The sequence below is a fragment of the Atractosteus spatula genome, chromosome 20 (assembly GCF_055471065.1).
Source record: "Atractosteus spatula isolate fAtrSpa1 chromosome 20, fAtrSpa1.hap1, whole genome shotgun sequence".
NCBI lineage: Eukaryota > Metazoa > Chordata > Actinopteri > Semionotiformes > Lepisosteidae > Atractosteus > Atractosteus spatula.
The window spans coordinates 18,392,934-18,507,037 of NC_142725.1; the positions used below are offsets into that span (position 1 = coordinate 18,392,934).

The window sequence follows — 114,104 nt, forward strand, 5'->3', positions numbered from 1 at the left end:
CGGGAATAAATTAAACTCAAGCGATTTAGCTGAAAGATTTAAGATAACGGGGGGGGGGAAAGTATCTGTTATTTCTGATTGCGCTGTGTGGATTACAGTCGATTCCGTCCCTCTGCATTAAAAAAACAACATTGCGCAATAATCATCGGCAGATTTCACAGTATTAAACAGACCCCAGCCCTGCACCCCTCCCCCACCCGCTCCCAGAGACAGCTTCCGCGCCTGCGCACAGCAGCCAGTGATTTCATTCGAGAGACAACAACACAAGACGCCCCTCCCCCCGCTCTGCTCCCACGCCTGCGCACTGCCGACGGCCTGACAGAGCGGGGGAGCAGAGGAAGCAGGAGGAGGGCGCTCGGCGGCGGGAGCGCGCCTATGCGCGGGCACAAGGGCGCGCCCCCCCTCCCCCGCCGCCCGGGAACGTGCATCTGGTCCGAGAATCACACACGCACACAGCACGAGAACTAATGGTGGGAGCGGGTCGGAGCGAGGCGCTGTGCTCGAGACGGAATCTCCGGGCGCTCAGTTTGCAACGCGGACAACCAACCGGCGAGGATTAAACCCTTAAAACACATCTGTATGATCGGGGGACACGAACACGCAGTATGGTCCGGGAAACCAGGCACCTCTGGGTGGGGAACTTGCCCGAAAATGTGCGAGAGGAGAAAATTATCGAACATTTCAAACGGTGAGTTTCGTGCAGGGCGAACAGCATACGGCATCATGGACTCCGTCCGCCTGTATCTGCGCTCGCCGAGGATGGGAACGGCGGAGCCGCCGTGAGAAATTACAGCGGAAAAGTAGCGAGAAACAGAAATGCCTCCCGTGGATTATAAACTGTTCTTTGTGGGAATATTGTATTGCGCTGGGTTCTTTCTTAAAAAAACGGAGATCCTGAAATGTTGTGGAAGGAATATTGCATACGCGCGGTCGTTGAGGATGTATATACTTTTTCGTTTCCTATTTTTGCGAAGATGGATAGGAGGCGGAGGAGCGGAGCAGTGAGGACGGTAATGATGTCTGAGCGGAGAGGCTGCGGTCGCGAGGAGAGCAGCACTGGGATCCCGAGCGCTTTGTAGTCGCGAGGCGGCGGTCCCGCGCGGTGTAGCCGCCCGAGCGCCCGGCAGCTCGAGGCTGTGTTGTAAATGTATCTTTCCTGCGCGAGCCGTGAGCCGGGGAACACGCGGGACGCGAGCTGCTACAGTTGCCGCTCTCGCGCGAGCCTGCGGTTGGGCAGCCGCCGCGGAGCCTCGCGCTCGGACCCCGCCAGCCCGCGCGAGCCGAGAGGGTTGCTCTGCCGTGGGTTCGGCTGCGGACGCGACCGCGCGCCGTGTGAACCCCCGTTCAGCTCGGGGGGACCGGCTGGTCTGACCCTCGCTGGGGTGCTCGAATCCAGGGCCCCGCTGGGTCTGGGGGAGCGCTGCCTGTTGATGCGTTTGAAGAGCCCCGGCCGCGGGTTCGGGGTTCCGAGGGGTTCACGTGCAGCGTGCGGGCGCTGGAGGGGGGACCCCGAGCCCCTGGGTACTGCTCCAGTGCCGGGTCACCCCGGGAGACGCGCTTGCTCAGAGCGCTGATGATAACGGGGGCAGGTGGGGAGACGGGGCGTGTTGCCCAGCAGCCAGCTTTGGGGTTCCGGGGGCTCGCCGTGTCCGTGTCCCGGGTGTTGGAGCCCCGCGCGTGGACGGGCTGTCAGAGCGGCGGGTCGCGGCCGTGGGGCCGTGGGGGAGGGGCGGTGAGTAAGCAGCGTGAATGGGTTTGTAAGATGGCGTCCGGGACGCGCGAGTGTGGGAACCTGCCGGGCCGGGCCGGGCCGGGCCGGGCTGGCCGAACCTGCCGCCTGCCGGGCAGTCCGCACGGGGGCTCGCGTGTGCCAGGCGCACGTCCTGCGTGTCTGAGGAGGCGTGAGTGGGTTTTCCCACGCCGGGCGCGCTTTTCCCCGCACTGTTGATACTGGTGACCCTGATCGCGTCTGGGCCCGAGCAGGGGGGCCCAGGAGAAGAGCGGTACCGGGCGAGCGGTCGGGAAGGGAACAGAACCGGCTGGCGGGGTGACCCGGGAGAAAGGGGTGCAGAGACGGGGGTGACATTACCGCACGCTTGTCTTGCGGGGGGGTCCAGGTCAGCGCTGCTCGGTGATGGTGGCAGTGTTTATTCAGACACGGTCACACGCGTGTGCAGATACACGCACTCGGACCCAGGGCTGCCGGTTCGCCCCACCGCCTCTCCGGCTTCTGTTTGCTGAATCGCTGTGGTGTTGGGTTTCGTGCGCAGTTGCCTGGTTACTGTTGCTTAGCGAGGGGTTAGGGATGGCGCAGGGCTGACCTCGGAGTCTTCCTCAGCTGGGCTCCTCGCGTGTCCAGTGTGGGGTTTGCCCCTGCCCCTGTTGCCCTCCTGCGTTTCACACGCTGTCCTGAAACCCATGGTCAGTACTGCAGTGTGGTGGTCAGTAGTGTGTCCTGTAGCTGGTGGTCAGTAGTGTGTCCTGTAGCTGGTGGTCAGTACTGCAGTGTGGTGGTCAGTAGTGTGTCCTGAAGCTGGTGGTCAGTACTGCAGTGTGGTGGTCAGTACTGTGTCCTGAAGCTGGTGGTCAGTACTGCAGTGTGGTGGTCAGTAGTGTGTCCTGAAGCTGGTGGTCAGTACTGCAGTGTGGTGGTCAGTACTGTGTCCTGAAGCTGGTGGTCAGTACTGCAGTGTGGTGGTCAGTAGTGTGTCCTGAAGCTGGTGGTCAGTACTGCAGTGTGGTGGTCAGTACTGTGTCCTGAAGCTGGTGGTCAGTACTGCATTGTAGTGGTCAGTACTGTGTCCTGAAGCTGGTGGTCAGTACTGCAGTGTGGTGGTCAGTACTGTGTCCTGAAGCTGGTGGGCAGTGATGTAGTGTGTCCTGAAGCTGGTGGGCAGTACTGCAGTGTGGTGGTCAGTACTGTGTCCTGAAGCTGGTGGGCAGTGATGCAGTGTGGTGGTCAGTAGTGTGTCCTGAAGCTGGTGGTCAGTGATGCAGTGTGGTGGTCAGTACTGTGTCCTGAAGCTGGTGGGCAGTGATGCAGTGTGGTGGTCAGTAGTGTGTCCTGAAGCTGGTGGTCAGTACTGCAGTGTGGTGGTCAGTAGTGTGTCCTGAAGCTGGTGGGCAGTACTGCAGTGTGGTGGTCAGTACTGTGTCCTGAAGCTGGTGGGCAGTGATGCAGTGTGGTGGTCAGTAGTGTGTCCTGAAGCTGGTGGTCAGTACTGCAGTGTGGTGGGCAGTAGTGTGTCCTGAAGCTGGTGGTCAGTACTGCAGTGTGGTGGGCAGTAGTGTGTCCTGAAGCTGGTGGCCTCTCTCCCCGGCCCTGAAGCGCAGGGCGACTGTCTGTTCGGTCAGCGGAGGAGGAGGAGGAGGAGGCCCTGGCTGTGCTCATTGCAGCGACCCAGATCAGCCCCGGCAGGCCCGTGTAGCCAGTGGGGGGTCAGTAGAAACCGGACGGGTATCGATGCTGCAGGCCTGTGTCTGCGGACGTGGATCCCTCTCTCCCTGGCGGACACAGGGGAGGGAGCGGCGTGCTCCCGGAGACGGGAGGGGCTCTGGTCTGCGTCTTCGCCATCCTCCAGCTCGACCCCGGGCGCGGTGCGCGTTTGCCCCTCAGCCCCTCCGGCAGGTGTGCCAGTTTACCTGCGGCGGTGCCTCCCCTCCCAGCGCGCTCGAGGGTGCGGTGAGATTTGACGTCTGATTGTGGTTTGGAGTGGGAGAGGAGTGCCTGGTGCTCGTGTGCCGGGCTGCAGTGCCGGCCTCTGCTGTGTGAGCTTTCCATTCTGCCTTTGCCAAAATACTGACCCTTCCTGCAGTCGGGCACTTGGCCGGCCAGCCCCGGTCCCGCAGGGCCCCTCCGAGTCGGCAGTGAGACCTCCTCAGGGGTGGTCCGTGCTGGGGCTCTGGGGCAGGGTCCGTGCGGCAGTCGTCCTCAGCAGCTGGAGCACATCTGGCGCCGCCAGCGGCTTCAGGCCCGGCGTACAGAGGTAGTTGGTGTTTTTTTTTATGCTGACAGGTTTTGTGTCTTTGAAAGATGAAGGTTTTTGTCACGTGTGTGATCTTCTCTCCCACACAAGAAAGATGCGCAGAACTGTTGTTTTCGCTGAGGCGGCCGTGTCTGGTGGGAATGCAGTTCTTCCCGGGCCTCGTGCGGGGAGGGGGGCGCCTCGCTCCGGCCTTCACCAGAGCTCTGTTTGCCGGCGTTCCGCGGCTGCTGAGACGCGGGGCGGACCGGACCGCACCGCTGTGCCCAGGCTTGACCTGGGAGGCGCAGGCCAGGAAACGGTGCTCCTTTTGGCACCTTTCCAGCTCCTGAACCTCCTCGCTGGAGCCCCAAGAGCAGTGGAGTTTTCGGGGTGCTGTGCTGCCTGCCTCTCTCCTCTTCTGAAAGCTGTGGGGGGGTGCAGCGGGGAGGCGGGTGGGGGTGTGTAGGCGCTCTGTGCCCCTGACCCTGTGCTGTCCTCTCTCCCCTCCTGCAGGTATGGCCGCGTGGAGAGTGTCAAGATCCTGCCCAAGCGCGGCTCCGAGGGTGGTGTGGCGGCCTTTGTGGATTTTGTGGACATTAAAAGCGCCCAGAAGGCGCACAACTCCGTCAACAAAATGGGCGACCGTGACCTGCGGACCGATTACAATGAGCCGGGGACCATTCCCAGCGCCGCACGGGGGCTGGACGATACTCTGTCCATAGGCTCCCGCGGCCGCGACGTCTCGGGGTTCAGAGGGGGGGCGGGGGGTCCGGTGTACGGGCCCCCCACGTCTCTCCACAGCAGAGAGGGACGCTATGAGCGCAGACTGGAAGGGTAAGTGGATCGGTTTCTGTAAGCCAGGGTGACGCGTTTTCAGTGCTGTTTGGTTTGTTGATTGATTTTTGTGTGTGGTTTAAAGCAAGCAGACCGACCTCTCTAGGGATCCCCCCAGATGGATATCGTCGCGGTGAAAGTCTTTTTCCGAAATATCCATTTTTATAAAGACGCGTAAAGCAGTTCGGACGCTCACACGAATGTCGTTGGGAATTGCTGTATGAGCTTGGTCCTGCTCGGGATCCGGATAACAGGTTTCCGGGGAATACCGAGGTTTGGATAATCTCCATGGATATGGATACGGGGAAGATTCTGTACTGCTGCGGAGTTAATTTTCCTGGATGTGGGAGTACAGATCTGCTCATGGTGGAATTACCTTTTTTTTAAATGTTTAAAAATTACACTGAACCAAAAAATGGGTTACTATACGCTCCTGCGTCACAGTTACACATCTTGCTGTTGCCAACAGTCTGATTGATCGGAGCCTGGAGTATTGTGGATATTCCCAGGAATATTCCCCTTGGATATACGGAAAAGCGGGTGGATTGCAGGAATGTGGCGGCGGGTTTGGGTCGTTTTCTGTGGGATTATCTGGTTTAGGGTATTGCAGCTCGCGCTGAGTGAAGACGGAGGAGCACAGTGAGCCGCTCGACCCTAAAGCCGAAGACCTGCCGCGCTCCTCTTCCCTGGATTGTACAAGCGGCCCGCGGGGGCGGTACGGCTCAGGCCGGCCTCTCCTCCTTCTGGGATGTACTGGGATTCTCTGGGATTGTGCTGGATTACACGCCCTGGGAGAACCTGGCCTCCGGTCTGTGGGGCGGATGTATGAGCTCCGGAGCGGTGTGGGAGTAAGGGACCGGACCTGTCTCTGGATTGTAAGGAGTATGGCGCGTGTGTCCGACCGGCGCGAAGACGTTCTTGGATTATGGGTGCTTTTCTGTTGCTCCGGCGGTGCTCGGGTGCGAGGGCACGCTGGCACGCCGGGCGGAGGCGCGGTGAAGACGGGAAGACGGGCCGGGGGACGGCCGCAGGAAGACGGGTGGACGGTGGATGTATCTTTGCTCTTTTCGGTTTTTGGCTCCCCAGTGACGTTGTGCCGGAGGTCCTCGCCGATGTGTGGCTTTTCCATCTTTTTTTTTCCCTCAGGACCGGCGAATTTTTTTCAGTTTTTCCTGCCTTGTGGGCTGCGAAAGATCAGGAGGTTGCGATCCGGATTATTCCCTACCCTGTCCGAAAGCGGATTACTGTCACTGCTGTCTCCATTTTTGTCCCATTTTTCATTTTTTGCCATCTTTTTTTTTACAGAATATTTTTTTCTTTTTGCTCACAAAATTGTCTCCCTAGAGTTTTAAGTGGGATTGTAGGTCGGGTTACTGCAGTCTGAACAGGTTGGTATGTCCTGCCCTGTGTATTTTAGCCCTTCTCTCTCTAACCCCAGTCGAACCCCTGTCTCCTTTCCACTAACTCCAGTAGCTCGTAGCGCCGGCCGCAGTGTCGGCCTGTAGACTCCTGTTCAGTCTCCGCGTCTCTGGCTTCTGTTTGCTGTTTGCTGTCGCGCGTCCTTCCTCCCTCCCTGTCTCTCTCCTCCTCTCTCTCTCTCTCACTTGTGCCCCCTCGGGTTTGTGGGCGTCCGGGCCGCTCCTCAGCCTCTCCTCGCTTCACACGCTCCCTCTCTGACGCCAGGTCCAAACGGGCCGGCCGGTGCGTTAGCCCAGCACCGTGGCTAGCCCTGCGAGGCTGTAGTCCAGGCGCAGAGCAAGAGACCTCCTGAAGAAACTGCAGGACAGAACAGTGCAGTAATAAAGCCGTGCACATTGGAGCACGGTGCAGTAATAATGCCGTGCGCTAGTGCACATTGGAGCACGGTGCAGTAATAATGCCGTGCGCTAGTGCACATTGGAGCACGGTGCAGTAATAATGCTGTGCTCTAGTGCACATTGGAACACAGTGCGGTGCAGTAATAATGCTGTGCACTTGTGTACATTGCAAAACAGTGCAGTGCAGTACTAAATCCGTCCACTTGTGTACATTGCAGCACAATGCAGTGCAGTTATAAAGCTGTGCACTAGTGCACATTGGAACACAGTACGGTGCAGTAATGATGCGTACTAAGGTACATTGCAACACAGTGCAGTAATAATGCCGTCCATTACTGGATCACGGTGCTGCACGGTGCAATAAAGAACCATAACAGTTGGTGCAGATCAGTAAAGTGCTGAGAAATTCAGGTTCCTGTGTTCCTGCTCTTCAGTGAGGTTGCGTTCAGCTCGGTGCAGCTCAGTAAAGTACAGTGCACAGAGCATGCTGCAGTGAAATCAAGTAGTAAATAAAGCATAAAATCAACATGCATTTGTTTATACTAGCAGCCTCGTGTTTGTCTTACGGCATTCGAGAACGCTGGAACATGCCCAGTTTGTCACAGGAGGATGGCTGTGGGACAGTGTGAGGCGGCTGGAGGTTCGAGAGGGGCTCGGGGGCCTGAGGTCTGCTCAGAGCTCAGTCAGAAAGACTCAGCAGAGGCGCAAGAGGAGCCCAGGCTTTAGCAGAGTCATCCTCTGCTTTTCTTCTGCCGTGTTGCATTAAGAGTATGGTCTGCCGCAGTCTAGAAAAGACTCGAATGAGCTTTTCTCTACTCATAGCTCAGGGTCACTGCCCTGTATCGCATACCTTCACACTCACTTGCTAAGCAGTGTGTGTGGGATGACTTGAAATTGCCCCATACATTGACGTGTCTGTCAGTGTTTTTTGAACACCTACTTGGTGTTCACAGCTTTTGCCACTGGGGGGTGCCACAGCGTCTCCAGTGAAGTAAGATCTTGGAGAGAGACTGCCGACACGTCAGGCAAGCTGACGATTCTGACAGCTCTGCGGTGCAGGGTCAGAGCTGACACTGTGTGCAAGTGCTGCTCTCTGGTGGCATCACCAGTGAACTTGTGCGCAGCCCTCCAGTGTCTGAGCCGACAGGTGTGCAAGAGTGTATTTCCACTTTGCAGTGATGCCGTAACGACATCGTGAAAGAGGGAGAAGAGCCGTGTCCCAGTTCAGGACAGTTCCTGAGGCTGAGCTCCCTGTTCTTGCACATCCTGGCTCTGCAAAGACTGCGGCTCCCCTAGCGCCTCCTGCTGGGCTCAGATCTGCAGCGGACAGCCTGGCGCCGGCAGGACAGCTGGGAGAGGGGGAAGCCTGGCTCTCGCACCCTGTCGCGCCTCTGCCGCCCTGTGCCCTGGGTTTGAGAAAAGACTGACAGTGAAACTCGTGCCCCTGATGGACCTGTATTCCTGCAAGAGCACTAAACCCATTTCCCTCCGGCCTCGCTCTGCCCGTCCCCTGGTTAACCGCAGCAGGGGGGTGAAGGGAGCGTCACCTTGGTGCTGGTTTTCGTTTGATTGAAATCTTGGATTTAATGCCACTGAGGGTTCAGATTGAGAAGGTGTGTTTGGGTGATGAACTCGGGGTCACAGAGACCAGGGTCAAGGGTGAAGCTGCAGTGCAGGCCTGTTCCACCCCCAGTGCGGAGTCTATGGCAGAGAAGAGCCCAGTTTGAACTGGAGCTCTTCACCGGAGTCTGGCTAGAGAAAATGATATTCTGAGATAAGTCCCTTGGTGACTGTGGCGTTGCTCGTCTCGCCTGTCGCCCACAGCTGAGGGAGCGAGCGCTCATGCCCTCTGCCAGGTGGGGCCAGTCTGCCCAGATGTGGCCTGCTCAGCCCGTCGCAGCTCGTCCTGTCCACCTGGCTGGACGGGCCGGGACCACTCACGCCAGCAGGACCTGCCCTCTGGGACTGCTGCTCAAAATTGTCCTCTCCACCACACACACAGGAGTGTACACGTCACTCCTGCGTCAGCCCCCCTGCACTGGCTCCCCGCTAGCTTTAGGCCAGCTTCTGGCCTTAACAGGGGGCTTGCAAACCGATTACAAGTGAAATGCGGACAAACAAAACGATTGGCATCAGAGAATTTGGAACATTTTTGGAGGAGAGAAGGGTGCCAAGCACAGGAGGGAGAGTCTGTGTTCCTAAATAAGAAGGATTTGTGAGGAAGGAAATGGGTTTAGTGGATCGAAAGAAGCTGCATGTCAGTCTCACATTCTTCCTGAAGAGGGAGGAGAGAGCCTGGGGTTCACAGGGGCGAGAGCTGGTCTTCCGTCAGTCATCACCTGGCTCCAGTGTTTCTTAGGCTCTTGAGTTCTCTGTTTCTGTGCTCTCTAGTGTGTGTGTGTGGTTTGTTGTGACTCAGGGTTGTACTGGGGTGTGTGTGTGGGGGGTTGTCGTGACTCGGGGCTGTACTGGGGTGTGTGTGTGTGTGTGTGGGGGGGGTTGTTGTGACTCTGGGCTGTACTGGGGTGTGTGTGTGTGTGTGTGTGTGGGGGGGGTTGTCGTGACTCAGGGCTGTACTGGGAGGTGTGTGTGTGGGGGGTTATCGTGACTCCGGGCTGTACTGGGGGGGGTGTGGGGGGGTTGTCTTGACTCGGGGCTGTACTGGGGGGGGTGTGGGGGGGTTGTCTTGACTCGGGGCTGTACTGGGGGGTGTGTGTGTGTGGGGGTTGTCTTGACTCGGGGCTGTACTGGGGGGTGTGTGTGTAGTGTGTGGGGGTTGTCTTGACTCGGGGCTGTACTGGGGGGTGTGTGTGTAGTGTGTGGGGGATGTCTTGACGCGGGGCTGTACTGGGGGGTGTGTGTGTGTGGGGGTTGTCTTGACTCGGGGCTGTACTCGGGGGTGTGTGTGTGTGGGGGTTGTCTTGACTCGGGGCTGTACTGGGGTGTGTGTGTAGTGTGTGGGGGTTGTCTTGACTCGGGGCTGTACTGGGGGGTGTGTTTGTAGTGTGTGGGGGTTGTCTTGACTCGGGGCTGTACTGGGGTGTGTGTGTGGGGGGGGGTTGTCGTGACTCGGGGCTGTACTGGTGTGTGTGTGTGGGGGTTGTCTTGACTCGGGGCTGTACTGGGGGGGGGGTTGTCTTGACTCGGGGCTGTACTGGGGTGTGTGTGTGGGGGTTGTCATGACTCGGGGCTGTACTGGGGTGTGTGTGTGTGGGGGTTGTCTTGACTCGGGGCTGTACTGGGGTGTGTGTGTGTGTGGGGGGGTTGTCTTGACTCGGGGCTGTACTGGGGTGTGTGTGTGTGTGGGGGTTGTTGTGACTCGGGGCTGTACTGGGGTGGGTGTGTGTGTGTGTGTGGGGGGGGGTTGTCTTGACTCGGGGCTGTACTGGGGTGTGTGTGTGTGGGGGGGGGTTGTCTTGACTCGGGGCTGTACTGGGGGGGGGGTTGTTGTGACTCGGGGCTGTACTGGGGTGTGTGTGTGGGGGGGTTGTCTTGACTCGGGGCTGTACTGGGGTGTGTGTGTGGGGGGGTTGTCTTGACTCGGGGCTGTACTGGGGTGTGTGTGTGTGTGGGGGGGTTGTCTTGACTCGGGGCTGTACTGGGGGGGGGGTTGTCTTGACTCGGGGCTGTACTGGGGTGTGTGTGTGGAGGGGTTGTCTTGACTCGGGCTGTACTGGGGTGTGTGTGTGTGTGGGGGGGTTGTCTTGACTCGGGGCTGTACTGGGGTGTGTGTGTGTGGGGGGGGGTTGTCTTGACTCGGGGCTGTACTGGGGGGTGTGTTTGTAGTGTGTGGGGGTTGTCTTGACTCGGGGCCGTACTGGGGTGTGTGTGTGTGGAGGGGTTGTCTTGACTCGGGGCCGTACTGGGGTGTGTGTGTGTGTGGGGGGGTTGTCTTGACTCGGGGCCGTACTGGGGTATCCTGCAGTGTCTCTCCGCGGGGAGCGAACTCTCACCGCTCTTGCTCTCTCTCCTCTTCCTCAGGGCCTCCGACACGAGGGAGCGCGCCTACGACCACAGTGCCTACGGACACCACGAGCGCGGCGCCGCGGGCTTCGAGCGGGCGCGGCACTACGACGCCGACTACTACCGCGACCCCCGGGACCGGGCGCTGCCGCACGGCGGAGGGGGCGGCGGCTCCAGCTCGGGCAGCGGGGGGGGCGGGGGCTCTGGGGGGGCCGGCGGTGGTGGAGGGGGCAGCGGTGCCGGCGGGGGCTCGGGCGGGGTGGGGTACTACGGCTCCCGGAGCCGGAGCCCCAGCCGCTTCGAGGCGGCGGAGCCGCGGTACGAGCCCCGCGGGCGCGAGCCCTTCGCCCTGTCCAGCGTGGTGCACCGCGACCTGTACCGCGACGAGCTGGGCCGCGAGGGCCGGGGCCGGCGCGGCGACCGGGGCTACCACCACAGCCGCAGCCGGTCGCCCCACTCCTCGCAGTCGCGCAACCCCTCGCCCCAGCGGCTGGCCAGCCAGGCCGCCCGCCCCCCGCGCTCCCCCAGCGGCTCCGGCTCCCACAGCCGCTCCTCCAGCTCGGACTCGGTCAGCAGCAGCAGCAGCACCAGCAGTGACAGGTAGGGGGCGCTCCCGCGCACGCTGTCCTCCCGCGGCCCCGCAGGCCCACCAGCCTTAGCAGGGAAACACTGCAGCAGGTTGTGGGACTGAATCCCAGAGGGAGGGGGGTCCTCTCACTTTCTGCAGCAGGTTGTGGGACTGAATCCCAGAGGGAGGGGGGTCCTCTCACTTTCTGCAGCAGGTGCTCCAGGCTGGTGTCGTACCGTAGTCTTGATAAATACTTAGCCTCCTTCAAACCCGGGCCCTGCTGGTGCCCCGTTGTTTTGTTCTGCTGGGGTGATTCCCACTGCTGTGGGGACAGGCGGACAAGAGCCGCTGTACTTCGAGAAGGAAATAGCGAAGAATGTGTGAAGCAGGCTTGATGAATTATTCACCCTGTTTGCAGCTGGTCGCATCCTGAAATGGCGTTTGGTTTGACTTCAGCGGTTTCTCCTGCGTTGCTGTGCTGGAGTCCAGCGCTCAGTCCGCTCAGCAGGAATGTGAGAATCGCTTGTAAAGGGTCACTGAGCACTGAGTAGTTTAATGGCTGAAGAGGAATAAGATCCTGGATGTAATGAGTCTCTGATGTATGGCAGAGACCAGTCTGGGAAACTAGGGCAGTCTGCACACGCGCTCCTGTTACTTCAGAGCTCGTCGGCCTCCTCTCCTGCGTGTCTGACGGGCTTTTAAACCAGCTGCGCTCTGGCTGCAGAGACACGATCGCAGGAAGGGATCTGCAGGGTGTCGTACTCTTCCCTTCGGCTGTAAGGTCCAGGCCCGCACCGCGGCCCGGCGTGGTCCAGTCTGAGCAGAGTCTCGCTGTCACGGAGCCACCTGCTGTCTCGATCGCAGTCTGCGCCGTTGTCTGCAGAGTTTTAAGGAAGAATTTTAAAGACCTCCTCCTCAAGGCTGTTTTCCAGAACGCTTTACTTCCTTTCTCGTTGGAGACTGGAATCTCCCTTGACTGCAGCAAGTTGCTGTAGGTTTGAATTTAGCCTGTAATTCATGTTGATATGTAAGTGCAGTTCCAGGCATCAGATTTCCAAACCTGTCTGCTCATCTGTCCCTCCCATCCATCATTCTGTCCATCTGGCCACCTGGGCCGTCAGTCTGCAGCCAGGAGTGTTGAGTCAGGCTTTGCTGACCTTGATTGCTCTGTTCACAGGGGTGCTTTTCTTAATCCGCTGTAATTAGTTTGTGAGCATAAAACCGCACTTAGACTAAATAAAGATGTGTTCTCTGGTGTCTTCTGAGCACTGTGATGATCTCACCCTACGATGGAGGAGTACGCATGTGCCTGAGTGTGCGAGCGCTGCTGTGATCTTGCCCTGCAAGGTAGCAGTGTGATTGTGCGAACGCTGTGGTGATCTCGCCCTGCGAGGGAGCAGTGTGAGTGTGCGAGCGCTGCGGTGATCTCGCCCTGCGCGTTAGCAGTGTGAGTGTGCGTGATTGTGCGAACGCTGCAGTGATCTCGCCCTGCAAGGGAGCAGTGTGAGTGTGCGAACGCTGCAGTCATTTCGCCCTGCAAGGGAGCAGTGTGTCAGTTCGACTGCTGTGTTATGACCCCAGGCTGATGACGGACTACAGGAGTTCAGTGCCATTATTTACTGGAGCTTCAGTGTTTGTTTTTTTTCTGCAAGTGGTACTGGAACCACACTTTTTCAGATCAGTTCAGAGTCCTACCTCCAGCAGAGGGCTCTGAAGCTGCCACCCCTCCCCTCACCCGTGAACATTACAGTCATGTTATAAATCTCAAGGTTTTTCACTGTAAAACAATACTGAAAATTATAGTGAGCAGGAAAATATAAACTTGAACTGCACAATTTGTACAACTGTACAAATAAACACAGGCACGATATTGACGCACACATGCCTGTATTTTGCCCAGCTCTGTTCGGTGTGGACAGGGGGCAGGATGGGCTTCTGCCAGTTCTCGGTCACTCTCCTGTCCTGCTAGGGTGGGTGTGTGCGTGAGTTTGAGCCACATCTCCGTTACTGGAGCCCAGCTCTCACAGGACACTGGAGATCCTGCTGAGTCAAGGTGCCGAATGTTTCTGCCCTAGGGACCCCACCTGCCTCCAAAACGACATGGGCAGCTACAGGCAACTCCATGAAAATGTAATTATTGCTAAAGGTCCATGTGGGTCCTTATGCCCCAGTATAGTGACGGGGACACTATACTGTAAACAGGCGCTGTCCTTCGGAGGAGACGTAAAACCGAGGTCCCGACTCTCTGTGGTCATTAAAAATCCCAGGGCGTCTCTCGAGAAGAGTAGGGGTGTAACCCTGGCGTCCTGGCCAAATTTCCCATTGGCCCTTACCAATCATGTGTGGTGAGGGTACTGGTGCACTATGGCTGCCGTCGCATCGTCCAGGTGGGGCTGCACACTGGTGGTGGAGGGGATCCCCATTACCTGTAAAGCGCTTTGAGTGGAGTGTCCAGAAAAGCGCTATATAAGTGTAAGCAATTATTATTATTATTATTATTATTATCATTATTATTATTGCTAAAGGAAAGCAGATGTGATTAGTCCTCGGGGTGCAGTGAAGAGCTGTAGGGTGTCGCGGGCGGCTCAGTCTCTCACAGTGATGTCATCGCGAGGATGGAGTTGCTGGTGCTGTGAGAACCCGTTTGTGAGGCCCGGCTGAGTCGGGCCGAGCGATCTCGCTGGGTCAGGGTGCCGCGTCCGTGTGCTGTTCTGAGGCAGCCGGGCCTGAGCTCCCGGGCAGGGCAGCGCTGAGAGGAATTGCTGCTGCGGCGAGCGAGCGAGCGCGTGTCGTGTCCAGAGAGAAGCAGTCGAGCAGCAGGGCTCTGCGACCACCCCCCACCCCCCCTCTGTGTGATCTGGTCTGAACTGGAATTTTCTGGCTGCTGCTGGCTGCCTTCCCACTCTCACAGGCTGGGCTCTCGGCAGCAGCACTTCCTGTTGCGGGGGCGGGGGTGCCTGCGGTGTGATGCCACAGAATCGCTTACCTCCTTCACCAGCGACCCTGCCAGCCCCCCAGGTAAAAAGCTCTGTAAACGCGCCTGGGAGTAGAACTGCCTGCCAGTGAGTCTGACCCAGACGTGTTTGTCAGAGCAGTGGGCTGGCACTTCCCTGTCCTGGATTGCGTGCACGTGTGTGCGTGCGCGTGTGTGTTCTTCCTGGAGAGAGGAGGAAGACCAGTCTGATGGCACCCTGTACAGGAACAGCAGGAATCCAGTGTTCACTCCTCCTGAAACTAGAACAGCCTGTATTTCAGGAACAGGGCAGATATTCAGCACTTCCACGCCCAGAGCAGGGACAGTCATCCTGGAACAGCACGTCGCGCCCCCAGAGCGAATGCCAGTATGGGGTGGAGGGCAGAGCCTGTCTCGTGCAGCCAGAGACGAGCCCGCCGATCTGATTCCCCCTGCGCCGAGGGTGAGAGCTGGGAGAGCTGAGCTCCGAGCAGTGGGGCCCCTGCTGCCTGCAGCTCGACTCCGTGCCTGTGATTGAGAAGAGCTGGTCGTGTGCTGAGCGCGCTCCGCGTCTCTCGCATGTTTGAAGGCCCAGGTGTTGATGGGGGAGGACGATTCCAGACTGCGTGCCGCAGCTCGTCTGTGTGAGAATCCCAGGACTGCCACCTCTCCCCCAGGCCACAGTAACGCGTGGGGGTGTAACTGAGGCCCCCCCAGTGGAAGAGCATGTTTCTGTATCTCAGAGACTCAGTACAGTACAGAGAGCAGTACAGTGGAGAGAGACACCCTGAACTGGGGGAGTAGGGAGTCCCTGTCTGCTGTACAGTACAGTCTGACCTGCTGGAGCGATGATGCGGTTTCAGGGTGTCTAAAGAGCCGGGCAGCCTCGTGCTCTGGGCCCTGAACGGCGTGTTTAGGGGTTTTGCTTTCTGGAACGTGATTTCCTGAATCCTCACCCACAGCAGCTCCTCCGTGTTCAGGTGTGGGTCGCCTGGCGAGGGTCACTGTGTCTGAATAATGGCTCTCCAGTGACCCCACTGCACCCACCCACCAGCCCTTCTGTGTGCCCATGTCTGCTCCCGAGACATGAGGCTTCACAGTTTCCTGCTCACATCTTGGATCGGTCCTTTCCACACCCCCAGGCTCCTGCAGAGCGAAGTATTTTGACGGCCGTCTTGTTGTGTTAATCAGCTTGGCTTGTGTTGTATTAACACCTGCAGCTCTTTGTAATGGTGACGGCAGCCTTTTCTGGTTTGCTTCACCTGGAGTGGGTGTGTGGGACTGGTCAGTATAGGAAACTCGTTGATGAAGTTGATCGGGTAGATCAGGGCTGCTCTCAGCCTCGGCTGGTACAGGATGGCTTCTGTGGCTCTCCTGCTATGTGTGAAGGAAGCCCTTCTGGGTGCTGTATAAATAGACTGAATTTTTCTCACACTAACAAGTCTCCCTGCTGGAGCTCTGTGGGAGGATGGTGCCATCTAGTGGTGAAAAGCTGAACCTCACTGTCGGAACGACAGAGAACCACACTAGACTTACTGTTCCCGCCACTCCCTGGCATTACTACAGATCTTGTGCTCGCTGATGTTGTACGGACGCTGCAGCTGCTGCTCCGGATGCTGGGGTTTAGGACAGAGACTTTCCCTTGGCTCCTGCTCTCGGATGTCTCCTGTCCTGCCATGCTTGTCCGTGCGAATGCAAACGTTCTGGTGCTCGAGCCCGAGTCCAGGCGTGAGATTGAAGTGTGCCTGTCAGTGGGTGGGTTAAGCAGAGAGCGCCCCCCGGTGGGCAGCGCACTGCTGCAGAGCAGGATGGGAGATGCGAAGCGTGAACGCCGACCCCGTACCCCTGCCCCAGCCCGTGTCGGTGCGCTCGGCCCCTCCGACACCTCGTCTCCCTGTCTTTGCAGCAGCGACTCCAGCAGCAGCTCGAGCGATGAGTCGCCGGCGCGGTCAGTGCAGTCCGCCGCTGTCCCCGCGCCCCCGGTGCAGCCTCCGCCGGCCCTGGACAAGGACGAGCCGCGCAAGAGCTTTGGCATCAAGGTGCAGAACCTGCCTGTCCGCTCCACAGGTGAGTGGTGTGGGTACAGACTGGACACACTGACCGGTCCCCCAGGACCAGGACTGGACACCGTGGACCTGCAGACACACTGACCGATCCTCCACGACTGGGGCTGGACACAATTGGGCAGCAGATACACCGACCGGTCCCCTGGGACCAGGAATGGGCACCCTTGACCTGCACGGTCATGTTGTCACACGTTGACTCCTGTCTAGCTGTGCTCCTGACCCGTCGTCTTGTCCTGATTCCCTGTCTTGTCAGACACGAGCCTGAAGGACGGGCTGTTCCACGAGTTTAAGAAGTACGGGAAGGTGACGTCAGTGCAGATCCATGGCGCCTCGGAGGAGCGCTACGGCCTGGTGTTCTTCCGCCAGCAGGAGGACCAGGAGAAGGCCCTGAGCGCCTCCAAGGGCAAGCTGTTCTTTGGCATGCAGATTGAGGTCACGGCCTGGAGCGGCCCAGGTACGCCCCCTCCTGCTTGCCCGAGCGCTTCTGTCTCCGTCCGTCTCGTCCCCGGGCGGCCGGCAGTCACGCTGCTCTCCTGCTCGCCGTTCCAGAGACCGAGAGCGAGAACGAGTTCCGGCCGCTGGACGAGAGGATCGACGAGTTCCACCCCAAGGCCACGCGGACGCTGTTCATCGGAAACCTGGAGAAGACGACCAGCTACCACGACCTGCTCAACATCTTCCAGCGCTTCGGGGAGATCGTGGTGCGTGCTGCGGCAGGGTGTGAAATAAGACTGACAGGATGTCGGGCTGCACCCGCGGTGTCCTGTCTGACTGTAAAACCTGCTCTCCTCTTCCTCCCCCCCCCCACCAGGACATTGACATCAAGAAGGTGAATGGGGCCCCCCAGTACGCCTTCCTGCAGTACTGCGACATCGCCAGCGTCTGCAAGGCCATCAAGAAGATGGATGGGGAGTACCTGGGCAACAACAGGCTCAAGGTACTGTCTGCCGGGACGCCGCGCTGCTGTGGCTGTAGGGAATCCAGGAGTGAAGGTTTTCTGCGTGGTGCCGGAAGTATTAAGCAGCAGTGCTGGTGTGTGAGCGGTTGGGTGCCGCCGCCGCCCCTGCTGCTGGTGTGTGACGGCGTTCCCCTCTGTCCGCAGCTGGGCTTCGGGAAGAGCATGCCCACCACCTGCGTGTGGCTGGACGGGCTGGCCTCCAACATCACCGAGCAGTACCTCACGCGCCACTTCTGCCGCTACGGCCACGTCGTCAAGGTGAGACACCACCCTCCCCCCCGGCTGGGCCGCCCCAGTCTCCCCTCCGTCTCGGCGGCTGGGTTTCTCCAAACTGAGCACTGGCGGCCAGCGGCAGCGCAGCAGAGGGGGTCTGCTGGCCTTGTGTCCTGATCTGCTGGGGGCCTGTGGGTTTGGACTGTGTGTCTAACGTGCACAGTGGGACCCAGGCAGAACTGATTCCCAGAGTAACACATGCAGGACTCCGGTCAGAGGGGCCTCAGCAGGCCAGAGTCTGGCCCAAGAGCACTGGGGTCCGGGGGGACCGCGCACTGGGCAGCTCCCTCTGGACGGGCGTAGCTGCCAGCCTGCAGGAGTGGCGCGGTGTCCCTGCAGTTGTGCCGGTGCTCCGTGGTGTGGGTCCCTGTGCAGTGCTGCTCCCTCACCCCCTCTGCTCCCCAGGTGGTGTTCGACCGGCTGAAGGGGATGGCGCTGATCCTGTACAACAACATCGAGTACGCCCAGGCCGCCGTCAAGGAGACCAAGGGCTGGAAGATCGGGGGCAACAAGATCAAGGTGAGAGGGGGCAGGGGGCACCGGAGGACGAGCCAACCCTACATCCGAACTCCTCCTGCTTGTTCCATGGGTGGGCTCAGGTCCAAACAGAAATTTACTTTTTGATTTTGAAGAACACGATCAGTCTCCATCATCTAACTTACATGCTTACTTCCTTTTATTGTCCCGGATGGGAAATTTGTTTTGTAGGCAAGTCAACGCAATACACAATGCGTTTGAACACAACATGATCCCATTGACAAATTGTATAGTGAAAAGGAATATATAAATAAAATGGAAATATAAAATAACTTAATTCTATTTCGTCTGAAGTCTAGGCGGTCTAAATCCTGGTCCTGCCCAGTCTGTTTTTGTTGCTTGTATATTAAGGCTTCCAAACCAGGCAGGAACATAATGACAGCAAGAGCCAGGCTACCCACTCCGGCTCTTCACACGCATTTAGCTCCTGGTGTGTCTTGAGTGTGGACGGCCTGGCAGGGCGGTCTCTGATCCAGCTGTCCCTGCGCTGAGGAACAGTGCCCCCGAGACGTCAGGCTTGTGTATCGTGTAAAGGTGCTGTGCTGATGCTGATCACACTGGTTCTTCCCGCAGGTTGATTTCGCCAACCAGGAGAGTCAGATGGCTTTTTATCGCTCAATGCAGGCATCTGGGCAAGACATCAGAGACTTCTATGAAATCCTGTCTGAAAGGAGGTACCTGTGCGACCGATCTCTCACTCCCTTTCCGCTTGGTGAACAGTAATGGGACTCTGCAGTGGGTGTCTGGATGTAATTATTCTTACGGCCCCTTGCAGCCTTCCTCTTACAGCTGGAAACTAGAGTTGAAGGTGAATGAATGAAAGGGAGCTCTGTGAGCGTGAGAGGGATTGGATACTCCTCCTCCCTTGTCCCCGGAGTCCCGGGCGTCCCTGCGCGGGGCGAGGCACTGCCTGACTCGGTGCAGACCCGCCCGGCTGCTCCTGGTGCAAGCTCCTGGGCCGTCTGTGTGCTTCCGCCCTCCGCGGCTCTCCCGCTCGGAATGCACTGCCCACTTCCGGGAAGGACGAGCGGGAAGGAAGCCGTGTGCCGACTCCTTACCTCTCGTTGACCCCTTTCTGCTCCTCCGGATAATCTTGGGAGCGCTCTGGGGAGGGAGGGGGAGGGAGGCGTGGGTCTGGGCTGGGAAAACCCAGTCTCCGTGTTTGTGAATGCGGCTCTCCAGACGCGCGCGGACAACATGTCTGCGGTCTGCTGAAATGATTCACAGGCTGTCGTAGACTCTTCCGCTGAAGGAAAAACGGAATCAATTTCTTTCTTAATCCATGTTTGCATTGAAAATATCTTCCATTGTTTCAGTGCGTTATAATCTTCCTTTACTTGTTGCCAACAATGTTAGCAACTAAATAATACTTTAGTTGCCAAATAATGGATTTATTATTCAAATATTTTGCAACATGAGAGTTAAATGGTCTTTGATAGACGTTCTTGGTAACGAAAACTTCTTAGTAGCTTAGTGACTGGCATAATGTTTTAATGTTTCATAAATTGTTGTAATACATTTTTTAATTCTGTTATTGAGCAGTCATTGCTTGCCTATCATTGCCCTGAGACACAGATGTCCTTTCAGGTGCGTTAGAACCTGCTGCTAAAAGTCTCTCTCTTTCTGCTTCACAGAGACGAGCGCCGGCCGCCATATCACGAGTACTCGGCCGAGCGCGCCTATTACGATAACGTCCGAACTCCAGGCACGTACACGGAGGATCCCCGCCGGGAGTATCCTGCCCGGAGCCGGGAGTTCTACGCCGAATGGGACCCTTACCAGGGGGATTACTACGATCCGCGGTACTACGACGACCCGCGGGAGTACAGAGACTACAGAGACCCTTACGAACAGGACATCCGGAAGTACAGCTACCTGCAGCGGGAGCGCGAGAGGGAGCGCGAGCGGTTTGAGACCGACAGGGAGAGGGACCACAACAGGCGGACGATCGAGCGCAGCCAGAGCCCCAGCCACCCGCGGCGGCCGTCCAGCCCCGCCGCCTCCCCCTCCCCCTCCGAGCGCTTGCCCAGCGACTCCGAGCGGCGCATCTATAGCCGCTCCTCGGAGCGCAGCGGGAGCTGCAGCTCCCTCTCGCCGCCCCGCTACGAGAAGCTGGACAAAGCCCGGGCGGATCGCTACCTGAAGACCGACAAGCCAGACAAGGAGCGGCTCTTCGAGACGGAGCGAGCGGAGAAGGACAAGCGTGCGGCTCGCAAAGACAAGGTGGAGAAGGAGAAGGGAGAGAAGCTGAAGTTCCGCAAAATCAAGGCCCCGTCTCCCAGCATTCCCTCCTCGGAGACGGACCCGGAGCCAGAGAGAGATGCCAGCCCTGACGCGCTGATGCGTGGGAAGAGCAAGCTGCCGGCCAAGGACAAGGAAGGGTCTGGCAAGAACCGCCTGGACCTGCCGCCCTGCGTAGTGCAGCTCACCCGGGTCAAGGAGAAGGAGGGGAAGCTGCTTGACCAGCCTGGCCCGGAGAAGCAGAGACTGAAGGGGGAGAACGACAGCGTGAGGTCACCGCCGCTGCCTCCTCCACCCCCTAGTGACGCAAAAGGGCCCCTGTCCCGACTGGAGCTCCCTAAGGGAGAGGCGATCAAGCCAGAGCAGCCGCGGAGCAAAGCGACAAAGGAGAAAGGTCTGGTCAGCCAAGTGGAGGTCGTGGACAAGGAAGGTAAGGTCAAGCCCAAGAAACATCTCAAGGCCGAACAAGGGTCAGAGGGCAGCAACTCCTTGGACATCGACAGGCTGGAGGCTCGCAAGCGGCGCTTCGCAGACGCCAGCGCGAAGGCGGACAGGCAGCTGAAGAGGAGCAGCCAAGAGGATGAGGATGTAAGGCTGGGCCTGAAGAAGCTGTCGGACAGCAGCGGTGGCGTGGCGAGAGACGTGGACGGCGAGAGGAAGGTACAGCGAAAAGAAACGCACAAGAGGGATCACCGGAAGGTCAAACCGGAGAGGCTGGTGACCGTGTGCAGCCCCAAGGACGGGCACGAGGCGGGAAGCCTCTCTGTGGGGATCGGACTGGGTCTCAGCCTGGACCTGCAGGCGAGGCTGGGGGAGCCAGCGGAGGAGAGTGCAGATCCACAGGAGTTCCCCAGCCGTAAGACCGGCGGCTCGGGCTTGAAGACCCAGCGCAGGGCCAGCCTTTCGCGGATGTTTTCAGACGACGCAAGCCTGGACCACGAGGAGACGAGGGAACAGGAGAGGCAGAGCTTCTTGGAGGATCTCTGTGAGCGCAGCTTGGGGCAGGACAAAGCCATGGGGTGCAGCGGGGAATCCGAAGAGCGTCTGCTTCTCGACATCGACCACTCTCAGAGCTACCGCAAGCAGATGGAGCAGAGCCGCAGACTCAGGCAGCAGATGCAGGAGGTGGACACCACCACCAAGGCAGAGAAGCCTGATAGCCCCAGAGGGACGGACTTGGAGGACTTGGAGAGGCGCAGCCTGGTGCATGAATTTGACAAGCCGCCTCAAGACGTCACAGATGACTCCCCGCCTAGCAAGCGCAAGAAGTTGGAGTCTTTTGACTTCGAGTTGAGTGCCAAGAGGGAGCGGAACTATAGGAGCTCTAGACAGCTGAGCGAGGACTCCGAGAGGAACATCACATCTCCTCCAGGGCTGCGGCATTTCGCCTACCATGAGGACGAGGGCTCGGCGGACTCCCCCAGGCTGGTGACCGTGAAAGAAACCAAAGAATCCCCCAAGGCAGAGGAGAAAGTCTTCTCCCACTTGGACGTGCTCAAGTTCAACCCGTTTGAGCCCAGCAGGAGGGCCTCGCACCTGGAGCTGCCAAAGCTGAAGCCTCCGTCCTTGAGCTGCAAGGAGGAAGTGCAGCGCTGGGACGGCCGCGTCAAGCAGGAGCCGCTGCGGCTGGACGTCAGCTTTCCCAGCAGCATCGTGAAGAGGGAGGGAATCCGCAAGCGGCCGGTGCGGGAGCTCGAGCCGGGAGAGGTGCCCTCGGACTCGGACGAGGACAGCGAGAACAAGATGAATTCCCCGAAGCCCTCTACCTCTCTGGAGGGTTCGAGGCTGTCCTACTTCCTGAGGGAGAGGGAGGAACGGCTCTCGGACCTGAAGCTGTCCGGCTCCCTGGAGAGGAACAAATTCTACTCGTTTGCGCTGGACCAGACAATCACACCTGACACCAAGGCGCTGCTGGAGAGAGCCAAGTCCCTCTCCTCTTCCCGGGAGGAGAACTGGTCCTTTCTGGACCAGGACTCCAGGTTTGCCAGTTTTCGCAACAGCAAGGACAAGGAAAAGGTCGAGTCGGCTCCTCGGCCCATCCCATCCTGGTACATGAAGAAGAAGAAGATCCGCACCGACTCTGAAGGAAAGCTGGATGACAAGAAAGAGGAGCCGAAGGCGGAGGAGCAGGAGCGGCAGGAGCTGTTCGCCTCTCGGTTCTTGCACAGCTCCATTTTCGAGCAGGACTCCCGGCGCCTGCAGCACCTGGAGCGGAAGGAGGAGGATCCCGACCTGGTGGCAGGCAGGCTGTACGGGAGGCAGCCCTCCTCAGAGGGGCAGCCTGGCATGGGGGGCGACTTGCTGCAGGAGCCCCAGGTGCTTTTTCACAGCCGCTTCGTGGAGCTGACGCGCCTGCAGCAGAAGGAGAGGGAGAAGGAGCAGAGGCCGCGGGAGGCAGAGAGGGCAAGCCTAGATGGGCTTTCTCCATCGGAGAAAGAGAAGCCGGAGGGGGAGCAGCAGCAGCAGCAGCAGCAGCAGCAGCCAAGGCTCCAGAGCCTGCTCCAGAGGCAGAGATAAAACCAGTGACTCCAGTAAGCCCTGCCCCAGTACTGCTGCCACCCCGAGACATAGTGCAGCAGGAGAAGACAGCAAGCGAAACCCCAGCAGCTGAACCGCTACCCCCACCCATGAAAGATGAGAAGATGGAGGTCAGCCCAGAGAAGGCCATTGCACCACCCCTCCCAGCAGAGACTCCTCCGACTGTCCCCGAGAATCCAACGCCTCCAGAGCCCGTGTCCTTGGAAGCAGAAGTGAAGGTGGAGCCCAAGGACGAAATAATAGAAATTCGGGCCCCAGCAGAAAACGTCCTCAGTACAGACCACAACTCATTCCTGGATATCAAGCCACCAACGCCAGGGGCATCGTTGAGCAACCTGGAGCCCGAGCCAGAGGCCCCCGAGTTCCCCAGTGCTGCCTCCCCAAAGGCAGAAGAAAAGGCTGAGGCAGGTAAAGAGGAAGAGGCCCAACCCCCAGATGCCGAGCACCCGGACAGCGAGGCACCACAGAGGGCAGACGAATCCCATGAGCCAAAGTCTCTTGTCTCCGATAATGATGCGGAAGTGGACCCGGTGCCACCTGTGCGGAAACAGGCCAAGAACAAGCGAGCGAAGGCCCTGCCCACGGTGGCACAGCCACTCCCTGCGTTGGCCAGCGGCACAGAGAAACCCGCCACTCGGAAGAGCGAGCGCATCGACCGCGAGAAGCTGAAACGGGCGTCTTCGCCACGGGGGGAGGCTCCCAGGACATCCTCGGATCCGAAGACATCGGCAAAGTCCCCGAGTCACGCCACGGACTCGGAGAGCAGCGAGCCCAGCCTGCTCGGAGGTCGGACGCGCCGCAGGAATGTGCGTTCAGTCTATGCCACCCTGAAGGAAGATGAGACCCCCCAGACCCAGGCGAAGGAGGTGACGGAGTTGCCCCGCTTCACCCGCAAACGAGGTGGGGACAAAGAGACGCCACAGACGGACACTCTGACAGCTCCTACCACTCCGCGGGGCAGGGGGAGGCCGCCCAAAACCCGCCGGCGAGGGGAGGACGTGTCGCCGGTCAAGGGGGACCAAGCGAAACCGGAGACCGAGGAGCCCAACAGTAAAGAGGGGAGCGAAGCGAACAAAGTCGCTGAAGGGTGGCGATCGCCCCGAACCCAGAAGGCCAACCCCAACCAGGGCTCCTCGCCTACAGGGGCTACCCAGGGAAGAAAAGGGGGGAAAGCGGAGAAAGCTCTCGAGAACCCCCCTCCGCAGACTGACAGCACAGCCAGCGAGGCTCCGGCCACGCAAGACCCCAGAGAGGAGCTTCCAGAGGACAGCGGCAGAGCCAAGGAGGACGAAGCCAAGCAGGCGGCAGCGCAGAAGGGCAAGGAGAAGGACGAGCTAGATGCCGTGGAGAAGAAGCTGAACCAGGGCTTGGAGAAGGGGGAGCCAGCCTCCGCGGAGAAGCGGCCTCTGTCTGACAAGAGTGGGAAAAGCAAACCAGGGCGTGCCACCCGCAACGCCAAGTCGATGGTGGACGATAAGTCCCTGAGCTTGAAGAACTTGGAGATTCGTCTCAGCGTGGACGACGTGAAGGGGGTGCTGCGTTCCAGCGAGGACGAGCCGGAGCCCTTTGAGGCCTCCCCCAAGAAGCCTAAGCCTGCACTCCTCAAAGAGGAGGTTCTGTCTCCTGGCTATCTGAAGGAGGTCCCTGAGCTGAGCCCGGAGAAAGAGGAAGTGATGTCGGACCAGGAGCCCCCAGCGGCTCCGGCAGCGGCTCTCCTGGCACGGCAGATGGAGCTGGAGCAGGCAGTGGAGAACATCGCCAAGCTGACGGAGGAGCCCAGCCTGCTGCCCCCCTACAAGGAGCCACCTGCGGAGCCGCCCGAGCTGCCCCCGATGGCAGAGGAGCCTGAAGGGGAGGTCGAAGGGGAGAAGCCAGCCAACCCCGCTAGTGAGACAGAGCTCGCTGCTGCCATCGACTCCATCACGGCGGAAGACATTTCTGCCGATGCGGATGGCTTCCCTGCTCCCGCGACGTACACTGCCATCATTCCAACCCCGGAGCAGCTGGTGCTGCCTCCGGCCAGCGAGGGCATGGAGCCCGAGACGCACCTGGCCATAAAGAACATCCTGGACCCAGAGCCGGCCATGACCAGCCTCCTCCCGGCGACCAAGAGGATGGAGACGGCTCCCGGGGAGGCGTCCACCCAGGAGGAGAGCTCTCCTCCAGCGGAGCAGCCGGAGACTCCCAGGAAAGGCAAAGTGAAAACCAAGGCTAGGAAGACCCCCCGCGCGCGTAAAGGCAGCACCAACAGGAAGGGAGATCCGGTGGAAGATCACGCCCCTGAGCTGGAGCCCAGTGCTGCCAAGCCCCCCGAGCCCGCCCCCGAGGCCGCGGAGACGGAGAAGCCCAAGGCGGAGACCGCCACGGCGGCGGCCGCCACTGCTTCCTGCAAGCAGGAGGGGGGCAGGCCGGGCACGGGTGCCGTCGAGACGCCGAAGGAGGCTGAGCAGCCCCCGGTGGAGCAGCCCGAGCCCAGGGAGTCTGCGTTTCACGCGGGCAACAAAAGCCCCACTCCCTTTAAGCTGCAGCAGCCAGCCAACCTGGCGTCTCCCTCCCACAGCCCCTCGCCCACCAAGCTGAACGTGACGCCGTCACGGCCGGCCAAGCTGCCCAGCTCTCCAGTGGCCGCGGTGCCGGACTGGCTGGGCCGGTCCGAGGACTCTGGGGTTCTGTCCCCCCAGGTGGCAGTAGCAGCCCCAGCAGTAGCAGCAGTGGCTGTGGCGACTCCTACAGCCGCCCCCCCTCTGCCCCCAGACACCAAAGCTTCCGACATCGACCCCAGCTCCAGCACGTTGCGGAAAATCCTCATGGAGCCCAAGTACGTGTCGGCAGCCGGCGGGGGCGTGGTGCCCAGCACTGTGCTCACCACCTCCATAAGCGACCCCCTCAGCAGTGCCCGGGTGGTGGAGGCTGAGCCCGCCCTGGAGGCCTCGAAACCTTCGCCCACGGAAGACAAACCGTCGCCGGCGACGCCCCAGCCGTCCCCTCTGCAGCCTCCTCCTCACTCGGCCCCGGCAGCCGAGACGCAGCCCTTCGGCGAGAAAGTAGTCAACTCCGTCATCTCCTCCAAAGCCACCTCTGTCATCAGCCGCATGCCGCAAGCCTTTGACTCCGAGGAGGCGCCCAGGATCACCCTGGGAACCCGAGCGCCCAGTATGTCGCTGCCCAAGCACAAGTTCAGGGCCAGTCTGAACGACAACAGCCGCTATCACATGGGCCCCTCAGGGCTGGTCGGGGGAGAGGAGGGGCGGCCAGTGGTCGAGAGCGCCCCCTTCAGCACGGGCTCCAGCCCCGGCCTGCGCGTCAACACCTCTGAGGGTGTGGTGGTGCTCAGCTACTCGGGCCAGAAGACGGAGGGACCCCAGCGGATCAGCGCCAAGATCAGCCAGATCCCTCCGGCGAGCGCGGTGGACATCGAGTTCCAGCAGTCCGTCTCCAAGTCTCAGATCAAGCAGGAGCCAGTCACTCCCTCCCAGGTGCCGACCCCTAAGGGGTCCCAGACGCCCTCGGTGTACGGGGCGCCCCATTCCGCCGGCGTGCTGGCTGGGCAACCCTACGGCACCCAGCCTGTCATCTCGTCCATCAAGCAGGAGAGTCCCGGCGCTGGGTCGGACAAGGCCGACGCGCCCTACCTCTCGGGGTCGCAGGGCAGCGCTGTCAAGTTGCTGTCCCAGTCTGGGAGCCCCCAAGTCCTGGTGTACGGCCAGATGGCCATCATGCAGCAGGCCGGAAAGAAAGGCGCAGGCTCGGAAGCTGTGTCCCTGAAGGTGGAATCGGGGAAGCCGGCCCAGCCCTCCACCCTCAGCCCTGGGCTCAGCCCTCACCACCCGTCCCTCGCTGGCAACCACGTGGGCTCCAGCCCCAGCACCCCCACGGACAGGGCGCTGCCCCACCTGGGAGGGGTCAAGCAGGAGCCCCACTCCCCCCGCACCTCCGGCCACTCGCCCTCCCCGTACCCCAAGGTGTGCCAGCCCAGCAGCAGCGCGGCCTCGGTGGTGCTGGGCGCCGGCATGACCGTGCCGCAGTACGTGTCCAGCGTGCACCACCCGGAGCAGTCGGTCATCATGCCCCCCCACAGCGTCACCTCGACTGTGTCGCTGAGCCACCTCTCGCAGGGGGAGGTCCGCATGAACACTCCGCCCTTGCCCGGGATGGGGTACGGGATGCGCCCCGAGTCGATGTCCTCTCCCCGCTCCGGGCTTCAGCAGCAGAGGTCCAGCACGCCGCAGCCGGCCGGGCTCAGGGACATGGTGCTGCAGCCCATCCCAGCCGGCGAGGAGGACCTGCGGCCCTACCGGCGCCCCTCCGCCCCCCAGCTGCAGCCGGAGGTCATGGTCATGCAGCAGGACCACCGGCTGCCCTACAGCGGCCTGCGGCTGGACCCCTACAACATGCCGCGCGACGTGCGCATCCTCATGCACCACCAGATCGGGGAGCACGGAGCCCCCGAGGGGCGGCAGTCGCGGACGCCCGAGGCAGCTTCCTCGTCGTCCTCCTCCTCCTCTTCCTCCGCGCCCACGTCCTCCACCAAGACCCCTCCTGCAAGCAAGACCCCCCAGCCCGGGAAGGACACCTCCAAACCCGTGGAGGTGAAGCTCGCCCCCTCCCCGCACAGCGAGAGCCGGATTCTGGGCGTGCACCCCTCGGGGCTGTCCCAGCTGTCCCAGCCCGTCATGGTGCCCCACGGCGTGCAGCTCATGCACCCCGCCGCGGGGTCTTTCACCGAATACCCTTCCGTTTACCGGGACATCCGCAACTTCCACTCCCAGTTCCCCGGCATCAACCTGGCACCGCGGAGCGTGACGCCCTCGCAGGTAAGAGTGAGGCTCATCAGCACTTCATAAACTCAAGCGCTCGAACCCCACACCTAAATCTTGACTCTTCTCCTGTCTTCTCAGGGCCTCCTGGATGGGGATCACGGGCACCCTAGCCAACCCATGCGGAGCAAAACCCCCCAGGTCACATCAGGAGGGGACCCCAAAACGGCATCGGGCCCCGAGAGCACGCACCTGCGGCACACGGGCGCCATGGACCTGCCTTCCCATCTCCCACGGGTGCAGGGAGAGGCAGCGTCTCCCTCTTACCCGTCGCCTGTGTCCATCTCGATGAAGCACGACCTGCCGCCCACGCCTGGCCAGAAGACGCCCCAGGGGTCTCAGCAGCCCTTCCTGTCCACGCCCCCGCCCGCCCCGCCCGGGCAGCCGCTGGCCAAGGAGCGCCCCCACCGGCCCGTGGACATGGTGCAGCTGCTCACGGTGAGGAGGAGGGGGGTCCCGTGGGCTGGGGAGGGGGGCACATCTGTCTCGCCGAGTCGCTGCTGTGCGGGAGCCCCGCGCTCTGAGCCCTGACCACTCTCTCTCCCCCCTCGGCGCGGAGCAGAAGTACCCGATCGTGTGGCAGGGGCACCTGGCGCTGAAGAACGACACGGCGGCGGTGCAGCTGCACTTCGTGTCGGGGAACAACGTGCTGGCGCACCGCTCCCTGCCGGCGCCGGAGGGCGGGCAGCTGCTGCGCATCGTGCAGAGGATGCGCCTGGAGGCCTCACAGCTGGAGGGCGTGGCCCGCAGGATGACGGTGAGCAGGACGCGCGCTGCTGCTCGAGATGAGACCTGCCCCCCCCATGAGAGATACGAGTTCAAATGCACAAGACATCAGACACGAAGAAGCGCTCACAGATAAAATCAAACTGATCAGAAAGCAAATACTAGTACAAACAAATAAAATATTTACAGCTCCTGATCAGTGCTTGTGTGGAGTAAGGACCTTTTATACACACATCTCTAACAGGTCTAGTAAATTCAGGGGATGCGGGGCCCCTTAAATTATGCTTTTTGCCATCCTTTGACCTGCACTTTCAAACATGTCTCCCACATGTTTCTCTGGTTTGCCAGTCACCTTCCCTGCAGTAGTAATTATTCTAGACAGCTTGTTTTATAGTTGTATTACTGTTCTTAAATATTTAAAACATTCCACAGTGTGCCTTTTTTAACAGTGAGGTCCAGAAATGTGTAGAATACATCAGGTTTGAGTTAAGGATCCGATTAATGGGGCATTAGGTCGTTAACGCGCAGCGGGCCGAGCCTGACTGAGGCTGACGCCATTTTCTGACCATGTCTGCAGGTGGAGAGCGACTACTGCCTCCTGCTGGCCATGCCCTGTGGTCGTGACCAGGAGGACATGGTCAACCAGACGGCCTCCCTGAAGTCCGGATTCATCACCTACCTGCAGGCCAAGCAGGCTGCTGGCATCATCAACGTCCCCAACCCGGGGTCCAATCAGGTCAGAGCTCTTCCTGCCTGTGGGGGGCGGTGGGGGCAGTGTCCGTACGAGCCGGACTGGTTCAGCTGGACAGTTCAGACAGGTTCACTGACCTCTGCAAGCGAGCCTAAACTTACAAACCTGATTAGAATTCTTTACTCCCGTTAGCTGTTTTAAGCTGTGAGAGATGTGCTCAGAAGTTGGTCGGGTGCGTCGCAGCTGCATCAGGTTGCTTGCAGAGCCCTGGGCGTCCCGAACGGCCAGCTGAGCTAACCCCGCGTCTCTCTCGCCCCTCCAGCCTGCCTACGTGCTGCAGATCTTCCCGCCCTGCGAGTTCTCGGAGAGCCACCTCTCGCGCCTGGCGCCCGACCTGCTGGCCCACGTCTCCAGCATCTCTCCTCACCTCATGATCGTCATCGCGTCCGTGTGAGCGCGGAGCCGCCCAGGACGCCCTCGGCCCCTGCGCCCCCAGAGGCGAGGCTGTCGGGGAGAGGGAGGGATACACGGACATTTCTCCTGTCTTTATTTTTAATTTGGATGTTTTTTAAGGAGTGGATCAATGGTTGCACTATGTTAAATCACGGACCTTTTACATGTGATGGAAAACCCGCGTTGCTGTTGTGCCACAGGGAGAGGAAACACGCAGGGCTGGGAGACAGTGGGGTCGCCCGCTGCCGCGGGGAAGACGGATTCCGGATTCCTGCTCCCGGGAGGCGCAGGGCAGGAACGGACGATCCGTGCTGGAGATGTACAGTTTACAGTTCATTCCCTCTTTCCGGATACTCCTTTTCTTGGGGATAAGATGTGAGGGACATGCAGACCTCTGTAAATATATAAATATTTAAAAGACTCAAAAATAATTAAAGGACTCCAGAGCGTTGGAAAAAAAAGACATGAAAATCCGTGAAATTGACCCACCACCACCAACACCCATTTTTTTTAAATCTGTGCCAAACATGTTTTCAGAGAAAAACAAAACCAACAAAAAACCGAGAATCTTATTTTCATACTTGACTTTTTATCTCCGTTCATTCGTAAGTGCTCTTCGTTCCTCACGTTGCCTGACTCCTCTCCTCTCTCCCCGGCGGGCCGGCCCGGCCCGGCCTCCTTCCCGCAGTCCCCCGCTCGTCCGGATGTCCTTCTGTGAGTCTCCTTAATTTATGGAAACTTCTTCGTGTCCCTGGATCTCGTTTGCTGTTTGTTCTCTCTCCACCCTGGCGGGAGGGTCTCGCGCCCGAGTGCGGGCGAGGGGAGTGGGGCGCAGGGGCGGCTCACGCCCGTTTCGCCCGGACCCCCGAGACTCCTCATGTCCCCTCCTCCTCCTCCTCCTCGTCCTTCCAGACTCCATGTTGTACATAGAACCCTCGACTTCTGTGTTTTTTTATTTTTTTCAGGATCATTGACTTGTAAAAAAAAAAGTACAAAAATGAAAAAATGAGAAAGTGAGAGAAACAGAAAAAAAGTCAAATCATATTATCAAGTTTTTGTGGTGTAAATATTTGTAAAACTCCCAGGCTCCCAGTTCTTTCATGGTAATGTTGAAGGCACTTATAATTTTGATACACAGAAATAAAAAGAAAAGACCAAAAAAACATTAACGAATCTTAACCAGTGTCAGCGGTGCCTCCTTCGTTCATGTGTGTGGTGGAGTCAGGCTGCCCCCTGCTGGGGAGTGACAGCAGTCCTCTGTCTTTCCCATACTGGTAACAGCTCTTCCTCTGAGTGAAGGTGCTGTAGAGGGCCAATGACCTGTAGTACGTATTGCAGCAAATGTCACACGACCTCTAGGGCAGCTGCAGCGATCACCTGAAGTTTAGGAGACGTCATGTGTCAGTACTGACCAGCCTAGTGCCCACTGGACCACTGCCACACCTGAGCAGGTTCTGCACATAGTAGTGTCATTGTGTGAGTAGTGCGCCTTCTGCTGGCTAGCAAGGAGTATTTGGTCATGTTCAGCCTGGTTGGACCGGTCTTTTCAAACAGGCACCGTTATCTACTCTAGACAAGGGGGACCCCATGTGCTGTGAGCTCACTGGCCATGAAACTTCCACCTGCTGGAACAGTTTATATCTTCCTGGGGTGCAGCATCGTTTCTTGAAACCGTTTTTGTAAAATAAAGACTCAAAGACTTATCAGTAGAGGAAACAAAAGTCTTCCATTTGCAACTGTAGTCTCACACACACTTGACACAGGGATCACAGTTAATTGGCATGTTAACTGAACTGTAATACAAAGTTTTAACAGCTCATAGAAGGCCTGCGTCTCACACACACCAGCCCCCGCATCCCGGCCAATCAGGAGAGGAAACAGGTTTCTCAGTGCATTTAGTTAAAATCTTTATTGAAGAACAGAAAGGAACGTGGGGAGCTGATTCACTCTAACCTGGTTTCAGCAGTGAAAGTTTACAGTTTGCAGGATCACTACAGCTACAGGGCAGGCAGTGGAGAGAGGCGTCGTGAGAAAGACTCCTCTACTCCGCCTGGCTGCTGCACTCCATCTCTGCCGGCTCGGGCTCGGGCTCCGGCGGCTGCTCCGGGTCCGGGTCCGGCTCGGGGTCACCCTCCCGCGCGCGGAACAGCAGCTCCCCGCCCTGCAGCACCTGCTCGGCGGTGTGCCAGGCCGCCGCGCCGCCGTACTGCTGGTAGAAGTCGGAGTCGGCCTGGAACATGACGAGCGCCTGCGCGGTGTGGATGCGCACGTGCTGCGCCAGCGAGGCGGCGTCCAGGAACTTCTCCCCGCAGGAGTCGCAGGCGTACAGGATCTGCGTGTGGGGGTCTGTCGGGGGACACGGGGTCAGAGCTACAGCACAGGTCAAATGCGGCGAGCAGCGGTAGCCAGCCGGTCCATGGCTCTGTACGGACGGTCCACTCCTCACCCCTCTCTCTCACACACACACTGGACAGTCCACTCCTCACCCCTCTTACACAGTGGACAGTCCACTCCCTACCCTTCTCTCACGCACACACTGGACAGTCCACTCCTCACCCCTCTCACACCGTGGACAGTCCACTCCCCACTCTTCTCTCACACACACACTGGACAGTCCACTCCTCACCCCTCTCACACACACTGGACCAACACAGTGTCCAGAGAGGCCTGGGTGAGGAAACCTCACAGGAGAGGGTAATTACCCTCTGCACCATGCAGGCCACTGGGAACAGGGGTCCTGGTTGCTAAGACCCAGACCAGGTTTGGACACCGTCCTGTGTCTGAGCCGAAGACCCAGGGTGACGTGTGTGAGGCTCTTACCTGCCTCCTGCACCTTCTCCACCGCCTTGGTTATCTCAGCTTTCAGCGCCTCCGTCTCGTCCGCCGACACCGAGGCAGCCACAGGCACCACTGCAGGGCAGACAGGACAGGCCTGTGAGACGCACAGCCCCTGTCCCACAGGCAGAACACAGCAGTGCCGTACTGGCCACAGTAGCAGTCACCAGGACTCCTAGTACCACGAGGCCCTGCTGAGCCCAGAGAAGAGCCCCCTCAGCCAGCTGGCCCTGAAGCTCACCAATGCCAGCCAGTCTCAGGACAGAACGGCTGCAACTACAGGACTCTGTATCTGATCAAGTAAACGACAGTATAGAGAAACAGGCCCTGACAAAGTACAGGATCAGTGACCACAGCCTGGCCACAAACTGGCCACAAGCTGACCGGGCTATCCAGAGAGGACGGGCTCAGTGACCACAGACTGTCCTCTCTCGGCAGTCAGGGCTGCCTATACTCCCACTGGCAGCAGGGAGAAACAGAGACAAAGATGCACTTTCTACTACACATATATTCTGGGATTAGACAAACATTTTTCTCTAAAATAACAATTCCCACAGTTCAGAATTCCCACTCCTGCCACAATCAGAACAGTTTCCAATCCAACTGGGGGGGGAAACTCGCTGGAGCTGCAGCCCAGTGTCCTGTCGCGAGCGGAGCAGGAAGCCATCCTGACCATCGCCGCTACCTGTGAGCTGTGCCACCGCGCTTGCGGCCAGGGCCTCCGTCGCCAAGGTCACAATCTCGTCAGTCGTCACGGTGACAATGTTGACCTCGCTGTCGTCCAGCTCCTGTGCAGAATTCCCGGTCACCAGCTTCCTCATGCCGGCCTTGCCCTGGTGCACGGTCTTGACGTGGGAGCGCAGGTTGTCCACGCGGTTGAAGCCCCGGCCACACTTGTCACACAGGAAGGGCTTCTCACCTGGAGAGGAGGCGGAGGGGTTACTTCCTGATGAGCATAGACACACGGCACAGGGTGGCGAGTCTGTCCCAGTGGCGCAGAGGTAGACACAGATGCACACAGGTACATACAGGTGCACAAATGCACACAGGTACACACAGCTGCTCAGGGAAGGCCAGAGAGCTGGCTGTGCCCCAACCCTTTCCTGGGCAGTGGCGCGGGCCTGGCACTGACCTGTGTGGATGATCACGTGCTTGGACAGGTCGCCCACGTTCACGAAGGCCTTGTCGCAGACGTGGCACTTGTGCGGCCGGATGTTGTCGTGGTGACGAATGTGGTTGGCCAGCTGGCTGGACTGGACGAACCTGAGGGCAGGGAGGCGGTCAGTGAACATCAGCTTGGACCCCCAGATTGTGCCCCTGCCGCGCCCCAGGGAGCCCTGGCCTCACCTCTTGCCACAGCGGTCGCAGACGTACGGCTTCTCCCCAGTGTGCTGGCGCACGTGCGCGATGAGCGAGCTTGCCTGCGTGAAGCCCTTCCCACAGATCATGCACAGACACGGCTTCTCCCCTGAAACCACAACAGCGCCCCCTTCAGGACACACTCTGATACTGCTGCATCCAGTCAGCTACAGTTTCACACCCGAAACTTTTCAGACGCCATGCAACAATTTTTTTTACAGCTGGAGAGTGGGGCAGCTGAGCTGAGGGTGACATGAAGCCCCACTGCCAGCCCTGCACTACGTGACGGGGTGCACGGGGTACGCGGGGTCGCGGGGTCACTACCGGTGTGGATGCGGACGTGGCGCTGCAGGGCTCCGGGGTCGGCGAAGGCGCGCTCGCAGTGCATGCACACGTAAGGCTTCTCGCCGCTGTGCACGCGCAGGTGTCTCTTCAGGTTGCCTGGAAACAAGAGGGTCCGGCTCGGTCACTGCAGCACATTAATCTGCAAATGTCCTGGTCAGCCACACGGTGATCAACTGCTGAAGCACCATTCTGGTCAGCTTTCACACGGCCCGTCCTGCAGCTTCCGTACTGCTCCAGCAGTGGACACAGCTACCCAGTGTGGGGCTGTCCGGCGTGTGTGGGAGAGTGGACAGGGCTGTCCGGCGTGTGTGGGGAGAGTGGATGGTGTTGTCCGGCGTGTGTGGGGAGGGGACAGGGCTGTCCGGCGTGTGTGGGGAGAGTGGACAGGGCTGTCCGGCGTGTGTGGGAGAGTGGACAGGGTTGTCCGGCGTGTGTGGGAGAGTGGACAGGGCTGTCCGGCGTGTGTGGGAGAGTGGACAGGGTTGTCCGGCATGTGTGGGGAGAGTGGACAGGGCTGTCCGGCGTGTGTGGGAGAGTGGACAGGGCTGTCTGGCCTGTGTGGGGAGAGTGGCAGTGCTGTCCGGTGTGTGTGGGGAGAGTGGACAGGGTTGTCCGGCGTGTGTGGGGAGAGTGGACGGTGCTGTCCGGCGTGTGTGGGGAGAGTGGACGGTGCTGTCCGGCGTGTGTGGGGAGGGGACAGGGCTGTCCGGTGTGTGTGGGGAGAGTGGACAGGGCTGTCCGGTGTGTGGGGAGAGTGGACAGGGTTGTCCGGCATGTGTGGGGAGAGTGGACAGGGCTGTCCGGCGTGTGTGGGGAGAGTGGACAGGGCTGTCCGGCGTGTGTGGGAGAGTGGACAGGGCTGTCTGGCCTGTGTGGGGAGAGTGGACGGTGCTGTCCGGTGTGTGTGGGGAGAGTGGACAGGGTTGTCCGGCGTGTGTGGGGAGAGTGGACGGTGCTGTCCGGCGTGTGTGGGGAGAGTGGACAGGGCTGTCCGGCGTGTGTGGGAGAGTGGACAGGGCTGTCCGGCGTGTGTGGGGAGAGTGGACAGGGCTGTCCGGCGTGTGTGGGAGAGTGGACAGGGCTGTCTGGCGTGTGTGGGGAGAGTGGACGGTGCTGTCCGGTGTGTGTGGGGAGAGTGGACAGGGTTGTCCGGCGTGTGTGGGGAGAGTGGACGGTGCTGTCCGGCATGTGGGGAGGGGACAGGGCTGTCTGGCCTGTGTGGGGAGAGTGGACGGTGCTGTCCGGTGTGTGTGGGGAGAGTGGACAGGGTTGTCCGGCGTGTGTGGGGAGAGTGGACGGTGCTGTCCGGCGTGTGGGGAGGGGACAGGGCTGTCCGGTGTGTGTGGGGAGAGTGGACAGGGCTGTCCGGTGTGTGGGGAGGGGACAGGGCTGTCCTCATGGGCCACAGTGAGTGCCTGGTCTCGTACCCGAGGTGGTGAACTGCTTCCCACACTCCTTGCACTTCAGAGGCCCGTCGGTGATGTGGATCTTCATGTGAGCCTTCAAGTTCCCCACCTGGGATACAGACACAGCCGAGAGTCAGGAGGATCGCGGACTGAAGGTCTGACCTCTGACCTGGGGCTGTCCTGACCTGTCCCAACCTTCACCGCTCCCAGGACTGACCTTTGACCTGGGGCTGCCCTGTCCCTCACCGCTCCCTGGACTGACCTCTGACCTGGGGCTGCCCTGTCCCTCACCGCTCCCAGGACTGACCTCTGACCTGGGGCTGCCCTGTCCCTCGCCTCTCCCAGGACTGACCTCTGACCTAGGGCTGCCCTGTCCCTCGCTTCTCCCAGGACTGACCTCTGACCTGGAGCTGCCCTGTCCCTCACCGCTCCCAGGACTGACCTCTGACTTGGGGCTGCCCTGTCTCTCACTGCTCCCAGGATTGACCTCTGACCTGGAGCTGCCCTGTCCCTCACCGCTCCCAGGACTGACCTCTGACCTGGAGCTGCCCTGTCCCTCACCACTCCCAGGACTGACCTCTGACCTGGAGCTGCCCTGTCCCTCACCGCTCCCAGGACTGACCTCTGACCTGGGGCTGCCCTGTCCCTCGCCTCTCCCAGGACTGACCTCTGACCTGGGGCTGCCCTGTCCCTCGCTTCTCCCAGGACTGACCTCTGACCTGAGGCTGCCCTGTCCCTCACCGCTCCCAGGACTGACCTCTGACCTAGGGCTGCCCTGTCCCTCGCTTCTCCCAGGACTGACCTCTGACCTGAGGCTGCCCTGTCCCTCACCGCTCCCAGGACTGACCTCTGACCTAGGGCTGCCCTGTCCCTCGCTTCTCCCAGGACTGACCTCTGACCTGAGGCTGCCCTGTCCCTCACCGCTCCCAGGACTGACCTCTGACCTAGGGCTGCCCTGTCCCTCGCTTCTCCCAGGACTGACCTCTGACCTGGAGCTGCCCTGTCCCTCACCGCTCCCAGGACTGACCTCTGACTTGGGGCTGCCCTGTCTCTCACTGCTCCCAGGACTGACCTCTGACCTGGAGCTGCCCTGTCCCTCACCGCTCCCAGGACTGACCTCTGACCTGGAGCTGCCCTGTCCCTCACCGCTCCCAGGACTGACCTCTGACCTGGAGCTGCCCTGTCCCTCACCGCTCCCAGGACTGACCTCTGACCTGGGGCTGCCCTGTCCCTCACCGCTCCCAGGACTGACCTCTGACCTGGAGCTGCCCTGTCCCTCACCGCTCCCAGGACTGACCTCTGACCTGGAGCTGCCCTGTCCCTCACCGCTCCCAGGACTGACCCCTGACCTGGAGCTGCCCTGTCCCTCACCGCTCCCAGGACTGACCTCTGACCTAGGGCTGCCCTGTCCCTCGCTTCTCCCAGGACTGACCTCTGACCTGGGGCTGCCCTGTCCCTCACCGCTCCCAGGACTGACCTCTGACCTGGAGCTGCCCTGTCCCTCACCGCTCCCAGGACTGACCTCTGACCTGGAGCTGCCCTGTCCCTCACCGCTCCCAGGACTGACCTCTGACCTGGGGCTGCCCTGTCTCTCACCGCTCCCAGGACTGACCTCTGACCTGGGGCTGCCCTGTCCCCCTGCCTCCTGCGCTCCGCCCTCACCTGGTTGAAGCGCTTGTCGCAGTGCGGGCACTTGTGCCCCTTGTCGGTGTCGTGCGTCTCCAGGTGGCGCATCTTGGCGGTGGGGTCGGAGAAGGCGCGCTCGCAGTAGTCGCAGTGGTAGGGCTTCTCGCCGCTGTGCACCAGCTGGTGGCGCTTGAGGTTGCCGGAGGTGGTGAAGAGCTTGCCGCACTCCTCGCAGCTGTAGCGCGCCTCCCCCGTGTGCCGCTTGCGGTGCAGGTTCAGCAGGCTGACCAGTCGGTAGCTCTTCCCACAGGCCGAGCAGCTGTAGGGCTTCACTGGGCTGCAGCACACAGACGGGCAGACTCGCATCAGGACAGACAGACTCGCATCAGGACAGACCGACAGACAGACTCACATGGGGACAGACCGACAGACAGACACAGACAGACACACAAGGACAGACAAGCACATGGAGATGGCGCACAAGTGTCGAAAGACAGACAAGCACAAGCACATATACACTAATGTCTGGTATCCAAACAGCTTGGCTGAAAACAGCTCAAAACAAATTTCACAAAAGCAAAACGAGATCCAAGAGGATGCAGTGCACAGCAGCCCCAGGGGCAGAGGAGCAACACAGCAGGGTTACCACACTCAGTGGAGAAACTGCAGAGGGAATTCTAAAGGATTTGGATAGAAATCGGAACTGGGCAAACACTCAATTAGGCAATTAATGCAGCCCAAAGCGAGAAACTACAGATATAAGATGGGAAAATCCACTTCTAAAAAGGACTGTAGAGGAAACTACAGAGAAGCGCATGTTAAACTGAGAACAGAAGGCACATTTTTACACAAAGGGTGGCGGGAGTCTGGAACAGGCAGCCCAGCCACGTAGTTGAAGCCGGTACCCTGACTCTCTGCAAGCAGCAGCTGGGCAGATCCCGCGATCCTTTAGCTCCCACAAGCTAGTGCGCCAAGAAGCCTCCTCTGCAGCCCCGCGAGGGGACGGGCGGCGGCGGCCGGGCTGGGGAAGGAGAGCGCGGGCGGTGCGGTACCTGTGCGTCTTCTCGTGGGCCTTGCAGGCGGCGGGATCGGAGAAGGCCTTGTGACAGTCGCGGCAGGAGAAGGGCTTCTCCCCGGTGTGGATGCGGATGTGTCTCTTGAAATTCCCCGTGTGGGTGAACTTCTTCCCGCAGTCCTGGGCCGGAGCACACAGTGAGACAGACACTCAGCAAGGCCCCAGCGCCCGACGACGCAGCTGCAATGGAGCACCTCCTCACCTCGCACTTGTGTGTGACAGAACCGTAGGCGCGGGATTCGCTGCGGTCGCCGAAGGTGCCGGATCGCGGCTGCCTGCCATCCGAGCCGCTGTCCTCCGCCTGGCCCCCATCTTCCTCTGCGCCCTCCATCTCCCCAGTGTCCTCGTCCTCGTCGTCGTCGTCATCCTCCTCCTCCTCCTCTTCCTCCTCTTCCCCCACCTCCTCCTCTTCCTCCTTCAGCTGCGCCCTGTGTCCTGAATCTGGCTCTGCCGCACACAGACAGGGATATTCCAGCTCTGTAAATCCTCAGACAGCTTTTCGAGACGTGCTGGACTTGCAGCACACGACCTCCTGCGCACCCAGCACAGGGCAGCCATACTCCCCGAGCACTGACGACCACGAGACGTGTACGGTGATAATACAGCATTCAGCACAGACACTCCTGCGAGAGTTAAAGACCTGAATGAAATGAGTGCAGAAAAGCCCCGTGCTGCTTTTATTCTCAGGCCATTCACTGCTGGCTGGCGCCTGGCCTGTTGCTCTTACCTGCTGCGTCTATCCTGGCCTGGCCGGCCCTCCTGGCAGCTCTCTTGTGCCGAGTCCTCATGTAGGTTTGCTGCCCCCTGGTGGAGCTGATTGGCACTTCTGAAAGCACAGTTACTTTTACATGGATGGATAACTACAACAAGGGAATACATGCAATTACATATTAGGCACCACCCAGCTATGACATGTAAAATAAACCTGTTCTTTCACCTTACTGCTAGATGCGAAAAAAACAACAGAGTATGAAATCATTCCTGTTTCGAAAGGCTAATTATCAGCAAAAAAGGCAAAGACAGACACTCCTGCCGATTTACAGACTGACACCTCAGTAATCTGGCTGCAGGCAGATGAGCCACAGCGAAGGACTGACCAGCAGAAATACAGACCTGGCTTGTAATCAGCGTCGGAAGGGTCATCCTGAAACCCCACGTCTCCAGCCTCAGCTTCAGCCTCAGCCTCCTCCTCCACCTCCAGCCCCTGGCTCTGCTCCGCTGGCGCTGCAGGGGCTTCGGGCTCGGCAGTGTCTGCCGCAGGCTGGCCTGCGGTCAGGGCCGGTGGCGCAGTGTCCGGCACAGGCTGGGCAGCTCCCTGTGGCTCTGCCTCTGCAGGCAGATCAGCTGGCTGCTCCGGGGGGTCCGGGGCTGGGGGCGACTCCAGCCCACCTCCTGGCTGCTCTGCGGGCGGTGTTTCTGCAGGCTCCAGGGGTGGAGAAGAGTCTGGGGTCCCCCCCGCGCCCGCCTCAGCCTCCACGCCACCCTGCCCCTCGCTCGGCTGCGCACTGTCCTCGCTGATCCCCGCCGCTGGCGCGCTCTCCTGTCTCTGCAGCCCCTCCGTCTTCCCAGGATCTGCGGAGGGCCAGGCGGATCAGACACTGCGGCGCGGTGATCGCCGGAGCACGGCCACTCAGGGGTCTGCACCCTGCAGCCTCGCTCAACCGGCAGGAGGATCCGAGAGTCGAGCCTGAGCGCGGCTGAGCCGGGACTCGAGAGTCACATCACTCCTCTTGGAGAGGAGCTGCTGCCCCTATTCTGCATGATTAACTACTACAGCACAGTGGATAAAAGCATGAGCTTGATGAAGAAACAGAATAGAAATTAGAAAAATTCAAACAGTCCAAACATCACTGTTGTGATTGTTGTGGGAAGTTCTCACAGAGCTGCTCCAAGACCTTAAATGCAGATGGGGGTTAATAGACACCTGAGACAGCAGTATGTGTTCTTGGGGCACTTGACAAAGGTCTGGGGGGTGACTAGCTCCCTGCACCAGTACATACCGACAGTGAAGGATCCCTCCCCAGAAGTCGGCACGGAAGCAGTCAGGGTTTTATAAGCAGTACAGGCGCTGACGATCTCCTGCATCTGCAAGAACCCAGCAACTGCGAGAACATCGTCTACGTTCTGAGGGGTCAGGTTCAGCTTGGCTGTGTACATGAATTCCAGCACTTGGCCCAGGCCTGCAGGGAAGAGGACAAGACCATAAGCACATAGTCTGAGTGTGATTACCCACATAACCAACGCCGGGACTGCGTCTCCCACACTGGGTCTCCCACACTGCGACTGCGCAGACAAGGACAGCACTGCGTCTCCCACACTGCGACTGCGCAGACGAGGACGGCACTGCGTCTCCCACACTGCGACTGCGCAGACGAGGACGGCACTGCGTCTCCCACACCGGGACTGCGCAGACGAGGACGGCACTGCGTCTCCCACACTGGGACTGCGCAGACGAGGGCGGCACTGGGTCTCCCACACTGCGACTGCGCAGACGAGGACGGCATTGCGTCTCCCACACTGGGACTGCGCAGACGAGGACGGCACTGTGTCTCCCACACTGGGACTGCGCAGTCTGACTGACCCCAGCTGAAACTGTCGAAACTGGGAGATGCCTGTGGAAACTCCGACCTGCTGCATTGCTGATGTCCAAGTGAACCACGTCCTTCTGGTCCAGGAACAGCGTGCGGAAGTAGACGCTGCAGGCCGCCAGCAGAGCCTTGTGGGCCTTGAAGTCCACTCCGTCCACCACGAAGGTGCAGTCACACAGCAGGCCCAGCTGCCTCTGCTGGTTGAACTGCTCCAGCACCTTGCCGCTGTGCCAGGGGAAGTCCATCGTCTCTCCGACTGGCGCGCACGCTATGGGCAGGGCAGACGGGGACAACATCTCAGTGCGATGAGGAGGTCCGAGTGGGCAGCTGTGTCAGCGTGCGCAGGCCTCCAAGGAGCAGGTAAAGGTTCGTTCCTGCTGAAAGGAACAGAAAAGAGGCACGATGTTTCGGCTGGGGATCTTCATCTCTTTCTGGCAGCATGAGATAAACCTTTACCTGCTCCACCTCACTGTGAAGGTGGACAGACTTCTGTAAACATGACGCTCAGATCCGCAAAGTTCCTCCCGCCACGCGTGTATGGTCACGCTAACAGTCAGCACATATTAACATATCAGCAGATATATAAATGAAAGGAAATATCTGGTCTTGTTTTTTTATGTGACTTCCAAGATTTTTTGGCGTCTTAATTCCATGGCGTCCTGCGCAATAACCTTTCTTTGAGCGGGTGTTGTGGATGTGTTTGAGGCTGCTGACCGGCCGCCGGCTCGCCCTGGCCTGGGGACACCGTCCGAGCCGGCGGGGACCTGCAGCGCAGGCTTTCCGCTCAGACACCCGCGGGGGGAAACGGTCTGTGCGGGTGTCCGAGGAGAGCCACAACCCACGGGCTTTTCGGTATTTGGTTGACGATGCAGGATTGATTATGCCTCCTCTATCCCTGCTCCTCTCTATCCGGGATTAACTCACACTGCCTTGCCGCTGCGGCGGCAGACAAGATGGCGGGTGTCGAGGGGCGGCCTGTCGGTGTCGCTACGTCTTTCAAGCCACGTCCTCCGCCCGCCATTACCCTTGACACAGACTCAGATATACCTGCTAGAGTCCCGTCTCGGGGACCCCCGTCTTCCCCAGGAGCTCAGGAGCAGCCGTGTGACGATTTTTCGACGATACGTTCGTCCCGGTCGATCGAGTGGTTCTGTGATCGATCTCTCTCCTCAGACTCGATCCGCCGCCATCTTCTGCTCTCTGATCGATTGATAGTGGCCGGGTGGAAAGCCGCTGACTGCGCATGCTCACGGGTGCGCTAGCGCAGTGACGCAGAAGCTTGGACTCGCGGGAGCGCGTCTGGAGGAAATAATAACAACAGCACGCTGCAGTGTGTGGTACCTCACAACATTACAGGGCTGTCTAACAAAATGCAACGCAGCAAAGTAAAGTAATAAAAACTGCAGCAAAACAAACCGCATTCAGAAGTGTTTAACATGATATAGTTCGGTGTATTCAGTGTGCTGACGAAAGCTGTTCAATTAGATACTAAAGCCCAGAGCTTGGTGAGCAGCAGCGAAACGGGCACATCCAGAGAGGTCTTGTGCTTCGACTGGACTCTTCCCCCTGCCCGTGTGTGCTGGCTGACGCGGCCCCACACACTCAGAGCCTGCCCGCTGTGGAAAGGGCTTGTTTTTAATGACTGGAGAAGCAACTGGGCAGCAAACACAAGTTTTGGAGGATGACATGGTGTGATTCTAAATTAATGGAGCAAAATGTCCTGAACGCTGTGTCCCCTCATTTTAAGGTTCAGCCTTGTGTAAAAGGAGCCAGGAAGAGCTCGGTGGAGGCGGGCCGGAGCTCGGGGGGCTGCCGGCACAGCGCTGGGAACAGCTGCTCCGGCCCTGACCGCTGACCGACAGCTTGTTGCTGTGGAGATCGCTGCAGGGCCGCTGTTGCGAGCGGGAAGTTTTGAGGCCGCGGGTGTCTGTGAGGAAGTTCGCCCTCCACTGCCTCCACCCTTGTCAGCCCAATATAAACCTGCTGGTTTCTGACGAGGGCTGAAGTCTTCTCCTTTTCACACAGCGACTGAGTCCTGCAGTAGTACAGCTGGAAACACCTCGCACCTCAGAGACACAGAAGAGTCACAAACTCACGTCACCGGACTGTGTTGCATCAGAACCTGGCTGTGAACCACAGAAACAGGCCCCTGCTGGGCCTTAAAGATCGACTCCGTGTCTCTCCAGTCCTCTGTGTTGTGAAGCTCCGCTTCTCTCACAGCAGGACTTGCTCATCTCAGCGATGGGGACAGAGCCGCAGCCCTGCGGGTTCGAGACAGAGGCTCGGAAAGAGCACTGAGGGCCCCCAGCCGTCTCCCTGGGGCTGCTGGGGGAAAAAGGAGCCTTCTGGTGAAATACAGAGATTTGAAACTCTTTTTCTCCCCTCTCCTCCCCCTTGCTCTGAAAGACATCTGCAGACAGTTTCCAAACGTTGTGCAAACGCCCAGCCAGCCAAGCGCTGACAAGCTAGGCGGTGTGCGGGCAGGCCACCTGCCGCGGTATGTTGTGTAAGACCGGGGCGGTCCCCGCCGGTGTGGGACGGGAGGGGACAAGCCCTGTTTAAGGCAGAGGAAGGTGCGCAGTGCCTCACTCCTGGCCAGAGAGGCAGAGCTGCAGCGATCCCAGGACAGCCCAGAGAGACAGCATGTCCGCGGTGCAGGAGCACAGCTGCCAGCTCCCAGGTATTGTGGCATCTTCCCGTGGCGAACTGTGGCGTTTCCAGGACTCTTTCACAGTTTAACTACCCTTCACTTCTACTGCAGCGAACTGTAGTCAGAACAGATAACGCAGCTGAAGACTCTGTAGCCCTGTGAGACATCTAACGTGCAAACAAGTCAAAGGTTTCAGTAAATGGAGAAGAGCCTTTTACTTCCTTTTATTTAAATGTTATTCAAATTAGTCTCTAAAAGTTCCTCCTCATACAGAATGTGATTTGTTTACGGCTTCATCCTGCAGAGAACAGCGTCCTGTTGATAGCGGAAGGCTTGTAAAATCTATCCAGCAGGTTTGGAAAAGAGGAATATGTTTCTCACTGAAATATTGGTTTTGGAATTACTACATATTATTCAGTACTTGAGGAAGTAGTTCAAAGTGTTCCCTGGAGCAATACACTTACGAAACCTGTTTTGTCAGTGTCTGTTTTTCAAACAAGGCGTGTGATGAGAGGCATTGAAATACTTTCACTTTGCAGGGTTGGGAGACAGACTCCCAGTGCACAGCAGTCTGATCCACTCCAGGTTTTACTGCTCTTGACTGACAGAAGTCAGTACCAGAGGCTGGAGGATACAAGCCTGTTACATTGTCTTGATCACATTTATACACGTGCAATTAAAATAATAGTAAATATACCGCGTGCTGCCTGCTGAACATGCAGCCTGTAAAACCTGGAGTGGATCAGGGAGTTTTTTCACTGTAATGGGCTACAGTGCGTTTCGTTGAATGGAAGATCAACACGATGTGTATTTCTTCCCTTCCTGTTTGTACTCTTCCAGACCAGCCAAGGTCGCAGTCTTTGGGCCCGAGGAGGCAAGTGCTCCTGAATCCTGGCGTGCACCCAGTGTTCCTGGTGGGCTACCCAGGTGCCAGCCCAGTCTTGCTGGCCAACGACTCCACCCTGCGCTCGCCTGCGCGGTCGGGGAGAGGGCCGTCGCCCAGGGGTCCTCCGCCATCCCCGACCTACCTAGTGATGGACGGCACCACCAGGCGCCTCCCCGCTGGCTGCAGCACTCGTCCGTCACAGCACCGGCCAGCAGAACTGGCCAATCCCAGACCCCAGGGCGCTGGGGCAACCAATAGGAAGGTGGTGGCTGGGGTCAGGGCCTGCCTTCTGGGCGGGAGGAAGGTGGTGGAGAATCTTCGGAGACTCTTTCAGGGTTGGGTGGGCTGACTGGGAGTGGGGGAGATGGACCGGGATTTGGGACGAGAGGAGGTGATTTAGGCAAACAGCCTGTACTCTCTGTTCCAGTTTCCTTTGATCAATAGAGCTGAGCTTTGTGTTTGCCTGGAAGATCACTACAGGAGCTGATGTTTTTTAGAAAATCACTTGTTTTGCTGATATAGAACCTCTGACACAAGACATTGCTGACCGCAGGGGTCACTCGGCTGACCTCAGGTGCTGAATGCATTTTTCTGGCAGTGGGATGTGACTTTCTGTCGAGAACCCTGTGAGTGGTGATCACTGCAGTGATGGGACTCTTCACAAACGGGTGCTGTGAGCTTCCTTGCACTTTTGTACGGCAGTTTTTAAACTTCAGAAATGTCTGTTTCTGTCCTTACAGATCTGTGTTCACTGACAAATGATTTGTATTTTTGTTTCCTACTCTTTTATTAAAAAAAATATTCAAAACCAAGCCTAAGACTGAGTGCGAGCACACTGTGCTGCGGGACTGAGCCGAGCTGGGATCTGTAAGTACAGGCCAGTGCACCAGCGTCCCTGCAGGCTGACAGCACAGGGAGAGCCTGGAGGGAGCAGACAGGAGCGAGCAGGGAGCACGAGCAGCTGTAATCTGCATGGTTACAACAGATCTTCCTCGAGTCTAGTGTTACTGGAGGTGGACAATCAGTGAAGCCCTTCGTCACCGACCAAACAATCCCATCAATGAAATCAATAAGTACCCCTACACCTTACTGGCTCACAAAACTATTTATTTGCTAAGTAAAAAAGAGCAAAGTCATTTCAACATGATTATCATGGGCGCTCTGTAGGGCTGGACAGAGCTGGTTGCCTGGTCAGCTCAGCGTTCAGAAGGAAATGGGCACCAGTCCTGAAACCCCCCCACACAGGGGCCGAGTGCACTGAGTCACCAGGGGTTTCAATAAGAGTCAGGGCTTAATTAAACTATTAACAGTAATTATCCAATTAAGAGCTCAGGGTGGGAGCTGTGGCCCTGTGTTGTCCTGCCAGGAGGTCAGGGGGGCTGTCTGGGGGAGGAAGAGACAGCAATGACACTTCACCACAGAGAAACACACACTTCTCACAGCAAGAACAGCGCAGCTAACAAGACATCAGATATGGGTATTCACACAGCACAATTTAAAACTGAGAACGTGATCAAATGTAGTTTTAGGTTTTTCTGTACCTACTAATCTTCTGGCATGTTGTATTTTTGTATTTTCTTGCTTGGGCTCTCTAGAGAGACAGAGCCACATCAGCCCTTAACTGACAGCGCTGGCTGTTGTGGAAGCACCCAGTGTGTACAGTAACAGTATTAGACACAGCAGTATAAATAGAGGTTATTTACAAAGCAAGGGGTCTGGTTCTTGCAGGTCTGGACAGAGTGCATGTTGGTGTGTATCTATCTTGTCTGTGTCTGTGTGTGTGTGTGTGTCTGTCTCAGGCCTGCTCGGGGGGTGGCTGCAGCTCAGATCTTGATCTCTGTGCGGAAGGTGGGGGGGGCGTGGTCGCTGTGCTTGGCTGGGTGTCTTCTCGCCTTGACAGTCAGCGCTCCGCTCTCCCCCAGGGCAGAGGTGACCGAGGTGGGGTCCACGTCCTCGGGCAGCTGGCACTTGTGGGTGAAGGTGTTCATCACTGTGCCGTCTGCAGCCAGCTGGTGAGGTCAGGGAGCAGAGAGTTAGCAAGGACAAAGCACCAGTAACAACACCCATCCCGCTGCCTGCTTTGGCTCTCTACACTCAGATCAGGAAACAAATTAAAATGTCTTTTTTTAAAGAAAAAAACAAGCGACCTTATACTGAACATGGGCACAGGGGTATAAAAAAACTGTTCCCTTTCTTCAGTTAAACTGTACGCAGGCAAGGCAGCGAGGCGGGAGGCCATGTCGCCCTCTGTTGGCGGCCGGTGGAAGTGCGCCTAGGAGGAGCGCTGACTGAACCGCTTGCTGGCTCCGGCGAGATCTGGCAGAGGGCTGATTTACTGGCGACCCTGCCCAATGATCCTGTAATCACTAGTCAATGTTGAAAGTTTGTTTTTAACATAATACATTATATTTGTGTGTTTAAATGAAACACAGGGACTTGTTACTTGTTACATTTTTCAAAGCTTTCAAAGCTTTTTTTCTTCATCACAGACTTCTGCTAAAATCTGCTTACTTCTCATTACCTTTATTCATCTTTACTTCAACGTGGCTGAATCTCACTTGATCTGCAAAGGGAAATGTTACTCTCTGGAGCAGAGAGCTGTGACAGTGCCTGGATGTGACACAGGTGGTGCAGACTGCACCTGAGCCCCGGCCTCACCTTTTCTGCCCGGACCTCGATCTGGTTGTTGGATGTGGTGACAATGACGTCCTCTGGGGAGAAATCGCTGACGTCCACTGTGAACTGGTAGGTGTCCCCCAGGGTCCGGATGGTCCCTGCATTGCCAGAGCGACCTGGGGCGGCATCAGGAGGGGAGGGAGAAAGAGGTTAAGAATCCTTAAACCCGAGTGTGAGACTCAGGGATAAAAGAGCAGTTGCAGCTGCCGGCTGGGAACAGGAGACTGAAGCCCCTCTCACTCCAGCCCCAGCGCGCAGAGACTGCGGAATCACAGCTCTCTTCCAGGAAGCAGCAAGGACAGAGGACAGTTCGCAGGAAGGAGCTCTGAGCTCTAAAACTGGGGCCCTGCCAGTCCTGAAGTTGCTTTTCCATTATTTCAGTGCCCCTTAGAAACTGCCCAGGGGGAAGCCAGATGGACTCTCGCTGGCTGTCCTGACAGCCCCCAGTCTTTCCCTTGACTGGGCCTCAGCGGGCCTGGCTGTGCTCTTATACGGTGAAGAGCAGCGCGGTGTCTCAGGGCCTGGAGCCCAGCCAGCGCTGCTCCCTTCATCAACACCTGCTGGAGACTCTGCTGGACTCTGTCTCCTGTCCCCACAGTGTCCTCTCACTCTGCGCCCCTGGACACTGTCTCCTGTCCCCAGAATGTCCTCCCACTCTGCGGCCCTGGGCACTGTCTCCTGTCCCCACAGTGTCCTCCCACTCTGCGCCCCTGGACTCTGTCTCCTCGTCCCCAGAGTGTCCTCCCACTCTGCGTCCCTGGACAGTGTCTCCTCGTCCCCACAGTGTCCTCCCACACAGCACCCCTGGACTCTGTCTCCTCGTCCCCACAGTGTCCTCTCACTTTTCGCCCCTGGACACTGTCTCCTTGTCCCCAGAGTGTCCTCTCACTCTGTGTCCCTGATCAACACCCCAGACACTCTGGTGACCTGAACCAGTGCTCCGATCACAAACAAGTCTGTTCCCAGAATCCCAACTCCAAGCTCCCGACACAAAACCAGCTGCAGGAAGACTCAGACACCCTTCAGGACACTCAGACAACCTTCAGGACAGTCAGACACCCTTCAGGACAGTCAGACGGCCTTCAGGACAGTCAGACAGCCTTCAGGACAGTCAGACACGTGATGGTAAGTTGTGGAGCAGAGTTATAATCAAGACAAACTGCAAGAAACACTCTACCTGCAGTTCAGACTGAAACCAGGCGCACTTCTTCAAGCAACACTCCTGTCTCCCCAGACTGGGGCTCTTCAGACTGCTGTCTCCCCAGACTGGGGCTCTTCAGACTGCTGTCTCCCCAGACTGGGGCTCTTCAGACTGCCGTGTCTCTGATAACTAAGCCAGCAGGACAGGATTGAAGCCCAGCCGGAGCCCCATGTGCACAGGGACAGCAGCGACTGAGACAGAGGGGCACAGGGAAACCGTGCCAAAGGAGGGGAAGTCATACAAGGTCAAACTCTTGACGAGGTCCCAAGCCCGGAGCTCAGCTCCTGCCCTTTCCATTCACCTGTCCTCGGCCGCGCCCCTCCTCCCGGTCCCCTTACCTGTGAACACCAAGGGCTCTCCCTGTGGCCGCAAGAAGGATCCAAAGTCCTCTCCGAAGATCCCCCGCGTCTTCTCCATGTAGGGGTCTCCACAGGCCGAGGAGGAGGAAGAGGAGGAGGAAGATGAGGTCTGATGGAAACTGCGCTCCGATCGAAAGGCTGACGAGTTTTTCAGGCTCATTGACGGGCCAGAGGGTCTGTACACACACCAGAGGAGAGCAGACAGGCCTGCAGGGGCGCAGAAATACACTCCTCTCTCGATCCCTGTGCTGCTCTTCCGAAACGCTTCCCTGCCGCTGTCTACCGGACAGTGCTCTCTTCAGGAATGCAGCCTGCCTGGCTTTTATACAGCAGTGCGAGTTACGGCCTTTGTGTGTGTGTGTGTTTTGGAGGGGCCTTGCTCTGCTATATTTATCCGCGCGTCTGGGCTGGGGGCTGGTGGAAAGTTTGGGTGGTGCTGGGGAGGGTTTGGCCTCAGACTCCTCTAACAAAGCGCGCGGCTGGCGAGGGAGTGAGATCACGGCCTGCATTCCAGCAGCGCTCAAAGAGACCCAGAAATAGCTGCCTGCCCGTGCCTCCCTCCCTGCGGCCCGGCCGAGTCTCCACACCCTTCTCCCTGCCTCCTGCTTCCCGCTCTCGGAGCTCCGCACCCCCCGCCGCCGCGCTGCCCCTCCTGGAGACGAAACAGCAAGGGGGAGATGAGGCTGGGAGAGCAGGACCGGACCCAGAGGACAGTAATGAACCGGTATTACTATGCAATTGACTGATTGAGTGAGCCTGGTTCCCTCTGTCAGCTGAGTTGCTCCTCTCATTCCTACCATGACTAGAACTCTCCTGCTCTGATTCCACAGGGCAACGGACAACGTGGAAACGGGCTGTTTCATGGGAGAGTAGAGAGTGTTAAACAGAGAATATCCTAAAAATGTAAAATAACGAACCCAAACAACACAGGGATACAGCCTGTGGGCTGCTGAACTCAAGGCCCAGTGCAATGTAAGGCACTCAGTGACAAACAGTTTGGGTGTCTGTGTAACTGGCAGGCTGTTAATCCAAGCTGCTGTACCCTGGCCTGGGTCCTGTGACCCTGAGCACCTCTGTCCCCGTCAGAGTGACACAGTGTTCTTTCGCTCTGGGCTTATCAGCCTGCTAAATACAGCACACTGCTGTGGAGTGAGTCACCAGCAGAGCGCTCCACAGCACGTGAGTGTGAGATCTGCGCAGCAGAGAGAGTGTGTGAGTGTGTGTGTGAGAGCAGATCTGTGCAGCAGAGTGTGTCAGTGTGTGTGAGAGCAGATCTGCGCAGCAGAGAGAGTGTGTGAGTGTGTGTGTGAGAGCAGATCTGTGCAGCAGAGTGTGAGTGTGTGTGTGAGAGCAGATCTGCGCATCAGAGTGTGTGTGTGACAGCAGATCTGCGCAGCAGAGTGTGTCAGTGTGTGTGAGAGCAGATCTGCGCAGCAGAGAGAGCGTGTGAGTGTGTGTGAGAGCAGATCTGCGCAGCAGAGTGTGTAAGTGTGTGAGAGCAGATCTGTGCATCAGAGTGTGTGTGTGAGAGCAGATCTGTGCAGCAGAGTGTGTCAGTGTGTGTGAGAGCAGATCTGTGCAGCAGAGAGAGTGTGTGAGTATGTATGTGAGAGCAGATCTGCGCATCAGTGTGTGTGAGAGAGAGTGCATCAGAGAGAGTGTGTGAGTGTGTGTGAGAGCAGATCTGCGCAGCAGAGTGTGTGAGTGTGTGAGAGCAGATCTGCGCATCAGTGTATGAGTGTGTGTGTGAGAGCAGATCTGCGCAGCAGAGAGAGTGTGCGAGTATGTATGTGAGAGCAGATCTGCGCATCAGTGTGTGTGAGAGAGAGCAGATCTGCGCATCAGAGATAGTGTCAGTGTGTGTGAGAGCAGATCTGGGCATCTGCGAGAGCGTGTGAGTGTGTGTGTGAGAGCAGATCTGCATGTCAGAGTGTGTGAACGAGAGTGTGTGTGTGGATGAGAGAGAGTGTGTGAATGAATGAGGGAGTGTATGTGTGTGTGAGTTTATGAGAGAGAGTGTGTGTGATTTAACGAGAGAGAGAGTGTGTGAGTGCGTCAGTGAGTCTATTCTGGAGCAGTGAGCGAGGAGCGTGTGAGTGTGAGTGTGCATCTCTAATCCGGAGTGCTGAGTGAGGGAGTGAAGGTTAATCAGACAGCCCTAATAATAACAGCACTGAGAGTCTCTGAAGGTCACCAGAGTCCTCAGGCGCTGGAGACACAAGGCATTGCAGAGCCTGGCGCAGGGCCACACTCAGATGCTGATTGAAACTATACAGATAGACTTCCAGTTCATAAAGAATAGAGCATTTAGCCTTTAGACCAGCAGGATCTGGTCTGAACAGGATTGAATACTCATTGTTCAGCACTTTGTCCCCAGACACACAGGTTCGAATGTGGCACTACACAGAGAGAGAGTGGCTGAGCTCGCGCCAGCAGAGGAAAACATGCTGGATTGTTGACCCTAAACAACAAAGTATCCCACAGGCTGATCCTGGAGGCGACAAAAATCTCGGAAAGCCTCCTGCAAAGAAGACAGCTGTCCCCCTGTCAGCAGCCTGCCTGGGCACTGGCTGCGTCCCAGGGGTCCGGAGGAACGCGGCCCGTCCAGCCAGCAGGCCGGGCCTGAGCAGAACCCTCCCCAGGGTGAGGAGCCTGGCTCTGCCTGCCAATGTGTCACCAACCACACTTGGCCCAGCACAGACAGGCCAAAGTGCCCGCCCCTTCCACCAGCACCCTGGGAGATGCTTGGCCATCTTAGAATATTATTGGTTAGACAGGGTGTCAGTCATATCTTGGCGTATGTTGACTGGATAGTTCACCAATAAACAGACCTTCTCTAAAGAGCGTGGGACCCTGCTGTTGCTGCTGTACATTGTTCAAGGCTCTGATTGGTTGAACCAGGTGCCAGTTAAAACAGATCCATCATATAATTGGTAGAAGCCCTGTATGTATATAAATATAGGAGGGGACTTTTCTCCTTTCATGAGCACATTCATGTACTGGTAATAACTGCTTTCTCATTGTCAGAAACAGGTTCAAGCGCAAATCATGACCCCCGTTTTATCAGGATGGTCCGACTGTGGGTCAGTCTCCGGGGATTCAGCACTGGTGAGCAGAAGAGCACGGCCAGGGTCAGAGTCAGCACGAGCACCAGGGCTGTCACGCCATCAGGCCAGGGAAACCAGGGAGAAAAGGGTGTCATTCTTGCTATGTCCTGCTAGGTGGCAGCACAGACACAGATTCTAAGGCAAGAATCTACATCCATGGTCTCTTTAGAAACAGACTTTAAATAACCACTTTCTAAAGGTCTGGATCAATTTAATCATGATCAATTGAGCAAAAATGTGTTCCATGAAGTAATTTCAATGTAGGAGAAAAGGGATTTTCTTCTTTCATAAACAAATTCAAGCACTGGTAATATCTGCTTTATCTATCAGTTATCATTGTTTTAAACTTTCAAATCCCCCAAAACATTTATTTAGTCATTTTTATCATTCTACTGCGAACAGGCTAAAGCTCAAATCATGACCAGTGGTGCTTCACTGAAACAGTACTTGCCTAATTGATCAACTGGCAAGTGTTCCTAATCGTTAACGAGCAGGTGATTTGGGGTGCCCTATAGGAAGTGAACTTGGTGCTCCAGCACCAGGATGGAAGGGAATCTTGGGTCTGAGCTAGAGCCGTGCTTTCCAGCACCAGTACTGCTGTTGTGCCTGGGCTGAGCACAGGGAAATCGGGAGAATTCTCTTGCTCGGGATACTGGGGATGTGACGTTACTATGGAAACAAGAGAGGGTGTGCTTGATGGGGGGGGGGTCAGTCAGTCACCTGCAGCAGGTGACTGTCAGCACACAGCGGAGATGATGCCTTGGGGACAAGGAGCTAAATATTAACAGTGCAGGAGCAGCAGGAGAAGGGAACTGAGAGGAGAATAAAAAAGAGACGTGTGTGTGAGTGAGTGTGTATCAGTGTGTGAGTGTGAGTGAGTGTGTCAGTGTGTGAGTGTGAGTGAGTGTGTCAGTGTGAGTGAGTGTGTATCAGTGTGTGAGTGTGAGTGAGTGTGTCAGTGTGAGTGAGTGTGTGTCAGTGTGTGAGTGTGAGTGAGTGTGTCAGTGTGAGTGAGTGTGTGTCAGTGTGTGAGTGAGTGTGTCAGTGTGTGAGTGTGTGAGAGTGTGAGTGTGTGTCAGTGTGAGAGTGTGTGTCAGTGTGAGTGTGAGAGTGTGAGTGTGAGAGTGTGTGTCAGTGTGAGTGTGTGTCAGTGTGAGAGTGTGTGTCAGTGTGAGTGTGAGAGTGTGTGTCAGTGTGAGTGTGTGAGAGTGAGTGTCAGTGTGAGAGTGTGTGTCGGTGTGAGTGTGTGTCAGTGTGAGAGTGTGCGTCAGTGTGAGTGTGAGAGTGTGTCCGTGTGAGTGAGTGTGAGAGTGTGAGAGTGTGTGTCAGTGTGAGAGTGTGTATCAGTGCTGCAGGGAGTCAGTCAGCTCCTTTGTCCTTCAGCCGGATCTGCCAGCCGGATCAGGCTGCAGCAGGACTGCCTGTGTCTGAGCCTGTTAGACTGCTGGTCAGGTCTCAGCGTGGGGCTGAGCTGTGTCCAAGCCCAGCAGAGGAGAGTCATCAGCTCTGAACACTGAGTCTCTGCACGGCAGAGCACAGCTTCAAGCTGCTCATCTAGTAAGACAGACGATACAGGTTGAAATAGAGTGGAGACACACAGACCACACAGGACCACAGAGTGAAGTTACCAGTTATTATCAGGAGGACACTAGATGAATTTTCCTCACAGCAATCATGAAAAAACAACTGATATGAAATAAAAAAATCTGAAGGAGAGAAAAAAGGAAGAGAATTGAAATGAGGAGAAATCATGCAGAATTTTGGGGACTATGAGGGATAAATATACACATTCATATGGGTGTTCAATGTTCACAGTCACAAACACACTTGTGCACTTTCTCACTCTCTCTCACACACACACAGAGACTCACAAACTCTTGCAGACACTTTCAACAACACTCACACAGATACACACCCTCACAGACACCATCAACAACACTCTCACAAATTCGCACACGGACTCACACACAGACACACACACACAGACTCACAGACACCGTCAACAACACTCTCACAAATTCGCACACAGACTCACAGCTCACACACAGACACACTCTCTCCAGGTCTGTCCACTCCTCTCTCGGGACACACGGGGGCGGGGCCAGCCTGCCTGGGTCTCAGGGCAGCTCCCTGCGGACTCACAGCGCCCGGAGCCGGAGGAGACTCACGCACACGCCAGGTAAGAGCTGAGCTTCCCTGCTCCGGCTCATGAGCCACTTCATTCTTACTTTCTCTTTGACATACGGCTGCTGTTTCTGTGTAGATCTGCATCTTTCATTTTTACTGTTGAGAAATGAGAAGTTTTGAAATCCGTGTTAAATATTGTAAGAACACAAGGTACATCTGAGTACTTGTGAGAGGTGAATCCTAGTCCTAGCTACACTCTAACTCGTCAATGACTATTTCTGTCACTTTTTACTAAAGACGTCTATTTTAATGGATGCGAGGAGGTCGTAGGATCCCCCAGGCGCTCGCTCGCTCCCTTGACACTGTCAACAATCGGCTTTTTTAAAAACATCCCCAGCTTTCCCCTAAAGATCAGACGTGTTGATGCTTTACGGAAGTGCAGAAGGTGTAAAAAGTGCACCTTTTTTACCTGACATGAATTTTCCGCAGCCCCGCTCCGAGGTTTACTGCTGTACGAACTCAAAAACTATTTGACGATTTACTCAGTTACGTCCGGAGATCTTGAAGTCTCTCGCCGCACCTTCACAGGAGCCGCCCGCGCACACCTGTCCCGTCCCGGCTGACGGCAGTCTGCAGCTCTCCGGCTCCCTCTGCTGGCCGCTGGGGGACAGCTCTTTTCCTCACAGACGCACCGTGATACTCGTGTTGACCGTTTCCTTCATTAGTTCTTTATTCGATTGTTTGAATTACTACGCAATTTCCAGTGTGTGATTTACTTTTTTATCAACTGTTATCAATTTTCACTTTCGGGTAAAAGTGTTTTTTTTTAATAACTGGAAAGTGACTTGAAGATGCCGAGGACGTGACCTGCTCTGTGCAGCAGTCTTGCGTGAATATCTCAGTGTGCATCTGTATGGGCAGCGTGTGACTTGTAGCTCGTAAAACTCCCGAGTCTGCGCGCATGGAGGCGGCAGTGGTCATAGCGGAGGGCGTGGCTGAGCCAGCCAATCACAGCGCTCAGCCCCCGGAGAAGAGGCTCCTCCTCCAGGACAAGAATCCATGGAAACCATGGCCCCGTGCCAGGAGCAGGGTCACAGGTCAGTACAGGTGTGCCCCCAGGCAGGAAAACGATTTGCCGTAGTTTTTGAGGTGCAACCCCAGGGGTGAGCTGGCTGTGCTGTCTGCTCTCGCAGGGTGTCTGCGCTGGGCTCAGGCTGCGCTGGGGATGCCGAAGCTGCTGGACTGGTACTGCCTGTGTGCGCTGGGGGTCATCACTGCCCTCATCAGCTTCTTCATGGACTCCACCGTCCTCAAGCTGATCGACGGTGAGAGAGGAACGGAAGGTGACGAGAGAGAGGTGAGGAGACAGAGTGCACAGGAGTCCTCACAGCGCTGCCTTCTCCCCAGCTCACCGCTGGCTCTTCCGGGCCGTCGGGAGCAGTGCTGTGCTGCAGTACCTGTGCTGGACGCTGTACCCCATCGCTCTCACCGCCTTCTCCACCAGCTTCACCCAGAGCCTGTGCCCGCAGTCCGCAGGTGAGCCGCGACGTCTCGGGGAGGAGGGCCGCGTGGGCAGGAGCAGAGTAACACAGCGCTTGTCTGCTCAGGGTCGGGCGCGCCCGAGGTGAAGACCATCCTGTCTGGAGTGATGCTGGAGGGCTACCTCACCTTGACACACCTGGCTGCCAAGGTCGTGGGCATGACCTGCACCCTTGCTGCCGGCAGCACCATCTTCCTGGGCAAAGTGGTAAGAGGAGATCGAAGACGGACAGAAACCGCCGGGCTGAGCCTCCCCAGCTCTCTCTTCAGCACTGAGCTGGGCCACCGGGCGTCAGGGTGGCAGGAGGCTGGGCCTCGTTCGTGACACCTGCCCCTCCCGTCTGTCTCCACAGGGGCCGTTTGTCCATGTATCCTGCATGGTTGGCAGTTTCCTGGACAGAGTACGCAGCTCCATCAGAGGGACAGCAGAGGTCTGGTAACCGCGGTGTACTTGTACAGGGTGGGGTTTCAGGGGCACAGCCGGCAACAGATTGCTCTGTTGCCTCTTCCTCTTTCTCAGTCCTGTGTTACTGATACCTCTGCACCCCCTGAAGCCTAGAACTGCCTCTCCAGAGGTGCACTGCTGCCTCGCGCGTGAACTTGGGGATCATTCTCCTTGTCTCCCGTGTCTCTCGCCCCCACAGAAAGATCTGCACAGCGACATGCTGGTGGCTGGAGCTGCGGTGGCCATGGCCAGCTGCTTTGGATGCCCCGTCAGCGGTGAGAAGCAGCTAAGAACCCCTCCCTGCTTCTACTTGTCCCCCGTCCCTGGTGACGTCTCTCATGGCTCCCTCTCTTGCCGGCCCGCAGGCGTGCTGTTCAGCGTGGAGGTGATGTCATCACACTATTCTGTCAGGAACTACTGCCGCGCCTTCTTTGCTGCCGTCTCTGGGGCCGTCATGTTCCGCCTACTGGCTGTCTTCAGCAGTGAGCAAGGTATACGCTGCCCCCTAGTGGACTGGAGGATGACGAGCAAGCAGTGACCGGAGCTGGGAAAGAAACAGATACAGAGACGCCAGCCTCTGTCACCAGCTCCAGCTCCAATCAGAGTGGACTGTCTCTTCCTTTCCCTGCAGTGACTATAATGGCGATGTTCAAGACGAGATACCAGGTCGAATTCCCCTTTGACCTACCCGAGATGTTCTTCTTTGCCATCCTGGGGTGAGACTGTTCCCCTCCTCTTTCCTCCTTTCTCCAGTCACAGGCATTACCTGCTGCCTGTTGATAAATATGAGATCCCTAATGCATAGCAGGAAGATCCATTTCAGGATAAAATGCCGGGAATAATACTTTATGCTGGAGAATCTGTCTATCTTGACCTATTTTAAGTGGGAGACCACGAGTTGAAGTACGAGGGAATCCATGAGCCTGTGTCTCCCCCACCGGTGTGGCAGTGCACTGGCTCTTGAACTTGCTCTGTTGGCCTGCTCTCCCCCAGGCTGCTGTGCGGGGCGATCTGCTGTGCCTACCTCTTCCTCCACCGCTGGCTGGTCACCTTCACCAGGACCAGCGCCGTCACCAGCAGGATCTTGGCCACAGAGTGAGTGGATTCCTAGAGGCGTTTCTGGGTAACATTTACCCTCCCCCACTGACCGGCTGCCCAGGGCTCAGTGTGCGGTGCTGTTTCCGCAGTAAGGCGCTATACTCCGGGCTGGTGGCGCTCCTCCTGGCCTCCATGACGTTCCCGTATGGCATCGGGCAGTTCATGGGCTCCCGGGTGAGTGTCCGTCGCTGCCGGTGAAGACAGGAGGCTGACGAAGATCGCTACAGCCTCTCCATCCCAGTTGTGTGGATGTTGTTGTAGGATATTTTAACAGGAAGTAATAAGAAGTCAAGACCAATCATAACATTCAGTTTTGCAGTTGAAAGTTATTAAAAAAGATGGTAATCATGTCTGCTGTGAGTGGAAAGATACGGCTTCTTCTCCTCTCTTTACCAGATGAACATGAGAGAGCTCCTCAACTCCCTGTTTGACGGCCGGCGCTTGGGGGCGCTGTGCTCGAACAGCTCAGTGCCACGGCCAGAGGAGGTGGACCCCGAGTACCTCTGGCTGGAGTGGTGTCACCCCCTTGTCCCTGTCTACGGTACCCTGGGGATCTTCCTGGTCATGAAGGTGTGCAGTAGACAGAGCCACACTGCCCCCTGCTGTCTGTCCCAGCCTGGCAGAGCCACACTGCCCCCACTGCTCTGTGGCTGGATGGACAGACAGATAGCCAAACAGTTAGATGGACAGTTGGGCCTTATAAAGGAATCTTTCTGAATGTAGAAGCAGCCCTATCAAAAATCATAATAGCTTGCTTCGCATAAATAAAATCATAGCAAGGGGTTGATAAATAGTACTGTCTTTGCAATGAATGTGTGTTTCTATAGACAGACAGACTGGTAACTGGCAGTCAGGTAAGAGGTTAAATACAGTCACATGCTGGGCTGATTCTCCTCTGTCTCCTAGTTCTGGATGCTCCTCCTGGCCACCACCATGCCCATGCCAGCTGGGTACTTCATGCCTGTCGTCATTTATGGTGAGATACCTTGTTGCTAAGCCCCACCACTGGCCAAGAGCATTGCTTTAACTCGTACAGAACCACAGGCCTAAGCAGAACTGCCTGTAACCCGGGCCCTAGCTCTAAGCTTTCGTCCAGCTGTAACCCTCACCCTAAAGACAACGTCAGCCTAAACCCTACTCCTAGTGCCAACCCTATCCCCGGTCCAATGTCTGTTGCAGGTGCTGCAATTGGCCGGTTTGTGGGGGAGGTGGTGGCCTACCTGTATCCCGAGGGGATGCAGTCAGAGGGGATCCTGAGCCCTATAAACCCTGGAGGATACTCTCTGGCTGGTAAGGACAGCAGCCCCTCTGATCATCCTGTTTCTAAGTGTCAGACACCAGCCGCAGCCTTCGTCTCTGAGCTCTGAGCGGCGGAGCTGTCCCAGGGGCTCTGTGCCCTCGGGGAGGGGGTTGAAGGAGCACTGCTCTGATTCTGCGGTTGTGTGCTGCAGGCGCGGCCGCGTTCTCGGGCGCGGTGACGCACACGCTCTCGCCCGCCCTGCTGGTGTTCGAGATGACCGGGCAGATTGCCCACGTCCTGCCGGTGGTGTTGGCGACGCTGATCTCCAACGCCCTCTGTCGCCGCTACCAGCCCTCCTTCTATGACGGCATCATCATCCTCAGGAAACTGCCCTACCTGCCCCAGGTGCTCAAGTCACACCCTGAGTAAGCACCCCGCCCCGGCCCGTGGCCGCCGGCCGCCTGCGCCCTGTCCAGCCTGCTGTCCAGCTGCAGTGTCTCTCTCCGCAGGCTGCGGGCGGTGAGGGTGGAGCAGGCGATGCGGCCGGAGCCGAGGGCGCTGGCGAGGAGCGGCCGGCTGGCGGAGGTCCGCTCTGCGCTGGCCAGCTGCCAGGACCCGGAGTTCCCCGTGGTGGACACGCACGGTGAGATGACTGACCGCCTGTGAGCCCAGTGGCCAGTGGGGGCTGGGTCCTTTGGCTTCATACTCACGTCCTGCCTCTCGCTCCGATTATTTCCTGTCACAGTGGCTCAGTCGGCTGCTCCTCTGCTGTGGCGCAGATCAGATCCGATAGCACTGCTGCAGCTTCTGCACTCCACAGCTGCCTGTCTGATATTCAGATAGAGGTACAACAGAACCTTCTTCAGAGCCGTTGTGCTGAACACAGACTCCTGAAGAGCACTAGAAATCCAGGTCACTTTTGACCCTGTAGTTAACAGCTGATTTAGGTCTCAGGACGTGTTTTAAAAGCGGTGTAGTGTGTAGATTATGAGATAAATGATGGGGTTGTATCAGAAACCCGGACCATCCAGATGTGAGTCTGGACCTGGGAAGCCCTGGGGGTGCCGGTAAGGTAGTGGTGCACCTTGATCACAGGAGATCTAACATCTGCAAGACTGTCTGAGTCCTCCTGAGGTTACAAGCAGTGGTGTCTCCCTGTGTTTCAGATGCCCTGGTCCTGCTGGGCTCCGTGTGCAGATCGGAGCTGGTCCGATTTCTCCATCTCCATGCTGATGAGCCGGTACTGGAAACCTGAACACAGGCTGTGTGGAACTGGGATATAGGGTTACTGGGACAGATGGGGGAGGGGAATGCAGTATGAGGTGTGTGGAAATTGGTTACAGGGTGTGGGGGGCTGCTGGGATTCAGGGGCTGTAAGGTTTAGTAGGGGATGGAGATGAATGATGTGTAAAACTGAAACAGAGGTAACATCTCAGGAATCACGTGCCTATTTTACTGTCCTGGACAGGGATTGGACAGAGAACTATGGGAAGTGTGTTCCATTCAGCCAATCACATTGCAGCTCTCTAACAAAACCACCATCCAGCAGGTAGGATGCCTTCAGGTCGAATCATCTCTCTGCTCCACACTGCACTGTAGTTCAAAGATACTCTCTAGTTTTGTAAAACATAGCAAGAACCCTTACTTCTCCCTCCTAAGTCATTATAGTCTCAACCTCCTGTGGAGAGTGCTGTGTCTCTGTACCCCTGTCACATGGCTGCCACCCTTCTTGCTGTGCTCTCTCCTCTCAGGCCCACACTGCCTTCCTGCTGCTGGGCCTCAACCTCCTGTATGTGACCGAGGGAGGGAGATTGACTGGGCTCATGTCCAGAGCAGAGGTGAGAGATCCCATTGCACACACACTCGTGTACTGTACAAGCACCCACATACACATGAGCACACACAGCCACACGCTCACACTCACACACACACGCAGGAACATTAGAGAGGTTACAAATGCTCATCCAGCTTGCTTGGTTGAAACAGCACCCTGTTTGTATGACCACTAACATCACTGTTATTGCTGCAGATGAAGAAAGCAATTGAAGATATGGCCACAGGAAAGATTTCTGCTCAGCCATGACCACTGGACAGTGGCCAGTCCACCCTCAGGCTCGGCTCCAGACAAGCCCCCAGAGGGACACACAGCTGGCAGAGTCTCCATCCTCGCCCAGAAAGCTCTGCTCACCCTTGTGCCTGCTGCTGTCGGAAACCTGTCCTCACTCCCTGGAACAATTCTCCGCCAGCAATGAAGCTCATCAGACATGTCGCTGGCAGGGCTGCATGTCAATTTCATGGCAATTCAGGATCTTTTACCTCTAAAGGAAGTAGGCTAACAAACTCTTCCGTCTGCTCCTCACTGATCCTAGAGACAGCAGTCTGGCTCAGTGCGTGGCTCAGGGGAATTTGCTACGGAGAGGTTGCCGTTAACAAGTGTGGGACCGTCCCCAGCGATTTCGTTATCTCCGGCGCTACAGCCTGTCACTGTTAAACTGCCCCCCCGCACCCCTCCTGTCCTTTAACGTGAGCCTCGTTCTCCTGCTTTCAGGAGGACGTGTTCTGCTGCTCTGTGTGGCCTTTCTCTCCCTCTCCGTCACATCAGATAACAGCTCTGCCCTGCTGGACCAGCAGCTTCACTTCACTGCGGTCTGTACATCATGGCCCTCTCGCTCTCTCTCTCTCTTTCTCTCTCTCTCTCTCACTGTCTGACATCTATCACTTCTCCTTTCTTTCTTCTCTCTCGTGCCCTGCTGCCAGAGCAGGATTAGCAAGCTCATCTCTCCTTCAGCGATCAGACAGACAGTTATCCCAGCAGCCTCCCAGACCCCTGGCAGACCCAATGAGAAAGCACTGCCCCCTGCTGGTGCCCTGTGAGTCACCGAGGGCGCGGCTGCCGTCCCTGAGACAGCAGCAGCTCTCCTGCTGTTCATCTGCTCGGGGGGAGTGGGCTTTGAAGCTCAGATGCTGTAGTTCTAGAGCACGGTGGGCTGTACTGATCACGAGCGATGCTGCAAATTCAGTTTCAGACAGGCCGTCCTTCCTTACTGAGCCCTGTGAGTTAACGCTGCCACTGCTTGTTAATAAAGTCCTGAGTTTCCTCCACGCAGGGCTGCCTGTGTCGTCAATCACGCAGTCTGAGTGAACGTGAGGGTGAGTGTGCGTCATGTGAACCTACGGCCCCTGGGGGCTGGAGCTCGGCCCAGCCGATGTCGCAGCTCCTCGTCCTCACGCTAGTTTCCTGCAGACGCCTTCCCATGGTTAGTGTCCTTTCCTTCTCCTGGCCTCCTGCTGGACGAACGGCAGGAAGAGGGGAGCAGGTGATGGGGCTTAGTGGCCCTGGGCATCCGGGGGGGTCAGTCCAGAGGCCGGGTCCGACCGTCTCCGTGGAAATGCGTTCCGGCTCTTCTGTAAGAAGACACCTTTCATCTTCCAGAACTGGAAACACATTTTATTATTCCCTGTGATTCACACGGAAAAGAAACAACAACGACACTGAGCTCATGAGCGAGTGACGTCACTAGCAGACAGACAGCGGCGCCCCGGGGCGGCCAAGGTCAAGCATAACAGCAAGAGCTACGGTAAAGAAATACGTACACTGTGGTAGAAATGTGTTTTTTGGTTCTAATTAAAAATAAACAGTTCAGTTTATTTAACTGAAAACGCAGCACTGACTTGTAAGAGAGCCCAGAGTCCAGGAGTTGGGGGCGCCTCTAGGTGCGCAGGCAGGGGTGTAGAAAACATCAAAAGACTCGATCGTTTCCACGGCGACTGAGTAAAAGAGTGCGGGGGCTCTGAGGCCCCTCGTCACGCAGACTTCTCAACGCGCTGCAGCCCTAAACCATCGAGCCGGTGAGGTCTCGAAGTGTCTCTGCCCCTGGCGCTAGTTGTAAAAAACCTCGTCCTCGGACAGAGAGCTGCTGTCCGCGTGGCGGAGGGACTTGTCTCCGTGCGTGAGCGGCTCCCCGCGAGACCTCCTCCGCAGCAGCAGGGGGCGCTCCGCTACCTGCTCCCCCTCCCCAGGGAACGAGAAGCAGGCGAGTGCCGCAGGCTCGGGGGGCGCGTCCCTGGGAGAGCCCTCCTCCTCGGGGCGGGCCTGGGGGCGGAGCTGCAGGGAGGAGGGCGGCGTGAAGGGGCTGATGTCATTGCTGCTGTCCAGAGTGGAGCTGTACAGCCGCTGGGAGCCGTCCGCCAGGAACTGGGGCAGAAATGGTCTGTCTGGGTCAACAAGAGAGACAGAGAGAGAAAGTGAGCTCGTCTAGAGCTCAGAAACAGGGAGACCAAGGGCTGAATAATGCATGGAAGGTGGATGGGGAGGCCGACTCTGCTATAGGGATACAGCCGGGGAAGAAAAGAGTCAGTTTATTTCCCCACTATCCATCAGTCTGAGAATGTATTTTCTGGGTTTTGATTTAGATAGATAGATAATCCTTTATTAATCCCGTAGGGAAATTGATTTGGGGGCAGAGCAAGCTCTCTGGGGGATAAAAAAGCTTTTGAAAGTCCTCCATTCATTTAGAACATCAGAAAGTAACAGTAGGTGACAGAAAGACACCAAGACCAACGCATGGCGGAGGAGTGCGCGGGGCTCGTACCCTGCAGGACAGCCGCGCTGCCGTTCGGCTCCTCAGCCATTTCCATCGAGGACCAGGCGCTGAGCGAGGCTTCGGCCAGAGCAAACTGCTCCGCGACCCCTGGAAGAGAGAGGAGGCGGGAGAGTGAATTCCCTGGTGGAGGCGCAGCGTGTAATCTGTCTCACAATTAGGTGTTTGCTTTGAAACCTGAAGCTGACTGAAGCACAAACTCGCTCTCATGCATATAAGAGTCCAGCAAGACCCCCAGACCCCACGTGCTACAAGCACCTGAGGCCACCATACCATCGACCATGAGGGACCGGCAACAACTGGCAACAGCTATCACCGGGAAGGAGCTGGGAATGCTGTTTGGGATCGTTCAGGAAGCACCCAGATCCTCGGATCTAGGGAGTACTGACAACCACACGAGCATGAGCATGCTGGGAGAGATGGGTGGAAGGGGCTGCTCTGCTTTTTTCAGGTGTCGTGTGTGTGTGTGTGTGTGTGTGTGTGTGTGTGTGCGTGCGCGTGTGTGTGTGTGGGGCACGAGCCCACCGGCGCCCCCTGGAGGACCTGCAGCGAAGCGCGCCTCTTTGAGCTCATCCGTGAGGTCCGAGTACTGCTCGTCGTCCTGCTGGCTGGGGCCCCCCCAGCCCTGCTGCCCACTGCTCCAGCCCTTCCACTCAATCAGGTGTGCCACCCGGCCCTGCGCCATTGCTGTCGGCTTCGTGATGTGGTCCTTAATGGTCGCCACCAAGCCTGAGGGAGTGAGTTGAACGTGAGTCACAAGGGGGGGAGGGAGGGGAGAAAAGAAGACAACTAGGAAGTGAGGAAAGAGAGAAAGATCCCTGAGTCATACAGGCCCTTAATCTCCACTTAGTGGAGATTAATCTCCACTTAGATCAATAAAGTATCTATCTTACACCAGCAAGCATGACTGTCCCACACAGTGGGCTGCAGTACTGCCAATGCCCACCTGAGGGCAGCAGAGCCCAAGTGCTACAGTGTGGATGTGTGCCAAGTGTCAAAGTGCCCTTGAACCGACTGCATTTTGAACAGGAACAAAGGGAGTTTGTTCAGTTCAGTAAATTAGAGACTATTTACTGAACTAAAAACTACACCTGAGAATATGCATCCTTGAATATCTACAAGTGGGAGCAGCTGCTGTTGAGGGAGCCATGTCACGTCCAGTGTCCCCCTCTGTGAGTGGCGCTGGGTGACACTGCGGGAACAGAGGCAGCGACCCAGGATTGCCAGGGTTCCCGCCTGATCGTGGCACTGTGCTGGTGCCACATGTGTCACTCTGGAGATGTGAGAAAGTGGTCAAGCTGGGTTTCTGAACAGGAGGCTCTTGTACAGCTGTCGAGACTGGCACATGTGTCACGAGTGCACTTTGCTCAGATACACACCGGACCTGTTTGTGATGCTGCCCAGACAGAGGCAGGTCTGTGTTTATGCCACTGTACAAGACACCTTCCCCTGCAGCTGGTCTGCTGCCCGTACCGGGATCTGACAGGTACTAAAAATTACAGCAGGCAGTTGTTAAGGGCAACAGAGGGCAGCACTGGGGCATGGAGGGAGGAGCACCTTCTGTGGGGAGCATGGATGTTCTCCCAATGTCTGTGGAGTTTCCACTTCCCAGCAACATGCCAGTTAGAACTGACTGTCCCTGGAGCTGTTCCTCCTAGGGAGGGGAGTTGTTCCCAGTACTTCCAGTCCTGCCTGTGTGACTATAGGGAAACGGGGCTGGTGCTCTGTTCTGACTGGTTTTCACCCAGCTGTGAAACTGCAGCGGGTCACAGTGAGCTCACCGACTACTGCATTTTCACTTTTCAGTGTTGCAGTGCCTCAGCCTCCTCACACACACAGAGCAACTGCCTGTAAACTGCTTTAGTCTGGAGGAAACAGCCTGGTTTGCCATCAGATGGCTTGTTTGAGCATGAAGTCTCAGGTAATCATTCCTGCTGCAGTCCAGCTAACCAAGAGCAACATATTTCTTAGAAATGAACAAGTCAAAGAAAAGCAGATGGATTGAGATTTCTGAATCCAGACATCACTGCTGCCAGGTGTGGATCTCAAAAGGCTTAGAAATTGTTGCACAGATCAGTGCTCTGCAGACTGCTGTTCGTGACCTGAATGATGTTATTATGAAGAAACATTTGAGGATGAAAAAGCCCTCAGTTCTCCAGCAAGCCCTTCACCCTCTTCCTGACCGGCTCTGCATGGGGAAGAGCTCTGAGGGAGAGGAGAGGGACAGCGAAGGCTTGAGCTGCGATAACACGGCGCAGGATGACTTTCAACAGACACGAACGCAGCAGAATATTAAAACTGCCTTCAAGATTTCAGAAGCGCAGACTGAAGCTGCAGACCAGTTTGAAGTCTGAGTCTCTGTGCTGCTGGTGTGACAGGCGTGTCGCTCTGGTTCAGGCAGAGAGGGGGGGTCTGTTAGCACACACTCTGAGTCTGTATGTGTGGGGGGGCCGGTCCCTGTGGTAACCTTGGAAACTGTTGGCTTATTATTAGATGTCCAATCACACACCTAATTAGAGCAGGCTGGTGTGAGAGAGAGAGCGAGAGGGAGCTGGGGAAACGTTTGATGCCTGTATTGCTAAGGGTGGCTGTGTTTGTTAAAGCACATCAGACGCTGCTGCTTGCTTTCTGCCATTGGGTAGTGCAGCGTGAGCCTGGGACCTGCGCATCCCTGCACACTGTGCACTGGACACAGTGTCGGTACAAACAACCAGATCAAAGACACAATCCGGGATCAGAAATCAAAGGCAGGGGATGGTGGGAGGTGTGGAGGGTTCCTGGGAAAGGTCAGCCCCTCTGTGGGGTTGTGTGCCACATCAGCGCTTGGCTGACCCTGCCATGTGTCACCTTTGACCTTTGATTGACTGGGGGGGGCGCTGTTCTGGGACACATGCTGCATCAGAAAGACCCTTGGAGTCTGATCCTCCTGCAGGTGCTCCACTCTGCCCTTTCAGACACAAGTGCATTGAGCACACAGTGAAAGAATTCTCCTACATTTTGTTAACCCTTATAATCTAATGATTTCTCTAACACTGTACACTTTTCTCTTGCACGGGATGCAACTCTTGTTTAGCAACTGAAGGTCAGCCTTAGTGGACTAACTGCTGGACCTGAAGGACAGCTGTGGATTCCTCACCTGGTCTGAACAAGTAAACCTGCCCCAGTATGGCTCTGTCCTGCTCCCTCCCCAAACCCCGGCCTGCGGCAGTTTGCCTTACCCATCAGAGAGGAGGTGGCCAGGTCAGCGATGCTGTAGCCTGGGGAGCTCTTCAACTCTGACACTGTCCCGTTGGCTGGCTTCAGGCAGTTCTAGGGAAGAAGACAGATGCTCGTCACTGGCTGTTCCTGTAGTGCAGGGCCGGGAGAACTGAACCCAGAGCCACAATCTTCTTCCTGGTGCAGGGTTCCCTTGGGAAGCTTGCCAGAGTCTTTTGCAGGCTTTTTTCCTCCACGTCCTGGTGCGTCAGAATGCTGGGCCATCGCGTATCCAGGTGTGTTCCCTGTGGCATTCCCAGGATCCAGTGTCCTGACGCTCTACAGGAGGCTGCAGAGCAACTGGGAGAAAAGCTGAAAGCTGGCACGTCTCTCCTGCAGCATTTTTAACAGCTAACTGATAGCAGTGTCTCATCCTGCTGTTGCTTGAAGGAAACCTGGGTAACAGCTTTCACAGTGTGGCTGGGCAGCTTGTTCCAGACTCCCACAACCCTTTGTGTAAAGAAATGCCTCCTGTTCTCAGTTTTAAAAGTACTGCCTTGTAGTTTCCCCTGGTGTCCTCTGGTTTGCCTTTTTCAATGACCTCACTGCCTTTGGGGGGTGGAATTTCTGTCTTTGGGGTAACTGCTCACATAGTAGAAAGACCTCAGGGACAATCCCCACTATCAGGGGGTCTGGGCTCAGGGCTGAGGCTGCAGACTCAGCTTGGGCTCTATGGGACACGAGCAGAGTGCAGAGTGTGGATCTGCTGAAGCACAGTTCGGGAAATCAGCTCGGGCTCATCCAGGTTAAAGCAACAAATAAAAAAATGAAAACAAACGTCTATCGAGGACTTCATGTGATGCACTCGATTCCACCCCACAGTCTCGCTGCCTGGCGCCAGACTCCGACTGACCACTGTGCCATCTTAGAGGAGGGCTTGTGCCCAAACTCTCTGGCTCCCTGCCTGCACCCCTCTGCCCTCACACAGCTGAGACCCGTCTGCTCTTAATCAAGCAGAAGGCAGCGGGCACTCCTGCACTGAGCACAGACAGAGTCTAATTGCAGAAGCTAATCTCTCGCGTCGCATCACTAATCGACTGTCGCTCACAAAGACCTGTTCTGGCAGGAATGTTGAGAGACTTCTTGACATGTCACTGTTAGTTAGTGTTATAATAAGACAGGCAATAAACTTTTAAAGGAGCATGAAGCTGTTTAGAGCAGTCTGCTAGTTTATGAGAGGCAGCACTCCTAGATCTTGTACCGTAGCTTAGTTTACTAAACCTTATAAACCCTAACTGTAGGTTTTATTACACTTTGTTCAGGAACAGTTGGGTCACACAACCCCTCTCAACTCATATTCCATAGCAGAACTCCGCGCATTTGCTCTTATACTACAGCCATGCGGCTGGGAAAACCTGGAGTGGATCAGGCTGCTCTGCACTGGCATTCTGATTGGAAATGCAGTAAAACCTGGGTAGGATCCAGCTTCTGAGCAGCAGGAAGAGTCTGGTCTTTCTCCCTGCAGGCAGCCCCAGTTTTCCTTATCAGTCTTTGAATAGCACTCTTGGTGCAGCACAGAGAGAAGGGCTGCCTGCACACAGTGCCCAGCAGGATCTTGAGGCTCATGAGCCAGCAGGACAGCACCAGACCCAGCAGGACTGCAGGACAGGACAGCAGGACAGCACCAGACAAAACAGGACAGCACCAGACCCAGCAGGACTGCAGGACAGCACCATACACAGCAGGATAGCACCAGACCCAGCAGGACAGCAGGACAGCACCAGACACAGCAGGACTGCAGGACAGCACCAGACACAGCAGGATAGCACCAGACCCAGCAGGACCGCAGGACAGGACAGCACCAGACTCAACAGGACTGCAGGACAGCACCAGACAGCAGGACAGCAGGACAGCACCAGACCCAGCAGGACTGCAGGACAGGACAGCACCAGACCCGACAAGAAAGTAGGACAGCCTGCCTCTTAGTGGAGCCTTGGGGGCTGGGATTTGCACAGTGCTGCTGACAGATGCTCTTTAGCAAAGACCCCTTCGCTGACACTTTCCAGGACTGCGATCCAGCCTCTTCAGTGATCTGGGTGTCAGGACAGGGAACAGCAGCTCCTAGTCCTATAGGAGTTGTTGAGGAAAATTCCAGCACCTCTTTAACTTGGTAGTGGGGAAAGTGACACATTTCACATTTTCTCCAGACTTAGGTGCATAAAACCACATGTGCTCGTGGTGAGACTTCTTCAGAATGAACCCGAAACAAGAAACAGAGAGCACATGTAGAACCTGAGAGTGTGAAGGGATTCAGGGACAGACGGCCCAGACCTGGAGCTGAAGCTGAAACACTGACGTCCATCAGCTCACACCCGGGATCAATCCGCTACTAATGACTAAACGCCAGGTGGCCAGATCATTGGTGAACTTTCTGAAGTTCTTGGAAGTGTGGTGTATAGAGAATTAAGCACTGCTCACTCCTCATATAGATTCACAGCTGCTGTACCTAGAAATGAATTGTGGCTTTTAAATACATATCCTTAACGTGAGACCCCCCACCTTGACAATGGGCTGGTCCTCTGAGCAGGATGGCCATTGCTGTAGTTCTGTTGACGTGGGCTGGGGGGCGCTGTAGTGCTCTGCAGCAAACAGAAAAACAAAGTTAGTGACAAAATTGCACCAGTAGGACAGTTGTTTACCAGCTGTGCAGGGCCTTCAGCTCCTAGGGGACTGTACCAGAATCAGGCCTCCTTACTGCTTTCCAGCTGTTAAAAACTGCCGTCCTGCAGGCACGGGCCCTGCCTGTCCACCTGTCACCAGGAGGGGGCAGTCACCCAGAGTCAAGCTCGCACCCGTCACCCCAGCAACACTGACAGGCTTTCTTCACTGAGCATGGCTGTTAGTCACAGTGTCTTTGGGTTTAATCTGCACACCTCCAGACTGCAGTGGCGGACGCTTGATACGATCAAATCAATGATCCCATTGATCTGTGCGCCAAGTCAGACTGCACAGGCTGTACCTGGAGAGCAGACAGTTACTGTGCTGCAGACAATACCCAGGCCAATACTCCTCTGGGTGTGTGCAGAGGGTAAAGATCAGTCTCATTTTATTCAATGAAGCTGGAAACTGGTTTGGAGAACTGGCTTGGTATAAAAGCAGGAGTGTCCATTCTCTCTCTGAGCCACAGCAGGACCAGTCGCATCAAGTATTCCATCAGTCAACTGATCGATTCAATTAAAACCAGGCAGGTCACATTGAGAGCTCTGTCTCAATCCTTATGACAGCTTGGCCAAGGGGACAAAGCCCTTCCCCTGCAGACACAGAGAGGCGGGCAGATAGACAGACAGGCGTGGAACAGACACACTGAGAGCCTGCTGTGTGTGTGTGGACAGACAGTGTTGCGTGTGTGCGTGCGTGCATGCGTGTGTATGTGCGGTTGTGCGTGCGTGCGTGCACGCTTGGCAGTTTCTGCATGATGTTGCTGTGCTGCAGCTCCCACTGACTTGTAGAAACACTTACCCTATGTCTCCAGCTTCCCCCTGGCCTTCACAGATCTTTACTGGATTTCTACTATGGAAAGCACCACAAGAATCCTTTATAAAGACAGCGCTGCCAAGGTGCTCAGTCTCCTGATTTAACTAAGCTTAAATGGTTAATGAAGTGTAGGCATGAGGCAGAAACTGGAGTTTGGAGAAGTGGGCTCTGTGTCTGTGGATTGCACTGTGTATGTCTATGGAGGAACCCAGAGAAGAGAGAACACTCAGCCTGCTAATTACAGAATTAGATAGATAGATAAGACTTTATTGATCCCGAAGGGAAATTGATGATTAGGCCAGAAAACCTGCATCTGCTGTCTCTACCTGGGCCTGAGCGCCAAGATGGATCATGTTTCAGAACCTGGCTCCCCTCTCTCAGCGGACTGGATGGGAGCTCGTGATCTGCTGTGAAGCCCTCGCCCCTCACTCGAGCTCCAGCGCGTGGAGGACAGGCCGGGGGGGAAGGAGAGAGGCCAGAGGAGGCCTGCAAGATCATCTTTTCTGTTTCTTCCCTTCTGCTCCATCTTTCTTTTGCTCTTTCAGTCTCGTGCTGCTTTTCCCCTCTCTTGTCTCCATCTGCCCACTGTGTTTTAAAATGAGCTTTATTGCTCAATAACTCATGTACACAGAAAATCAGATTTTGGAAAACGAGTGGATAAATAAGATTAGGGGAAGTGTTTGTTTTTCCTCAACAGTCCTTGAGCGCGTGTTTCCTGTATTTAATGTTGCACTGGTCCACTGCGATGGTTTGGATCTTTATTCCTCTCTGCTCCTCTCTCTGCTTCCAGCATGCTCCTCACCACTCTCCTCCTGTTGCTACCCAGGTTTCCCTGGTAACCGTGAAGCGCTGAGCGGGCCGTCCCCCAGGGGGAAGCCCCGAGAGATCTCATTTACCCCCCTCCACTGGTACAGCGACTGGCGCTGCTCCGGCACTCTGCGCGCAGCGTACAGGAGGCCAGCAGCACGGCCTCAGTGGCACAGAGCAGACAGTGAGCAGAGCTTGAATGAGCGTTAGAGCTCCGGCGAACCCTTCTCCTGTCTCTTACTCAGCACAGACGCAAATCTGGGGCGTTTTAAAGTCACGACTTCCACTGAGAGGAGACTTTCGTGCTCAGTTTCGGGCATGAGCTCAGAGGTCACAGAGCAAAGGGCAGAGTCAGCTGCTGCAGACATTTACATCAGACTCTCACTGCTAGAAGCAGATACCAACAGGTACAAACTGTACAGCGGAATCAGAAAGCAGGAGTAGGATATGTAAATCTACAGCTTTTAAGTCAAGACACTTAGCAATGTACATGTGTGGGTTAACAAGCATGTAATCCAGGAGTACAAGTACTTGCAGCTGGTTAAACCTGGAGCGGAACAGGCTGCCCTGCACTGGGAGTCTAATTGAGAACACTGTAAAGCCAGGAATGAATCAGATTGTGGTGCTCTGGGATTCTGAACAGCTTTCCTGGACCTGTCTTGATCTGAGCTGAGGGTCCTTTGCTGATGTGATGAAAACCCTGCTCTGATGATTTGATGGAAACCCAGATCTCCAGTAATAATAATAAGGACTGAGCTGTGCCATACAGAGAGTGACACATATATCAATGAGCATGTGTGATTTTTTATTTATGTTGATTTCTCAGCGGCTGAAGCAGAAATGTAGTTTGAGTTTGTTCTGACGGATTTGATTTTCATTCAGGCTGCCCTGCAGAGAGGCGCAGATTTTCCACAGAGAAGCCATGTGAAGATCGTGTGTCCTGTGAGGGGTTCCTGGACCCCAGCTGGTGCTGCAGACAGGACGTCCTGACGCAGGGACATGTTCCACACGAGCCAAGGCTTCATCGACATGAACATCGGAATGCATTCACACACGCGCAAGTTAAAGTGTTTTCGGAACGGAAAATATTGGAATTGGTTTCTATAGTCATGTTGCTGTTTGTCTTCTTTACCTAATTGTATAAAAAACTCTAGAGAACCAAATGGCAGAGATTAAATCACACATTCATATTATCTGATCTCTCCTCTTCTCCCAGTATTTTTACACTTACATTAAAAAAGATGACAAAACAACCCAGACTCTGAACTCTCATATAAGAACGCAGACTCAAGCTCAAAAGAGAGCTGACAGTGGGGTGCCAGAGCGATCAGTCGGGTTAAGGGGAGCAGGACTCCAGTGGGGGGTCGCAGACAGAGATCTGGGGTCAGGGGTCAGACTGGGGTCCCCCTGCACTCACACTCATCAGTCAAATGCAAACCCAGCCAGAACATTTTCTGGAGACGGTTCCACTTAATATGCATCATCATGACTTTCATCTATTCCTTTGCTAGTGTCACCGCCAGCGCAGTCCTAACTTTCCTGAACTCCAGGCTATTCCCGAGTAGCCCCCCAGACCCCAGAAACAGCCCAGCCCCGGCAGTGGAGCCGGTATGAGCGTGGCGACGGGCGGGACGGGCAGGCAGAGGCGCTTACCTTTCTGGACGCAGGCGCCCATGCTGTTTCCACGCAGGGGGCAGGTGAGGGACTGGCGCTTATCTGTTCACCATGCTGTCAAGGTGCCAGGGCAGAGAGGGCACAGAGAGGGAGAGGCAGCTCGCCGGCTCAGCGGACTGTGTGCTGCTTCCTCTGTGTAGTGTGGATCCGGCTCTGCGAAGAGAGTCAGGCACAGAGCGCGGTGAGACAGAATAACAAAGACACATTGCTGTCGCCCTGCCCCTCCCCTCCCCTTCACCCCCCGGCAATTCACCCTCTGTGTGCCGGAGAAGAATAGAGCACAACACCACAGCCAGCCAGCACACACACACACAACCACAGAGCCAGCACACACAGACACAAACACACAACCACAGAGCCAGCACACACAGACACAGACGCACAACCACAGAGCCAGCACACAGAAACACATACACACCAAACAACCACAGAGCCACCACACAAACAAGAAACATAAACAATGACAATGGGTAGACGCACAAACACAAACCATATGAACAGGTAGAGAACGCAGATTTCTCTCACACATTCAAGCACAGATAAACAGCTGTACCCTGTGACTCAGGGCGTTTGTCATGGTTCACTGGGCAGCTCTGAGTCAGGCCCTCAGGGGCAGACACTGCTGCAGAGAGCGAGTGCTGGGCTGGGGCTCGACCCAGCCGGCCTCCAGGGATCAGAGAGGGAGATAGAGGCATGGACCTGGGGGGAGTGTTAAAAGAGTGCTCTAAATCCTACAGAAGTTAAAATTGTAAAAGCTGCCTCTTGCAGCAGGTGGCAATGTTCCTCTGTCTCTTACCTCCAGGCTTACTGGTGTTTCTGTGCACGGAGCAGGGGCGCTCTGAGTGTGACCCCAGTTCTGACTGCGTGACAGCTGAGCTGACGAGCCCCCTGGACGCGGGATACGTGCCTTCTCCTCTTCCTCTCCTCCTCCATCTTCCTCTTACGTTGCTCTGCAGCGCCTCTTGCTCACGGCTAGATCACTCAGAAACTGAGAGAGGAGCAGGCAGCTGAGGGTGCTACAGACACTTTCAACACCTACACACAAACGTATATCTTTGTGGAAGCTTATGTTTTTATTTCTTCAAAACACAATTATAAGAAAAGAAACTATATCTTTAACAAAACAACATCTACACTGGAGCAACACTGCTACATTGTGGTAACATCCGGTACTGCAGCTAGAATAGAAATGTGTCGGGCTGTGAGGTGTGACCTCTCTTCTCTCCCGTCTCTCTCTCTTTCTCTGGATCTCAGATTTGAAATTTCGGCGAGCTTTATTAGCCAAAGCAATAACATTTAGACAGCATTTACAACAAAAAGCATACTATTATTATTCCCAGTTCTATTGAGTTACCTCTCAATTCTGGCAGGAGTGGGAATTCTGGGGTTAGATTCGTTATTTTAGTGAAGAATAAAAAAATATTTAGAATATTTCTCACAGTGCAGCAGAAAGTGATTTCTGTGTCCAGGCTGTGGTCACTGAGCCTGTCCTCTCTGGGCAGCCAGGTCTGCCTGTGTCCAGTGTCTGTGTCCAGGCTGTGGATATCTGTGCTTTATCAACTACAGAAACTGTCACATGCATAGTTGTGTTGTTTACAGTATAAATGTTCCTAAATTATTCTATCTTTGACTTGCGTTTTTTTTTGACAAAGACAAACAAGGATAGACCGTTTCTAAGGTGAGAAGCTGTACGTGAAATTAGTTTCGGTTTCACAGCAGGCCAGTGTGCCCGTTCGACAGGAGCGATCGTCCTGCTGCCCTTTGTTCCTCCTTTTGTTCCCTGTCCAGAGCAGCATCCTGGTGTGTCTCCCGGGGACTTCCAACTGGATTATTCCCCGAGTCAGGATGAGCGAAGGCGAGGCGAGGGCTCGACACGGGCAACTCCCCGGCCAGACCTCACGCATTTTCGACAGGGCTCGGCGGTGAACTGCCCGATCACTCTCGGGGAGCTGCTGCGGAGGACAGACCAATGCTGTAACGGATCGAACCGGACCAGTCCAGGAATAAGGAGACAGGAATGGGCTCACAGTCCCTCTGCAGAAACGCCAGTTCTACTAACATCGCTTGTGGGGTCAGGGGTCATAGGTTAGACGTTAGAGGATGTTAGATCTCCTGTTTGTCCTGGGAGAGGCAGTAAACTCAAGTCTCCACTCGTTCAGAGAGGAATAGCAGTGTCAGCCGAGCCTGAGGACAACCTGACCTGCGGACACACCCTCACTCACTCCAGCTCAGGACTGCTCTCTGCTGCAGAGACATGAGAACAATAGGAGGAGCAGCTGCATGCTAGGAAACCAGGAAAATCTCCCGGCATAACCCTCGAGTCACCTGATCCCGCTGTCATCATGCCCCGTTCCCATGGCAATGCCTCTCTTTCACAGAGCTGTGTTTCCGAGTTTTTCTTCCCTAATCCCTGAAACACGGAGATCAAACCTGGATCTCTCCCTGCCCCTCGCGTTCTTGCTCTTCATTACAATGTCACCGTGGAAGTGATCATCCTCTCATTATTACTGCAGCATTACTGCAGGCGACAAAACAATAAATCTGCCTGTTTCGCCTCAGCTGTGACCTCTGACCTCTCAACACTGCTTCAGCAGTCAGAATTCCCTACAACTCCTCTGTCATTGCTAGCAGTAAACTACACTTGTGAGACCATAACATTTCTTTATTTGAAAATAAAATAGCTATGTAGGCACAAGAGTCTGTTCTAAACCGAAATATTATGTGAAAAGCACATAAATCGAAAAACGTGCTAATGTCTGACACCTCGTGGCAAAGAGCTGCAACTGCAGCTCCCCCAGTTCTCGCAGCTGCGGATTCTGAGGAGTATAATAATGATAGTAGTGGTTTGTTTTATATGGTGCCTTTAAAAGTAGCTTCTCAAAGCACTTTACAGTAAGAAGAAAAAATGTTAACAAGAAAAGGAGTTAACAAAATTAAAATCGCCGTAGCAGAAGACCCAGTCACCCACAGAAGGTAAACGAATCCTGGGGACAAACAAGTCTGGAGTCAGATGAGTGAGGGCTGCAAGCTGGGGAGCAGGAAGACAGCCAGACAGCTGCAGAAGTGCCAAGCCATGTAGAGCTTCACAGGAGAGCAAGAGCAGATTGAAGTTGACATGAAGCTTGATAGGAAGCCAGTGCAGGGACTCCAGGATAGGAGTAAGGAAAATTGTTTAGGTTGTCCAGAGCCATATCTGGGTTTTAAGGTACAGGGGTAGCAGCAGCTATTTTAAAGGCTGTTGATTTCACTCCAGGGCTAAAGGACTTGTTTGTTATTCTGAGGACAACAGGGCAGAGGGCAGATAAACAAGACTGAAATATAACAGCAGGAAGGGGATCCCATAAACAAGTGTTGGATTTCACACATGATACCAATTTACTAAGGCATGCAGTGTCCAGCTGAGAGAAATGAGAGAGAAGGGAACCAGCAGAACCAGTTATGCAAGGAGGAGATGTGGTCTTAACATGCATTGTGGAGAGAACATGATGCTGAAAATTGTCACTCTTGGAAGTAAAAAACTCTAACAAAGTGTTGCAAAGCTGGGATGAAGCAGGTAATGCAGTGGGCTAGTTTGGTATTAGCTGTCTATTGATGGTGGACAACAGGTATCTCGTGTTATTGTTGTTCTCAGTGATGTGGGAGAAGTAGCAGGATCTAGCAGACTCTACTGCATCCTTGCATTCGATCAAGTGCTCCTTCCAAGACTGAAGATGTTTGTTCAAGCCAGAAGAGTTTGCGGAAGGGATGTGGGAGCTGAAGCGAATTACAGCCTCTGGAACATCTGGCTTATCTGCCTCTGTGTAAATTTCAGCCTCTTCATCCAGAGGAGTGAAAGCTTCCTTGCGATCAGACACAAACCAATCAATAAACGTCTACCGAAGGAGAGAGAGGGGCAGGAGACCTGCGGATCTTTTTATGGTAAAGGTGAATTTCAAGGCTCTTGACCTTTAAACCCGGAGCTGTCCGGGTTTATGCCATCTTTCTCCATGGCGCTTGAAAGCAGCAGGAAGATTCCTGCCTGATCACCCACAGCTCAGCTCTTGATAACACCAGTGACCCACCGAGAAGAACCAGTGATAAATCTCCATGGCAGCAGCAGGCCTCCAGGTGGCGCTCTTCAGCAGGTATTTCAGGTTTGCATAGCGCTCTTGCATCAGGCAGGACCTGGGATTAATTACTTCAATCAAGCAACTGTTCCTCTCAAGTGATTAATCAGCAGCTGAGGGAGCAGAGCCCGAAGATCAGCTCCACCTGCACCCAGGTGACTCACAAAGGCTCTTCAGGAACCGCAAGCTCTGACTGAGCCTTTACGTGCAACAGCTGTTATTTTTAAAAATGAGTTGTCTTTGAAAATGACACCTAGCTATTTCTCAGTACTAAATCTCAAGCGTGTCCCTCTCCAGGAGCAGGGGATTAAAGTGGGACTCAGCTGCAGCCCGGCAGGGGAGCTGGGGTCACGCCCCCCACGGGCCAGGGGACAGCAGGAACAGGCGCCTGCTTGCAGGAGAATCAGCACAGGTGGCTCCTCATCATTTTTATGGGAAAGAGGAGGCTCTTTTGTTCAGACCGATGCCCACGGCGGAACTGGTACTGGAATCACCGCTGGTGTGTGCCAGGGCTGTGGTTGATGAAGCACTACGGATCAAGAGCAGCCCACCCGTCGCACTTCCGGACCAGCCAGCCCAAAAACCAGCCCAGTCTTGCCGGCTCTGAGAGCTGGCCTGGAGAGACAGAGAGCAGGAGGCGAGCGTGAGCAGAGGAGACCCTCTGGTCTCAGGCCGCAGGACAGACACAGCTGGGTCAGTCAGAGGACACCGCGTCTCTCTCTTGCTTCTATATCCTGGGAGTGGTCTTGCAGAGCTCTGACAGCTCATCGTGCTGGGGCTGCTCAGAGCTCAGGGGCTAATCCTGGGCTTCAAGCAGCAGGTCTGCACCATACAGGTGGAGGCAGATGGGCTGAGCCCCAGCTGAGCAGACAGGCAGGATCAGAGCTCCTGCCTGCTTTGTGTCTGGGCTGCCCCACACAGCTGTAGAGCCAACAGCTTTGAACAAACAGGGCGTAGCTGAGAGCTGGAATTACAGACAGAGTATTCTGTTCGGTAGGACACTTACACAACCCACTTCCTCAGACACAGCTCCTGTATAGCGTTCCACCCCACTGCAGTCACCTCTTTCTCATTCTGTTTGTGTTGGGGGACTCAAGCCCAACACCCCTCAAACTAGCCAGATTCTAAATCACATGGGGGGCTTGCACAACTGTACCCACCATTCGTCCTCCTGCCACCCCACCTCTGACCCCCAGGCAAATACAGGTACACACTGGGACAATTTACAGACGCCAGTGAACGTGGCCAGCATGTCTCTGGACTGCGGGAGGAGACTGCAGTCCCGGGAGAAAAGCCACATGGCCAGAGGAGAACATGCACACTCCACACAGAATGAGGCTCAGGCCATAATCAAACTCAGGAAGTGTGAGAGCAGTGCTGACCACCAGCATCCCCCTCTTTCCGAGGGCGTTCTGTCTCCTGCAGTCTAGGGCAGGAAACGGGGAGAGGAAGTTTGTAAAGACGACAAAGCTGAGGGAGACATGATTGAATGTAAGGATTGTTTACCTGAAAGAAAAGCTGTCCAGATCAGGTCATTAGATCATCAGCATCAAGCCTTCATCTTCACTAGGTTTTAAGCAGACAGACCAGAACAGGAAGGAAACAGGATCATGACTCCCATGGATAACGGGGGGTGTGGGTAGATCTGAGAGGGAGGCTCTATTGTAAGGCTTGATCCTGAAAGCTGGTCACAGTGAAGAAGAGCAGGCGGATGTTGCTGATGGGGTTTGACAAGCTGTGACAAGCACTCAGTCCCTCTTCCTGCTGTGAGTCACAGGCCCAGCGGAGCCCCACAGCCGCGCTGCTCCTGTAACTGCAGCGCACAGGCAGTGTACTGGACAGCTCTACACAGACGCTCCAGCCTTGTACTCATCAATACTCCCTTCCCCACCTGCAGGGTAGGCGAGATTGCTGGGCCTTGGCACAGCCCCGCCCTTTGACCTTTCACACTGCCACCACAACAACACAGCTGGCAGAAGGGAGCGGCAGTTTTAAGGAACATTAAACAAGACGAAAAAACAACCATTTTCTACTAGAACCTACTGGAGGTCCTGGATGTGCCGACCTCAACCAAGACCACACACAAAACTGGCACACTGACCCAAACAAGCTGTGGACACAGTGGAAGGAGATCAGAGCTTTTCTTTTCAAGAAAGGAGGCAGGAGACCAGCTAACAAGCTGGGAGCAGCTCCAAGTCTGGATTTGAAAAGGTAATGGTTCATTCTATACTGAAAGCTGAGTGGCAGAGATGTCCTAGATTGGACCTGCATGAACCCCACTCAGGCTGCCAGCAGTTTCTCCATGTGTAGGAATCTGGTTCCCAGACTCATCTGCAAATCCAACACATAAAACTGCTTTAACTCCTGCCTCTGCCCACAAACCACAGGAGAGAGAGCAGAGGTCGGAGGTCACAAGCACTAAAGCACAAGCAGACAGATGAACGTGACCCTTTCATCGTGCTGCACAGAGTCTAGATGCCGGACAGTGCTGCTGCCCTGGGATGGATTGTCTTATACAGTCAGCTAGGGAATGTGGACTTCATACAGCCTGGAGCTCAACACTGCTGAAAGGTTTGTCCGTCTGTAGCATGTTTGTACAAGTAGCTCTTACAGGTCCATAAATAACTTACAATCTCAGAACTCCTAGGTGCTTTCAGAGTCAAAGTGTTTGGAGTATGATAAAAATCTGCCTATATGAATTGCATCACATGAAAAGCTCATTTTATTTCGCAAACCTCTGGGATTTCCATGGTGCTAAATATAAGGTTTATCTGCAAGAGGCAGTGGCCTTGTTTGAGGTGCTGCCAGGGAGAATGCTGACTGAGATATTTTCCTGTGCTGGTGACAGTCATGCCCTTCCCAGACTGGGCTGGAGTCCCCTTGCCCACGCGAGGCCGGTCGGCCCGTCCGCTGTGTCCCAGGGGCGTCCAGGACACGGAGCCGACAGCACAGCCTCAGCCCTTCCTCACACAAACCGCGGAGGCGTTGAGCTCCATGATGACCAGAGCATGGAGAGATTTCAGGACTGGAAAAGTTCCCAGTTTTTATTGTTCCAGAAGCTTCAGAGTCTATCAGACACTGGGCTTTGAAAGTGCACATCTTCAGTGAAGAAATAAAACCTGTTGGAGATGAAAGCAGGGGCAGGAATTCGTAGGTTTAGCACCTATTTGCAGAGCTAAAGCCAAATAATCCACAACCATCCCAACTATTTTAAGTATGTGAAAGGCTGTTCCAGGGATCTTTGTTCCACCCTTAACTGACCCGTCTGCAGCTTAATGGGTTCAGTCCAATTATCTGAGCTCTCTGTCCAGAAGCTCACTTTGCTGTGTTAGGAGCTATAGTCCTACAGTAAGAGCTGCAGCTGTACTGTACCTGCAATGAAGTGACCACAGTCCTGTTGAACAGGACAGAAGATCCGTTAACAGTTGTGCACAGAGGTTACCATGTCTCCAGGGAGCTCTGAGCTCACAGCTCCAGCATCAGAGCAAGCACACCTGCAGAGGGTGTGCTGCACAGTCCTGTTCCTCCATTTCACACTTGAACCCCATCAAGTCTGACAAACTACCCACCAGTCCAACACCTGGGATACCCTTCTGACAGATCTAAGATTTATTTATTTATTTTCCTCTTGTAGGCCAGCCCCCAATACGTACTAATGAACCCTCACTCTCCCACCTTCAAGACTGAAGCATAGACAATCACTGAAACCCTTATCCTCCCAGTTCTTAAAAGCCTCTTAATTAACCCAGAGGAGTGGCTAATTCCACACAGAACCTATCCTGACAGCACCTTTCTTTCATGTGGAATTTCATTCCCTCTGAGTGCTAATTAGTCAATCGTACCAGCTGCCTGATCCTGCAGGTGCTTTTCCATGAGGAGGTGGCTCTCTCACAGTGCCAGCTCACTACCTCACAGATGGATGATTGTTCTGAGCTCCATTTTGCTTTCCTGTGCAGTTTCTGTGACCCTCCACTTAACGTCCAGCAAGTCACTGTTTTATTCTGATACCCTATTATATTTTACAATGGAAGGAAGGGCTTTTGATAAAATGCTCTATCAGTCAGTGTCACCTGAAGCAGCTATAATCACCTCTGTTTTAATAGGGGCCTGCTTGAGTCTGTTCTTTGCTCAGGGAAGAGCAGTCAGCTCAGCCAGAGAGAAGCCGCCTCCTGAGACATGGATCTGGGTAAAGCAGTATTGCCATTGTCCCTCTGCAGAACAGCTCCACCTGTGGACACACTGGGGAAAGCAGAAGAGATGTGCATGAGGGTCTGAAGGGTCCAGTTAGCAGACCTCCTGCACGCTGCTCAGTGTCCTGGTGATTGCTGATCAGACCAAACCCATTGCACAAGCACACACTTGCACAGTCATGCACACACCCACAATTACATACACATGTATGCATGAGCAACACACCCACACAGAAACAAATGTGCATGCACACAGTCACACAGAATCACATGCTGTGGAGATCAAAGCTGTCTATTGGTAAACAGAGCAATATGAGCCAGGACAGATTTTACAGGAGCAAATAAACCTGAAAGAATGTGATGTCTAAACTACTAGACCTTTTTATATCAGATTCAAAAGATAATCACCAACTATTAGATATGTCCAAGTAATGAGTAATAAGGCCAGGAATCTGAAAGCACAGGGACATTGAGGTACAGTTGCACTGGGCTCCTGATTTCTGTGACTGCTGTCCAGCAGAGTCTAGAGGTCACTCCAGCCCTGGCCAGTGCCCTTGCTGGACACATCGTCGCCCAGCAGAGGGCCTGAATCGAGCTGTCCCAGCTCCCCTTTCTCAGAGCTCGCAGGCTGCAGGGCTGGCTTCCCTCCTCTGAGGTCGCATTTCTGCTGCAGTGGCTGCGGCTGACAGGTGCGATTCTATGCAGCGATAAAGGATTCCATTGTTTGATTGTGAACCTACTGATTAAAAGAGACTGCAGTTCCCACAGTCACGAGCGATGGGTGGGTTCAGAGCGGTGAGCTGCTCAGGGCAGAGTCGGCCCTTATTTTGAAAGCTCTGTGTTGACAGGTATGCAGAGCAGTCAGATTAGAGATTGAAACGTTAAAACGAGTCACACAAGAGGGCTCACTGTGTCCTGTGTGACTGTGATGGTGATGTCACTCCTGGGCTCTAAGCTTTGGCCCTGGTTTAACCCGGGTGTGGCCCCTGTGTGGCTCTGGTTTAATCCAGGTATGGCCCCCGTGTGGCAATGGTTTAACCCTGGTCCGCCTCTCATGGCCCCAGGCCTCAGAGGTGCCCTGTGAGCAGCAGCCTGAATCCAGGAGCCCGATGGCTGGTGTTGTGCTGGTCCTGAGCTGGGACAGACCCTGACCCTCAGGCTTGGGGTTCAGGTTCACAACAGGGGCCAGGGGTCTCCCCAGGGCCACAGAGGCGTCGATCAACACTTGTCCAGCGCACTGTTAAAATCCTTATCTCTGGTTGTGAACAGTGATGTCCAGTCAATCCAGGCTAATTCCCCAAAACAGCTTTTGATTCTAATTTGTTGTTGCAAACATCCCGACTTAAAACAAGAGATTTCTTCAAACCGCAGATAAAGGTGCGAACGGTGAGATCTCAGCGCCGGAAGGGGGTGTGGCCCAGCTCGGCGGGAGAGGGTGTACCCTACTTCTTTCCCTGCATTCCTCTGGTGGTTTTGTAGGATTTGGCAACTCTGAAGTAAAACAGGTAACAGCTTCTGCTTCAAGATCAAATTCTTGATACCGGGCGTGTTCGGTCAAGGTGCCTCCCTGCCCCGTGCAGCCCGGAGCTCTGCAGCTCCTGCCAGGCGAGAGCAGACAGGGGGCGCTGTGCCCCGTTCTCACGGGCGACTTTCTGCTGCTGAGCCAAAAGATGTTGGACGGTTCTCTTTGTTCACGTGTTGAGCAACTGCTCACTCTCCCACACCCCAGCACTTCGCCCTGCAGCTTGCCAGGCTGTGACTCACCTCAGGGGAACGCTGCTTCACTGTTCAGAGGCTTTGCTGAAAAACCAGAAACTGTACCTGTGTGTCTGGTGAGAAGCACACAGGTCTAAACACAAACAGGCTATCGCCACTGTGGTCACACAGCCTGAGAAAGGGGACAGACTATCACCAGTGTGGTCATATAGTGGCCTAGTAAGGGTGGGCAGAGAGTGGGCTGAGCTGCAGTCGAGCCTGATGCAGAGAAAGAAGAAGCCGGCAAGTCCAGTGAAAGCCAGTGCTGTAAAGCCCCTGACGTCTGGTGTGTAACCCGTCACACTGGAAGAGTGCACTGAAGCTGCACAACACACCATGTTGTATATCCAAATGTAACACATTCGTTATTGATGCCGAAAAAGTGCTCCAGAATAACTGAAAACAAACACTTGCAACCTCAATCAAGAGGAAGGTTTTTGCATAAGTGAACTACTGGGCTGGTCGTGGCAGCAGGAACTCGAGGTTTGTTCTGTGTAGAAGTGAGGATATTCCTGCCTGATTCCTGTCGATCATCTGTGAGAAGCCAGCTGCGGGCAGAGGGACACTACTCACCCCAGCACTGCGCGCACTGTGCAGACACACGCTGCACTGCAGCTGAACACACACGTCCTATAAAGATAAGATCACAAAGCAGTTGACATGAACTTGGGTTTAAAAAATAAAGCGAAGACTCAGCTGCCTGACAACAGCAGGAGCCGGGAAGAATTCCACAGACGTCTTCTCCGGGCCGGAGGAGAGCAGAATTCCACGAGCATCTCCTTCTCCCAGCATGTCATCAGAGCTAATCTTCCCTGACCAGGGAGCTGGCTCATGGAGAGCCCAGGCAGCTGGATTTAGACGGAGCAATCCAGAGGATGTTGTCTAAAAATAGCTGTCCTATAAATTCCAAGGTGGGAGGTTTGTTTTTAAAATGCAAAAATAAAAAACAACAAATGTGCCACCAGCGTGTTACAATGGCAGCGCAAACCACAGGCGCAGGAGATGTGTACGAGTCGTGGCTGGCCCATAATCCCCAGCAACATCTGGACCGTCGCCTAGCGGAGCGGAGCGGAACCGCAGCGGGGGCACGCCGTTATTTTGGGATTCTTCTTCCATACGTGGCCGAGGCAGGAGAGGAGGCCCGGAGCGTTCGGTTCCCTCATTCTTCATCGACCTCTAGCTTCAGGGTCCCTCTGCAAGTCAGTTAACTGGGTGGGCTGGGTCTGGGCCGTGCTTGGATCAAGTGCCCCTGGCTGGGTGGAGCTCTTTGCTGTGTTGACCAGTGACAGTGTTGACCTGCAAGCAGAGAGGACGGGTCTCTACGACACCTAACTTCCTATCGAATGTCTTCTTGGGTCTCCGCAGAAGTGTCTGTGTTACAGTTGCCCCATTGTTCCCCACACCAGAAACTGGTTCCCACACATGTTCCTGTGAGGAGAGTGATTGGTTTTCCTGATATTACAAATAAGATTTAAGAGGCCATGTGTATATTCAGCACTTAATAAAGCAAAACTAGCAGAGTCCTGCTAAAGATGTATTTAACCAATAATAAAATCCTTTTCTTCAGAAAACACAATTCATCGTACGTCTTCTTAAACAAAACTACTTTCCCAGACTGACCCCCTAGAGCTCGGTTCACTAAAGCAATCTTGTTTGCTTTAGACAATCAGACGTCAGCGTGCCAGTTTCTGATCTGGCTGAGTGACTTATATCACAGTAATTCACCTTCAGATTTTGATTTACTGACCATTGAAAATATTTGTGAGAAAATGTCAGGAAAAAGTCACTACAGTTTTTCTTAAGCTGTGTACAAAGTAGAGGGGAGAGAAACCAGCCCCACATATTCAAGAAGCGAAGACAAGATGCACTGTATGCAGGTTGTTCTGTTGTGTTGAATTCTACTGCAAAACAAATTTGATGACAAAGTTTGAGCTGAAATGCATTTGAATTGAATGGTTTCCAGACGGACACAGGAGAAGAGAAATTCCAAACCCTACAGCACCACCTCATGAGCCCAGAGACAGACGCCAGTCTGAGACGGGAAGGTCGTTAAAGCGATACGCCGACGAAGCTGACAAGACAGCCGTTAAGGTGTTAAAATAGCTAACTTTATTGGAACCAGAGGATTTATACAGGCATGTCAAAACTCATTTCAAATTGAATAATAAATAAAAAAATAAAATAAATATTAAATAAAGTAGAAAAACATGACCACACAAATCGTTTCTCAAAGCAAAGCATCCTACTGCATGTAGTTATGTCCTTTAACTGCAGGAATAAATAGAGGAAAAGAGTCTAACAGCAGGATGTCCCGTCTGGTGAGGCGCCGAGCCTCAGGCCCATCACTCTGGACAGGGAGGGACTTAGCGACAGGCGAGGATACGAAGGAGGAAGTCACACCCAAACTAGATCATTGTGTGCTATATACAACAGCCCTCCGGATCGATATCAAGATCCGGGGGGCGCTGAGAGCTGGGTCTGGGAGAGCCGCAGAGCTCTCCTCCCTTCGGAACAAATGTACTCATCCCAATCCGAGAGGCAGCCGTTTGGAGCACGACAGGGAAGAGAAAAATCACCTTTCAGAATAAATGAACTCTACACCCAAACCCTGTTTCTTTCTCTGCATGTTCTCCACATGGGTTCCTGAACTAGCAGGTGAGCAGGCATTAAGTGCTCAGGAGGATATTTCCGAGGAGACCCAGGCCTGAGGCACCTGGGGGACCCCAGGCGTCTCGTCCCCGATCAGCGACGGACTCAGACCACAGGTCCCGCTCTTTGCTATATTATTGCTTTGGGAGCTTTGCGATCTCCACTGGTTTTCTTTTTCTGCACTGATTATTTGTGTTAAACATAATGTACATCTATTACTTACAGAAATGCAAATTGAGGAAAAAACTGTACATTTTCTACAAAAGCATATCAATAAAAATATATATTTCTGTTTCTTCTCATATACAGATTTTGATTTGTTGATTTGCTTGCAAAACGCAGTTCCAGTCCCGCGCGATGGTGCAGGGTCAGTCTGGGCAGGTGGTGGTCCTGTCCGGTCCAGTCTGCGTTGTGTTCAGTCAGTGGGGAGCCGGTCCAGACCCGGTGCTGCTCAGCGTGGTTGGAGTCTTCAGGATCAGACAGCAAAAACACTCATAGTGCTGGTCTGGTCCTTCAGGCCCAGGATGCTATAGGCGATTCTCTTCAGGTGTCCTGGCAGACGCACTCCGATATTCCGAATATCCCTGTCGGAGAGAGAGGGAGAGGGTCAGCACAGGAGAGAGGAGCAGAGCACACGCCGACATATGAACACAGAGGCACACGCCCTGATGTCAGTAGGTGCTTGCTTGATTTTTAATTAGGTTCTTAATTGTTTAACGAGCTCTCTGCGGCTCTTCTGAGGACCTCCGTCGCAGCCCAGGACAGCTGGAGGCAGGGAGTCTCGGAAAAACTCCCAGGTTTTCAAAGGCGAAAGACTGTTCCCATGTGGGAAGGCAGAAAAAATGTGGAAACTATATAATTCTGCAACAAAAACATCAAAGACATCCTTCCTTTCCTGGATTCTTTACTTTCGCGGTCGTCGCCTCCTGCCAGAGGAGTAACCAGATTGCAGAAATAAACAGGGGGCCGGCAGCTGTGATGGCCCTCAGGCCGGTTCTGGGACACACAGAGCCCTCGAGCAGGCAGGCAGTGCGGCCTGAGCTGAACACAAATATTTGGACAATTGAAATTAAGCAGAGGGCTGGGCTGGAGAGCGGCCAGGGCCCTGGTTTTGGTGAGAGGGAGGCCACAGTCTCCCACACAGCCCGACGCCCACGACGCAGCTGGATGGCCCCCGTGCAGTAACCCTTTCCCTGCGCTGTACCGGGAGTCCCTGCCGCCAGCCGACCCGCTCGCGCCCTCCCGCAGTCCGTCAGCCACGCCCTGCCTGCAGACACGTCTCTGCTGGAGGCAGCTCTGCCATTTGGCATGGTGGAGCTGTGCCAGGGGCCGTGGGCAGACAGAGCTGGGAACCACAGGGCCTGACCGCCCAGCAGCAGCACAAGCTGCGTCGCGCAGAGCAGCCCAGCAATGCAGCTGTGAGCTTTAGTAAACCTGAACCCTTGTTATTGCCGGTTAGAAACACCTCCATAGCCACACGCACAGTACTGGCACGCCTGTCCCGCTGCTTTGTGAGCCGGAGTGTAAGGGGTTAACTCCTGGCCTTGCACAGCTGCTGTCTCTGGACGCATTGTGCTGGGAATTCGTCTTTTTTTATTTTTTGGAACAAACGCTTGCCCTAGAGTTGCCCATCCCTGCCGCACATTGTGGAGCCTTTAAAGAAATTCCGCAGAAGAATTCCAGCAGTGAAGCCTGTAATCACTTGCCCTGGCTGGGCTCCCAGCGGCCCAGGGACACCACTCGGAACCCCAGAAGTTCCTGCAAGTTGGTCAGCCGAAAGATCTTACTGCCTCCTGCCACTCTGATCCGCAGTCCCTCAGTCTCTGGGCCGGGCCGAGCCGAGCCGAGCGAGTTCACTGCTGGCATTGATCCTCAGGCTGAACCGCAGAAAATATTGTGCAGCCACTCAACTTCCTCCTCATCCTGATCACTGGAGGGGGGTGACACTGTCAGCAATGGGGGGCAGGTGCACTGCACTGGGGGGCAGGTACTCTGCACTGGGGGGGCAGGTACTCTGCTGTTGCGTCTCCAGGTCAGTGTAAGCAGCTCTCTGGTTTAACAGACAAATGAAACAAGAGCACGAGCAGCCCGGGGAAAGAAACGAGGCTCAGGGCCGGGTGCTGCGCAGACACTCACTCGTTCCTCATCTGCAGCACCTGCTCCATGGAGGTGATGCCGGCGCAGGCGAAGTTCTCGTTGTACTGGCTCATCTTGATGGACTCCAGCCACTCCGGCACAGACTTGAAGGGAGGACAGTCGGAGCCGCTGGTGCTGGGCAGGCGGATGGACACCCTGCAGGACAGACAGCGGGACAGGGCTGAGCATCTCTGGGCGGCTCCCAGGAGTCACTCGTACACGGGACAGTCACTCCCAAATAGCCCCGGTCCTCACAACCCCCATCACAAGCCCTGCTGCCCGTGACTGGGCCAGCACCCGCACTGCCCCCAGACAGGTGTAAGGAGCAGTGAGGACAGGAACAGAGTAGCTGGAATAAGGGTCTATCACAGCTGTCTGAGCCCGTCAGGTCTCGCACTCTGCCCGACCTGACCTTGCTGTACTGTAGCAGTCCTTGTGAAGAGGGTCGCACACAGCTGTGAGCAGCTGGACTGGCCCCCCGCACCGGGCCGAACGCTCGGCACGCCTACCGTGGGTCGAAGTCCGCGATGGTCTTGAGCGAATCAGGGCTGCGCAGCAGCTTGTCCAGCAGGCTGACGATGTCGGCGAACTTGGGCCGCTTGGAGCGCTCCTGCAGCCAGCACTGCAGCATCAGCTGGTAGACAGCGGAGGGGCAGTCCATCGGCGCAGGCAGCCGGAACGCCTCGTTGATGGCCTTCATCACCTGAGGAGGAGGAGGGGGTGTCACGTACAGCAGACAGGACTGACAAGCACACACAAGCAGGCACTGTACAGCCCACAGCGCACTCACTGGCAAACTTATCATTATGACTATTTAAAACAAGATTCCAGTGCAAATCTTTCCCGTTTCAAGAGGAAGCAGACACAGTATGGAATGTGCACAACCTGTTATTATGTCTTTAAAGCTTCCTGGCTGCCTGACAGAGACAATCCCTCATGTGCCACCCCTCCAGTCTTACAAAGTAAGGACCTGTGTAGAGCCAGGCTGCTAGTGCTCTCTAAATCATTACAGCTGAGGGAGAGGCGTCACACCTCGTGATTGGACATATCCCAGTAGGGTCTCTCTCCGAACGCCATCACTTCCCACATGACGATCCCAAAACTCCACACGTCACTGGCCGAAGTGAACTTCCTGTAGGCAATGGCCTCTGGAGCTGTCCAGCGAATCGGAATCTTCCCTCCCTGAGGGGTGGAGACAAGAAGACAGGGTGTTAGGAACTGGGAGGAGACAGGGGAAGCAGAGTGTGGGGCAGGAAGAGGGAGAGAGTGGGACAGGGAGAGGGGCGGGGGCAGGAGCAGGCAGAAGGTGTGGGGCAGACAGATAGTGTAGGACAGATGCAGGAAGAGAAAGAGAATCAGGAGAGGGGGAGGATCAGTTGTGTATTTATGGTCCTGTTAAGAAATTGGAATACTGGCTGGATCAACATCTTGCAATGACTTGGTCAGAAAATGTTACTTGCCCCTGCCACAACCCCTTAGAGACCCCCCCCTCCACATGCAGGACTGCACAGCGCCCCCTGCAGACTCACGCTGGTGGTGTAAGTGCCCTCTGGGTCGTCCTCCAGCACGCGGGACAGCCCAAAGTCCGACACCTTGCACTCCAGCTGGCTGTTGACCAGGATGTTGCGCGCCGCCAGGTCACGGTGGACGTAGTTCATGTCGGAGAGGTACTTCATGCCCGCTGCGATGCCACGCAGCATGCCCACCAGCTGGTACGAAGTCATTTCGCCATCGTGGTCCTGCCAGAGAGAGGTAGACATTGAGCTCACTGAGCTCTCGAGAGCTGCGGCCCAGAGAGGCCGGGTGTCCTCCGCTCGCGAGCGGCTCGGGTGAGAGAGGGGCGCTCGCCAGACTCACCCTCAGGTACTTGTCCAGCGCTCCGTTCTCCATGTACTCAGTCACAATCATGGCGTGCTTATCTGAAGGAGAAGAAGACATCCAGTTAGGACAACAATCACACGGGCATGTGAAATAATACTAAGTGCTCTGTGTAGGAGACTTAGATTTACTATGAAGGTTTGTGTGGAGGAGAACAGGCTGACGCGCAACCGGACAGACAGAAGAGCAGACAGACGGCTGGAAGACGGGGTGACACAGGCAGTCGGTTGTACAGAATCGCGAAGAAGCGACGAGACAGAGGGTGGCGCTGACACTTACACTTGGTGAGGACCCCCTCCAGGCGGATGATGTTCTGGTGGGTGAACTGGCCCATGATGCTGGCCTCGCTCAGGAAGTCTCGCCGCTGCTTCTCCGAGTACCCTGGCTTCAGTGTCTTGATCGCCACCGCCACCTCCTTCTTGCCTGGCACTTTCAGGGTCCCGCGGTACACCTCCCCAAACTCGCCTGCAGGGGGGAACAGAGAGGGGGCATTAATGCTGTGTGGTGTTTCTTGGTTGGCGTTGGACACCCTGGGTGCCAATCTGTGCTCATCAGATCACTCCCTGCAGGAGTAAAGCACTAGCAGAGGAATGGGGCTGAAGTTTGGGTTAGGGCTCATAAAAACTGTACTATGCATATAAACTCAATGGGCAAGTCTTGTCACTGCCTGATCATGTTACACAATAAGCAGTCTTTAATAATGCTTGTTGGTCCATTGTACCTGGCCCAGCCTACTCTATTTACAGTCAATTCTGTCATGATCTTCCAGTAAGGTGAGAACCGCCGTCAGTTTGCCAGCAGCCCCCCTCCTCTTCCTCCCTCACTCCTTCGCAGACTCTCAGCTGGGATCCCTACGCTGAGCTCTGCTGAACCACTGCGGCTGGACAACACATTCTGGAAGGTCATGGGAACTGATCAGAGGGTCAAAGAGGAAATGTCAGCCTGAGAAGTGTTCAGACCACATCCTCTGTCAGGGTCAGGGGCCTGCACTGGGGCTGTGCCGCTTCAGAAGAACACACAGGCTACGGACAAGAACAGGGCATTCGGCCCATCAAGCCTGTTTGTAAGAAACAGAAGAAAAATGACCCCTTGGAGGGATTCAGTCTGAGCTGCTAAATGCTTTCTCATCATGTCCCTGGGCTCTGTTCATCTTGATGTTGAAAGCTGACAGTGAGACTAACAGGAATATCCCCCCCAGTCTCCCAGAGTCGGAACTCAGAGCAGCACGAGCACGATGGGTCACTCTGCTAATAAGAAATTAACAAAATGACGTAATGATTCAGAATAGCAAGCCAATCCTCTTCCCAGTGCACACAATCACAGAGCAGTGAGGACAGCAAACGACAGTGTCTGCTTATGAAACTCTGCAGGGTATTCTGACACATTTACCCTACTGTCAGCGAACAGGAGGAGCTGGAGCCCTCTCGTCGTGTCGGACTGCGCCTCTCCTGCTTACCGGCTCCGATGACCTTCTGCTTGGTGATGTGGTTGGGGTGGATCTCGGTAGTGAACTTCAGGACAGCTTGATTGGGGTCCTCATAAGTGTGGGGGTCCACATAGGTCTTCAGGGGCTTCAGTTGCTCTAAGGGGGGCATATAAAGGTCAACAGAGGCAGAGAGCGGGTGGGGGGAGTTCTTAGGGAACCATGCACCCCTGACTTTGCAGGTTGTACCCTTGCTTTGCAGACGCTAAAAATAAGCAATTAAAATAAAAGTGCAATCATACTGCCATCCTGTTTATGATGATACAGAACCACAGATTCAAATCAACTGAAACTGTACCTGCTGAATATGAGTAGTCTCACATATGAGAGCCTGATACCTGATTAAGGGTCTCAGATAAGCACAGATATAGAGGGAAACCGTGCAGAATGCTATGAACTGGGCTGATGAGTACACTCCACCTGGCCTATAAGCAATACTTTCTGTGTTTTCCTCACTATATTAGGCTCAGAGCTTTCTAGACCTTCGTACACAATACAACACTGTCTCACCTGGGCTGGAGAAGTAGGTGTCCTCTGGGCCCTGTCTGGCGTGAGGGTTCCTTCTGCTGGAAGGACACAAGAGTAGTATAATTAGCCTGGCTGAGTCAGGGAGCCCTGTTTAGCTGTTTAGTAACCAAAATCTATGGACTTTGACTGATGTCTTGTAAACAGCCGCATAAGCCTCCCGGATCAGCAGTATAAGAGGTGTCCCAGACGTATGATAGAAGTCTCATAAAGGCAAAAAGTCACAGAGAGAAATGGCATCCGTGTTCCTCATTGCAGAGGCATGAGTCAGTAACCGATATTTCAGGTTCTGACAAGTTCAACAGAACTGCCATCTTGCGATCTTGGCTATTGCTGAGGTGCCGTACCCTGGTCAGTGGTGTGGAAGCACAGTAAACGCTGGGTTAGGGTTAGTGTTAAGAGTGGTCAGGTGACTGGAACTACAGGGACAGTAAAAACAGACTGCAAAAAAACGGTAAATGACTTCAACACTATGTACAGATTTTCCATGGTTTTTACCTGATTTCAATTTTAAGCAAATTCCAACATTGCAATTATAGACAAACGTATCTTGTACAATAGACAAGGTCCTAACGGTGGCTTTGCCCCTATTTGTTTGAGCAGTCTGAAGACAGACCGGAGCAGCTCCGTCAGGGAGCTGGCCAAGGCAACACCGTGTTGGTAATCAGGATCCGGAGTGAGAAGGGTGTGTCCAGACCCCCGGATCACCTTTTCACAGCAGGTACAGACACAGCACACAGAGCACAGGCAGTGATACAGCTGCTTCATTCTTGATGGCATTTCCCTCCCACGGTCGGTCCTCTAACTGGTCACTTTTCAATTAAAGGTGGCAAATTGCAGCTGGCAGAGAGGTGACATCACAGCGCTCAATCATGTTGTGGGATTGCAGAGGAATTCTTTATTCCCGGAAGAAACAGGACACTCAGCTTGGGTGTGTTTGCTTACTCATTGCCTGTTTGAGGCGGATGTTCATATCAAGAGTTTTATATATCTCAATATTTCTTCAAGACAACAAGCAGTCTAACAAAACCAGCAAAAGAAACAACAGGAAGGTTTCAGACATGGTAGTGAGCTGCAATCGCAGAAGAACAGAGCAGACAAGAGGAGAGGAAGAGGAGCAGAGGAGAGCTGTCCTCACCGTCTCCGCAGTAGCAGCACTATGGCCACAATCAGCAGCATGGCGATTCCCCCGATCGCAGCTCCCAGGATCACGGGCATGTTCCCCTGGGTCTGCTTCTCAGCTGCAAGACAGACAGGGCAGTCAGTCTCGGCCCGGGGCTCGAACCTGGAGCCCTGACATCACCTCTGCTTTCTCATTGCTCGCATGCTCATCCAGTGTGTACCGAGTGAATACATGGATAAAACACAAAAGTCCTGAATGTTTCTGCAGCACTGGGGAGTGTGCTGTGTACACAGGACGAACGTCCTTGGTCTAGAGGAATGCCATTCGCTCTCTCCCATCAGCCACCTGCTTTCCCTTTATCACTCCTCAACAGAAAGTCAAACACACTCAGCAGTGTTTGCAGTCTGGGCTGTTCTCCCTACGGCTCCAGTCTGTCGGAGAGAGGCAGGGCTTCGCCTCTGCTCAGACTCCTGCCGCACTGCCTCTGCCCAGACTCCTGCCTCACTGTCTCTGCTCGGCCATGTGCACACTCAGGCTCTCTCACCTTCGGGTAGCGTCTCAAACTCGTGCTCCAGGCTGTAGCTGCCCTGGCCGCCCTCAGGGGTCAGCGCCTGCACGCGGAAGATATAGACTGTGCCAGGGGCCAGGTCACTGATGACCACTGAGCTCTTCTCCAGCACTAGGACTGTGTACGTCGTCACGTCGTCCTCATTGTCTTTGTCCTGCGGCAGAGAGACAGTGCATGCTGCAGTAAAATGTGATACTAGAAGACTGTGAAGTCCTGTGCACACCCTGTAAACCATCTATGGAGTAACTTTTCTCTTTGTCTCCCTGCTAGTCCCAGACTTTCTCCCTGCCAGTCCCAGTCTGTCCCTCTGTCAGTCCCAGTCACCCTGCTAGTCCCAGTCTGTCCCTCTGCCAGTCCCAGTCACCCTGCCAGATGCAGTCTATCCTCCTGCCAGTCCCAGTCTATCCCCCTGCCAATATCTCCCTCTGCCAGTCCCAGTCTGTCTCCCTGCCAGTATCTCCCTCTGCCAGTCCCAGTCTGTCTCCCTGCCAGTATCTCCCTCTGCCAGTCCCAGTCCGTCTCCCTGCCAGTATCTCCCTCTGCGTACCTTCTTGCGGTACATGAGCTCGAAGCGGGTGGCGTGGGGAGAGGCCCTGCGAGACACGGCCCAGGACAGCGCCAGGCTGCTTGTCCCACGTTCATCCAGACGGATCGATGTCACTTTGGGAGGCTCTGAGGGAGAGAAATCAGACAACCAGACAGATGAAGAGTCGCAAAGAAAATCAACAGATCGTCTCTTCTGACGTTCCATCAGAGCGAAGGTTCTTCTGCGTTGTCTGTGTCTGGAGCTGCGGGAAGGGCAGGTGTGCTCACCTGTCTGGTGGATGGCGGCGGTGACGGTTGCGGTGGCGCGCCGTGGGCTGAAGTCCGACACTCCGTTCCGCGCCTCGATGGTGAAGGTGTAGTTAACGTGCGGCTCCAGCTCGCTCACCGCGACGACGCGCTCCTGCAGCCCCGCCCCCTGGGGCTCGTAGCGCAGCCTGTCCTCGCACGGCTGGCACCCTCCCTGGCCCTGCCAGCCACACCGCTCGCACGACACGCTGTAGGTGACGTCCCTGCGCCCCCCTGTGTCCGCCGGGGGCTCCCATGACAACCGCAGCTTGGCGCCCATCGTGATGGCGACGGCTCCTCGCGGCGCAGAGGGCGGAGCTGTTCGAGAGGGGCAGGGAGAGACATTTCAGGGCGTTTGTGTAAGATCCTCACGGTGCGTAAGGAACAGAGGGACAGAGGAAAGCCCTGTGGGACGATTTCCCCACCACTCACCTGAACAGCCGTCCTCCTGCTTGTCTCCAGGGGCTCTGTAGTAGCCCTGCTCGCAGGGGCAGGAGGCTGCCCCCTCCCCCGAGGGCAGGGTGTGCTGAGGACATCGCACACAGGCCCCGTTGGACACCGAGGGCTTGAAAAGGCCGGGCAGGCATGCTGTAGGGAGAGACAGTCAGCGTTCAGCCATTTTCACAACTTCGCAGACAAAAATGCTCTTCTTACACTGGAAGTCATTGCAGAAATTGAACGATGCAAATATAGCCTGAGATGCACATGCAAGTTTAAGGCACTCCTACAGCAGTGCTCTCCAGCGGGCCAGTGTGCCTGTCGAACAGGTGTGGGGATGACTCTGTCCTTCTAACCCTCACGCTCCCATCGTGAGAAACTCTGGCTCTGAGAGAAGACCAGTTTTTCTTCATTCCATCGCTGCAAAGCTCAGCAGCCTAGCAGCTCTCTCACAACCCCTCTCCCTCTCTCTCACAACCCCTCTCGCTCCGGGACTCAACTGATCCTGCTCCACGGCCATGCTGCCCGGAAGCTGGTACACTAGTTCACCATCGCTGTCTCTGGGCTCCCGAGTGGCTGAGCCAGCAGAGGCACTTGCCCAAGAGCAGGCTGAGCTCTACGACCCAGGTGTCACGGGTTCGAGCCTGGGTCAGGATGAGGAACATCGACTCCGGGATCTTCCCACGGTTCGGTTTTACAAGGATGGTGATTCCGCAGCTCTCCAGGAGCCCGTGACCCCGTGACCCCGTGACCTCTCACGACAGAGGCCGTCACGGCTCGGCACAGCCCTGCTCACTCGTCAGCAGCGCACAGAGGGCTGTCGGCTCCAGAGAGAATTCGCTCCCCTTTCAACTCTTTCCCCACAAAATCTCCAGCTCCAGCTGGTTTCTAAAAACAACTCCTTTCATTTCTCTTTTCCAAACCTCTTTTGACTTTTGCTACATTTCAACCTTAAAATGAACTTCTACAATGGGGGGGAGGAGGGGTGGCAGCTCTGAAGCTCCCATTCCGCACATGTACACAGAGGAACACACACACACACACACGTTTTCTTTTTCCATTTCTGAACTATTTTAAATATCCCGAGGGAAGCGAAGTTTACAGTTCTGGATTTCCCCTGAGGGAACTGAAACAGAGAAGAAAACATGAAAGAGAGTGAGAGAGAGAGAGAGAGAGAAGTTCCAAAACAAGCCAAGGTCTCGGCTCAGCCTCGCTCGTTCCATCTGTCCTCAGAGAGACGATCCTACAGTACACAAGAACCACCATGTAGACAAAGAGGACAAGACCTAGGAGGGCAGGCTCTGCAGAGCAAAGGTTCGAACTCTCCTCCCTCTCTCTGCTCTCTGCTCTCTCTCCCACAGTAGAGAGCTGAAAGCTTCCCCACTTGAGAGAGTGAGATCAGGGAAAGGTGCAGAGTCAGCTTCAGCCTTCTCAGGCTCTCGTTGAACGACAGAGGAAAAGTGGGAGAATTTTGAATAACAGCACAAGACCTGTAGCAAGAGACACAGCAACATTTCAGAACCTGGTGCACAGATCTGCTCCCCTCTCACCACCTGGGCATCATTCTGTCAGCCAGACAGACTGGGGAGCAGCAAACGCTGAGACACATTTTCCTGTGCTTGGAGAGAGAGCCCTATCTAGCTTAGAGGAATTCCTGGGATAACTGAAGGAAAAAGAGAGGGAAGAGAAAAAAACACCTTCTTCACTAACAGAGAGAACAGCTGCCGAATGGAAGAATGCATCCTTCTCCACCCAGGGAGAGCTGTCAGAAAGTGAACATCACTGCGCCTGGGACAGCTTGACCAACTCTAGCAGGAAAAATGGGTAAAAACTGCACCAGGCCAGTGTGCACCAGTGCTAGAGGTTTACCAAAAAGACTTGCAGCTGTAAAAGCTACACCTGTGTGTCTCCACTGCCTGGGAGGGCAGCCAGTTACCCCTGGTAAAGCTTATTTAACAACAAATTAAAGCACAAGTGATGAAAATATAGTTGTATCTATGTGGCTACAGCACTTTAAGAGATTAAAAGGTTAATTACACAGATGGGAGCTGGGTGACAGGTGTGGGGCTCCCACAGGGCAGCCTCCCTCGTCTGGGAGGCTCGTCAGGAGTCAAGAGCTGCTCGCTCAGCTGGCTCGGGGGAGCCTGTGCTTCACCCAGGCCCGTCTGCGGGGCAGCTGGAGGCCGATGACAGCCGGCGCCCGGAGAAGAAACCCTCTCTGTTCAGGGATCAGAGCTGCTGTTACAAGTGCAGCCCAGAAGCCCAGCTGTCAGGAGCCGGCCTGTGAGCCTCGGTCCTGCTGGGACTCCAGCGCCCAGGACAGCGGGTATCTGCACCACGCCCGACACTGGCTGCTCTGACTGCATTTCCGAGGGGGCGAGGGCACTGAGCCTGGGCGCAAGGGGCCTGTGCCCACAGCCAGCTTGAACTGTGAGGACTCGGGCGCTCCAAGCACAGGACATTCAAACTCAAGACAAACTCTGATGTCGAAGGATCTGAAGAATGTGCATTAAAGTATGCAGTTCCAATTTTCCAATTAACTAAACTAAACTAAATTTAGAGATGAAGCTGCTGAAATAAGAGCCACAGTAACGTCGAAGAGTGGCTATATAGCAACGCTGAGGAGGCTGAGCTGGAGGAAGTGAGAGGAGCAGAGAGGGGGGAGACTTCGCACTGCAGTGCCAGAACGACTTCCTTCCTCGGCCCTGTCCTGGCACCGCGAGGACAGCCAGGATGAGCCGAAGGGAACTGGGACCACACAGGGCAGCGGCCTGCTGCCTTGACACAGACCCCTGACTTGAACGGTTAAGGACAGACGAACGCCAGTGGCCACCTGCGGGCGCATCCCTCTGTGGGAGAGCTGTGTGGGATAGCTTCACTACGGCCAGGGCCGGAGCCTGGAGATGTCCGTGTCTCGAGCCGCGGGACACAGGCGGAGGACGAGCGGCAGGAAACCGGACACCAGCGGGAGACAGGTGCCGACTGCGCTGGCTCCCATTAAACCTGCACCCTTGACACAGAAACTCTGCCGAGAACTTGTGAAGCGATGAGGGGCCACGAAAGGCCCCACCTCCGTCCACATCGCTTTTCCTTGGCTTTGTCATCAAGGTATTTCACGACCATTACAACAGCAAACCCCAGCCCAAACCCTCAGCCCTCGCAGCCATCCGGCTCTGAAGAACAAGCCGAGCCGCTCCAGCAGACTGGCGACACATCCTCCTGCGAGGACAAGCAGCCCTGCGCCTCCCGGCCAGCTCGCCACTGTCCAGCTCGGCCTCTCGGCCAGCGCTCGCCACAGCACAGCTGACCACACCACAAGGCAGGGCAGAACAGTGGCCGGCGTCTCTTCAGGGGCAGCTGTGTGTGTGTGTGCGCGTGTCCCTCTTAGCAGGTGTGTGTGTGCGTCTCCCTGAGCACATGAGTGTGTTTCCCTGGGCAGATGTGTGTGTGTGTCTCTGCACAGGTGTGTGTGTGTCTCTGTGTGTGTGTGTGGAGGGGGGCTGCACTAACAGGAAGCCCGGAGGTCAGGGAAATATCCCTGGGGGGCTGGGGGTCGTTAGTGAGGAGGATTAGCAGCCCAATAGAACAGCTGTCGGAGAATTAGAACTGTGCTCAACACTTCCGCGCCTCTTTCATCTCTGTGTTAACAAACACAAAGCCCACTAATTCCCCTCCTGCCCGGGGGTGGAGAGAGAGGGGGGAAGGGGGAGGGGGCAGGGCGTGCACCGGCCCAGACAGCTCATCCTGGTGTCCGTCAAGACACACAGCTGTCTCGCACCCTGGCTCGGGGTCTGGGACGTGGGTAACAGGGAGGGGGGTTTCTGGGGCCTGTGGGGGTGAGTTCCCATAAACCCTCCTTTCGCAGTTTCAGCACAGGAAGTTCGGCAGTCCATCGCCACAACAGGACAGCTGTGGCCTGTGGCACCCCCCAAGACGGCCCCCCGGCCTGCCGCCACCACCGAGGACCGGGGAGAGACCGGGCTGAAGACAGCTGAGCTCAGCAGGGGGAGGAAAGCTCTACTCATTGTTAAAATCGAATGAACTCGATCATATTTTCTTTCGCAAGTCGGCTACAAAAAAGAAAATAATCTCCCACAGGGAAGAATCTCCTTAATAAGATCCTCAAAACAGACTGGCTGTGCCACTAGGAAATTTGACAGCGGTGCCAACAACTGCAGAGAGGGCTGCCCTCCCACCGGTTGATTACAAAGACAATGGAAGCTCAGGAAGTTTGGAATTCTGACACGGAACATTCCTTTGTCCTGACAACAGCAGAATCTGCAGGATTCTAGAACCATCCGCCCCAGGTGGTGGCCCGCCAGCTGCGCTTGCTCAGGGCCCTGGGGGCTGGTGTCCGAGACAGACAGAGGGACTGGCCAGGCCAGGTCGGTCTGGACCTGTGGTCAAGTCAGGACCTGCTCCAGAGTGGAAAAGGAATCTCTCTTTTTTTTCCTGCAGCCCCTCCATGAGGAAAAACCTCCCGTCATGAAATATTTGTCAGTGCAGCCGGAGGCGATACCATCTCCTGCCTAATTAATCATCACTTCCACACCAAACTTCCTTCCCCAAATTCCCTGCATTGCTCAACAGGAACAGGCCTTGGCAAACAGCATGAAACGGTTGCCACGGAAACCCAACACACCCTCCTCTCCCTCTGTCTGTGGGAGCGTGCCTGGGTGGGGGCTGGGGCTGTGATTGCACGCCGGCGCTCTGCTGTGTCTGGTTTTAGTGTCCAGTTTGGAGCTGCGGTGCCCTTCGTGCACTGCTGACCAGTCTTATTCTGTCTCTCCTGCCGTCTCCCAGTCAGAGGCCGAGGCCAGCAGACAAGCAGGGTCCCAGGGCTGGACAGGGGCTCAGGACACTGGAGCCCCACCTGCAGGCTCAGAGACAGCGCACAAAGGGAATGGGCGTCTCCTGCCCAGAGAGGACAGTGGTTCCACTGAGCTTTAATCTCCTGTGTGAGGAGCAATCCAATCTCCCTCACTCCCCTCCCTTCGCCTCTCCCTCTGCGCTCCCACGGCATTCCGATCCCCTGACACACAGGTGAGAGCAGTCGCTGCCAGGTGAGAGCAGATACAGTACAAGGTAGATATTTATAACCCTGAGATTGTACTCTGACCCTGGCAAGGAAAAAGAGAAACGAATCTTGGAATGCCGGCCTAGAGATTATTAAGGATGAGGTTCTCCTACATTTGCTTGGATTTTATGATGAATCCAGTTCTGCAGATATGACATGGATATAGAAAATGGGAGCAAATGGGCGCGGAGGGTCCCAGGGCGTTCTGGCCGGTAGCAGTGGAGCAGTAGAAAAGCACTGTGTCTGGCCTGAAATCCACAGGCTCACAGATTCAGGCTGAAGAGGGGGGATTTTCCAGGGAATGGGAGGAAGTAAACAGTTCCGGCTCCGTTGCCAAAGGACACAAGCTATTCAAGGATCACCATCCTCCTTCCAGAAGAGTAGGGTTGTCTGCCACCAGGATACAGGCACAGCTCTGTTTTTTTCCAATCTCAACAATTATTTTAAAAACAGTTTTTTTTGCAGGCTGGTGGAGCACCATGAAATATCCTTTCCTGCAGCCCTGGATGGGCAGGATCTGTGAGTGTCCACAGCTGGGAGAGACTCCAGTGGGTCCTGGTCCCCCCTCTTCCCTCTAGCCAATCTCTTCTCCGCTGCTCCAGAGCCTCGCTAATTCCTCCTTAAGTGGAGGCTTGTAATTAGCCAGGAGAAACAATTTTCAAATCTGTCAGACATCTCTTCTGAATTGTGCTGGACTGCAGCCAATCTCTACATTGCAAAGGAACCAGCTCGCATTTCACAGGAGTCCGTAGTCATAGAGGGATTTAAAGACGACGCAAACTAATTAAAACCTAAATGAAGTGATGGATCAGCCTTGTCAGGCGTAGCTGTGACAGCGGCAAAGACTACTGACAGATCTTAATCATGTCGCGGGTCTTTGGTTCAAAGCCATCGGCCTGTGGGTCCTCGCTCAGACGAAGACAGGGCGTGTCGGATTCCATCCTCACTGGGGCGACTGCACATCTTCTTCTGAAAGTCATCGAAAGATGGAGGCAGAAAAGAAATTAGAGAATCTGCCCCTGTATCTCGAAGCAGTGCTGCTGTCACTCTGCTGTGTTCAGGCCGACTCAGTGGTCGGAAAGGAGGGCTGTGCAGCATCGTGGGCAGGTGAAGATGTGAAGAGCAGACCCTCCCTGTCTGCTGGCCAGGCTGTGGGCATGACGCTCCAGAGGGGGGATCTGGGGTTCAGGGGCTCAGCGCAGGCGCCCGTGGAGAGCGGCGTGGACCCCTCACCCCGCCCACCCCGTGGGCTTGTGGACTCAGAGCCTGCAGGAGCACTCACAGCACACACCTGTGGGCCCTGTTACTCTCTTCCCTTTTCGTCTTCCTCATTCTGTCCCTCCCCATCTTAACTGTCTTGCATTGTCTCCACCACTCTGCCTCGTGCCGCTGTTGAGGTCTGTTTCCTCTCTACAAAGCACTACTGTTATTTTCGTCCTTTAACTTTCTTCTGCATCTGCACATATTAAAATGAGCTAACTGACAAATGCTGAGGACAGGCAGTTTGGCATAAGGAATCTGTGGCCTGTGCTCTGCAATTTGCAGAGGACTGAAGTGGCTCCCCGCCTCAGCATGTGCAAAGAATTAAAGGCTCAATTAGCATGTGCAGTACTAACTACTGAGAGAAATGCGCCCACCATGACAATCCAAAGCAGAGCACGATCACGAAAAAGACCTACAGCCAGCGGAGGGGGCGGTGCCTTCGGTATCCCTCCTGCGTGTGTCAGCACAAGGCAAGAGGACACCCAGCGAAGAGGAGCTGTCGAGAAGGGAATAAATATTTTGTACGCAGGACAATCCATCTCCATTATTAATCTCTGGGGAGCCATTCCAGCTCTGAAAGCTCCAGGACCTGTCTGACAATCCACAGGGGTCTCTTTACAGACACAATCCGTCATCTTCGAGATGGACACTCTTAATCCACCCTCTCGTCTCCTGTCCTCTCCTAGGTTTCTCACAAAAATATTGAGGAAATTCCAAGATTCTCTCCCAGGGATTCTCTCAGACCCCATCCTGTGTGTTTCCTGTTTCTGATGGCCCCAGAGTGAGCGGCAGGGGTGCAGGGGCTCTATAATTAGCTGGAACGAGATTCTGAATGGCGGCCTGGTGACGGAGCAGGAAGAGAGTGACGGGTGGGAAAGCTCGGAATTCGTGCTGACAGACACTCGCTCAGCGCCTAACTGGGATGACAAAGGAAAACCAGGAGCAACCACAGCAAACCAACTCAAGACACCCAAAGGCCTCGAACCCTCGACACAGGACACCAGGAGAAACTACACTAAAGTGCACTGAGAACTGAGAGCAGGACGCACCTCTTTACACAAAGGGCTGGTGGAGGTGGAACAAGCTGCCCAGACACGCTGTTGAGGCCGATACCCTGGTGAAGAAATAGCTGGATGAGGCACTGAGGTCAATCAGATGCTAAACACCACCCGGGCTTAACTGTGTGGCCTCCTCTCATCTGTGTTCTTACACAGCACGGACAATACATGGGCCAGAAGAAAAATGAAGGTACAAAGATCAGTCGGAAATGTACTGTACAAGCAGTCTACAAATGGACAGATGTTAATAAGATTTATTACAGCCACAGACTGCAATCAGGCATCAGGGTAGGCCATCTGACTTGGCATTTTTATATATATTTTTTTTTGCTTGTTAAAAACAGAAAGCCAACGATAAATAAACATTTTAAAGACTTGGCCAAACAAATATTTTTAAGACTTGGCCATAAATAATAAACTTTCATTTAATGTGAGAATCTGAGTGGTCCAATTTTCCCATGAGGGCGAGTGAAAGAGAGAGATTCTGACAGACTCACAGCAGCCCTTATCGCTGCCCGCCAGCACCAGGAGCACAGGAGCACCCCAGACTCCACAACACGCAGCTGCCTCCCACAACCAGCTAACTGCTTGCTTGTCATATTGTCTAAGAACAGCACTGGGTTTCTAGGCTGTGATTGCTGTACTTGTGTGCTGAGCAGGGAAATGGCTGAACTGCGACTTCGGCTCCGGCTCGTGGCTGCGCTGGCCGGGCTGCTCTCGAGAGCTCTGGCCCGTGGAAGCGCTGCTGGCCGACCGGCTCCAGGCCCTGCAGCAGGCTGCCAGAGCACTCGTCTGTGCACAGCTGGCGACACCAGGACCGCCGGCTACACAATTAAAGTGCACCAGAGCGAGTCACTGAGAATTCAGGCAGGATTCGAGGGGCTTGAGTGCGAGAGACGTGTGTAACTCAACTCCTAGGAAAACGCTGCCTCCGTTTCAGGTTTGGAGTCACAGGAGGAGCTGCCATGATGAGCACGCCCCCCTCCCCCCGACCTGCCGCTGGTGAATTCCTGATCCTGGGAAGCTCTGGGGGCTCCTCTACAGATCCGTCAGGAATGCAGGCAGCGGGAGGCACTGACTCCCTCCCCATTCCTGCTCAACACTGTGGCCATTGTTCCCTGAGGACACCCCCGTCCCCTGCATTCCTCATGGAGACCCGATACCTGGACACTCTGGATGCTGTAATGGGAACTAGGATGCCTCCCGGGATACTGCCCCTCTGCCCCTCCCCGAAACTCTCCTCTCTGTGCTTTGGCCAGAGGTCCTGATTCCTTCCTGCAGCCTGTGTCTTTTTCAAGGCCCTGTGTCTTATCTGTCGTGTGTGTGAGTGTGTGTGTGCCCACACACCCCTGCCAGAGTACAGCCCGGGCTGCACTCACACACACACACACACACACACACACACACACACAGGTGTGCTGCGCAGGAGGGGATAATTACAGCTCTATAAAAGGGCAGGTCTCTGCAAGCTGCAGCACCTCTCTGGAATGAGCTGAAGCACGCCAATAAAAACCCATGAACTCATACAGAGGGTATGGGAATGAGAGAACGAGACATGTACAGGGCATGTCTGCTTGCTACCCCCTCTCCAAAAACCTGCACAGTGCACCACAAATAAAGACCGGAGCTCTAAATTTAGTTACAGGCTGTACACTGCTGTGTGTGCAATGACCGATATTGTGTTGATCTGCCCTCGTCACTCCGCGGTCACACTGCTTGATGCAGAAACGCAGCTCCACAGAAAGCTGCTGCAAACACGCTGCTCTCGGGTCTGTTTCCCGTTCAGCTGCGGGGGTGCGGAGAGCAGCAGGTGATGTTAATGACAGGCCCACCTGACTGACTGAGTGAGTCAGTTCCACCTGCCTGGCGATGGATGAGCTATTGCAGAACTTCACACTGAATCAAACACACCGGTGTTTCTTCATTGGATTCATCTCACTCCAACTACGCTGCATTAATACCAGTTGGCAAGGATAGAAAAGACGAGGAGGAAGTGAGAGAAGAGCTGAATCTCATAACACACTGACTCCTCCTTGCATCTCCACTGTCTAAGACTTTGCACAGCGAGGTGTAGAAACAAGCGTTTCCTCGTCTAGAGCTTTGCATTGACGTGAGAGTCAGTAAGAAATAATAAAGAGACACAGACAGAGAAGGGGTGGCTGGCAGAGCAAAAAGATAAAAAGCTAAACAAAGACTAACACTAACCGAAAACAACTGGCAGGTGCGCAGAACGTCACACCTAAACCACTCTGATCTGAAAGGAAATTATGACACAAAAAAAAGCAAAGTGAAAATACAGCTCGTTCCGTCTTACCTTGGCAGGTGCTGTTGACCATCTCGTAGCCCTCCTGGCACTGGCACTGTCCGATTGGCACCAGCCACTCCCCGTCCATGGTGCAGTGCATCCTGGGCGTGTCGTCGCTGACGGCGTGCGGCACGCAGACTCCCGGCACCTCGGTCAGCGGCTGCGACTCCCGGCCGGCCACCGTCTCGGGGAAGCTGGCCAGGCCACTGACAGCGGCCGGGCAGGACTTGTAATAGACCCTGACGGAGAGCAGGGCGACGCAGGCGCCGATGTCCTGGAAGGCCAGGTAGAAGCCCTTCTTGGAGAGCGGCCCGACGATGCGGTGCTCCACGTTGATCCTCAGCTCACCCTTCACCGTGATTTCGTCGGGCGCGATGGTGGCCACCTTCTTGAAGTGCCACTTCTGGAAGTTGGTGCCGTAGTCGACGTCGGACTCGGCGAAGTACAGGTTGAAGGTCTCCTTGCAGGACAGCGAGGCGCCGTCGAAGCTGTTGCAGTCGCGCACGATGAAGCGCAGGTCCACGAAGATGCGCGAGGCCTCCCGCCGCTGGATGAAGTTGGTGCGCAGCCAGTTGTCCTGCTCGTTCTGCGCCACGTTGCACACGGAGTAGGTGTACATCATCGTCCCGTTCACCACCGTCTGCAGCAGGTCCCACTGCGCGGGGAGGACAGAACTGCGTTACGGCCAGAGGCACTCTGGCAGGGTGGGGCAGGACTCTTTCACTGCCCCCCCGGGGCTGTACTACTGCACAGCTTAGTGCTTCAGCAAATAAGGAGGGGCAAGATGGCAATAAGAGGTTTTAAAAGCATTTTAAAATCTGCCTTTAATCTGCATTTAAAAAACAAGTTATTCTCTCTCAATTATGACCCTCCCAGCCTGTGTCCAGAAAGCAGTGACTGGCTCTGCGTGGGCAGGGCTGTCTCAATCAGAGACTCGATCGCTCACGAGAGCCACAGGGCTGCAGTGAGGAGGAGTCACACCCCCCGGAGAGGAAGGGCAGAGATTTCTACCCCCTTCGAGGAACTCGCTTCCCATGTGAAGGTGCTCTGTGTTCCCGTGGAGCTGACATCCCCCAGGGCTGGAGTTACAGTCCCCCCACACCCCCCGTCAGCCCGGAGCTGTGCCTGTGCTGCAGGGAGGTCAGTCTGTGACAGAGCCTGAAACAGGAATGTTTCCTTGCAATGCATGACACCCAGGGGCTTCTTTAACCAAATTCAATCCTGATTACTATCTTTTAGAGGCCAATGAAACTGCTCAATAAGCCACTGATGAAAGCATCAGCTGAAAATGCTCATGGCTGTTCTGTAACAGCTTTATCTCTCCGAGCCACCCCCCCCCCCCAGCGCGGGGGCTCCGCATCTCACCGCCTGGCCGCCCCCACACTCGCACGCACAGGCCTGGACCCATGTGACAACAGGAGACGGGATCGGCACCTCTCCGCTTCTCCATCACCTGGGAGACCCAGGGAAGGGAGCCAATCAGATAGGCTGCCCGCGCCACATCGCCACGGCGACGGGCCCTCACACACATGAGCACTGAGGTGGGCGTTGGCACGCAGCCAGGAGCGGGGATCAGGGCGGAGAGGGCAGGGCGGTGCAGAGTGGGGCTGAAAGGCCTGGGAAGAGCTCATCAGCATTGCGGTCAGAGACGCCTCCCGCGAGCCCAGCGACACCGGCGCCAGGATGGGCACAAGCTGCTCTCTGCCTACCAGCAGCCCAGGTCGGTCCCAGACTGACCCCTCAGCACAGCCCCCCAGCCCACGCCAGCCAGCAGGCACGTCCAGGACTCCAGCTGGAACAAACTCATTCCATCTGTCTTTGGAGCAGCAAGAAGTACGGGGGGCTTCGTTCCTGTTTATCCGTTGGGAAATACGTTTGAACTGTTTCTAATCCTGCGCTCATGTTTTTGCTTTTACAGCTCAGTCTTTCATCAGGCACTCAGGCTGAGACACATAAAAAACTCAATAAGGAGATAATTCCACAAGCTACATCCTTCATTTTTACTTGAAATGTTAATTATACCTTTAGTTATACAAGTTAATGATAATACTCTAAACCCACACCAAGCCACAAATATGCTCTTGGCCGGGCTGCTCTGTGAGCAGGACGGAGCAGCTATGTGGCGCTGCTGCCCTGTAGAAACACAAGCACACAAGAGCAGAGACGTGTGACCCCAGATCAGGGGTGCACCCCAATAACAGCCTCTCATCGTTTCGCACACGTACTCCCGCTGGAGGGATGACACTGAGGACCCCGAATACTCACCCCCTCCTCGTACGGCCGGGTCAGCCAGCCCAGCTCCCCTCCAGCGGAGGCCATGTCCAGCAGCACCTCTGTGTGGAGACAGGGAGACAGAGAGACGTCAGGGTGAAGAACTGACTGCGTCCTCCGGCCCTCTGAGGCCGCAGACAGGCCTGGCATCGCAGGACGGAGGCCGCGAAGGGAGAAGGTGGAGGATGAGAGGGAAAAAGAGCAGGAAAGGGAGGCTGAGAAAAACAGGAGAAGGATAAAGATCTGGAGAGAAGAGTTTGAATTGAAGGGAGAGGAGGCAAAGTGCTACACCCCGAGACACAGACACTGCGTAACCGCTACACCCCGAGACACAGACACTGCGTAACCGCTACACCCCGAAACGCAGACACTGCGTAACCGCTACACCCCGAGACGCAGACACTGCGTAACCGCTACACCCCGAGACGCAGACATTGTGCAACTCTACACACCAGGCACCTCTACACCCTGAGAGCAGAGAGACGGCAGGGCTCAGCTTCTGTTGTGCCGCAGTCTGGTATGTTTCAGGATTGACAAAATACTAGAAAGACCAATTTCACTATTTTTACTTCTCTCTGTCCATTTATATCTATAAGATATCTATAGTGTTTCTATTTAGTTGAAATAATATTGAAGTCACGAACTCTCCATGTTCCTGGTGTCAGCTCTCCATGCTGGAGCCCTGCAGCTGCTAAAAGCTGGAGTGGATCAGATCGCTACGCAACTGATGATGGAAGTGTTGTGGATTCTACATAGCTGTTTTTCAAATTGTGGTTATCTTTGGGGTATATCTGCACTCCAGATACCCGACACAGAAAGAGCAGTCGGCTGCCGACAGGTCTGTACTGCATCACTCCAGTGCACAGACCTCCCTTCACAGATTGTCTTCTGAAGTTTATTTTCTTACATCCTCCAAGTTTTCAACATTTTCCAGAACAGCCCTTGGGCTTCCATCCATATCAATTACCGTGAGGAGTTTTATACAGTTTATTATTATTAAATTACTTGGCTGAGTCGTCCTGTTTTTTCCTCCTGTTCCTACATCTGCAGACCGCTGGACTGGTGGAGAAACAGAGGGACTGGAGGAAGCCGACGAAGAGCCTTGCTCTAGGGGATAACAGCTGTGCCCCTCCTAGGACTTGAACCTGCAACCTCCCGTTAGGAGTGCAGACCTCTAACCACCCCCCGTCCCACACACACACACAGACTTTGCTCTGCTGCCAGGGCCCCCACAGTGATTCCAATGACATCAATCAACACCCAGACCTTTCCTACTTCAGTAATCTATTAAAATAAAATGCAGCTGGGGTTTGTACATTTTCACCTACAAGTCAGCCTAAAAGAGCTCCAGAACGGTCTGAAATGTAGTTAACCTTTAATCAATGTCAATATCTCTGTGCTGGGAATACTCTGAAATGTTAACTGCGCTTAAGAAAATAAACGACGCGAAAGCGCTTTTAACGGAAAGGCTTTGCGAAATGTTGACCAATTCCCTTTCGTGAGCTGTTCTTTCTTCATTAACCTTCATTGACACACTGAAACGCCCTTGCCTCTGGTGAACAGCTGTTTCGACCCGGCTAGATTATACACAGGGTCCGGGGTCCGAGTTTCGGCTCTGCCGGGGCCGTTCTGAACACAGCGTGAAACCCAGGTGCTGGGCGACGAGGGGCGACGGGACCTGCTTTCCTCGACGGCAATCGCGGCCTGTAATTAGACTCCAATTAAACCGCTGTCCCGGGAGGGGCGTGCACGTGCTCCACGTGGGGACAGGTTACGGGTTCCGGGTTCGGTGGGGATCACCGCTGCCTTAATCCCTGTCGAGGGCACGGCTCGGCATCTCTTAACTGCTGCTAACTTAACAAGCTTTGTGCGAATACCTGAACTTTGCGTCCTTCGTCTGTGGGACTGCGTGCTACGGACCAGGGCTGTTCACCCCTCGAGCGCCTCTCACGCGCTGCCCGCGGGTGTTTAGTCCGGAACTTCCGGCGAGCGCGCCGAGGCGACCGCGGGTAGACCCGGTCGCGTCTCGACACCCCGTTCGGTTCAATTCAAGGTGCTTTATTTAGCATGACCGATGGGTACAATCAGTGTTGCCAACACCCTCTCAGGCGGATCTGTGTCGGATCTGCTTGGAGACAGTTTGCAAAAACTGAAGTTACTTCGTAACACTTTTCAAGGGGAGGGCTCTTGATAATGACGAATCGGATATACATTTCCTTTTATCGGACAGGAGTCGTGCCGTTCGTAGATTTAAGCTGTTTTAAAAATATATAATTGTCCAACCATACTAAGATGTAAAAATGTGTCTGTTGCGTTCTGTGGTAATTTAAAGCAAAACGTTGTAAAAAAATATCCTGGAGAACATTTTTTATCAATAAGATCTTTATAACTATATTCATACAATTGACAAAATTAACCGGGATAAGAACTGGATCCCTGGCGCAACTGGGAATGAAGTATAAAATAATCTTACAATTATAACATACAGAGTTATAGAGCACAAAGCCCACGGACACCGCGGTCCGCGCGCCCGGGTGTAAAGACCCTCAGGTTTAAATGGCGCGTGCTGGGAACGGCTCGATAAACGCGAGACACTGTCACTACGGCTTTGTAAAAATATTATACTTTGTGAGCGCAGCCAGCACGCAGGGCTCGTCGTGAAACCAACTTTGATCTTGTGCGTCTTTGCAGATGAAATTCCAAAAGACTTCGACCAAATTCCGGACTGGACGAGCATGATTATGCAGTTTAGTGTGGAGAAGTGCAAAGTGTCACGTCCTTCTCTAGCCTCTAATCTGATTCAGGGTCACGGGGAGCCAGAGCCCAAGACAGGGTACAGCCAGGACTACTCACAGACACGCACACGCACACGCACACGCACACGCACGCACAACATGGCCAGTTTTCACAGAAGCCAACTAACCTACCAGTATGCCTATGCACTGTGGGAGAAAACCAGAGCACCCAGAGGAAACATCCAGTCTCCACACAGACAGCACCCTGGGGACTGAACTCAGGGCCCAGCCCTGCGAGGCGGCAGTGCTGACAGTGTCATGTAGGCAGCAAAGCAGAAACTACAGGTGAGAAGCACTGAGCTTGAAGAAGGTACTTCTGAAAAAAGATTGAGGTGTCGATATTAACGAACCAGCTTCATCCTCTAGATGATGTGAGGAAAGAATTAAAAAGACAAACAGAATGTGAGGATATATAGTTAAAGGCATAGAGTAAGAATCACCAGAAAGACTGTGTTTAGAATATTGTGTGCAGTCGTGCTCATCAGACACCGGTCCAGAGATCAGCAAACAGACCCTCCCCAGGATCCCAGAAACGTCCCACTCTGATGGGCTGAAAACACTGAATCTCTTCAGTCTTGTACAGAGAGGACTTTGTATAAGAGGCCTGATTCAATTATTCAGACTCTTCCAAAGCTCGAAGTCAACCCATTGGACTGGACTTCTTCAGAATCAACAGACAAGCGCGCCTGTTACCCAGTGGAGTCGACAGGGAAGTGGTTGAAAACGGAGATCACGCTGCCCAGACATGAAGTTGAAGCCGATACCCTTGTTTGTTTAAAGACACCACTGATTGAGATTGTGGGATCAATTAGGTACTGAAACCCTGCAGTAGCTGTTCTAAAGGTCTGAGCGCGAGTAGCTGTGGACGAGTGTACGAGCCTGTCCTGGAAACAGATTTCAGCGAGAGGAGGGGACCCGACACCGAGCCGCCGAGGCCAGGCAGACGGAGCTGCAGCGCTAAGGGAGCGGCCAGCTTAGTCATAGCGCCGCGCTCTCACCATCCCGACTTCACACCTGGTAGCGAAACCAGCAGGGCCGCCGCTCACTCGCTGAAATAATTCTAGCATTGGCTCTCGGCGCTTTGGGGCGCCCGCTGTTACTACACCGCGCTGTCAGGAATAATCTGCGCTTAATTACCCGGGATTAAGTCATTTTGACAGAAGAAACGTCGCATTTGGAGTTCTCTCTGCTGTACCTGCAGCCCCGTAGCCCCGCTCGAGGGATCCGAACCCGCGACTCTGCCCGGGCGGGCTGTGCACCAGCACCCAGCCTGCAGCCGGCTCGCTTTTCAGTTTCTTCGCGTTTTTAGTGACAGTGTAACAAGGCAGTTTCTTAAAACCAGTTAAAAAAACCCAATTCATAACCTATCAATGGCACTAGACATACCCTCATGGACTTGTCAGTTTTTTGGAAAGTCTTTCGAATTACCGCTGCAGTGGGGAAGAGGGGAAGAGTTGTCAGTGAGACTGTCACTCGCTTCACGATCACTGAGCAGTTCCGACTGCCGCACAGTAAACTTCTACCTCTCCCAACGAACTCCCGAATCTTCAAGACGGTGAGTTAGAAATAGCGTAAAAGTGACAAATTCAACCACTGAAACAAACTTTGTCCAGCAAGCGACGGGAGGAGAGACGTGTCAGATCCCCGAAGCGCTCTCAGGTATGAAACACCATGTGCCCGGACACAAACTTCAACTTCCAACGCGAGGTTCTCCGCCAAGAAATACACAGAAAGAAATATATTCAAAAAAACAAAAGACTTACCTTCTTTGGTCTGTAGACTATTAAATACATTATTAATAAATACAATTACAAATACTAGATGCCTAATCCCAAAGGAATCCATTTTCTGTAAATCCTCTGAAGTTACTGTGCGGACCGAGCTGCTCGGGTTGTAACTCGGCTGAAGCTCAGGCTGCTCCGGGCTCTCATTCAGGAATAGCTGACGTCACGCAGCCCCGCCCATTGGAATGCGCCCGTGTTCCATATTAGGGAGGGGGTTACAGGTCTGAAGCGAGGTGGCTGTGTCAGGCCGACAGCCCTGCATGGGAGGGCAGCATGTGTTTACGGACTGTCCAAAAGGAAGTTTATGAATGAGGCAAAGCCAATCGTCCCATTTAGCTCTTTGTTGCTAGTAGCTAATTGATCCCAGGAATTTATCCAGCCTATTTTCTGGATTAAATTCAGCAACATGGCTGGGCAGCTTGTTCCACACACCCACATCCCTTTGTGTAAAAAAGAGCCTGCTGTTCTCAGCATCAAAGGTTTCCATCTGGGACCTCTGGTTCGTGTTTTACTGCTGGGTGTGAGAAGCTCAGGGTGCTGTTTTGAGCAGTTTCTCTCTGCCCAGCTGGGGGGTTTTATTGGAGCTGTGGCAGTGAAGACTTGCTCACCCCAGAGCCCTGAGCACAGCTGCCCCTGCTCACAGATCAGTAAGAACAGATACAGAGCAGAAGAGGCCATTGGGCCACCAGCCTGTAAACTGGGCATTTCAATAACCAGCACTCTGGGCGTAAGGCAGAGCTGTGTCTTCCTTTCTTTCTCTGTCTTTCTAAACTCATAATGCACAGGTACAACAACAAAGGAAAATATGTTTTAATTCCCCAGGACTGTTTGAACATGCCAGGCAGAGCTCCTGTCATAAAGTAAGTTAGCTCAATCTAATAACCCTGGAGTTTAAATGCAGACACTCACTGTACAGTAAATTGTTTTCTGCTTTGTTGCCAGTTGGCAGTACAAATAGATCATTTATTGTTGGTGTTTTTGTGAGCATAAGAACAGTTACAAATGACAGGAAGCCATTCTGCACTGATAGTCTGTTTGATAGTTAGCATCAAATTGATCTGATGATCTCATCCAGCTGTCCATGAAAGTAATCAGAGTCTTCAACCACAGGACAGGGCAGCTTGTTCCACACTTCCACTACCCTTTGTGTAAATTACTTCCACTACCCTTTGTGTCTTGCCTGGTCACTCTGCGCTCCAGGCTGGTCACTCAGCTCCCTGGCAGTGGCTGGAAGGAAGGGAGATGTGGCCTCTAGCAGCAGACTGAGCTCAGCTGCCCTTAGGATACAGGTGCTGCTGCCTGCACTTCCTGCGGACAGAAGCCCCACAGATTCAAAGAGGAAAAAACAGCCGGCCTGGGTCAGCCGAGGCTCTGTGGTCGTACATTAACATCAACATCCCTTCCGCTCGCAGACACTTCCCTGCTGGCTGCTACTTCAAAGCCGCACAATGTGCCAGGGGAAGGCAAGACTCTCGGCGCTGGGCTGCAGCTGGAACCCGGCACCAGGCCCGGCTCCTGCCAGGGCTCTGGAAGGACAAGGACACACCTTATTGCCCTGAAGCACAGTGCCGCCTGGGTTCTGCCCCAGGACAGAGTGGCTCAGGTGCATCCAGCAGGCCACCCTGGACTCCACTTGTGTTCCAGAGGAACCCCAAATCCGTGAGACATGTCAGCACAGGACAGACAATTCAAGCCTGAACTCTCTCTCAGTAATCAGTCCTGCACCTCCTGGTCAGAAATGTATTGATGGCTTTTATTGATGATTATTGACTGTGGCAGCTGATTATTTTCATGGCAGCATCCATTCTTCTGGAATGACGTGTGTCTGTAAGGCAACAAGAAGAAAGTGCCAGTTAAGCTGTAAAAAGTTCTGAGGCCGATGTTCGGGCACAAAGTGGGCTAGAGATAGGACACTGGCTTGGGCTGGGAGGTGCATTTCCGTCATATCCCATGGGAAAGGCCTTTCCTGTCCTATTGTGCCGGACTGGCCTCAGCAGGACCCTCCCTGGGGAGACGACAATGGAGACGCTGAACTACCCGCTCAGCCATGGAGGTGATGAATATTCAGAAATATCCCTCCAGGATATAGCAGAGCTGCAGTGTGGAGGGTTCAGCTGTATGAAGTGAATATAGTACTATCAGCCATTTTAACTAGTAGTAGTTTCTAGTGGTTAGTGTCCTCTCTTAGCGCGTTGGCTCTGCATGGCAGCGAGTCAGTAACGAGGCTGGACACCCACACTGATCCCACAGAGCCTGTGGACCAGGGCTGGAGTGTGGAGTGGGAGGAGTGGGAATGGGTCTATGACTATTAATGGGAGGTGATGAAAAGGAAAGCTCGCTGTTTCTCTGTGAAAAGAAAAAATAAAAATATTGTCTCTTAGCAACTTCTCTTCCCAGGAATTCCAGAGCTGAGTTCTTTTGTGAAGCAGGCATTCCGCGCCCCTTCGGCATGACCTCTGGGATCTGAGAGCAAACCGGAGAGCACCTTAGTGCAGACAAGGAGAGGAGGAGGGGAGGAGAAGGAGGAGAGGAGGAGAGGTTGAGCCAGGAGCCAGGGCTGCCCGAGGTGCTGGACGAGCCTCAGAAAAGGCCCCTTGGCTCAGGGTCCAGGTCACATCCACCTGTCGAAAGACAGCCATTCCATTTCAGATTACGGGCTACAGGGCGACAGGTCTCAGTGAGGACTTAACCATGAGCTCTGCTTCACTACAGTTCATTCCCTATAGAGTCTGGAGTTAAAGAGCAGTGAAGGGATTGCTCCTGCTCACTGGGCTGGACAGAAACAGAAATACATACAGACATGTATAGGTCTGTATGTAACTATACAGAATAAATATTGAAATATACAGAACAGAAATATAGAAAATCCTACATATCTGGAGTTCCACTCTTACCTAAACCATAAAACACATCAGCAGTGTGATTATCTGAGGCTGTTTACTCAGCAGGAGTAACTCCACACAGGAAGGACAGCAGGCCCTGTCAGCTGACACACTCCTGTGACTCATGCACATTGTTGCTGTTGAGCACTTCCAGTTGACTTACAATGAGTTTTACTTCCGAATTCCTAACTGAAACTCCACACAGAGAACAAAAAGATAAGACATGGAATATTTTGGAATCTTTTGAAATCAAAGCCATGAGTCTGTACATGATGAAACCCGTTTTAGTGGGGTAATCTCAATATTGCTGCTCTGTTTGGGCTCCTGTCTCTGCTGAGCTTTCTCTCCCATCAGCCCTTGCAAACGCAGTCCTCCTATTGATCCACTATGTCCACACAGAGCAGGGGAGCAGAGTCCAGGTTACAGCCACAAACACGATCACCTGCTTTCAGTTCATCTTTCTTTCTCCTCCTTCAGCAGCCTACGGTCTTTCTACAGACCTTGATCCAGTCCTGCTCGCCTACGGTCTTGGCTAGAGCAGCCTGTTCTTTGCACATTTCTCCTGTTTTAATCCTCATCTTGCTCTCGCCTCTGCTGTGCAGGACACGTGGCCTGTCCAGGGCGATGGGCCGTGATCAATGCAGCAGCCGCTTAGGGTCATAGACCTGAACTGAGCAAACTCCCTGTTTATCAAACAGGCTGTTTCGCCAGCTCATTTCCAGGCAAACACAGCACAGGCCCTTGGTTCAGACACAAACCTTTAACCCAGGGAAATGTTTGTTCGGTTGCTGAAAGAGAGCTGGCGGGGCCCTGCAGCAGGCGGGGCTCTCGGATCCAGGCCTGGACTGGGCGCAGAGTTCCTGTCGGAGTCTCGGATTCCGGGGTTGAGCATTTGGATGCTTCCTCGCCCTCTCACCCCGAGGACATCCGTGCTCCTCTGGGAGCGGGGTCACTTTCGGGGATCGCTGATCACCAATGGAACCCTGAAGTTCACCATCCCCCCCTTCTCCGTCTTGCTCATAATGGGCCCCTTCAAACTCCTCCTGCAGGGGGGGAGGGGGGGCACAGGTGGAGGCAGAGCAGCAGCAGCTCCCCAACAGACTGACCCATTGTTGCCAGCTGGCTGCCCATCAACATAGCAAAAGCAGCAAGTGTCTGTGAGAAATGGAAACGATGCGGAGAACGCCCCCCGCCCCCCGCCCCCACCCAAGAGG

General features: G+C 55.2%; 7 protein-coding genes across 10 annotated transcripts; 3 read left to right on the forward strand and 4 right to left on the reverse strand.

Moving 5' to 3' along the window:
• Positions 1-467: 467 nt before the first annotated feature.
• Positions 468-30,573, forward strand: LOC148817739 (msx2-interacting protein-like). Its single transcript, XM_088938244.1, is given in 16 exon segments — positions 468-688; positions 4,479-4,799; positions 10,598-11,179; positions 16,007-16,167; positions 16,420-16,620; positions 16,716-16,867; positions 16,978-17,103; positions 17,269-17,382; positions 17,803-17,916; positions 18,508-18,608; positions 19,569-22,626; positions 22,629-27,527; positions 27,612-27,968; positions 28,093-28,287; positions 28,834-28,992; positions 29,270-30,573. Coding segments are annotated over 16 exon segments (10,755 nt in total). The 5' UTR covers positions 468-605; the 3' UTR covers positions 29,402-30,573.
• Positions 30,574-31,282: 709 nt separating this feature from the next.
• zbtb17 (zinc finger and BTB domain containing 17) lies at positions 31,283-41,844 on the reverse strand. 3 transcript variants are annotated; one of them, XM_088938455.1, is made up of 15 exons: positions 41,682-41,844; positions 40,675-41,011; positions 40,047-40,226; positions 39,160-39,618; positions 38,774-38,872; positions 38,249-38,493; positions 38,024-38,166; positions 37,008-37,308; positions 35,367-35,454; positions 33,919-34,035; positions 33,583-33,703; positions 33,368-33,498; positions 32,921-33,154; positions 32,221-32,310; positions 31,283-31,746 (listed from the first exon to the last, which is right to left on the reverse strand). In XM_088938455.1, exons 2-15 carry the CDS (start codon positions 40,928-40,930, stop codon positions 31,442-31,444), a joined length of 2,769 nt encoding a protein of 922 aa, XP_088794581.1. In that variant the 5' UTR covers positions 40,931-41,011; positions 41,682-41,844; the 3' UTR covers positions 31,283-31,441. The 3 variants fall into 3 exon arrangements, with proteins under 3 accessions (XP_088794581.1, XP_088794582.1, XP_088794580.1); XM_088938456.1 differs by having other exon boundaries at positions 40,675-41,008; positions 41,682-41,833; XM_088938454.1 differs by lacking the exon at positions 41,682-41,844 and having other exon boundaries at positions 40,675-41,551.
• Positions 41,845-41,921: 77 nt separating this feature from the next.
• LOC148817741 (uncharacterized) lies at positions 41,922-44,982 on the forward strand. The gene is made up of 2 exons (XM_088938459.1): positions 41,922-43,314; positions 44,125-44,982. The coding sequence occupies exons 1-2, from the start codon at positions 43,278-43,280 to the stop codon at positions 44,517-44,519; spliced, it is 432 nt and encodes a 143-aa protein (XP_088794585.1). The 5' UTR covers positions 41,922-43,277; the 3' UTR covers positions 44,520-44,982.
• Positions 44,983-45,260: 278 nt separating this feature from the next.
• hspb7 (heat shock protein family B (small) member 7) lies at positions 45,261-48,770 on the reverse strand. Its single transcript, XM_088938458.1, has 3 exons — positions 48,386-48,770; positions 46,829-46,962; positions 45,261-46,179 (listed from the first exon to the last, which is right to left on the reverse strand). The coding sequence occupies exons 1-3, from the start codon at positions 48,564-48,566 to the stop codon at positions 45,994-45,996; spliced, it is 501 nt and encodes a 166-aa protein (XP_088794584.1). The 5' UTR covers positions 48,567-48,770; the 3' UTR covers positions 45,261-45,993.
• Positions 48,771-53,652: 4,882 nt separating this feature from the next.
• clcnk (chloride voltage-gated channel K) lies at positions 53,653-61,064 on the forward strand. The gene is made up of 20 exons (XM_088938448.1): positions 53,653-53,692; positions 54,562-54,737; positions 54,834-54,965; positions 55,048-55,176; positions 55,248-55,387; positions 55,533-55,610; positions 55,824-55,899; positions 55,990-56,115; positions 56,256-56,340; positions 56,618-56,719; positions 56,812-56,896; positions 57,119-57,292; positions 57,629-57,698; positions 57,902-58,012; positions 58,174-58,387; positions 58,472-58,605; positions 59,129-59,202; positions 59,431-59,511; positions 59,714-59,800; positions 59,992-61,064. The coding sequence occupies exons 2-20, from the start codon at positions 54,602-54,604 to the stop codon at positions 60,043-60,045; spliced, it is 2,088 nt and encodes a 695-aa protein (XP_088794574.1). The 5' UTR covers positions 53,653-53,692; positions 54,562-54,601; the 3' UTR covers positions 60,046-61,064.
• Positions 61,065-61,397: 333 nt separating this feature from the next.
• Positions 61,398-71,951, reverse strand: fam131c (family with sequence similarity 131 member C). The gene is made up of 6 exons (XM_088938449.1): positions 71,753-71,951; positions 68,318-68,397; positions 65,782-65,872; positions 63,107-63,292; positions 62,555-62,653; positions 61,398-62,177 (listed from the first exon to the last, which is right to left on the reverse strand). The coding sequence occupies exons 1-6, from the start codon at positions 71,772-71,774 to the stop codon at positions 61,843-61,845; spliced, it is 813 nt and encodes a 270-aa protein (XP_088794575.1). The 5' UTR covers positions 71,775-71,951; the 3' UTR covers positions 61,398-61,842.
• Positions 71,952-83,910: 11,959 nt separating this feature from the next.
• On the reverse strand, positions 83,911-110,140 carry epha2b (eph receptor A2 b). 2 transcript variants are annotated; one of them, XM_088938451.1, is made up of 17 exons: positions 109,988-110,140; positions 105,424-105,491; positions 103,168-103,813; positions 93,450-93,605; positions 93,000-93,335; positions 92,734-92,858; positions 92,163-92,340; positions 91,634-91,736; positions 90,481-90,533; positions 89,944-90,069; positions 88,767-88,952; positions 88,467-88,528; positions 88,139-88,348; positions 87,642-87,791; positions 87,119-87,312; positions 86,610-86,765; positions 83,911-85,057 (listed from the first exon to the last, which is right to left on the reverse strand). In XM_088938451.1, the coding sequence occupies exons 1-17, from the start codon at positions 110,067-110,069 to the stop codon at positions 84,949-84,951; spliced, it is 2,940 nt and encodes a 979-aa protein (XP_088794577.1). In that variant the 5' UTR covers positions 110,070-110,140; the 3' UTR covers positions 83,911-84,948. The 2 variants fall into 2 exon arrangements, with proteins under 2 accessions (XP_088794577.1, XP_088794576.1); XM_088938450.1 differs by having other exon boundaries at positions 90,481-90,536.
• Positions 110,141-114,104: the final 3,964 nt, after the last annotated feature.

Excerpts from the sequence above, each read along its gene's own strand:
- epha2b (XM_088938450.1), bottom strand. The coding sequence starts at position 110,069 with ATGGATTCCTTTGGGATTAGGCATCTAGTATTTGTAATTGTATTTATT. Across the intron at positions 86,766-87,118 it reads ATCGCGGACTTCGACCCACG|GGTGTCCATCCGCCTGCCCA; the intron begins GTAGGCGTGCCG and ends TCTGTCCTGCAG. Across the intron at positions 85,058-86,609 it reads GTGCTGCAGATGAGGAACGA|GGATATTCGGAATATCGGAG; the intron begins GTGAGTGTCTGC and ends TCTCTCCGACAG.
- hspb7 (XM_088938458.1), bottom strand. The coding sequence starts at position 48,566 with ATGAGCCTGAAAAACTCGTCAGCCTTTCGATCGGAGCGCAGTTTCCAT. Across the intron at positions 46,963-48,385 it reads AGAGCCCTTGGTGTTCACAG|GTCGCTCTGGCAATGCAGGG; the intron begins GTAAGGGGACCG and ends ATGCCGCCCCAG. Across the intron at positions 46,180-46,828 it reads TCGAGGTCCGGGCAGAAAAG|CTGGCTGCAGACGGCACAGT; the intron begins GTGAGGCCGGGG and ends TGACCTCACCAG.
- clcnk (XM_088938448.1), top strand. The coding sequence starts at position 54,602 with ATGGAGGCGGCAGTGGTCATAGCGGAGGGCGTGGCTGAGCCAGCCAAT. Across the intron at positions 55,388-55,532 it reads CCATCTTCCTGGGCAAAGTG|GGGCCGTTTGTCCATGTATC; the intron begins GTAAGAGGAGAT and ends CTGTCTCCACAG. Across the intron at positions 55,900-55,989 it reads CTTTGGATGCCCCGTCAGCG|GCGTGCTGTTCAGCGTGGAG; the intron begins GTGAGAAGCAGC and ends GCCGGCCCGCAG.
- LOC148817741 (XM_088938459.1), top strand. The coding sequence starts at position 43,278 with ATGTCCGCGGTGCAGGAGCACAGCTGCCAGCTCCCAG. Across the intron at positions 43,315-44,124 it reads GCACAGCTGCCAGCTCCCAG|ACCAGCCAAGGTCGCAGTCT; the intron begins GTATTGTGGCAT and ends GTACTCTTCCAG.
- zbtb17 (XM_088938455.1), bottom strand. The coding sequence starts at position 40,930 with ATGTTGTCCCCGTCTGCCCTGCCCATAGCGTGCGCGCCAGTCGGAGAG. Across the intron at positions 39,619-40,046 it reads GGAGGGATCCTTCACTGTCG|ATCCTGGGAAGACGGAGGGG; the intron begins GTATGTACTGGT and ends GGCCCTCCGCAG. Across the intron at positions 33,704-33,918 it reads CCACGTCCGCATCCACACCG|GGGAGAAGCCGTGTCTGTGC; the intron begins GTAGTGACCCCG and ends TTGTGGTTTCAG.
- fam131c (XM_088938449.1), bottom strand. The coding sequence starts at position 71,774 with ATGGGCGCCTGCGTCCAGAAAG. Across the intron at positions 68,398-71,752 it reads GGGCGCCTGCGTCCAGAAAG|AGCACTACAGCGCCCCCCAG; the intron begins GTAAGCGCCTCT and ends TGTTTGCTGCAG. Across the intron at positions 63,293-65,781 it reads GGCCACCTCCTCTCTGATGG|GCTTGGTGGCGACCATTAAG; the intron begins GTAAGGCAAACT and ends TCACTCCCTCAG.